The sequence below is a fragment of the Hypanus sabinus genome, chromosome 6 (assembly GCF_030144855.1).
Source record: "Hypanus sabinus isolate sHypSab1 chromosome 6, sHypSab1.hap1, whole genome shotgun sequence".
In the NCBI taxonomy this organism is placed as follows: Eukaryota; Metazoa; Chordata; class Chondrichthyes; order Myliobatiformes; family Dasyatidae; genus Hypanus; species Hypanus sabinus.
Genome location: NC_082711.1, coordinates 143343405 through 143487583, shown reverse-complemented (window position 1 = coordinate 143487583; position 144179 = coordinate 143343405). Strand labels below are relative to the sequence as shown.

At 45.9% G+C, this 144179-nt stretch overlaps 1 protein-coding gene and 1 long non-coding RNA gene across 13 annotated transcripts; one reads left to right on the top strand and one right to left on the bottom strand.

Moving 5' to 3' along the window:
- Window positions 1–30688: 30688 nt before the first annotated feature.
- Window positions 30689–118664, bottom strand: fkbp6 (FKBP prolyl isomerase 6). 10 transcript variants are annotated; one of them, XM_059973093.1, is made up of 10 exons: window positions 118498–118664; window positions 98958–99061; window positions 98003–98120; window positions 94016–94105; window positions 84256–84458; window positions 73964–74083; window positions 66333–66530; window positions 55106–55215; window positions 51309–51394; window positions 30689–32589 (listed from the first exon to the last, which is right to left on the bottom strand). In XM_059973093.1, exons 1-9 carry the CDS (start codon window positions 118502–118504, stop codon window positions 51334–51336), a joined length of 1011 nt encoding a protein of 336 aa, XP_059829076.1. In that variant the 5' UTR covers window positions 118505–118664; the 3' UTR covers window positions 30689–32589; window positions 51309–51333. The 10 variants fall into 10 exon arrangements, with proteins under 10 accessions (XP_059829076.1, XP_059829072.1, XP_059829073.1 ...); XM_059973089.1 differs by lacking the exon at window positions 55106–55215 and adding an exon at window positions 33553–33752; XM_059973090.1 differs by lacking the exon at window positions 55106–55215 and adding an exon at window positions 33553–33728.
- Window positions 118665–129952: 11288 nt separating this feature from the next.
- Window positions 129953–137864, top strand: LOC132395088 (uncharacterized). Of its 3 annotated transcripts, none has more exons than XR_009512526.1 (4): window positions 129953–130840; window positions 131735–131861; window positions 134550–134655; window positions 135356–137864. It is a non-coding gene; the product is annotated as an uncharacterized LOC132395088 (long non-coding RNA). The 3 variants fall into 3 exon arrangements; XR_009512525.1 differs by having other exon boundaries at window positions 129953–130865; XR_009512527.1 differs by lacking the exon at window positions 129953–130840 and adding an exon at window positions 130969–131478.
- The last annotated feature ends 6315 nt before the right edge of the window (window positions 137865–144179 follow it).

Here is a 144179-nt window from a genome sequence, read left to right as displayed (position 1 = left end):
CTATTCAAAGGCAATCTCCTATGTGGCGGTGTGCTGGGGCAATGGCATCAACACGGGTGATACCAACAGGTTCAATAAACTGATTAGAAAGGCTGGCTCTGTTATAGGGGTCGAACTGGACACACTAGAGGCTGTGGTAGAACAAAGGACACTACAGAAAATCCTGGCAATTCTGGACAATGTTTCTCACCTTCTGCATGCCACCTTGGCTGAACAGAGGAGCACTTCTAGTAACAGACTAAGACAACTGCGCTGTTCCAAGGAGCACTATATGAGGTCATTCTTACTCTCGGACATTGGGCTCTATAATAAGTCAACCTATAGCTGGAGAAGTGATGAACCCCTCCTTTTAGACTGTTTGTGGAAACAATTTTTATTCTTTCTACTTCTCTTCTAATATTTATATCTATACACTTGTAATGCTACTATAACATTGGAATTTCCTTTGGGATCAATAACGTATCTACCTACCTATTTATCTATCTATCTTAGTGCTACCTTTGCCAATGATAACCAGTTCTTGAAACTAAATTAAAGACTTCCTGATATCTGAAGGAATCAATCTATTGGTTTCTCTGTTGCTTGTCTAAAACCCATGACTAATGAGAGAGCATGGAGTAAGTGCAGTTTTATAATCCCTTCTCCCAACCCAAAATGGAGTCATCCTCGACTCCGTCTTGCCCCTGACATGCACAGAGTCCCAAGTTCCTTTACGGAAAGCACTGAGAGCTTGCTTCAGGCTGAACAGACCCTTGCCTTAGTAATCCAATCCAGGGATAACATTTTTCAGGAGTATCTGCTTGTTATTACATTGAGGAATCAAAGTGACGGACTAAAATTCACAGCAGGGACAGACTGGGGACAGCTGAGTCCTAGAAAATAAAGAATTCTGCACTGTATTACTAAATAAAACTAAATACGTGTGGAGAGTGAGAGTTATTTTAATTTTAATTTATTTGTTTTCCAGAACCTGGACATTGCTGGAAAGACCAGCATTTATTGCTCATCCCTAATTCCCCATAAGAAAACGCTTTCTCAAATCTCTGCAGTTCTTCAGATACACAGGAAAGATTGATGATCCAACAATGAAAGGTCATAAGTTGGTCCTTGTAGGCAAAAATGACCTGGGGAGTCAGGGGATGATATCACTGCAGGATACATAACCTCTGACCTGCCCTTGTAGCCACAGTGTTTAAGTGATTGATCCGATTATGTTTCAATTAATGGGGACCGTTCTGTGTCCCTCCCTCTCCCAGGTTATTGTTGGTGAGTAACCCCACAATGGTAATGCCCTTGAAGCATACGCGGTTAGGTTCTCTCTTGTTGGAGATTGCCATTACCTGCCACTGTCATAGCTCTATGTGTCAGGCAACGCCAATCTCAAGTTTTCCTGCTATTTTGTGTCCATGTCTGAATGTTCTCTATGTATTACTGTCTGCAGGAACTGATACTTCATTGGTGAAGTAATGCAAATGGCACTGAACACTGTGCAATATATTACAAACATCCCAGCTTCAGGCCTCATGATGGAAAGAAGGTCATTGATGAAGCAGCTGAAGACAGTTGGGCCAAGGACCACTGCTCTGAGGAACCCTTGCCCCTGGGCTGGGTTGAACGCCCTCAACCAAGCACAGTATTCTTTGTCTGTGAGAGGTACGACTCCAGCACTGGAGTGTTTTCTCACTGAATTCCCACAGTGCTCCATGAACCCACCCTCAGTCTCTGATGTTCTCACCTCTCTTGTCATATTCAGTTCTTTCGTCTGTGCTTGGACCAAGATTGTGAAGAGATCAGGAGCCAGCTGGCACTTGCAAAACTCAAACCCGGTACTAATGATTCAGATATGCACGTCGCACATAGTATTGGGCAGTGTGAGTTCCTGCCACCACCGCTGCACATCGGCTACAGTCTGCATCACCTGTAAAACGCACGGTAGATCTATTTCAACAGAGTTACCAAAGCTGAGAAGGCCAGCGGATGGTGGTCTACACACAGGCTCCCTCCCCAAATCACACCCCATCCTGACTGGAAACATGTTATGTGTCCTCCATGGTCACGGGGACGAGATTCTGAAATTTCTCACACAGCTATGCCATGGGGGCAGCTTCACCACTAGGACTACGATGGTTCCGTAGGCTGCTCATCAACCCCGACTCAAGGGCAACAGGTAATGGGCAGTAAACATTAGATTGAACTGAACTGAAAATGTGTGGACTGCTTCGATTTTTTGGTTTAAACTCTGTTTTACGTTTGATTTTTGCCTTTTGCGCAATTTGTTTTATTTTCCGTGGGGGTAGATGTTTTTGTTTGAGCAGGTTCCAGGGTTTTCTTTGTTTTGTGGTTCTGTCTGTGGGAAGACAAGTCTCAGGGTTGCTGGGTGCATACTTACTTTGATAATAAACGTACTTTGAACTTGAACTTTGAGTTTTGACGCAGTGCTCCTGAAAATGAACATAGAAAATAATTATTGAGTATTTTACATCATAAAGATGCATAAGTAATCATGGGCCAAATGGCCTAATTCTGCTCCTATATCTTATGGTCTTAATCAGACAAGATGTTTATGTAAATGTATATGCAAATATTTATGTACATGCAATTATATATGTAAATATATGTGATCATATATACAAATATATATGTATATGTAAATGTACATGTGCACTGCATCATAACATTGAACTCCTGATTAGAAGTTCACATTTCTCCTGCATCAACCCACTTGCAAAGTCATCTCAGGTGTTTCATTTCTGCTTGAAGAAGTGCTTTAGTCCTGAACTTGCCCTAAACTAACCCGAAGTAAGATTGCAGTGGTTCTGGAGTTGTAAGAGGAGGGAGAAAAGGGGTAGGTTTCCTCTCGTGTTTAGATGCCAGTGGTTACCTGGGAGGTCTTTGAGGAAAACTGTCCTTGATGTGATACAATAAGACCACTGTTGGCGATCGAGAACAATGGGAGAACAGCCACTGCGGGATCCTGAGCGAGGTCTTAAGGAGTGTTGGTTACATTGCCTGATTTCTTCAAACTGAAAGAACCGCTGTCAAACTCTCCCTGTGCACCTCTTCTCCTGGCAGTGAAGAGGCTGAGAGACTGCAATTCAGACTGATTGTCAGGATAATGTGGAAGGAGCTCTGCACTGCGTCCAACAAAAGGCAAGACCACATCCGATGGAAAATCTGACGGCTTTCCCTTGGCACTTGTTCACCTCATTTTCCTTTGTTACTCTTTTAATTATCTTTAGTGATCTTTTCATGTAGAACTCGCACAACGTCGGTTTTCTGAGTGATGTTGTCACAATGAACCACAGTTCCTGACATGGCATATTCTCAGACAAAGTGCTGTGCCACACAGGAAGGCGGGGAAAACAGATCATTTCCACGATGTGGTTAGAATATGGGATTTTCTGCCACAATCCTTGATTGAAGTAGAGTCCAATCATCAATTTAGATTAGATAAATACTTGAGAATAAGTTCTGACAATGTTCTTTGATCTGAAACAGTGTCTCTGCTTCTCTTCCCTTGGATGTGATCTAATCCAGGGAGGATTCTCACCATTTTCTGTTTTCCCTCAGAAGAAAAGGTTAAAGGATATAAACAGGGGTTTCACATTTCTGCTGCATCATCCCACTTGCAAGGTCATCCCAGATGTTACATTTATGCCTGAAGAAGTGCTTTAGTCCTGAACTCGCGCTATGCAGAATTGTACCTCTGTCCTCTTGGTGTGGTATCTTTCAAGTTATGTTGTCTTTGGATGTGGTTTACCCATGCAGCAATCACCAGTGTTGTTCAGTCCTCCTAACATAATCTCAGTTAATGCATGCCCAGGTCGTAGTTAAGGTAGAGGAAAGTAACCTGCTTTGAGACCACATCATATGGATCGTGATCGGATACTATCAAGGTATCTTACAACGGTGGTGCACCTGGCCCTGGAATGTTTGATTGGACAGAATAGAACCTTTTGTATGGAACATAGCCATGTGTTAATATTGCCATTAAGGCAAAGTGTTGTTTTGTGTGGCATGGGAGGGGCAGACACGAATCTGTCTGTTCAGGAGCTGGGGTTCGATCAATCTTCACCTGGCATCTCGTCCACAGCCGTTCCAACATGGGTGGGCCTGTTGGTATCATCTGATGGAGTCCTTGAAGCAGACAAGCCTCCACACGACATCAAGTAACATAGGCAAAATAATACAGTCCAGGATCAGAAATGGTCGGTCAGGTTTTTGATATGAGAGAGAACATAAAATTGAAATAGAACAAGCCCTTTAAGGTCAGATACCCAACCCTACCAGGGAATCAATTCTTCATGCTCCCCTCCTGCCCTGCAGGCCCAACTCTTACTTAAACTGCTATTCTATCTAAGAGGTAGCATTCTCATCATGGGATCAAGTCTCATTGCACAGAATGAAACTTTACAGGAACAAAATGTTAAACCGATATGTTGTTTATATGCGGGTTAGATGTAAAAGCTCTGCTTGAGGAATTGGCCAACAACCTTTAGAGCAGCGAAATAGCAGCTCATTTGTTCCTTTTGCGAACTGGGATCTTGCTGTGTGTTCCTTAAGCATGTGATTCGATTACAAGGTAAAGACTTCAACTGCCTGCATGATCATATTATTTGGTGGAGGTGGACGTAACATTCTGAGCTCCAATGTGCAAAGTGTTTATTCTATTAATTAGTAGGTTTAATTCAGCAGCTTGGAGAATAATGTGTATTTGTCATTAAAAAAATTCCCTTGGTCCAGAAGGCCCCACAGTAACTTGATTTATACTTAAATCTACTCTCCCCTTTCTTGACCTCTCAAAGGCACCTCTTTCCATTCCATTCTCCTAGTTTTGCCATTTCCATTGTATCTCTTCTGGTGAAGGGATTTCCATCTTGAGTGCCCTTTTCTCCTTTATCCTTGGCTTTTCTCAGTAGGAATATGCTGCAAGTCCAGCTGGTTGAGTGGTGTCACAACAGCCACCTTGCACTCAGCGTCAGTAAGAGCAAGAAATCGGCTGTGGACTTCAGGAAGGGGAGGTCAGGAGAACACACACCAGACCTCAATGAGGGATCAGCAGTGGAAAGGTTGAGCAGCTCAAGTTCCTGGGTGTCAACATCTCAGATCTATTCTGGGATCAACATATTGATACAATCATAAAGATGGCACACGAGCAACTATTCTTCATTATCAGTTTGAGGCGATTTGGTATGTCACCACAGACTCTGGCAAATTTCTCCAGAGGTATCACGGAGAGGATTCTGACTGGTTGTGGCTCCAATCCACAGGATTGAAAAGAAGACGCAGGAGGTTTTAGACCTGCCTTGCTCCATCATGGGCAATAGTCTCTCCAACATTCAGGACATAAAGGCAATCCCTCAAGAAGTCAACATCCGTCATTAAAGACGCTACCCCACCATCGAGGATGTCTTCAAAATCTGATCCCTCAAGAAGTCAGCATCCATCATTAAAGATCCTCACTATTGAAGACATCCCTCTCCTCATTACTACCAGCAGGGAGGAGGTATAGGAGCCTGAAGATGCACATTTAACATTTTAAGAACAGCTTCCTCTTCTCTGATGTCAGATTTCTGAATGGTCCATGCATCCCTGAACACTACTTTACTCTTCACTCTCTTTTTGCAATATTAGTTCTTTTTTTATATTTCTTTTTGTAACTTTTAGTAAATTTTTACGCATTGTACTGTCCTGTTGCCACAAAATGACAAATCTCGTGACAATGTCAGTGATAATAAACCTGATTCTCAATGCATGGACTTCGAAATGATAATTTGGGCCCAGTGGTAGGAGGGTTGGAAGGAAATAGAGAAATGGATGATACTGGAAGGAGAAGTGAATAATTGGGGCCATGGGGACTGTTGCTACTAAAAACCAAAACTTGCAGCCTTTGTTTCTCAAAAAGAAATGCTGCTGAAATGAAGGATGAAGTACAATTGCAGAACAGGGTGAAAGTAAGTCAAAGTTGGTGGTGTCGAAGAATAAAGTGGTGAGCATGCATAATCAAAGATCCCACCCACCCCAGACATTCTCTCTTCTTCCATCAGGCAGAAGGTACAAAAGCCTGAAAGCACATATCACTCCCTACTATTATAAGACTACTAGATAGGACTATTATATAGTTCCCTAGACTGCTAAGATGGTCTCTTCAGTTGGAGCCTACTTCATTATGTTCTTGCATCTTATTGTTTACTTACACTACACTTTCTCTCTAGCTGTTACACTTTGTTCTGCATTGTTGGTCTTCCTCAATGCACTGTGGAATGATCTGATTAGTATGAGCAGCATGCAAGACAAGTTATTCACGGTATCTTGGAACACATGACAATAATAAACCAATTCCAAATCGAATACACAATGTCTAAGATCAAGGACCAGTATTACAATTTCCCTTTTTCTTACGTTTTTCCCTTTATCTGCTTTGAGTCTTTTTCGCATCCCACCTTTTCTTTTCCTTTTCTCCCTCTTTTCTTCACACTATTTTGGTTACCTCTTTACTTCTTCAGTGTGTGGCATGTGGTCAAGTGGTTAAGGTGTTGGACTAGTGATCTGAATGTTGTGAGTTCGAGTCCCAGCTGAGGCGGCATGTTGTGTCCTTGAGCAAGGTGTTTAACCACACATTGCTCCAGTCCACCTGGCTGAAAATGGGTACCGGCAAAATGCTGGGGGTTAACCTCATGATAGACTGTCCTATCCGGGGGGAGAGTTTTGGTTGTTTCACACCACGGAAACCAGCATAAGCACCAGCCCGATGAGCCGATAAGGCTCGGGACGGAACTTAACTTTTGCTTTTCCAAGTCAAAAGTCACTGAATGAAATTTGTTTCCCTCCCCACCGATGCTGCCAGAAATGCTGATTATCTCCAGTGATTTCCATTTAGTTTCACATTCCCAGCATCTCTTGTATTTTACTTTAACGTCAGAAAGAGGCGTGCAGTACCTGATCTGCCAAGTTTCCGTACCATTTCCCCAGACAACCAAACTCTGTTTGTGGATAATGTGCAGCCAGGTAAAAGACACAAGCAACTGTGGATTTTTCAACTTGCTGGAGGATAAAGAAAAGTTGGTTTTGTCTATTGTGGTGGCTGCAATTTATCTACCTATTGACGGAGATGATTCACAAGTATTGCCCCTTCCTACTGACTAGAAGATGCAATACTTCTTTTGGAGATGTTGATCAAGACAATCAATATTGGATGTTTGCCTACACAACCAGTCACTCCCTTATTCATACTGTGATGAATCCCAGCCGGTTGCAAGCTGCTGACTTTGCCAGTATGGAGAACTGGCTGAAAAAGAGAAAGGAGTAGGTTATTTCATCATGATTTACTTGGTGTTTGCAACCAAGAAACTAACAAAATTGTGTAACTACTGATACAGAAACCTCTGCTGCACTTTTTATGGGGTGCCTATGACTAAGTTCAATTTAGAAAAGTAACAGGTTTCATGTACTTTGACATGTTTCTTTAAATAACTTTTAGAAATATTACAATGATTGAGCATGACAGTAGCAACTTTTCTCTTGATCAGAGAACTCTAAACACTATGTTAACCTGCTGAACTGGAACAATCATTGTCAACAGTATTATCCTGAAGGAGAATCTCAGTTTGAAACATCTACTGCTTACTCTTTTCCATAGCTGCTGCCTGACCCAGCATTTTGTCTGTGCTGCTCTGAATTTCCAGCATCTGCAGACTTTCTTGTGTTTAGTATTAGCAAATTGACTGGACTTGAAGTTTCAGAGAGGAGACATGGGAGAGACAAATGTTGGAATCATTCAAAGGGCTGGAGGAACTCTACGGATGAACTTCTCAACCCGAAAAATTTGGCTGTCCATTTCTCCATGAGACTGAAGATTCATCTATTTGCCTCATTAGCATAATTGATAAATTGATGATATAGGAAACGATAGAGAAGAGCAAAATGATAGTAAAGTGATCAGGCACGGAACATGCTGAAGCTCATTCCTAGAGACCGCGTGGTAGATCAGGAGAGACAGAGAGCATGAATCTCTGCAAATTACAATATGTCGGAGGATTTTCAGCACTGTGAAGCATCATTAAAGTTGGCATCACACATAGAGCAGCCAACGTGTGAAGAAAAATTCTCATGATCATCACACCCTGCCTTTTGAATCCATCTTCCTTGGTGTCTTGTCTGTGTTTATGAGTTTTGCACATCAGATAATGTGTTCCAAACAAGTACAGTTTATGCTCTATGAGTGCATGGCCAGTGTACCAAAAAATGTTGTGCTTGGACCAGAGTTTTCTTTGATTCTTGGAAATGACCTGTTTGTATAAATTGCCTCATACTATTCAAACAGCCATTTTGTAACTGGCTCAAAATTCAAGACAATATAGTCTATTTTGTGGAAGAAGCAAGCTGCTTTCTGTACTCCCAGAAGGCACTAACTCTTGCCTCTGATTGCCCATCATTCACTTACGTGTGGACATGGGCACAGAGTGCTGGCAGGGAGCACAACCACTGGCACTGCATCATAAGTCTGTCCTAACCTGACCTTCTGCTACAAAGGGGTCAGCAGCCCGAGTTAATTTCAGTCTCCCGTACTTCTCTAAATGATTTTCTTTCCAGCTAACAGTACACGGAGCTAATTCAAAAGTAAACAAACCATTGCAGCTCGCTGCATCCACACTTATTCACATTCTGGCTTGTAATCCATTCCGTTAGAACAAAACACTATTGTCCCACTGACCGCGTGTTAACTGGCTGCCTGGGGTAAGTCGCACTGTGCGAGGAGTGCTGTGGTTCGATAAATTTAGCAGCTTAAAAATCTGGAAGTGAACCAAAGGCCTTCACGCAAGTCACCGTCAGCTTAGAAAAATAAAACGGTGGTGCTCAGAGGGACTGCAGGCTGGCGTTGCTTCCTGAGGCAGGACCTGTTGGCAACATTAACTACCCAAGTGGAGAGTGGGGCTCTGCGCCCCAGACCCCCGAATCTGAGGGGCTTTGCGGAAGAGGAGCATGGCTGCATGGAACACAAAGGTTTGCCCTTCACTGCTCACTCCCAGCCTGTTAAAACTTCCAGTTTCTCTTAACCAGTTATCAGTGAAGTAACTTGTAAATTACATCTGACATATTTTCCACTCTTCCCCTTACATGTTCCTTTACATTATAAACCACTTCTGTTTTCCCGAACAACTATTTTTAGCCAGTTAGGTTTGATGTTAACCATCCACTTCCACAGTGTAGGTATTAAATTTATGGTCTCTATTATTCAAAGCATTCCTTTTTTATTTGATGGTTTCCCCCTCTCGTGTATTTTCTAATATATTTGCACTGTTTTAACTCCCATGGTTTTAAAACAAGCTTTTCTGAGAGCTGCTCTGTTCATTGTGTTCCCGCTCTTTATTAACACTGTTCAGTGCTGGAGTTTTTCTAAGGTTCTGTTACCACAGGACCACCTCTACTGGTAATTATGGTGCGAATCTCCACAAGCTGAACCCTCCACTGAAAGGACTGAAACATGCAGTGGTGATAACATTTCAGCACTGCAATTTCCTGAGGTAAACGGAAGACCAAAGCCGATTTCACGCAAAGTTAGGTTGCCGGTATAAGACTGCCTTAGTTTGTCAGCCTAAACACTGTCGGCTTGCAACCCTATGAGTCTCACTTCCGCTGGCTGAGGTGTTTAGAGCGAAGGGTCACAGTCTCAAAACAAAGGGCCATTCAAGTCTGAGATGAATTTTCACCCTGGGGGTGGTGAATCTCAGGAAGGTTCCGTGGAAGTTCAATTGCTGAGTAAATTCAAGACTGAAATCAAATCTAGTTTCAGATTAGGGTAATGAAGGGAAATAAGGTTGGTAGAGGAATATGACACCAAGGTAACCAATGAACTTTGGGATTGAATAATACAGCAGGCATGAGGAGCCAAATGGCCTATCTTCTCCAAATCCTTGCATTTTTATCTTCTTAACTTTATAATACACACCAACTCGAGAAAGGATTTAAACGCAAGGACTCTTACTCGTCGGCTGTGCTCTTTCACAATCCTTCATTTAACTTCTAATGCTGGCCCACCTTCTGAACAAGCACTTCTCCTGATCTGTAGCTTCACTGCCCTCTACGCTCTCTTTTGTCTTCAGTTCATTGCCTTACCTGACTTTCCTATCCTCTGCTACTTCTGTTAGGAAGCATTCTGGAGATATGCAATATAGCAAACATCAATTTCAACAGCAACCAGTCTTCATATCTGAATATAGATTGTAGGTTGAATTTAAAATGCAGCTCAGAACAATGGTAAGGCTGAAACTGATGTCTTCCTAAGGCTGCATTTTAGGGTAAATTGCAGACCAATTGACTGAGATGGCTGCATAACCACGAATGCAACAAATACTGTTTTGTCCTAAGATTCTGCATAGACATGAATTCAACTTGGAGACAACGATAATTAACACTCACATTTTGGGTGTATTGGTGGGAAGATTCAGGCATTTGAAAAATTACATGTAACTCAAAATAAGCATTATGAAGGCATCACAACTATAGAAATTGTCCTGTTACCTTTGTTCTTTTACATTTGAAAATATGTTGTAATGTTGGGTTGGGGAGTCTCTCTCTCCCTCTTGAGTTACTCCAAAGGCTGTCAGCTTGTGTGTGGCCTGAGTAAAGATGATTATATCAGCCAGCTGCATCTCCCTGGTGACTTCATTCACAATCATGACACCTCACTCAAACATCTTCCACAGTGTGACCTCCCTTATTAACTGTCAAGGCTTCTTCTGGCTGGGGCCTCCAGAACCAGGAGTCACAGTTTAAAAACAAAGGGTCACCACTTAGGACCAAGACAAGAAGAATTTTTTTTTTGTCTTGGAGGGAGATGAATCGTTGGAGTCCTCTGCTCAAGAGCTCTGGGAGGCTTAATTACTCTTCAGCTACTCACCTGGAGAACGATCACCTTGGATTTATTCTGACTTTTCCAGCAGAACTCCTGGCATCCATCTGCATTTTGGAGGATAACCAGCAAATAAGGCATCCTCTCATTGAGCATGTGGACCAGAGGAGATGGGATTTCTAGGATAGATCTGTCTCAACTCTAGTACATCAGTTCCAGCAGCTTCCATCAAGCTTGCAATCCCAAGTTTCTTACTGATAGAATCAATACAGTTTTGATTACTACATGCAGATGGCTTACTGTGCATTGGAAGTATTCACTACATATACAAAATATTTTTTAATAAAGTTATGTCAAGCTACTGAAACGAACAATCTTGTGACCCTTCTCATTAAGATTGACCTGGGCTTCCTAGCAATTACGCTTTCCTCGAATGTGAGGTGGCAGACAGAGGGCATGCAAGAAGCAGCCAGCAGGTTTATCAAGCTTATTTTGGCGAACGCACAAAGGACTTCGAAAATTAAACGCAACTAATGAAAACAACAGAAGTGGGGAAAGTAAACTTAGCAAGAATATTTAAAATAACATTAGGGTAAGCAGCTTGGGTGTTCCTGCTATTTTTAACATCTGACTCAGTATCTGAATTATCCTCACATTCAACTCATGTGGGGAGGGCAGCAATGTTAACTGTTGCGGATGGACTAGCAGATTTATTCTGCAATGACGTATAGAGCAAGTGTCACATATCATGAAAACTGGCCATTCAGCCCATTGACCCACGCAAACTAACCCCATCATCCAGCATTTGGTCCCAAAATGCCCAGGCAACTCAAGTGCTCACTTACTCACTTCTTAAGTGCCACCAGTGACCCAGCTTCAACCACTCTCTCAGGCAGTGTATCCTGCACTCTTCAGGTTTGACGATGGCACAAAGCTGTGTGCAAGGGGGAGTCATGAAAAGGCTGGAGAAAGGCTCCGGGGGAAAATGGGCTCATGAATGAGAGAAATGGCAGGTGGGAAATGATGGGGAAGATGTGAGTTCATCTACTTCAGAAAACTTTTCGTGGGAGATTGAAAACACCCTGGGTATCCTCATGGACAGATCATTGAAAACTAGCGAGTAGACACAGGAAGTTAATAGGACAGATATTGTGTGGGCCCTTATTGCTAAAGGATTTGAGCACAAGTGCAAAGACGTCCTACCGTAATGACAGGGGGAGCAGGGTGAGACCACATCTGGACTATTGTGTACAAGTCTGGCTCTCTACTGAAGGAAGGAGATACCTGGAGTAGAAGTTTCTAGAACCAGGGATTACAATATCAAAAGGCTTAGGATGAGGTGAGAAGAAATTTCTTCAACCGGGGGCTATGAACATTTGGAACTCACAAATTTCTGCAGATGTACCATGGAGAGCATTTTAACTGGCTGCATCACTGTCTGGTATGGAGAGGTGGGGGGACTTCTGCACAGGATTGAAATAAGCTGCAGAGAGTTGTAAACCCAGTCAGCTCCACCGTGAGCTCTAGCCTCCATGGTATCCAGGACATCTTCAAGTAGCAGCGGCTCAGAAAGGCGGCATTCATCATTAAGGACCCCCATCACCTAAATCATGTTCTGTTCTCATTGCTACCAGCAGGAAGGAGGTACAGAAGCCTGAAGGCACACACTCAACAATTCAGGAACAGCTCCTTCCCCTCTGCCATCTGATTTCTAAATGGACATTGAACCAATGAGCACTACATCACTACTTTTATTAATTTTTATTTTTGCAACTTACTCAATTTATCTTTCTACCTATATATATATATATATACACACACACATACATACTAACTGTAATTCCCCTTTTGTCTCTATTATTAAGTATTGCAATGTACTGCTGCTGCAAAGACAACAAATCTCACCACATATGCTGGTGAAATTAAACCTGATTCTGATAAAGAAGCTCAGTCACTGGGTGCGGTCAATTAATTTTGGATATTAAGGCACTCAGGGGACATGCACTGATCCACTATGATCTTACTGTAAAAGAACACAGAGGAGGTAAAGACCTCCCTCATCTTTTATTTCTTGTTTTACAAACAGCGATACAATACTGACCTGATAGTCTATACTGACCTGATGAGGGATAAATATTGGCCAGGTGACTGGAGGAGTCCTCACACCGCACTTCAGAATTGCGGCATGGAAGCTCTTGCCTCCAGCTGAGAGTTTCATGTCACGTCTGGCTGTTGGGTGCCTTTCTGTTTGTGCTGCCGTGGGCTACAGGCTGAGAGTTTTGTGCTCAGGACCCTGGAGTGGGAATTGAAACAACGTCCTTCTCCCTGGGTGTGAGACCAACAACTGTACTCAGACAAAATGTGAAATGGATGGACTATAATGTTGCTCGAAGTAGATCAGTACTGGGGAAACACGGCAATTTTCTCTCTTTCTATTGCTCACAGTAACATTTCAACAACGTGCTGAGACTCAGAGGGCAGACAATGGTTCAGCCAGCAAAGCTGCAGTCCCACAGTACCGGAGTCCTGCAGTTCATCCAGCTCTTGGGTTCAGTGTGTGTGGACTTCGTCTGTTCTCTCTGTGACTCTGAGGTTCCTCCCACATTCCAAAGGTTGTATCAGTGTGTGCCTGTGTTGCGCATCTGAGTGTGTTCTGTGTATCGTACTGTCCTCTCGCTGCTGCCATCATTTAGAAGCTACAAGAGCCCCAGGACTCTCACTACCAGGTTCAAAAACAGTTATTACCCCTCAACCATCAGGCTCTTGAACAAAGGGGGGCCTTCACTTGCCCCCATCATTGAAATGTTCCTACAACCAATGATCTCACTTTAAGGACTCTGCATCTCATTATCTCATGTTCTCATTATTTATTGCTATTTATTTATATTTGCATTTGCAGTTTGTTGTCTTCTGCACTCTGGTTGAATACCCTAGCTGGGCAGTCTTCCACTGATCCTGATTTAGTTACTATTCTATAGATTTGTTGAGTATGCCCACAAGAAAATGAATCTCAGTGTTGTACAGATATGAACTTTGATAATAACATTTACTTTGAGCTTTGAACATTGGTGGGTGAATTGGCAACTGGACTTTCCCCTGAGTCTGTAGGTGAGCAGTGGAATCTGGGGTTAGTCGATGAGAGAATAAAATAATAAGGTTCCTGTAGGACGAGCATAAATGGGTGTTTGATGGTGATGAGCACTTCCCGGTGAAGGACTGTACATCACTATGATTGTGGTTCTCAATAAGGCACGATGGAGAAGGGCCAGTTCCTTGTCTGGTTCTGTGGCACATGTTTAAATTCTCAAATTTAAAGCCACAATCCTTCTGCAGAAGTGAGATCGATATCACTGAGGGCAAGAACAAACTCTGACTGAAGATTCTCATCTTCTCAACAAGTCTTAACTCAAAATGATTAAACTCAGTTTGGATTTGACAAGGGAATCATCCCTGATTACTACTGAACTGAATCGATTTCACAACCTATGGACTCACTTTTACAACTCCTGTCTTGATAATTATTCTTTATTTAATCAATTTTTTTATAGTTGCTCTGTTTGTTGTCTCTTGCACGTTGGTTGTTTGTCCATTTTTGTTGTTTTTGAGCTTCTTCATTGAAATACATTCACTGTGTTTCTTTAGCAAACACGAGGAAATCTGCAGATGCTGGAAATTCAAACAACAACACACACAAAATGCTGGTGGAACACAGCAGGCCAGGCAACATCTATAGGAGCTCAGCTCTGTAACATTTTTGCCAATCAACTTTCCAGCTCTTAGTTTCGTCCCACCCCGTCCGGTCTTCTCCTATCATTTCGCATTTCCCCCTCCCCCCACTACTTTCAAATCTCTTACTATCTTTCCTTTCAGTTAGTCCTGACGAAGGGTCTCGACCCAAAACGTCGACAGCGCTTCTCCTTATAGATGCTGCCTGGCCTGCTGTGTTCCACCAGCATTTTGTGTGTGTCGCTGTGTTTCTTTGTCTTTACTGTGAATGCCCACATGAAACTGGATCTCAGGGTTGTATATGGTGACATAATGTACATTTACTTTGAACTTTGAACTACTCAAACTGCATTCCATAAACCTTGTTTATGTGGGAAAATATCTCTGCAGAGTGGCAGAATGTGTGGCTGCTGACATCGCCCGAACCTGACACGTTAAAGCTGTTTGTCTTCTCACAAATTCGGTCTGACCTGCTGAGAGTTTCCAATATTTTCTTTTACCTCACATTTCTTGCATCTGTGGTTGTTTTGATTTTCAGTTGGCCTCTGCTTACATCACAGCCTCAGCTAGATTGAGTTTAGACCACATACATTAAGCCCCTCATGGACGAGTGTGTCCCCACAAAATCAATCAGAGTCTTCCCCACCCAGAAGCCCTGAATGGACCAAGAGATCGACAACCTGCTGAGGGTCAGATCAGCGACAGGTAAAATACAACAAGTCCAGGTATGACCTCCAGAAAGCCATCTCATGTGCGAAGTGGCAATTCTAGACCAAACCTGAATGGCAGAAAGATGCTCGACGGTTGTGACAGGGCCCGGATACTATCACCTCCTACAAAGTAAATCCAGCGACATACCTAACAACACGGTTTTGCTCCCGAATGAGCTCACCGCCTTCTCTGCTTGTTCTGAACATGGAGACAACTTTGCAAACTTCCACAGTCCCAGATGACCCCGTGACTTCAGTCTGTGAGTTCAGTTTGAGAGCATCCTTCAGGAATGTGAACCCACAGAAAGTACCTGGCCCAGACAGTGTACCTGGATGATTACTGAAGACTATTTGTAAATCAGCTGTCTGGAGTGTTTATTGATATCTTAAACTTTTCACTTTGGCAGTCTGATCTGCACCCATCTGTTGCCTTCTTCAAGAAGTCTTCAATAATACTTTTCGCCTAAGAAGAATATGGTAACCTGCCTCAATGACTACCGTCCACTAGCACTTACAGTACATCCAATGTGAAACACATCAACTCCTGCCTGAGGAGTGACTTGGATCCACTCCGGTTTGCCTACTATTCACAACAGGTCAACAGCAGAAGCCATTTCATTGGCTCTTCACTTAATCCTGAAACATCTGGCAGTGAAGGTGCATACATCAGGATGCTCTTCAATGAAAAATGCTCTGCATTCAACACTATTATTCCACGAAAACTAATGAATAATCTCCAAGACCTTAGCCTCAAAATCTCCTTTGTGCAGCTGGATCCTTAATTTCCTCGCTTGCAGATTCCAGTCAGTTTGGTTTGGCAACATCTTCTCCATAATCACCATCTGCTTAGGTGCACCACAAGGCTGTGTGCTTGTCCCCTGCTCTACTCTCTTTACACTTATGACTGTGAAGCTAAGCACAGCTGCAGTGCCATATTCAATTTTGCTGATGACATCATTGTCACCGGCTGAATCAAAGCTAGTGATGGATCAGCATAGAGGACGGAGGTTGAAAATCTGGCTGAGTGGTGCCACAACAACAACCTCTTACTCAATGTTAGAAAGACCAAGGAGCTGATTATTGACTTCAGGAGGAGGAACCTAGAGGCCCATGAGCCAGTCCTCATCAGGGGATCAGGGTTGGAGAGATTTAACAGCTTCAGGTTCCTTGATGCTGGATGTGTCCTGGGTCCAGCACACAGCGCCTTTACTTTCCTAGAAGTTTGCTGAGATTCAGCACATCATCTAAACTTTGAGAAATTTCTATAGATGCACAGTGGAGAATATACTGACTGGTTGCGTTATGGAAACATTAATGACCTTGAATGGAAAAGCCTACAAAAAGTAGTGGATACAACTCAGTCCATCACGGATAAAGCCCTCCCCACCACTGAGACATCTACAAGAACAGTGTCGTGGGAAAGCAGCATCCATCATCAAGGACCTCCACCATCCAGGCCTGCTCTCCTCTCGTTGCTACCATCAGGAAGAAGGTAGAGATTCCTCAGGTCCCACACCACCAGGTTCAGGAACAGCTGAACCATCAGGCTCTTGAACCCAAGTGTACAACTTCACTGACACCAACACTGAACTGATTCTGCAACCTTTGGACTCACTTTTAATATTCTGCAACACCTCTTCTCAACAGTTATCATCTATTTATTAGTTTTCTTGTTTTTTGCATTTGCAAACTTTGTCTTTTACACATCAGTTATTTATCCATCTTTGTTGTGTGCAGTTCTTCATTGACCCTAGTTGTGTATCTTTGTATTTACTGTGAATGCCCGCAAGAAAATGAATCTCAGAGTAGTAAATGGTTACTTATACTGTATGTACTTTGATAATAAATTGACTTTGATCTTTAAATGCCTTACTAAATCTGAGCTTCAGTCAGCTCTGTACATTGTACTCTTTCGATGCCAGTGCAGGGCCAGGCAACAGAAAGCTGAGCCAAGTTGCTGCTTTGCATGTTGTGTGACTATGAAAACTGAAGCTTCTCCATTGTAAACAATTAATCCTCCCAGTGCCTTGGGAGTGAATGATAGCCAAAGGCTTCCTACACCCACTGCAACCCTTCTTCATGGTGTGTTACCTCTTCACTACCCTGTTTATATCCTTCTCTACAACTGGAATCTCCTTTTGTACTGCTCCTCCACATACCTCTCTTCTGAGATATGTTTAAATACTTTATTGCCAGGTTGTGATTCGCAGTGGGCCAGAGGCCCTCAGAATAGAATCAAAGCAGTCAGGCCGAATTTGTGTTTTGTTACGATACCTGGGTTATGACCGAAGAAAAATAGCTGGAATTGCTTTGCACTTTCATGCAAGGGTATTTATTCAGTGCATCAAGAATCAAACTGACAAAGATTAGGGAAAATAGTGAAAAGAAAACTGCAATATTTACGAAGAACTATCTGCCAGATGACACAAAAAGAGTCCCACACTATTTTGTCCCGTGAGAACTCCTGGCACAAACAAGAGAAAATCTGCAGATGCTGGAAATCCGAGCAACATACACAACACAGGCAGCATCTATGGAGAAGACTGAACAGTCAGTGTTTCCTCATTTCCACAGATGCTGCCTGGTCTGCTGAGTTCCTCCATTTTGTGTGTGAACTCCTGGCGGCTCGACCTCTCTATTCTACTGGCAGCGTTCCAGGCACCAGGGCACGTCAGCTTTCATTACCAACAAAGTTCACTTCAGACTACACATATGATGTCCCCCACAATGTAGTTACAATTGTATTGCAAAATAAGCTGAAGTATCTACCTTAAATATAGTATACTAAGAATATATACACATTTACACAACCCCATTACTAAAACAATGAAATATTCCAAAGTGTTGGTGAGAAAGCACCACAAAGCCAACCCATTATAGGAATAAACGGGGAAGATATTGAAGTGAGCTCACTCAGTGCAATGACAGCAGAATGACAAAGGTGTGTGTGTGTTAGTATTTGAGTTTCTGTGAGTGTGTGTGTGTGTGTGTGTGTATCTGAGTTTATGTGAGTGTGTGCATGTGAGCGTGTATGTATGTGTGTGTATGTGTGTGTGAGTGTGTGTGTGTAGGTGTGAGTCTGTGTGAATGTGTGTGAGTGGGTGTGTATGTGTGTGTGAGAATGTGTGTGTGTGTGTGTGTGTGTGTGTGTGTGTGTGTGTGTCTGTGTGTGTGTGTGTGTGTGTATATATGTGCGCACACACGCATGAATGCACCTGTGTGTTGAGTGTGTTTACTGAGCACTCTATGTCACGTTTCATGCTGTAATTTTAAGGCCAGATTTTATTTCTCTGTGTGTGTTTGAGGGACAGTGCAGAACAAATTTCATCTGATTAAACAGGCCTCCGTTAAGGATCATGGGTGATGTAGGTCACTACCAAACTCCAATGTCTGACAATAAGCAAACATCATTAAACTCTGGGCTTCAGCTAAAACGATCAACAGGTTACTTGGAAGATTGAATGGTGAGGGAGCGAAAGGAAACGAGGCAAAGTGAAGATGATGATATTTTGAGGTGAAGGGTCATTTAAGCCACTTTACTGTGAAGAATGAGTTCGAAAAGCAGATGTTATATTATTTCATTACAGATACAACACTGGCATTTACCTGACAATGTGGACAGTTTCTGAAGTAATTCCTGTTCACAGAAATCGGAACAAATCCAATCAGGCTACTTGCTGCCCGGGCAGTCTACTCTCGCTAATCAAGTGGCTCTTACCAATAATGATGCCTGCTTCAGGTTTGGCGGGGCCACTCTGCTCCAAACTTCATCACAGCCTTGTTGCGAACGGGGATCAGAGAGCTGAGTTCCGGGGGTGAGTTGGGAGTGGCTGCTCTTGGCATTAGTGTGGCCCCAAGCTGCTCCGATAACACAGAACTCAAGTGTGGTTCAGAGGGAAAACACGCTAGTAGATGGAGTCAAGCCCCCTCACAGAGCAGAGTGGCTGCGTTTGTCACAAGTCAGCAGCCCACCCCCAGGATGTCACGGCAGGAGATTCTCGGCGCAGTGTCCGAGGTCCATCCATGTTCAGCTGCCTCAGCAGTGACATTTCCTCTAACGTAGGGTCCAAATCCCAGGGTTCAATTCATCTCAACAAAGGAAGCAGCCATGCCTGCATGCAGCAAAACCTAGACAATAATCAGCACGGGATTGTAAGTGGCGTGAATCCCATGCCCGAACGTTTTCTAGGTCCTGCATTCACATCACAAGTGCATAATGAGCTGCAAGATGAGGTGATGAATGCAGGCTAACTTCTAACATTTAAGAAAAACTTGGACCCGTACATGGATGAGAGGGGTATGGAGGGCTATGGTCCAGGTGCAGGTCAGTGGGACTAGGCAGAAAAATGGTTTGGCACAGCCAAGAAGGGCCAGAAGGCCTGTTTCTGTGCTGTAAAGTTCTATGGTTCTATATCTCAAATAATCTGCTGACCTGCAGTTCAGAATTCCTGATGTGGCTCACTAAGTGCTGATATTCACACTTGGGGGGGGGGGGGGCAGTGGGGCGGGGTGGGCAAGTTCCCAAACTCCTTAGCACATCAAGGCCTCTGGCTTAGGCACCCCCTTTGATACACCTCCTGACATCTCAAATGTCCCCACCGTCTATAAGGCACGAGTCGGGAGTGTGGCGGAACGCTCCCTTTACTCTTGTTCCAATGACACTCAGGAAGCTCAGCACCATCCAAGGCTGAACAGTCCTCCTCATCGATACCCTGCTACCGACGCCCTTCCACAGCACAGAGTACCTGGAGGCTGCAACAATGACAAGATGCCTCCGCTACTCCAACTGTGCCTCTCAAACCCTCCAAACCTCTATTGTTATAACACTCAGGGGCAGCAGGTGCATGAAAACACTGCGACGTGCAGATATGCCCCCACCCCGGCTTGAAGTGGGTCACTGGTCCATTGTCATAAGTCCTGGGGTTTGTTTCCCAGCGTCAGCGGGAGGACTGCAGTGACTGGCAGCAGCTGCTCAGCACCATCTTCCGAAGGGACTCTAGTGCAGCTCATAAATCATAGTCTTGCCTGTGATGCCCAGATCCCCAACGAGGGGTTTTACAGGCGCGCGGGCATCTCTGAACCCAGAACTATCGACCCCCCACTCAACAGACGTGCGTTTTATGCTCATCTTTCCTGTGACAAACTCTGAGTTTGCTCCCCGGATCTGCAGAAACCCATCAACACTCATTTCGAAGTATCAAGCAGCAGAATTGTTAACTGAGCCTTTCTTCTACCCAGAAACAACTTGGCAGCAAATGAAGCCGAACTTCATAAACAGCACTGGATGTACTCAAACCAAGATAAACTCACATCGTCGCTGCCATTAGATTACCGATTAAACAGTATTTATACCGTCCATTACTGTTCACAATCCTCCCCTTAGTGGCTCTGACAGAAGATAAAAGCAAATCATTTCAGCTCTGGTTCTGTAATCTTCATTCATCAGATGAGGCTGCAGCCTGCGCAATGCAGCCCTCTGTCACTGAGCCCTCTGCTGTGGTGAGGATTTACAGTAACTGGGAGTCCCCGCTGGGAAACGGTCAGAAAGATTATGTCTGCATTCATTTAGTGCATGATAGATTCACCAGTGTGGCAGAGCAAAGGAGCTTCCAACTTCACAGAAGGTGACCTGAAAGCCTGCCGACAAACAATAGAATAGGAATGGAACTGGCTCCCGAGGTCCCCTAGATCCCGGCTCTGGTCTGTGGGGTCAGTCAGCATGAGCTGAGCACTGGATTTGTGCAAGATGGGGGGAGGGGTGGGAGACAGGAGGGAGGGGTGGGAAATGGGGGAAGGGTGGGAGACAGAGGGAGGGAGACGGGGGGGGGGGGGGGGGGGGGGGAGATGGGGAAGGAGGGGTGGGAGACTCTGGCAGCCGGACAATAGTAGATGGTGTCCATCTTAGAAGGTCAGGGTTTGCATTTTCCAAGTGTTGCAGAGGTTTTTTCCTCCTGTACTCCATCCTCATCCCCAAGGAAGGAGAAGCAGGACTTTCAGGGCCTCAGAGTACAATCAGAGAGAGTCGACATGGTTTTATGAAGAGGAAATCATATTTGACACATTTATTAGTTTTTTTTGAAGATGTGTGAAACATATTGGATGAATGGAAAACAATAGATGAAGTGATTATGGGTTTTCAGCAGCTTTTGATCAGGACACAGGATGACCTCAGCGTTGTGGGTAATATACTGTATTTGCTTGGACAGAAGATTGGCTGAAAAGCTGAATCGGAATAAATGAATCATTTTGCAGTTGGCAAGCTGTGCCACAGGGATCAGTGCTGGGTCTCAGCTGTTTTCAAACTATGTTGAAAGCAAATGACAGGACCAAGTGTATCGTGGCCAAATCTGATGGTACAAAGTTAGCTGGGAGAGTAAATTGTGATAAAAGCTTAGAGTAACATTAGGCATATCAGCAAAGTGTAGAGAAATGGCGGTTATTCAAGTGAGAACAACAGAACTGCTGAAAATTGTTTAAGGGAGAGGAAGAGAGGAGGGGGAAGAGAGTGAGGGAGCAAGGGAGAGAGGAAGAGGGAGAACAGAAATGGGAGGGAGAGAGAGAGTGAGGAAGGGAGAGACAGAGGGAGGAAGGAACAGAGAGAGGAGAGGGACAAAGAGAGAGAGGGGGAGAATGGAAAAGAGACAGTGAGAGGGAGGGAGAGAGGGAGGGAAGGAGAGAGAAAGAGAGAGAGGGAAAGGGAAAGGGGAGAGAGAAGAAAGAATTCAGTATAGAAGAATCTGGGTTACCTCATACATGAAATACAGCTTACTCTCTTACCTTTCTTTTTATTGTAGGATTTGGTCACAATAGAATTCCATTCACGATTTCTCGGCTCTCAAGAAAGGAAAAGAGCTAGAGAAGATATATAGGGAGGGAAATTGAAAGTTCAAGCCCATGGCAGCTGAAGGCATAGGCATTACTGATAAAATGATTAGTAGCCAAAGGATCAAATCAAGGGAACAGAGATACCTCAGAGTCTGGGGGAGTTTACAGAGATAAGTGAACAGAGAGGTTAACAAACAAGAATGAGGACTGTAAATTCTAGACAAAATATTGATACTAGATTTCAAAAGGACATAGATATGGGTTGAGATATGACAGGCAAACTTCACTGCAGAGAAATGGATGGTGATATGGCCCAAAATGTGCAGGGAGTGTGATCTGACGGTGCTTGGCACTAACTTCCATAGGGCAACCCTCCCAGAAAGAACTCAGTACAAATACTATGAGACTTTATTGTTTAATACGGCTGCAAATGTGACATCGTGAGCCTTATTCTACCTATAGGATCTGAAAACACTGACAAGAGCACAGATCAGGGCCAAGAACTCCAACTGAGGCAAATAGAGCTTAAGCATCCTTAAAATCGTTTTTAAGAAGTTTTAACATTTAATGATACCATCGCTGTTAGCCAAATCAAAGGCAGTGATGAATCGCATATTGGAGGGAGATTGAAAATCTAGCTGAGTGGTCCTCTTACTCAATGTGTCAGCAAGGCTAAGGAGATGATTATTGTCTTCAGGAAGAGGAAACCAGAGGTCCATGAACCAGTTCTTGTCAGAGTATCAGAGGGGGAGAGGGTTAGCAACTTTAAATTCTCTGGTGTTATAATTTTGTAGGCCCTGTCCTGAATCTAGCACATTAAGTGGAATTACAAAGAAGGCATAGCAGCACCTCTACTTCCTTAAGGAGTTTGTGAAGATTTGGCATGAAATCAAACACTTTGATAGTTCTATAGATGTGTAGTGTAGGCTGCATCACAGCCTGATATAGAAACGCCAAAGCCCTTGAATAGAAAATCCTACAAGAAGTAGTGGATATGGCCCAGTCCATCTCAGGTAAACCCTCCCCACCATCTACACAAAATGTTTTTGCAGGAAAGCAGCATCCATCATCAGGGACCTCGACTACCCAGCTCATGCTCTCTCGCTGCTGCCAACAGGAAGAAGGTACAAGAGTCCCAGGACTTGCACCACCAGGTTCAGAAACAGTTATTACCTCCCAACCATCAGGCTCTTGAACTACTGGGGAGAATTTCACTCAACTTCACTTGCCCCATCACTGAAATATTCCCACAACCTATGGACCCACTTTCAAGGACTCCTCAGAATCAGAATCAAAATTAGATTTAATATCACCCACATATGTTGTGATATTTGCTAACTTCACGGTGGCAGCATAATGCAATGCATGATAAATATCGAGACAAAATAAATGAATTATAGTAAGTCTACATGTATATATTAAGTAGTTAAATTAAAAACAGTAGTACAAAAACAGGAATAAAAAAAGTTCACAGGTTCAATGTCCATTTAGAAATCGGATGGCAGAGGGGAAGAAGCTGTTCCTGAATCACAGAGTGTGTGCCTTCAGGCTTCTGTACCTCCTTCCTGGTGGTAACAATGAGAAGAGGACATGTCCTGGGTGGTGGGCTCCTTAATAATGGACAATGCCTTTCTGAAGCACTGCTCCTTGAGATGTTTTGCATACTATGGAGGCTGGTGCCCAGGATGGAGCTAATTTTACAACTTTCTGAAGCTCATTTCGATCCTATGCAGTAGCCCACCACCCCACCCCCCCATCCCAATACCAGATGGTGATGCAGCATGTCAGAATGCTCTCCATGGTGCACCTGAAGAAGTTTTTGAATGTTTTAGGTGACAAACCAAATCTCCTCAAACACCTATTGAAATATAGATGCTGTTTCCTTCTTGAGAGCTGTATTGATATGTTGGGACCAGGTTAGATCCTCAGAGATACTGACACCCAGTCACTTAAAACTGGTCACTCTCTCCATTTCTGATCCCTCTATTAGGACTGGTTTACGTTCCCTCATCTTACCCTTTCTGAAGTCCACAATCAGCTCTTTAGTCTTACTGACATTGAATGCAAGGCTGTTGCTGCAACACCACTCCACTAGCCGGTATATCTCACTCCTGTATGCCCTCTCATCTTCATTTGAGATTCTGTCAAGAATGGTTATATCATCAGCAAATTTATAGATGGCATTTGCCTAGCCACAGATTCATGGCTACAGAGCAAGTAGAGCGGTGGGTTAAGCACATATCCCTGAGGTTCGCCGGTATTGATCGTCAGTGTTGAGGAGATGTTATTACCAATGTGCTCAGATTGTGGTCTTCCAGTTGAGAAGCTGAGGCTCCAGTTGCAGAGGGAGACACAAAGACCCAGTTTCGATAGCTTTTTGATCAGGATTGTAGGAATGTCATCTTATGTTCTCAATATTTATTGTTTATTTAATTATTATTTCTTTCTTTTGTATTAGCACAGTTCAGTGTCTTTTTCACACTGATTGAACACACAAGTTGGTGCCGTCTTCCACTGATTCTATTATGGATTTATTGGATACACCTGCAAGAAAATGAATCTCAGGGTTGTATTTGATGACATATGTACACTTTGATAATAAATTTACTTTGAAGTTTAAAAATCTCCAAATAAAACAACATTGCAAATATGCAAAAAACACTTTTGGAACATCACATCAGCCCACACTATCCTGTCATTTAAAAGGAGAACATAATTAAAGATGAATTCTCAAACATTGGATCTCCCAGTCTATCTTGTTGTGGTTCTTGTACTTGTTTACCTGGACTGCACATACTCTGGAACAGTAACACTGGATACTGCATTCTGTTTTTATTTTTTCTACCTCGATGTAATTATGCATGGCATGGTCTGTTCAAAAAACCTTTTTCTGTTCCTCAGTACATGTGACAATAATAAACAAAAGCCAACACCTCCTGTTCTTGACACCTTTTACTTACTTCGCCGAGGGAGGAGGCCATTCAATCCACCAAGTCCATGCTGGCCCCTGAAGATCAAAACCTATTAGTCCCACTCTTCCTCTTTTCCCTGTAATCCTGCAATTCAGTCTCACTGACTTGCCCCCCTACTCTGATATTACTTTGCAGATTACTGAGGCTTTTACTTCAAAGTCACTGAGTTGATTGCAGCTTGTTCCCTGGATCTGCTGTGGCCAAGCGCTCCTCATGCTTCTTGAGATCTCCAAGTCAGCCAGGTTCACGTGCGGTGAGAAACCAGCTTTAGCCTCAGTGCCCCTCTGCTGAATTCAACAACAAAGAGTTCATCATTTGCGGGACACATGGGCACGTCGATTCCCTAATGGCATGTCAATTCCTTAGCGGCACAGCAATTCCCTAAAGGCGCCTTAACAATTGCTGCATCGAACTGTGATATCCCTTGCACGTTCTCCCTGCAACAATGCAGATTTCCATCAGCTGCTGTGATTTCTTCCCACTTCTCAAATTGCACAGGTAGGTAAATTGATTGTGTTAGATAACACGAGGAAATCTGCAGATGCTGGAAATTCAAACAACACACACAAAATGCTGGTAGAACACAGCAGGCTAGGCAGCATCTATAGGGAGAAGTGCTGTCGACGTTTCGGGCCAAGACCCTTCGTCAGGACTAACCGAAAGGAAAGATAGTAAGATTTGAAAGTAGTGAAGGGAGGGGGAAATGTGAAATGATAGGAGAAGACCGGAGGGGGTGGGATGAAGCCAAGAGCTGGAAAGGTGATTGGCAAAAGTGATACAGAGCTGGAGAAGGGAAAGGATCATGGGACGGGAGGCCTCAGGAGAGAGAAAGGGGGGTGGGGGAAGAAAATGAATCCAAACTCAGATTGGAGGAACAACACCTTATATACCGGCTGGGTAGCCTCCAACCTGATGGCATGAACATTGACTTCTCTAACTTCCGTTAATGCCCTTCCTCCCCTTCTTACCCCATCCCTGACATATTTAGTTCTTTGCCTGTTCTTCATCTCCCTCTGGTGCTCCCCCCCCCTCCTTTCTTTCTCCCAAGGCCTCCCGTTCCATGATCCTTTCCCTTCTCCAGCTCTGTATCACTTTCGCCAATCACCTTTCCAGCTCTTAGCTTCATCCCACCCCCTCCGGTCTTCTCCTATCATTTCGCATTTCCCCCTCCCCCCACTACTTTCAAATCTCTTACTATCTTTCCTTTCGGTTAGTCCTGACGAAGGGTCTCGGCCCGAAACGTCGACAGTGCTTCTCCCTATAGATGCTGCCTAGCCTGCTGTGTTCTACCAGCATTTTGTGTGTGTTGTTGTGTTAGATTACCCCTGTTTTCAGGCAAGAGAATCAAAGGGGAGGGGTATATGAGTGGCAACAGGTTACAGGACCACAGGGACATGAGGAAGAAGGGGACTGAATGGACTTGCTTTACCAGGGGTCAGCATGGATTCTGGGTTAAAAGACAGAATTACCTGTGCCACAGGTAGAGTAATAAATATAGTAACTCTGACAGAGGGCATGGGAAGAAGATGCCTTCTCCTGTGAAAGAATCTGAAACCTTTTCTCTGAGGCTTGTGGGTCTTGAGAACTCTCTTCCCCAAGGAGTGGTGAAGGCAGACCTTGATTCTGTTCTGAGGTGGACAGATTCATGGGGTGAGGGAAAACAAAAGGTTTCAGAGGTTCTAGGGTAGATGGAAACACAGTTAATGTTACGTTTAGTTGGGCCGTTCAGCAGGCTTGAGGAGCCTCTTCCTTCTCCTGTTTCAAACTTTTGAATCAAGCTGGGGAATACGAGGTAAGTAGCCGAGAGATCTCAGTGCAACAATATTAAAACTAGTTTGTTTCAAAGACTCCACGGAGAGTGCCCAGTGTGTCAAACTTTCCCCTTCACACAGAGGACTGATCCAGCAGAGAACCCTGCCCGGTAGGAGGAGGACTCTAATCACTGGGACCAAATAGCACACCACAAGGAAATTTACTGCTGCCTCCGGCTTATTGACCTCTTTCTCCCGGCCAGGGTTGGTGGGGAGTAGATGACTGCAAACAAGGAAATTCACTGCTGCCTCGGCTCATTGACCTCTTCCTCCCGGCCAGGGTTGGTGGGGAGTAGATGACTGCAAACAAGGAAATTCACTGCTGCCTCCGGCTCCTTGACACCCTTCCTCCCGGCCAGAGGCTGAAAATACTTGGCTGCAAGATTAAAACAGTTTGCCCCATGTCCTGCTTGCTCAGCGGTTACCTTGCATCTGAACTGCTGCTAGTGCCAAACAAAACTCTTTGGCCCAAGAAGTATGAAACATAAATTAAATTTGACAATATTTGCAAAACTCGTTATATTAACCGATGTTTAAATCAGTTTAATTTCAGAACCTAATATTAATCAAAGCACAATAGACCTTTATTTTGTAAATAGTTCAAATTTCAAAAGATTTATTTAGGAATTGCAACGTTTGATATTAAAGAAACTTTAGGGTCTAGTTTAAAATTCCTGGAAGAATCTAAGATGTTTAAACTATAATTAATCAAATCAGGCAGCTTTTATATTGACCACCTGTAGCTACAGAGTTGCTTTCTGTAATAGACACCCTTCAAAGTTGGAAACTCTCTGGCATCACCCCTTTAGATTTTGTATGAGTTAAAAGCCTGTGCCACCTCTCAAAGTCCAACCCTACACTCCTGTCATGAGAGGTGGATATGGGCAAGGCTGGCCAACTGGTCTCTGGTGAACGTGTGTAGGCCAATCCCCTGTACAGTGGATACAATGGATTGCAGAAACTTTGATGAACTCCAACCACACCATTGACTTTGGATGATGGAGACAGGTCATCAATGGCCTATGCTTCACTGGGAGTTAAGGGCCCAAGAAGAGAAGAAGAAAAGCCTGTGACAGGGTCATAAGGTCATAGATTTATACAGCATGAAACTGGCCTCTTGGACCCACTTGTCCATGCTGACCAAAGTGCCTTCCTGAGCTGGTCTCAGTTGTTTGCATTAGGCCTCTATTCCATCCATAAACCTGCCCCAATATCAGTGGTTTGACTATGTTTCACAGAAGCAAAGGTTCAAGCAGATGAAATTCATTTCTTAACTACACTTCTTGGAACACAACAGTGTAGGAAATAGCAGGTGTAACCTCTGAAGCCCTTTGCAATTGTTCCACCATTCAACATGATCATGGCTGATAGACCAACAAACTAACTGCAGGAGAAACTCTGTGTGTCCAGTAGCATCTATGGAAGGAAAGGAATTGTTGACATTTTGGGTCAAAATTCTTCCTCTTTGGTGCTCAGGGTCATCGATAAATCACAGCCTGCTGTGACATCAGATTCCTTAATGCCTACAAATCAATTGCTTTATCCTTAAAATGCATTCAAGGATTGAGTAGGCACAGTCCTTGGAAGGGGATGCCAAAGATTTGCACTATTTTTCACAAATAAATTTCCTCCTGTCTCAGTTTAAAATGATCAACCCATGATCTAGAGGTTGTGCCCCGTCGTTCAAGCCTTTCCGGATTGAGGGACGAGTCCATCAGCATCCAACCTCAGTCACTTTCTGCTTTCCTCTCCCTCATGTTTCTAATTGTATTACTCCATTTGCTAGCTTCCAGTCTGCTGGGACAGTCCCTGAATCAAGGGAATTTTAGATGTACTGATAGTCCTTCATCTCCTGCAGATCTTAATAATACTAATTTAAGTTCTTCACTGGCATTTACTTCTATTTTAATGTGAACTTTACAAAGACGAGATATAAGTCCTTTGATGCCTCGGCCATTTCTTTATTTTTCCCATCAAAAATCATATGCCTCTGTCACATAATGCCCAGATTTTGGTCACGGACCACAATGACGACTGCTATAACAACACAAAGGATACAGTCAAACGATGCTACCGATCTGAGTGACGAAGGAAAAGCAATTCTTAGCCTCCATTTAGTTGGATCTGAAGGGATCGGTTAATGTAATTTAGACTGAAGCATTTGATCAACATTGAAACCCAGTGCAAGCCAAAAATGCAAAGCCTTTAGTCTTTGTATATATTCCAACTCTTGGGAAAAGATCTTAAAAATGTAAAAATTTTCCTGCCTCTCCAGAAATTTGTATACTGATCCAAACCTATAAATGCTAGGGGATATTGAGAATGTGCAGCACGTGCTCCAGGGCTCTGAGCAGTCAGTTAGTGGCCCCATTTGTAAATGTGGAACAGAAGACCTGGAAAGAGCAGGTGTAAAGACAACACAGAGAAAACGTAATTCGTTTGGCTCAACAAATAATCACTGTGGTCAGCTCAGTAAGTAGAACTGCTGCCTCACAAGAGATCTGGGACGAATTATGATCTTGGGTGTTGTCACATTCACCCTGTGACTGTGTGGGTTTCCCTTGGATGACCTGACTTCCTGCTACATTCCAAAGGTGTGTGGGTTGGTGGTTTAAATGGCCGTTGTAAATTCCCCTGTGCGTAGTGAGTGGTGTAATTTGTGGGACGATGATGGGAATATGGAGAGAATAAAAAAAATGGAGTTAGTGAAAGGTGACTCTAAGTGGGTGGTTGATAGCATGCAGTTGGTAGGCTTGTTCCTTTGCTGTATCTTTGTGTGGACAGCTTTCATTCAGCTGCTAGTGACAGATTTTCTTTGTTGATGTTGGAGACTGAGCATGATGTTGATGGTCCGACATCACTTCTGGTGTTGAGGGGCAGGATTCGTAGCAGTAAGAACATTTGGGTTACTCAACAACAAATAAGCCTGCACACAACCTAATACGAGTTGCTGGTGCAATGCTTGATTTACAAAAAGCAACACAGAAATAAAACAAAACTGTAGTTTATTACCACGTTAGACAATCTCAGAATGCAGCATGATTTTTAAGTAACCTTTGCTTCTTATAGTGCCATGTCTTCGAGTCACCTCTCCACAAATGCTCCCAGTATCATAGATTCCCAACTTAACTAGGACATCCTGTCTAAATATCACAGTAAATACAGCAGAAAGGAGATTATGGATTTGGCAGAAGGAGAGCATTTTATTTCACAACTGATTTATTGAAGTCACTTAAAACAAAGTCGGTGGAATTTGTGTATGTTCTACTTGAAGAAAGTCCTGTGGGAACACTTTTATCTCTGACCCCTTTAGTTCCAAAACAATTCAGTCTTTTCACTTCTCACGGCTATCACCTTCCCAGGCTCTAGGAGACTCTCAACTTCAAGACCTTAGTCAGCTAACTATTCTAAGTCTCATCTTGGACAGTAGTTGTTGATTGACTGGTTAGCTAAAGTAGTCATCACCAAAATCCCACGAGGCATCCAGTCCTTCTGTTTTCCAGAACTTTATGGCTCAGGATCCATTTTTGCTCCGTCTTCTGAAAGACAGGGTCTGTCACAACAGAAGGCAGACGGGGGTGGGGGGGGGGTAGTGAGGAACAAGATGAGGAATACAACCAACTGATAAAGCAGAACATAAAGAAAGCAGCATCTCTTTCCTGGGTGTTACTGCCTTATACTCAAGTACAATCCCCAATTTGTTTCTGATGAGGCACTGCCAGGCCATGACTCTCTAGTGATGGCTTCACAACATACCAACAAAGATCATGACTGGATGCTGATGAAATTCCATTTGTTTTCTTTAGGGGTGGGGGTGGGGAAGAGATGAGGCAGGAAGGTGGATTGACCCGAATCCTAAATAACCTGTTCCCCAAAAAAAGTCAACTAAGTGCAGTGAAAGTTAAACCAGGTATCTCAGTACACTTATCAATTCACATACCGCTCCCACAGGGCAGGTACTAATGGGCCCAAATTTACTGAAGAAGTAGCAGTGAGGTTAATGCTGTTTCCCTTATTCAAGGACAAATGCTCCAGCAAATACAGGCAAGAACAAGAGCAAGGCAAGGTTAACACAGGAATTTCTGCCCAATTTGCTCAGTGCTAATTTCATCAAAGTGAATTCTTCTGTAGATTTAAAACACTCATACCTGCCTGGAGACCAGACATGTCCCTTGCAGAAGTTGCTTTCATTATAAGAGCATATTACCTTTAATCCAAAATAAGTTAATTGTTGATATTTAATTCTGAACTGAAAATTCATTGTGTATTTTAATTTAGATGTTAATGTTTATGGATTTATAGAAAGCCCAAAATCTGCTTGGTTGAGGAGATGCAATCATTTCCCTGTCCAACCAGGCCAGAGATGCTGATCCTCTTGCTTTGAAGTTATGAGGTTATACTTCAGCAGTTTGCTCTAGATATTTAGGTTTTGATTTTTCTGCAAAACAAGTTTAATGTTAGATGCTTGACTTGTCAGGAGAGTAAATAATGACCTTAGATGAGGGGGGAACCAAGCGCCAAAGAAACTGCCCCTAATGCAATGAAACCACCTCAGTGCTGTTCATTTTGTCACCACAACTGCACTTCCTGCACAGGCTGCTGTTCCCTTTATCACACATGGCCCAGTTCTAGAAAGAGGGCTATAATCCATCCAATAAGCCTTACTGATTTTTCAGGAATTAGGCTGACCCCATATATCACTGTAATTATGGGAACCAATTAGTTTGAGAAGACAACACTGGGTCCATGACCTTTTATTGCTTCAAGTTCAGCAAAAGCTCTCGAGCCAACAGATCGAAGGAGCAGTTCTGAGTTAGATAAGATACCAAGGACTCTGATTTAATGCACAGAAGCAGATGAAGGAAGTACTCAGGAGGCTGCTTACACCAGTGACCTGAGCTGGAAATATGAGTGACAGAGATCTGGCCGAAGAGGTATCACACTGTTATTACAAGAGGCAAGCAATCCAGTTTGGGCTGAACTTTCCATTTAAGATGATGTCTATGCTCATAAAATTAAAAATATAGTTTAAAATACTTATAAGGCTGGAAAATTAGAACAAGGCCAGTGAAATACCAAACTCCTTATAACCAACAGTAAATTCACAAGGATGGTCTCCAAGCTGTGCATATTTATCCATTTCATTGAAGCTTTGCAGTGGTCAGACAACTTTCGTAATCAAACCTTTTATTTAAAGCAAATTTAAACAGAACTCTTGGGAACAACATATACACAGAATAATGACTGTCAGTTCTGAGTTGATTCATTTCTTCGAGATCACTGTTACCTTTCCACCAGTGTGTAAGACAACATCCACTGCACCGGTGGCACATGCATACTTTATATTTAAACAGTGACAAATAACTGAGAGTTTATTCTTATAAATCAGATTACTCAAGGAGCTACCAAACACCATACAACTTCAACCAAGTAGTTCATGGGTTTCAAACGAAATGGAGAATACACACAGGACGTTTGATGTTCGCAGCAACACTTGTACATTGTCCCAGTTCGTTCCCAATAACTGCCTGAAAGATACTTGCTGTATGGGAAACATTTAACCAACTTTGAGTAAGTATTTTAACATATTTCAAAATGCATTCCACTTGAAACATTTTAGGTTTTATATTTACTATTGTCTCTGTGCAAAACAGATTCCATTCCTCCACTGTATCATCGGGTCTGCTGAAGCCCTGTCAAGAAAAGAAGTATCAGCAGTAAACAAACCACTTTAACATAATTCAATCCCAAGGGCTTGTTCCAACCTAATCTATTGGCAAGGAACTGGTAGAATCAGCACAAAGCAAGAAAAAAATCTGCAGATGCTGGAAGTCCAAGCAACACACACAAAATGCTGGAGGCCTTCAGCAGGCCAGGCAGTATCTATGGAGAAAAGCACAGTCGATGCTCAGAGAGCAGCAGAGAACACGGGGAGCAGTGGGCTGAAGGGTCTCAGACTGAAACGTCGACTGTACTTTCTTCCATCGATGCTGCCTGGCCTGCTGAGTTCCTCCAGCATTTTGTGTGTGTTGACTGGTAGAATTAACAGGGTGATTTGTTAAGCTCTGCAATGGCACCAGTGGGCTACAGAAAGAGCAACTGATTACTCTAGGTCCAGTCAATTATCCAGTAGGCAGGTTAGTTTGAAACTACTCTCCTTTACATGTAACTGACAGTTTCCTACTATCCCACTGTTTCCTCTCTCAGCAAGGTTTCATTCACAGTGTGACTATAGCAGGAGAGATGTTATTTCCTCGCACAATGTAAATGAACAGAAATCTGTTTAACACTGAGAGAGAAATGCTGAAGGGCCACTGGGAGAATTTCCTGCTCGTACTACTGTCACCGGTGCTGTAAAATGGAGTACCACCTCTGGATTGTACCAGGTTAAGTTCAGAGGGAATAGAAGCTTAAACCACTCAGATGACCAAGACAGATGAATACAAAGAACTACTGGGGGGAAAAAGATGAAGGATTAAATAGCTTGGTAAAATGCAAATTTAACTAGGAGAGACTGGTTGACCGCATCAAATTTGAACACATTTCTGCAGTGATAGGTATTGGAGGCTCCAAGGTCTGATTTAGATAACAAACCTTAAACACAAAAGCTTTAATGTTGATCATTCAGAAAAAACAACTGTAAAGAAACATTTTACCTTAACCATTCTCCACAGTGCATATAGTCTTGCCAAGGCATGCCAGAAGGTGCAGAAAAAAACTAATTGGATGATTGTACAGCAGGAGTCTTGGGTGGCGTAGGATGAGGCAATCAAGGAAAGCAGGGCATGGCGTAACATGCACAGGCACCAGAGCACCATGAATGGACATGGAACTGAAAACAAAAAGATGCTGGAATCTAAAACAATAAGAACAGAACAGTAAGAAAATAGCATGTCAAGCAACATCTGTGAAGGCAAGGGGCAGAAGTTGATGTTTGAAGTTGAGACCTAGCATCAAGATTAAGAGGAGAAGAGGAAAGATCACCAGAAGCTATACAAAGGGAAAAGTTACTCAGCATGAGCAGTACAAAGGGCAGGATTGCCAGTATATACTGTGTGAAGGGGGAGAGGATGAGGAAGACATGAAGCACAAAGGAAGATGAACAAGAGATAAACACTGGAGGAGTGAATGAAACCAGACATTAGAATAGCTGAGAGATAATGTAAAATGGGAGAAGATTAATGAGATAAGGCAAGCACAATTCCAAAAGATTATAAGGCAAACATGACCTGAGGTTTGCACGGTCAAATGGATTTGAACATGGGGCTTGTTAAAGAGTTGAGGTTTGTTAGCTTGACTGAGCAACAGGGTATAGGAGTTCAAATTAAACAGAAAAAAAAAGTTAATCCCATTTCATGCTAACCTATATTTGGAGTGCAAGGGGCAGTGGCAGAAAATGTGGAATAAAAGCACAAGTGATACTTATTTTCATTTAAGATAAATATGATATACGTGATGCATAAACAAAGCATCCACGAGCAAGCAAAAGGTGATGAGAGAACTGAAACATTCAGCAGAGAATAAGAAATGGGAATGGAAGTCCGTCCATTCCTTTGGGTCGCTTCTGCCAATCATCGAAAGTCATCCCCTACCTCAGTGCCTTTGCCATGCCCCAAGGCCAATCACTGTCAATTCCATCAATGTCTAGACATCTATCAAACTCTTTTCTGAGTGAACTCAATGATCAACCCTCCTCAACCCTATAGGTTAGAGAATGCCAAAGACACACCATCCACTGTGAAGAAATTTCTCTTCATCTTGAATCTAATTAGCCCACCCCTAAATCTCAGACACCAGCTGGCCGGCGGTGTAGTGGCATCAGCACTAGACTTTAAGGCCAGTGGTCCTGGGTTTAAATCTGGCTGGCTCCGTGAATGTTTTCCATCCTCTTGGGGCTGAGTGTCGAGCTAGTGACTCGGCCTCGTAAAAAACAAATTCAGAACACTACAGCACAGTACAGGCCCTTCAGCCCTCCATGTTGTGCCAACCCATAGAATCCTTAAAAAAAGTACTAAACCCACACTACCCCATAACCCTCTATTCTTTCATCCATGCGCCTGTCCAAGAGGCTCTTAAATACCCCTAATGTTTTAGCCTCCACCACCATCCCTGGCAAGTCATTCCAGGCACTCACAATCCTCTGTGTAAAAAAACTTACCCCAATGTCTCCCCTAAACTTCCCTCCCTTAATTTTGTACATCTGCCCTCTGGTGTTTGCTATTGGTGCCCTGGGAAACAGGTACTGACTATCCACCCTATCTATGCCTTTCATAATCTTGTAGACCTCTATCAAGTCCCCTCTCATTCTTCTACGCTCCAAAGAGAAAAGCCCCAGCTCTGCTAACCTTGCTTCATATGACTTGTTCTCCAAACCAGGCAACATCCTGGTAAATCTCCTCTGCACCCTCTCCATAGCTTCCACGTCCTTCCTATAATGAGGTGACCAGAATTGAACACAATACTCTAAGTACGGTCTCACCAGAGATTTTTAGAATTGCAACATGACCTCTCTACTCTTGAACTCAATCCCCGTTAATGAAGCCTTCGTTCTCGTCATCCTCCTGTTCTTCACGTACGCATTGAATGCCTTGGGGTTCTCCTTAATCCTACATGCCAAGGCTTTCTCATGCCCCCTCGAGCTTTCCTAAGTCCTTTCTATAGCTCCTTCCTGGCTACCCTATATTTCTCATGAGTCCCTCCTACTTCCTGCTTCTTATATCTAACATATGCTTCCTTTTTCCTCTTGACGAGTTGCCTCACATGTTTCGTCAGCCACAGTTCCCTTTTCCTACTATTTTTCCCTTGCCTCAGTGGGACAAACCTATCCTGAACGTAGCTCAAGTGGTCCCTAAACTTCTCCCACATTACTTCTGTGCTTTCCCCTTTGAACATCTGTTTCCAATTTACTCTAGCTAGTTCCTGCCTCATCACTTCAAAGTTACCCCTCCCCAGTTAAGCACTTTACCATTTTGTCTGATTTTATTCCTTTCCATAACTATGCTGAAGGGAGTTATGGTCACTCTCACCAAAATGCTCCCCACCAAGAGGTCTGTCACCTGACCAGGTTCATTACCCAGAACTAGATCCAGTATAGCTTCTCCCCTCGTTGGCCGGCCCACATACTATGTCAGGAATCCTTCTTGAACACACCTGACAAAATCAGCCCCATCTATCCCCCTTACACTCAGGAGGTGCCAGTCAATATGAGGGAAGTTGAAATCACCCATAACTACTACCCTGTATTTTGAACACAATTCTAAAATCTGCCTTCTTATCTTCTCTTCGGTGTCCAGAGGGCTATTTGGGGGCCTATAGACTACTCCCAGCACAGTGATTGATCCCTTCCTATTTCTGACTTCCACCCAGACCGACTCAGTGGCACTCCCTCTGCAGCATCCTTCCTTTCTATCGCCGTGATACTATCCCTGATCAGCAATGCAACTCCTCCCAATTTCTACCTCCCATCCTATTCCTTTTAAAACACCTGAACCCCAGGACCTGCATCATCCAATCCTGCCCTTCCTTCAATCAAGTTTCAGTAACAGCCACAACATCGTAGTTCCATGTACTAATCCATGCTCTAAGTTCATCCTCCTTGTTCCTAATACTCCTAGCATTGAAATTGACACATTTCAACCTTTTAACTGGTTACAATTATGTTTCGTCCCCTGCCTGTCCTTCCTCATCAACTCAGAACTCTTAGCATCATGCCCTTGTCCTTCTATCTTAATCCCTGCACTCACATTCTGATTCCCACCCCCCTGCCAAACTAGTTTAAACCCTCCCCAACAGCTCTATCAAACCTGCCTGTCAGGATATTGGTCCCCATGGGATTCAAGTGCAACCTGTCCTTTTTGTCCAGGTCACACCCGCCCCAAAAGAGGTCTCAATGATCCAGAAATCTGAATCCTTGCCCCCTGCTCCATTCCCTCAGCCACGCATTTATCCTCCACCTCATTCTATTCCTATTCTCACTGTCGCGTGGCACAGGCAGTAATCCTGAGATTACTATCTTTGAGGTCCTGCTTTTCAACTTCCTTCCTGACTCCCTGTAGCCTTCTTTCAGGGCCTCTTCCCTTTTCCTACCTACGTCATTGGTACCAATATGTACCACAACCTCTGGCTGTTCTCCGTCCCACTGCAGGATATCTTGGACGTGATCAGAAACATCTCGGACCCTGGCAGCACCTGGGAGGCAAACAACCATCCGAGTTTCTTTCCTGCGTCCATAGAGTCGCCTGTCTGAACCCTTGACTATAGAGTCCCCTATCACTACAGCCTTCCTCTTCCTTTCCCTACCCTTCTGAGCCACAGGGCCAGACTCTGTGCCAGAGGCACGGCCACTGTCGCTTCCCCCAGGTGGGCTGTGTGCCCCCCCCCCCCAACAGTACTCAAACAGGAGTACTTATTGTCAAGGGGTACAGCCACAGGGGTACTCTCTAGTACCTGACTCTTCCCTCTCCTGACTGTGACCCATTTCTCTGTCCCCTGTGGCCCCGGAGTGACCACCTGCCTGTAACTCCTCTCTATCACCTCCTCACTCTCTCTGACCAGACGAAGGTCATCAAGCTGCATCTCCAGTTCCCTAACATGGTCCCTTAGGAGTTGCATCTCGATGCACCGGGTGCAGATGTGGCCGTCCAGGATGCTGGGAGACTCCAGGACCTCCCACATCTGACACTGACCACAGAAAACTGGCCTTACACACATACTACCTCCTTTTGCAAGCAACAACTGCCTCACCTCACCCCGTTACCATCAAAGCCCGTTGAGCCAAAGCCCTTTCACTCTGCTGCCTGCTGGATATGGCTGTCTTCTTTTTAAACTGTTCGCGCTCAACTGGCTGATGTCACGCGCCTGCGCAGTCTGACCTCTCTCTTCCCCCGAGAACTTAAAATGTCTTCCCGCGGGAAATCCTTAGGTGCTCTCCCTCTGCCTTCTTGTTCCGCATCTCTGGAACCAGTCTAGTAAACTTTTGCTGTACTCTCTCTATTGGAAAACATTCATTCTTAGGTAAGGCAATCAAAATTGTACACAAAATTCCAGGCTTTGCATACAATTTCGTACTTCTGTAATACTCACAAAATGCTGGATGAACTCAGCAGGTCAGGCAGCATCTGTGAAGGGAAATAAGGAATGAGGCTCACTGTTGCTGCTGAGGTCCTGGAGCACATTGCATGAGTTGCTCAACATTTCCAGCATCTGCAGATTCTTGTGTCTATTCCTTAGCTCTGTATTCAGATTGTGGTAAAGATTAAAATACCATTTGCCTTGCGAACACAGTTAAACTCTGAAACTCTCCATGGGACTATGGTGGTGCTGGTCTAGCAGGATTTCAGACTTTTGTATGTTATTCCTATTAAAGGTCAGACAACTTCATTAGATTTCTCACAATGGTTAAGCAAGTTTCTCAGCAAATTCAGTGAATCTGAAGGGAGTAAGAAATATCCCAAGCTGTCTGTACCTTGGCTCCAGCTAGACACCCACTTCTTTCTGACCCCTAATCCCAGCTCGGACTTCAAACTCAGCCCATATTTCAGACCTCTTGCTGCACAGTTGTCTTTGTGCTCAATTCAACAAAACGCTCGAAACCAAAACAGCTGAGGAACTGAACACCACTGAGGGGAAAAGATGTACCTGAATATGATGGTATCTACAGAATGTGCAGTGATACTCAGTCACAAAAACAAATCGTGTACCTAAACACAATTGAATCGAAACATACCATGCATTATTGTTGCTTCAAATGTGCAAAACATAGTTAACAACACAGGCTTAGTCACACTGACACTAGGATACTGATACATTTCAAAATCCATATTTTAATCTGCATGTCACTGCAGTACAACTCAACACCAATAATCCAGGCCACACACACAAAATGCTGGAGCAACTCAGCAGACCAGGCGGTATCTATGGAAAACCCAGTTAACTGTGAGGTGATTCAGTTTGGTAGGTCAAATATGATGGCAGAATATAGCATTAATGGCAAGACTCTTGGCAGTGTGGAGGATCAGAGGGATCTTGGGGTCTGAGTCCATAGGACGCTCAAAGCTGCTGGTTAAGAAGGCATACGGTGTATTGGCCTTCATCAATTGTGGGATTGAGTTTAGGAGCCAAGAGGTAGTGTTGCAGCAATATAGGACCCTGGTCAGACCCCACTTGGGAGTACTGTGCTCAATTCTGGTCACCTCACTACAGGAAGGACAAGGAAACCATAGAAAGGGCGCAGAGGAGATTTACAAGGATGTTGCCTGGATTGGGGAGCATGCCTTATGAGAATAGGTTGAGTGAACTCGGCCTTTTCTCCTTGGAGCGACGGAGGATGAGAGGTGACTTGATAGAGGTGTATAAGATAATGACAGGCATTGATCGTGTGGATAGTCAGAGGCTTTTTTCCAGGGCTGAAATAGCTAGCAAGAGAGGACATAGTTTTATGGTGAATGGAAGAGGAGAGGTCAGGGGTAAGTTTTTTTAATGCAGAAAGTGGCAGCTGTGGTGGAGGTGGAAACGATAGAGTCTTTTAAGAGATTCCTGGATGGCTACGTGGAGTTTAGAAAAATAGGGGGCTATGGGTAAGCCTTGGTAGTTTTAAAGTAAGGACATTTTCGGTACAGCTTTGTGGGCAGAAGGGCTTTTTTTATGTTTCTATGAAAAGAGTACTGTCGACGTTTTGGGCCGAGACCCTTCCACAGGACTGGAGAAAAAAAACCTGATTCTGACTGCAGCTGTCTTCATCCACCTTTTTGTCAGGAGGTGCTGCAATTCAGATGTCGCTTTAAATCAGCATCACAGTTGCTCCTCCTATGGTTGAGAATCTCTTTCACCTCCAGTCTCGTCGAAGGGTCTCGGCCTGAAACGTCAACTGTACTTTTTTTTGTAGATGCTGCCTGGCCTGCTGAGTCCCTCCAGCATTTTGTGTTCTGCTTTGCACTTCCAGCATCTGCAGATTTTCTCTTGTTTGCAATTTGACTAATTATCCAGGAATAACCTTCCCAATCTAACCACTCAACTCCATTTTTCAGATTTGCAGCAATGGTAAAAAATTTACAGTTTGAAAATCTAATTCAAATCCAATCAGTAGAGGTTGACTCACTTGCATGAAGGCATAACTAGTTATCACCTCCAAAAACGTTATACAAAGTAGGGGCCATTGCACTAGGCATCAGAGTCCAGTATAAACATTCAAATTATCAATTGCAGGAGATTACTGGGATATTTCTCCATGAAACAGTATCTGCTTCAGGGCAAGTTTTATGGAATGATAATCCACAGCTTAAACCGAGGCCGGCCAGAGTTTATGGGAAACGTGTCCTTTCTCCTTTCTACTATGCGAAGATCGCAGACTGTCCGGTTTCCAAATGATATGATTCCAGTCGGTGACCTCAAGAGCCCTCTCACTGCAGCCTCCTCAGTTTTACTCGACAATCTCTGCTGAATCACCATTTGAAAGCACAGCCACGCCAATCTGAGGGATTTTAAATATAAATATAAATCCCGCCAAATTAGAGGTATGCTTTGAACCATTTCTGCTCATTTGCAGTATTTTTCTTTCTAATTCCATTTAAAATTAATGTTTTATTTGGTATGTAACTGACATTTTATTTCTTCCAATCAACAAATAAGTAATTGAAAGCTCAGAAAAAAAAAGATTACATTCCATAAACAGCCTTGGGGTTGAGTTACTGCCCTGCAAGCAAAGTAGTTCTAAACAGGCAAGCTGGTGCTGTCAAAGAAACAATGGCCACAAGAAGAATGTTCTCTGTTGAACAATCAAACTACACCGTGACAACAAACTATCCCTCAGCCACAGGAGGGGCAACTGTGAGGCTATGTTAAAATCTCATCTGAATTGTGGCAGCTCCTGACAAAAATCTGGAAGAAGACACCTGCAGTCAGAATCAGGTTTAATAGCACTGACATACGATGTTAAATTTGTTGTTTTGAGGCAGTAGCAGTACAGTGCAATACATAATAATAAAAACTATATAGATATAAATAAAGAAAATTAAATAAGTAGTGCAAAAAGAGACCCAAAAAAAAAACTAAGGTAGTGTTCATGGGTGCATTGTCCATTCAGAAATCTGATAGTGGAGGGAATGAAGCTGATCCTGAAACATTGAGTGTGCACCTTCAGGCTCCTGTCCCTCCTCTCTGATGGTAGCAATCAGAAGAAGGCACGTCCTGGGTGATGGGGGTCCTTGATGATGGATGCTGCCTTTTTGAAGTATCGTCTTTCAAAGGTGTCCTGGATCTGGAAAGGTTAGAGCCCATGATGGAGCTGACTGAGTTTTCAATTTTCTCCAGATTTTTCTGATTCTGTGCATTGGCCCCTCCATACCAGATGGTAATGCTCTTCAAGGTACATCTGTAGAAATTTGTGAGCGTCTTTGGTGACATACCAATTCTCCTCAAACTCCTAATGAAGTAAAACTGCTGTCATGCCTTCTTTGTAATTGTATCAATATGTTGGGCCAAGGACAGATCCTTGGAGATGTTGACAGCCAGGAACTTGAAACCACTCACCCTTTCCATTTCTGATGCCTCAATGAGGACTGGTGTGTGTTCCCTCAATTTCCCCTTTCCAAAGTCCACAATCAATCCCTTGGTTTTACTGACATTGAATGCAAGGCTGTCACTGCAACATCATTCAACTAGCTGACCTAACTCCCCCCTGCATGCCTTCTTGTCACCATCTGAAATTCTGCCATCAAGGTGTCAATTTCTTGGTGGGAGAGCATTTTGGAGGTAGTGACCAGAACTCTATATCCGTCATTATAGTGCTGGAGAGGGATAGGAGCAGACAATTTGTGAAAGCATTTAATTGGGGTAAGGGGAAATATGATGCTATTAGGAAGGAACTTGGGAGCATAAATTGGGAGCAGATGTTCTCAGGGAAATGCATGGCAGAAACATGGCAAATGTTCAGGGAATATTTGCATGGAATTCTGCATAAGTATGTTCCGTTGAGGCAGGGAGAGGATGGTAGAGTTAAAGAACCATGGTACACAAAGTACACAGAAAATCTAGCTAAGAAGAAAAGCTTACGAAAGGTTCAATAAACTAGCTACTGGTAGAGCTCTAGAAAATTACAAGACTGCTAGGATGGAGCTTAAGAGTGGAATTACGAGAGCCAAGAGGGGGTCATGAGAAGGCCTTGGTGAGTAGGATTAAGGAAAACCCCAAGGCATTCTACAAGTATGTGAAGAGCAAGAGGATGAGCCGAGTGAGAATAGGACCAATCAGGTGCAATAGTGGAAATGTGTGCATGGAGTCAGAGGAAGTAGCAGAGGTACTCAGTGAATACTTTGCTTCAGTATTTACCAGGGGAAAAGACCTTGGCAATTGTGGGGATGACTTACAGTGGACTGAAACACTTGAGCATATAGATATCAAGAAAGAGGATGTGCTGGAGCTTTTGAAAAGCATTAAGTTAGATAAGTCACTGGGACTGAATGAGATACAGCTCAGGCTATTGTGGGAAGCCAGGGAGGAGATTGCTGAGCCTCTTGCGATGATCTTTGCATCATCAATAGGGATGGGAGAAGTACCGGAGAATTGGAGGGCTGCAAATGTTCCCTTGTTCAAGAAAGGGTGTAGAGATAACCCAGGAAATGATAGACCAGCGAGTCTGCCTTCAGTGGTGGGCAAGATCTTGGAGAATATTCTGAGAGGCAGGATTTATGAACATTTGGAGAGACATAATCTGATTAGGGATAGTCAGCAATGGCTTTGTCAAGGGCAGGTCAAGCCTTAGGAACCTGACTAAATTCTTTGAGGATGTAACAAACACACTGATGAAGGTAGAGCACTAGATAAAATGTATATGGATTTCAGTAAGGCATTTGATAAGGTTTCCCATGCAAGGCTCCTCCAGAAAGTAAGGGGGCATGGGATCCAAGGAGACCTTGCTTTGTGGATCCAGAATTGGCTTGCAAAGGCTGGTTGTAAATGGTCCATATTCAGCATGGAGGTCAGTGACCAGTGGTGTGCCATAGGGATCGGTTCTGTGATCATCACTCTTTGTGATTTTTATAAATAACCTGTAGTTATTTATAAACTACCTGAAGTAGAAGGGTGGGTTAGTAAGTCTGCTGATGACACAAAGGTTGGAGATGTTGTGGATAATATGGAGGGTTGTCAGAGGTTACAGCAAGACATTGATAGGATGCAAAACTGGGCTTAGAAGTGGCAGATGGACTTCAACCTAGATAAGTGTGAAATGGTTCATTTTGATAGGTCCAATTTGAAGAGAATATAAATGGTAAGACTCTTGACTGTGTGGAGGATCTGAGGTCTTGTGGTCTGTGTCAAAAGGACACTCAAACCTGCTGTGCAGGTCGACAGTGTTGTTAAGAAGGCATATGGTGTATTGGCATTCATCAACCGTGAAATTAAGGGGTGTAGCTTTAAGGTGCTTGGAAATGGGTACCGAGGGGATGTCAGGGGTAAGTTTTTCCACACAGTGCGTGGTGGGTGCGTGGAATGCACTGCCAGCAGTGGTGGAAGCGGATATAATAGGGTCTTTTAAGAACCTCTTCGATAGGTACATGGAGCTTAGAAAAATAGAGGGCTATGCGCTAGGGAAATTCTAGGCAGTTTCTAGAGTAGATTGCAGGGTCGGCACAACATAGTGGGCTGAAGGGCCTGTAATGTGCTGTAAATTTCTATGTCCTATGTTCAATATTTGTATCATCAGCAAATTTATAGATGGTGTTTGAGCTGTGCCTAACCACACAATCGTGGGCATAGAGCAAGGAGAGCAGTGTGCGAAGCAGTGTGCCAGTGTTGATTGTTAGTGCGGAAGAGATGTTATTTCTGATCTGTAAAGACTGTGGTCTCCTGACGAGGAAATCAACGATGCAGTTGCAGAGGGAGGCACAGAGGCCCAGGTTTTAGAGCTTGTTGATTAGAACTGAGGGTATGATTGCGTTGAACATTGAGCCCTAATCAATAAACTGCGGCCTGACATAGATATTACTATTGTCCAGGAGATCAAAGGCCGAGTGGAGAGCCAGTAAGATTGCATTTGCTGTAGACCTGTTGTGGTGATAGGCAAATTGCAGTGGGTTCAAGTCCTTGCTTAGGTAGGAGTTGATTCTGGGCATGACCAATGTCTTGAAAGTGTTTCATCACAGTAGATGTGAGTGCCACTGGACAATAACCATTGAGGCAGCTCACCTTGCTCTTCTAGGGCACTTGTATAAGATGAACCAGTCCTCCTGGGTATCCACAAGGCTTGTGGGTACCCCAGATCACCACTGAATGTGTACATCAGTTAGTCTGCACAATACCTTTTGATCAGAGATTTAGTCAAATCCCAACCTGATTCACTTGAGAAGCTTTTGACTTCAGATGACTACCCCTTTACATCTAGCCCCAGGTTTAAAAAGCAGCTGCAGTAATCTCCACATCTACTGTAAGCCTAAACCCTGTGTCATCCAAGCTAGTGATCAAAACATGAGGCCAAGGAATATTCCGGGGCGCCTTGAGTGGCAGCAGAACTCTCAATGGATATTCTTGTTTCAGGCTGACACAGCTAAAATCATAACTGCTTCCAAGGCCAGTACAGTTAACAAAGACGTCTTAATGCGATTAAATGAACTATCACTGCTTAAAACTGATGAAAACAAAACCGATTGTGGACGGACTCCTCGCTGGATTCCATGCAGAAAACGTGGCTGCAGGTTAGGGATACAAGTGCATTTAAGGAAATGGGGTTTTAAACTCCCTATACCGACTATTTTGCTGGCGAACGTACAGCCTCTGGTAAATAAAATCGATGATTTCAGAGCCAGGGTGCTGAATCAGAGAGACATTAGGACTGCGTGTCCTTTGTTTCACGGAATCCTGGTTAACCCCTTCCCATATTGGATGCAGTAATTCAGATTGACGGGTTTACTATACACCATCAGGATAGATCTATAGAGTCTCTCAAAAGCAGAGGTGGAGGAGTATGCTTCATGATCAACTCTTCTTGGTGCACAAATATATTAGTGCTGTCCCAATTCTCCTCACCAGACCTGGAATATCTAGCAGTTAAGAGCCCTCCTTTTTACCTACCGCGGGATATTTCCAGGATCATTTTGGTAGTGGTATACATTCCACCTCGGGCCAATGTCAATCAGGCTTTAGATGATCTGAGCAATGGGATCAACATGCACAAAATAGCGCACACTAACACCTTCTCCATCGTTTTGAGTGATTTTAACCAGGCCAGTCTGGGGGGAAAAAAAAAAATCACTAAACAATTACCATCAACAGATCGCTTGCAATATCAGACACACTGGACCATTGCCACACCACCATGAAGAATGCCTACCGTGCTATTCCACGCCCTCGCTTCAGAAAGTCTGATCACCTGGCTGTACTTCTACTCTCTGAGTATAGGCAGAGACTGAAGACTGCAGTACCAGTAGGAAGGACAAAGAAGGTATGGACGAGGGAAGCACAGGAGCACCTACAGGACTGCTTTGAATCGGTGGTCTAGACTGTATTCAGGGATTCATATTCGAATCTGGATGAGTATGCTGCGGTTGATACCAACTTCATCAAAACCTGTGTGGATGAGTGTGTGCCTACAAAGACTTACTGTACATTTCCAATTCAAAAGCCGTGGATGAACCAAGAGGTACATTATCTGCTGAAGGCTAGATCAGTGGCATTCAAGTCTGGTTACCCAGGTCTATACCAGAAAATCAGGTATGACTTGCGGAGGGCAATTTCGAACGAGGTTGGAGGCGACATCGGGTGCACGGCAATTCTGGCAGGGCTTGCAAGACATTACTTTCTACAAACTGAAACCCAATAGTGTGAACGGCAGTGATACTTCACTATCAGTTGAACTCAATGCCTGCTATGCCCGCTTTGAAAGAGAGAATATAACTACAGCTGTGAAGATCCCTGGAGCACCTGATGACCCTCTGATCTCTGTCTCAGAGGCTGATGTCAGGCTGTCTTTAAAGACAGTGAACCCTCGCAGGGTTCCAGGAAGGTCCCGATGAAGTACCTGGTAAGGCTCTGAAAACTTGTGCCAACCAACTGGCATGAGTATTCAAGGACGTTTTCAACCTCTCACTGCTATGGGCAGCAGTTCCCACTTGCTTCAAAAAGGCAGTGCCAGTGCCTAAGAAGAATACTGTGAATTTAAAGAGCAAACACGAGGAAATCTGCAGATGCTGGAAATTCAAACAACAACACACACACAAAATGCTGGTGGATCACAGCAGGTCAGGCAGCATCTATAGGGAGAAGCGCTGTCGACATTTCTCCCTAAGAATATTGTGAGCAGCCTTAATGACTATTGCCCGGTAACATTCACATCGACAGTGATGAAATGCTTTGAGAGGTTGGTCATGACTAGACTGAACTCCTGCCTCAGCAAGGACCTGGACCCATTGCAATTTGTCTATCGCCACAATAGGTCAACGGCAGATGCAATCTCAATGCTTTAGATCACCTGGACATCATAAACACCTATGTCAGGATGCTGTTCATCAACTATAGCTCAAGATTTAATACCATTATTCCCATAATCCTGATTGAAAAGTTACAGAACCTGGGTCTCAGTACCTCCCTCTGCAATTGGATCTTCAGCTTCCTAACCAGAAGACCACAATCTGTGTGGATTAATGATAACATCTCCCTCCTCACTGACTATCAACACTGATTCACTTCAAGGTTGTGCATCCAGCCCACTGCTCTATTCTCTATATACACATAACTGTGTAGCCAGGCATTGCTCAAATACCATCTATAAATTTGCTGATGATACAACCATTGTTGGTAGAATCTCAGATGGAGACGAGAAGGCGTACAGGAGTGAGATATGCCACAAGTGGAGTGGTGCTGCAGCAACAACCTGGCACTCAATGTCAGTAAGACAAAAGAGCTGATTGTGGACTTCAGGAAGGGTAAGATGAAGGTCCAGATACCAATCCTCAGAGGGATCAGAAGCGAAGAGGGTGAGTAGTATCAAGTTCCTGGGTGTCAAGATCTCCGAGGACCTAACCTGGTCCCAACATATTGATGAAGTTGTAAAGAAGGCAAGATAACGGTTATATTTCATTAGGAGTTTGAGGAAATTTGGAATGTCGACAAAAATCGTCAAAATCTTCTATAACTGCGGAGAGCATTCTGACAGGCTACATCGCTGTTCAGTAAGTGGGGGGGGGGGGGTGCTACGGCACAGGGCCAAAAGAAGCTGCAGAGGGTTGTAAATCTAGTCAGCTCCATCTTGAAGCTAGCCTACAAAGTACCCAGGACATCTTTAGGGACCGGTGTCTCAGAAAGGCAGCATCCATTATTAAGGACCTCCAGCACCCAGGGCGTGCCCTTTTCTCACTGTTTCCATCAGGTAGGAGGTACAGAAGCCTGAAGGCACACACTCAGCAATTCAGGAACAGCTTCTTCCCCTCTGCCATCTGATTCCTAAATGAACATTGAACCCATGAACACTACCTCACTTTTTAATATATTATTTGTTTTTGATGATTTTTAATTTATTCAATATATATATACTGTAATTGGTTTACTATTTATTTATTTTTACTTTCTTTCTTCTATATTATGTATTGCATTAAACTGCTGCTGCATAGTTAACAAATTTCACAACACATGCGGGTGATAATAAACCTGATTCTGAATCTCTCCATCTTAAGCAAACATAATTGACAAGTGACAGCCAACTGCGTCCAAATCTACCCGAGTGTTCTTCAAATTCACAGATGTTGTCTGAACATCCTAGTTCATGGCAGAATCTTTTGCGACTGACAAAAATTACATCAAATTACTTCTACTTTTGCAGTGGGAAGAATTTGACAAATCCCTGTGCAGATAAAACTTTGTGATCTTTTATCAGTTCCATGGAATTAGTATAAAGTATTATTTATCTGTATTCATTTTCAGTCCCGTAACATTTGATCGGTTATGCTTGAATTGAGGTTTGATGCTGCAACAGTTCACTAAAGATCATAGGCACGTCCCAAATAACCTAATACCCAAAGGCTTTTCTGTTCATAATCCCAAGTTTAAAACCTATAGCTAATCTAAGTATGAAGATTCACAAAGATACCCTCACATAAAGCACAACAAATGGAATTCAACACCAAGCCAAGTAAGGACGTTGGAAAAGTGATAACACGGGTAAAGTGATAAAGCTGTAACTAACAGTTTACACCCCACTGCAGCTTAATTCATAGCTGCTAAACTCCCCTTCCTCCAGATTATTCCTGCACTAGACTGGCAGAATGTGAGAGCCATGATCCAGTGGCCACTAGTGTGTGCATGGAGTGAATCTACAGGATGTCCTTTGCTGTGCACCAGACAGTCATGTCTATTGTGTCCTGATTTTGCTCCACAACAAGCCTCGTGGATACCCAGAAGCACTGGTTCATACTATAACTAAAAAAAAAAGAAAGACTGGAAGAACATTTCCTTTCAAAGTTGAGGGAAGAAAGCACTTTCCATGAAGTTCACAAGCTACTTCATCAGTGCCCTTCTATTGCGTCAGGAGCCAAGCTATTCCCAGGTGATTGCATTGCGGAACAAGCCCAGACCTGGGCAGACAGTCGGCCAATCTGTTTAACCCGGAAATAGAATTGTTTACCCATCACTGGAGGTTGAAATAGTGACAGGTGGGTTTGAGCAGAATTAGTTTCTCACACATCTTCAGTTTAAACTTGCTGAATCAGACCAGTCATATTAACGTGAAATCAGCAGGATCAAGCAGCGGGTACAAGGAGGGTATGAGTAGATAGGTGGTAAAGACAGCATACGGCATACTTGCCATCATCAATTCAAACTTATTATCGAAGTATATACAACCTTGGATTCATCTTCCTGGACGCACCCCCAAAACAAACACAATAGAATCCATGAAAAACCACACACAAAGAACCAGCCTTCACATAAAGCACAATCCAATGTACAAAGATGACAAATTGTGCAAATAGTTAAAAAATACATAGAACATAAGCTGCAGGAACTCCAAAAGTGAGTAGACAGCTGTGGGTCAATTCAGCACTGAGGCAAGTGAACCTGTTCTAGGAGCCCGATGGCTGCAGGACAATAAATGCCCCCGAACCCGGCGGCATGCGGCCCAAGATTCCTGAACCTCTCGCTTGATGGTAGCAGTGAAAAGAAAGGGAGATGGTCAAGCACAGGTATTGTCGAAAACTGGCTTGTTTTCCACTCTCTAGCCTTGACTCAGCATCCCCCAATGATAGCTGCCCTGACAATGGCTGCAACTATAATCTAGAGTCAAGTTCGTCCAATCCTTCAGGAGATCGTAAAATTGCTAGTTCATTTAGACGGTCCAAACATATTTTACTTCAAGGGATTGCAGAGATCATAGTTCAGAAGTACAGTACACCTAGTGGAGTATCTGGTAGCTTAGTGAGCTAGCCATAAAATGCCGCTATATGTCGCCAGCGCCATCTTGGTGCTCAGTGCTGGAACACTGAGTGCAAAGGTAGGGAAATCTCATTACAGCTGCACAAAACTTGGGTTAGGTTAAATTTGGATCATTGTGTCACATGTGTACATGTAGGATGTGGACATTTTGGAGAGGGTACGTAAGAGGCTCATTAGAGCATTAACTATAAAGAAGTTGGACAAGCTTACAGCATTCTCCCTGGAGTATCAGAAGCTGAGGGGTGACCTGATAGAAGTATGTAAAATTTTGAGACACATATATACAATATAGTCAGAGTCTTTATTCCCCAAGGTGGAAATGTTAAATACCAGAAAGTGAAGGGAGAAAAGATTGAAGAAGAATGTCTCTCTGGTGCTTCCCACTCCCTCCCCTCCCCCTTTTCCCAACCACGATTGCTTCCTTCCCTCTCTGAGTCCACAATAGAATACTTTAGATAGAACGATAGAGGAGCTATATCCTGAAATATATACACATATAAAATCATAGAATGATGACACAGCTGAGTGATATATACTGGTCAGGAGAACTTCTTCGCCCTTCAAATTTTCCCAGGAGGAAAAAGGGGTCTCAGTTTAGAGGTAAAACACTGTCAGGAATGTCCAGGTAGCACAATATAATCAAATCACTGAAATTTGGACCCACGACCTTCAGAAAGAGGGAAATATGAAATAACTGAGCCAGAGCTGACAGAAGATGTTTTTTTAATGAAAAGGGACACAGTTGTTTTAACTAACATCTTTAATTTCTTCAAGTGACCTCAACATGCAGCTTGGCTGCCAGCCTCTCTCTTCAGCCTGAGTGAAGGGTGTACAATACAGCTTTCTGTCAAACTTTCTCTCATAAGTAATTACAAAATTCACAAAAGGTGAGATGGCGATTAGTGATAAGGCCCCAGATACAGCATGCAGCATGCCTACTGGCACTCTGCCCAAGACTAATCGCTTTACACAAAATGGAGTTTGTTGACTCCATCGGAGCTGGCCAGCACAAATACAAGGCTGTGGTGAGCGGACGACCATGCGACACAGCTGTTGCTGTGCTCATGATCGACGCGAGCGAAGGACAAGGAGAAGAAAAGGCAATGGTTGCTTGAGAGTTGTCACCAATTTATTCTGGCTGTCAGTGATGTCAGAGTGATGAGTTGACACAGAGGCAGGTATTATAATGCACGGGATGGTTTCTGATGAGCTAGGGCTTGCGGAGTTATTGGCAGATTAAACTACTGGAATGAAAGGAACTTGGAACGGGAAGTGGAACAAGGTGATAAATGGAAATGTATGCCTCGGGCTGCAGGGCAGCCGATAAATGGCCACTGAAGTTCAATAAGATCCACTTCGGGGTTGCCTGCTGTGAACACAAGATAGTTTAAAGCCAAATTAGCCTCAAGAGGGGACAGTAAAAAACTGAAGCTCTCCTTCAAAGAGTTATGCAAATTAACTGAAGCAAATACTTAATGGTCTCAGGAATCGGACGTTCCTAATTTTTATACGATTGCCAAGGACCAAGACTGGATCAATACATCAAGCAGCAAAACAGTCCTTTCAAGTTGACTTTTCAGCTGCCCCAAACGCTGACTTTTCCACAGATGCTGCCTGACCTGCTGAGTTCCTGCAGCATTTGTGTGTTGCTTGGATTTCCAGCATCTACAGAATTTCTCGAGTTTGAGCAATATCGTCATTACTAGATAGTCTGGCTGGTTGGAGGAGTGGGAAAAAGGTAAAGTGGCAAAAAAAAGAACATTCTGTTCAAAGGGAAACAAGGATGCAGATCAGCAGATATACCAGTTAACTGCCGATATAACAATAAACACTCTAGATATGTATTTGGTAAGTTTGGTCCTGGGTTTGAGATAAAATTGTCTGGGTGTATTAATGTCAGGAGCATAGTGAAGCGCATGCAGCTTCCGCTAAAGAAATGTTGTGTTCACAGATTCAGTACATACTCTGCTTAAACAGGAAGTAGTCACTAATTACTCACCTTTGTCTCTCACTATCAGAAGCTCCTAGGCAGCAAACATCCTGCCACAGATTTCCTTCTCCTTCAAGTTCCACTCTCGATAACAGCTGTGTGAAATGAAAAACGATTAAAATGGAGAAATTACGCAGCTGGAAGCTGGGTGTTTTTAAGTATTTGTCATGGAAAATTCTACTTTCTATTGGTCATTACCTCTTCAATTCATGGATAATTTTCAGTTATCTATAGAAAATACAGTTGCCCTTCTGTATCTGTGGGGGTTTGGTTCTGGGACCCCTGCAGATACCAAATTCTGCAGACGCTCACGACCCTTATATAAAATGGCGTAGTAATTGCATATAACCTACGCACATCCTCCCATATACTTAAATCATCTCTAGATACCTAATACAATGTAAATGCTATGTAAATAGTTGTTATACTGTATTGTTTAGAGAATAATGACAAGAAAAAAAGTCTGTACATGTTCAGTACAGACGCAACCATCGTAGCTCTTCTGGGAATGCTGATACTGCCTCAGCATCAGCCGATGCTGATTCTCCCATGAATTTTAAATTCTTGAGGCCGTAGCGCTTTACATAGCTAGCCAGCCATCCTTTACTAGCCTTAAACTCCTTCCTTTCGCTCACAACACAAGTAGCGAACGAACGAGATGTGAGGCAAACAATGCTCAAACGACGAGTCACACAAAATGCTGGTGGAACACAGCAAGGCCAAGCAACATCTATAGGGAGAAGCAATGTTGATGTTTTGGACCAAGACCCTTTGTCAGGACTAACCGAAAGGAAAGATAGTAAGAGATTTGAAAGTAGTGGGGGGGGGGGGGGGAGGGGGAAATGCGAAATGATAGGAGAAGACCGGAGGGGGTGGGATGAAGCTAAGAGCTGGAAAGGTGATTGGCGAAAGTGATACAGAGCTGGAGAAGGAAAAGGATCATGGGACGGGAGGCCTCAGGAGAAAGAAAGGTGGTGGGGGGGGGGGGGAAGCACCAGTGGGAGATGAAGAACAGGCAGAGTGATGGGGAGAGAGAGAAAAAAAAACAAACAACTAAATATGTCAGGGATGGGATAAGAAGGGGAGGAGGGACAGTAATGGAAGTTAGAGAAGTCAATGTTCATGCCATCAGGTTGGAGGCTACCCAGCTGGTATATAAGGTGTTGTTTCTCCAACCTGAGTGTGGCTTCATCTTGACTGTAGAGGAGGCCATGGATAGACATATCAGAATGGGAATGGGATGTGGAATTTAAATGTGTGCACCAAGCACATCTTTCCCTCCCCCCTTTCTGCTTTCCACAGGGATTATTCCCTACGCGACTCCCTTGTCCACTCGTCTCCCCATCCCTTCCCACCGATCTTCCTCCTGGCACTTATCCTTGTAAGCAGAACGAGTGCTACACCTGCCCTTAACACTTCCTCCCTCACCACCATTCAGGGCCCCAGACAGTCCTTCCAGGTGAGGCGACATTTCACCTGTGAGTCGGCTGGTGTGGTATACTGTGTCCGGTGCTCTCGGTGTGGCCTTTTATATATTGGTGAGACCCGATGCAGACTGGGAGACCATTTCGCTGAACACCTATGCTCGGTCCACCAGAGAAAGTAGGATTTCCCAGTGGCTACACATTTTAATTCTACGTCCCATTCCCATTCTGATATGTCTATCCATGGCCTCCTCCACTGTTGGAGGAACAACACCTTATATACCGGCTGGGTAGCCTCCAACTTGATGGCATGAACATTGACTTCTCAAACTTCCGTTAATGTTCCTCCTCCCCTTCTTACCTCATCTCTGACATATTTAGTTGTTTGTTTTTTGTTCTCTCTCTCTGCCTGTTCTCCATCTCTCTCTGGTGCTTCCCCCTCCCCTTTCTTTCTCCTGAGGCCTCCCGGCCCATGATCCTTTCCCTTCTCCAGCTCTGTGTCACTTTTGCCAATCAACTTTCCAGCTCTTAGCTTCATCCCACCCCATCCGGTCTTCTCCTATCATTTTGCATTTCCCCCTCCCCCCACTACTTTCAAATCTCTTAGTATCTTTCAGTTAGTCCTGACGAAGAGTCTCCGCCTGAAATGTCGACAGTGCTTCTCCTTATAGATGCTGCCTGGCCTGCTGTGTTCCACCAGCATTTTGTGTGTGTTGTTTGAATTTCCAGCATCTGCAGATTTCCTCGAATTTGCTCTCAAACGATGAGTATTACTTTTAATCATCTCTACATTACAGTACTTTATGCTCCCTCTTAGCCTTTGACGAATTGCTTTGACCACTTAATTGCTTTTTAAGAGCCAGTTTTTCACAGAAGCAAAGGATGCACACAACATTAATAGCGACCAAACGAGGTGCAAGGCGAACAACGTTCCTATGAGTGCTGGAGAGAGAACCTCCTGGTTTTTTTCCGATTCTGATCCACAGTTGATTAAATCCGCAGATGCGGAAGGCCAACTGTATTAGACCTGTACCACCCTGACCAGTTTCTGAAGCAATGCAAGTGGGTGACAGTGACACAAAGCCACTCTACTCTCAGATTAGGGGAATAAAATATTTGTAACAGTTTGTTTAAAATCATAAAATTAGATCCAGACCAAATCAAGCCAAGTCACAGGGATGGTGACGGAATGATTGATAATTTAAGTTTCCTGCACAAGCTTCTAAGGCAGTAGCATTACAATAGAGATACAGTGGCTCAATATTAAACAGCTACGCTTGTCCCCGGTTCCTCATGGTGAAGCTCACCAGCTCCACCTAGTGTGATAATCAGTATATTAAAAATGATAAAAGGCACATTTGTTAGGCAGCTGCTCAGGAATGAGGCTGTATTACTCATACATCACCAGTGCAATCACTCAGGTCGAGTATGATGTTTTCCTATGCCGTTGTCTATCAGTGGCAGTAGAGGCCGATCCAGGATCTTCGCATTCTGGTGCAGTCCTTTGGCTGTTCAGTCTGTCCTTTCACAGCTGCCACTTGTTCTCTGCGGCACCACAGAGGTCGCTCTCTAACAGCACAGCTCCCTCTTGAAAAGGTTTTCTTCCAGGTGGATCTACTGAGTGCAATGCCCTCCCAGTTTTTAGATGTTGAATTTCTTCAGGCTGATTTTGATTTTATCTTTGAAGTGTTTTCTTTGCCCACCAGGGGCTTGCTGGCCTTTCTTTAGCTGGGGGCAAAGCATCTGTTTGGGGAGACACCAGTTACGCATCAGAAAGCCGTGACCTACCCATTGGAGTTGGTGTGGCTTTATCGTGGTACGTTACTCCGGTTTAACAGCAACGCAGCTGCGATGTGCGCAGTGTTAACAGTCAGCCAGTGTACCAAGTTCTGGCTCCTCCTGAACTTCACCATGAAAAGCAAAGAGATGCAGAAAATACTGAAAGGCTTCATAAAACGTGCCCTTGTTTGCCAGTAAATTTCCTGATTTGGTTTACAGAAGATCTTTAACATTGAACAGTCCATGAATTTACCCTGAAAAACACCAAATCCCACAGATCTACATTTCCTGGGATCCAGGCTCAATTCAAGCGAGTCTTCTCACCATGATAAAATTACTACCCTGATAATATATCTAAACAGCCATACCAAAAAGTAAAGAATGAGAATTCTCTTTTATGACTACAAGTAGCTCAGAGCTCGTTTCTTGGCTGTGTAGTTCTGACCTAACTGGAAAATCATGTGCTCAGTTCCTGAATTACTTCCCACAATGGGCAAAGCTCCCATACCAAGTCTGAAAATGGCGCCAGTCTTATTTTAAATGTTCACATTACTTCCCCATACAATGGACCGCAGATCGGAATTTTCTGGGACAGACTCTCACCTATTCAGTTTCACCAGGGCACTGTTGATGTCAGGGTTGAATGGCTCCAGTTTCTGTGCTTTAATCAGGAAGTCTCTGGCTCTGTCGTACTCCAACATTAGCAGGCAAGCCTGGCACAGGACACAAGCAGCTTGGTTAGACACGAGAAGGACTACGCACAACTACAGTCAGAGTAATTGATTGTGAAATCGGGCCTTTTAGCTCAACTTGTCCACGCTGACCAAGGTGCCTTCCCAAACCAGCTCCAGTTGCCTATATTTGGCCCATGTTCCTACATTTGGTCCATGACCCCTTGCTTAATGGTATTGGTCCATAGCATAAAAAAGGTTGGGAACCCATTTTAAACCTTGCTTATGCAAATATTCATTAAAATGTCTTTTAAATGTCACTCTGCCTGCCTCAACTTTGTGTACACACACACACACACTCACAAGTACACATGCATACACACTCCCATGCATGCACACACACTCACAGAAACTCAAATACTAACACACACACACCTTTGTCATTCTGCTGTCATTGCACTGAGTGAGCTCACTTCAATATCTTCCCCGTTTATTCCTATAATGGGTTGGCTTTGTGGTGCTTTCTCACCAACACTTTGGAATATTTCATTGTTTTAGTAATGGGGTTGTGTAAATGTGTATATATTCTTAGTATACTATATTTAAGGTAGATACTTCAGCTTATTTTGCAATACAATTGTAACTACATTGTGGGGGACATCATATGTGTAGTCTGAAGTGAACTTTGTTGGTAATGAAAGCTGACGTGCCCTGGTGCCTGGAACGCTGCCAGTAGAATAGAGAGGTCGAGCCGCCAGGAGTTCACACACAAAATGGAGGAACTCAGCAGACCAGGCAGCATCTGTGGAAATGAGGAAACACTGACTGTTCAGTCTTCTCCATAGATGCTGCCTGTGTTGTGTATGTTGCTCGGATTTCCAGCATCTGCAGATTTTCTCTTGTTTGTGCCAGGAGTTCTCACGGGACAAAATAGTGTGGGACTCTTTTTGTGTCATCTGGCAGATAGTTCTTCGTAAATATTGCAGTTTTCTTTTCACTATTTTCCCTAATCTTTGTCAGTTTGATTCTTGATACACTGAATAAATACCCTTGCATGAAAGTGCAATGCAATTCCAGCTATTTTTCTTTGGTCATAACCCAGGTATCGTAACAAAACACAAATTCGGCCTGACTGCTTTGATTCTATTCTGAGGGCCTCTGGCCCACTGCGAATCACAACCTGGCAATAAAGTATTTAAACATATCTCAGAAGAGAGGTATGTGGAGGAGCAGTACAAAAGGAGATTCCAGTTGTAGAGAAGGATATAAACAGGGTAGTGAAGAGGTAACACACCATGAAGAAGGGTTACAGTGGGTGTAGGAAGCCTTTGGCTATCATTCACTCCCAAGGCACTGGGAGGATTAATTGTTTACAATGGAGAAGCTTCAGTTTTCATAGTCACACAACATGCAAAGCAGCAACTTGGCTCAGCTTTCTGTTGCCTGACCCTGCACTGGCATCGAAAGAGTACAATGTACAGAGCTGACTGAAGCTCAGATTTAGTAAGGCATTTAAAGATCAAAGTCAATTTATTATCAAAGTACGTACAGTATAAGTAACCATTTACTACTCTGAGATTCATTTTCTTGCGGGCGTTCACAGTAAATACAAAGATACACAACTAGGGTCAATGAAGAACTGCACACAACAAAGATGGATAAATAACTGATGTGTAAAAGACAAAGTTTGCAAATGCAAAAAACAAGAAAACTAATAAATAGATGATAACTGTTGAGAAGAGGTGTTGCAGAATATTGAAAGTGAGTCCAAAGGTTGCAGAATCAGTTCAGTGTTGGTGTCAGTGAAGTTGTACACTTGGGTTCAAGAGCCTGATGGTTCAGCTGTTCCTGAACCTGGTGGTGTGGGACCTGAGGAATCTCTACCTTCTTCCTGATGGTAGCAACGAGAGGAGAGCAGGCCTGGATGGTGGAGGTCCTTGATGATGGATGCTGCTTTCCCACTACACTGTTCTTGTAGATGTCTCAGTGGTGGGGAGGGCTTTATCCGTGATGGACTGAGTTGTATCCACTACTTTTTGTAGGCTTTTCCATTCAAGGTCATTAATGTTTCCATAACGCAACCAGTCAGTATATTCTCCACTGTGCATCTATAGAAATTTCTCAAAGTTTAGATGATGTGCTGAATCTCAGCAAACTTCTAGGAAAGTAAAGGCGCTGTGTGCTGGACCCAGGACACATCCAGCATCAAGGAACCTGAAGCTGTTGAATCTCTCCAACCCTGATCCCCTGATGAGGACTGGCTCATGGGCCTCTAGGTTCCTCCTCCTGAAGTCAATAATCAGCTCCTTGGTCTTTCTAACATTGAGTAAGAGGTTGTTGTTGTGGCACCACTCAGCCAGATTTTCAACCTCTGTCCTCTATGCTGATCCATCACTAGCTTTGATTCAGCCGGTGACAATGATGTCATCAGCAAAATTGAATATGGCACTGCAGCTGTGCTTAGCTTCACAGTCATAAGTGTAAAGAGAGTAGAGCAGGGGACAAGCACACAGCCTTGTGGTGCACCTAAGCAGATGGTGATTATGGAGAAGATGTTGCCAAACCAAATTGACTGGAATCTGCAAGCGAGGAAATTAAGGATCCAGCTGCACAAAGGAGATTTTGAGGCTAAGGTCTTGGAGATTATTCATTAGTTTTCGTGGAATAATAGTGTTGAATGCAGAGCATTTTTCATTGAAGAGCATCCTGATGTATGCACCTTCACTGCCAGATGTTTCAGGATTAAGTGAAGAGCCAATGAAATGGCTTCTGCTGTTGACCTGTTGTGAATAGTAGGCAAACCGGAGTGGATCCAAGTCACTCCTCAGGCAGGAGTTGATGTGTTTCACATTGGATGTACTGTAAGTGCTAGTGGACGGTAGTCATTGAGGCAGGTTACCATATTCTTCTGAAGTCACGGGGTCATCTGGGACTGTGGAAGTTTGCAAAGTTGTCTCCATGTTCTGTAGGTCAAAACAAGCAGAGAAGGCGGTGAGCTCATTCAGGAGCAAAACCGTGTTGTTAGGTATGTCGCTGGATTTACTTTGTAGGAGGTGATAGTATCCGGGCCCTGTCACAACCATCGAGCATCTTTCTGCCATTCAGGTTTGGTCTGGAATTGCCACTTCGCACACGAGATGGCTTTCTGGAGGTCATATCTGGACTTTTTGTATTTTACCTGTCGCTGATCTGACCCTCAGCAGGTTGTCGATTTCTTGGTCCATTCAGGGCTTCTGGGTGGGGAAGACTCTGATTGATTTTGTGGGGACACACTCGTCCATGAGGGGCTTTATGTATGTGGTCTAAACTCAATCTAGCTGAGGGTGTGATGTAAGCAGAGGCCAACTGAAAATCAAAACCACCACAGATGCAAGAAATGTGAGGTAAAAGAAAATGTTGGAAACTCTCAGCAGGTCAGACCGGATTTGTGAGAAGACAAACAGCTTTAACGTGTCAGGTTCGGGCGATGTCAGCAGCCACACATTCTGCCACTCTGCAGAGATATTTTCCCACATAAACAAGGTTTATGGAATGCAGTTTGAGTAGTTCAAAGTTCAAAGTAAATGTACATTATGTCATCATATACAACCCTGAGATCCAGTTTCATGTGGGCATTCACAGTAAAGACAAAGAAACACAGGAGAATCAATGAAAAAGCACACAACAAAAACGGACGAACAAGCAATGCGCAAAAGACAACAAACTGCAAATATAATAAAAACAATGAATAAATCAACAATAATTATCAAGACACGAGTTGTAAAGTTGAGTCCATAGGTTGTGAAATCGATTCAGTTCAGTAGTAATCAGGGATGATTCCCTTGTCAAATCCAAACTGAGTTTAATCATTTTGAGTTAAGACTTGTTGAGAAGATGAGAATCTTCAGTCAGAGTTTGTTCTTGCCCTCAGTGATATCGATCTCACTTCTGCAGAAGGATTGTGGCTTTAAATTTGAGAATTTAAACATGTGCCACAGAACCAGACAAGGAACTGGCCCTTCTCCATCGTGCCTTATTGAGAACCACAATCATAGTGATGTACAGTCCTTCACCGGGAAGTGCTCATCACCATCAAACACCCATTTATGCTCGTCCTACAGGAACCTTATTATTTTATTCTCTCATCGACTAACCCCAGATTCCACTGCTCACCTACAGACTCAGGGGAAAGTCCAGTTGCCAATTCACCCACCAATGTTCAAAGCTCAAAGTAAATGTTATTATCAAAGTTCATATCTGTACAACACTGAGATTCACTTTCTGGAGGGCATTCTCAACAAATCTATAGAATAGTAACTAAATCAGGATCAGTGGAAGACTGCCCAGCTAGGGTATTCAACCAGAGTGCAGAAGACAACAAACTGCAAATGCAAATATAAATAAATAGCAATAAATAATGAGAACATGAGATAATGAGATGCAGAGTCCTTAAAGTGAGATCATTGGTTGTAGGAACATTTCAATGATGGGGGCAAGTGAAGGTCCCCCTTTGTTCAAGAGCCTGATGGTTGAGGGGTAATAACTGTTTTTGAACCTGGTGGTGAGAGTCCTGGGGCTCTTGTAGCTTCTAAATGATGGCAGCAGCGAGAGGACAGTACGATACACAGAACACACTCAGATGCGCAACACAGGCACACACTGATACAACCTTTGGAATGTGGGAGGAACCTCAGAGTCACAGAGAGAACAGACGAAGTCCACACACACTGAACCCAAGAGCTGGATGAACTGCAGGACTCTGGTACTGTGGGACAGCAGCTTTGCTGGCTGAACCATTGTCTGCCCTCTGAGTCTCAGCACGTTGTTGAAATGTTACTGTGAGCAATAGAAAGAGAGAAAATTGCCGTGTTTCCCCAGTACTGATCTACTTTAAGCAATAAAGTAGATCAGTACCATAAGACCAATAAATAAAGGGGCAGAGTAGGCCATTCAGCCCATCAAGCCTGCTCCGCCGTTCATTCATAGGCTGATCCAACTTTTCCAGTCATCCCCACTCCCCTCCCTTCTCCCCATGCCCTTTGATGCCCTGGCTAATCATGAACCTATCTATCTCTGCCTTAAATATACCCAATAACTTTGCCTCTACAGCCGCTCATGGCAACAAATTCCACAGATTTACCACCCTCTGACTAAGGTAATTTCTCCACATCTCTGTTCTAAATGGACGTCCTTCAATCCTGTAATTGTGCCCTCTTGTCCTAGAATACCCTATCATGGGAAATAACTTTGCCATATCTAATCTGTTCAGGCCTTTTAACATTTGGTATGTTTCTATGAGATTCACCCCTCATTCTCTTGAACTCCAGGGAATACAGCCCAAGAGCTGCCAGATGTTCCTCATACAGTAACCCTTTCATTCCTGGAATCATTCTCGTGAATCTTCTCTGAACCCTCTCCAATGTCAGTATATCCTTTCTAAAACAGGGAGCCCAAAACTGCACACAATACTCCAAGTGTGGTCTCACAAGCGCCTTATAGAACCTCAACATCACATCCCTGCTCTTATATTCTATACCTCTAGAAATGAATGCCAACATTGCATTCGTCTTCTTCACCACCGACTCAACCTGGAGGTTAACCTTTAGGATATGCTGCACAAGGTCTCCCAAGTCCCTTTGCATCTCTGTATTTTGAATTTTCTCCCCAACTAAATAATAGTCTGCCTGTTTATTTCTTCCACCAAAGTGCATGACCATACACTTCCCAACAATGTATTTCATTTGTCACTCCTTTGCCCATTCCCAAATCTGTCTAAATCTCTCTGCAAGCTCTCTGTTTCCTCCACACTACTTGCTCCTCTACCTATCTTTGCATCATTGACAAATTTAGCTATAAATTCATTAACTGCATAGCCCAAATCATTGACGTACATTGTAAAAAGCAGCGGTCCCAACACCGACCCGCGTGGAACTCCACTGGTAACCAGCAGCCAGCCAGAATAGGATCTCTTTATTCCGACTCTCTGGTTTCTGCTGATTAGCCAATGCTCCACCCATGCTAGTATCTCCCCTGTAATTCCATGGGCCCTTATCTTGCTAAGCAGCCTCCTGTATGGCACCCTTTGTAAATAGAATAATATTTGCAATTCTCTAGTCATTTACTACAATTTGATTCTCGAAAGATCATTGTTAATGCCTCTGCAATCTCTCCAGCAACTTCCTTCAGAACCCAAGGGTACATTCCATCAGGTCCAGGAGATTTAACCACCCTCAGACCATTAAGCTTCCTGAGCACCTTCTCAGTCGTAATCCCAGGGCGAGTACTCAAGATGTGCGCAGCACAACTGGCAGGTGTGTTTCTCCCTCTCCCAGTGTAAAGTGCCCTCCTGCTTCAAAACATCTATCATTGCCCCTTTACCAAAATAGACCAAGGCAACATGCCTGAACGACTATTGTCCTGTCGCACTCACCTTAAGAATAAGTAAATGCTTTGAGAGGCTGGCCAAGGATTACATCTGCAGCTTGCTACCACCCAAACTGAACCCCCTAAAATTCACCTATTGACACAACCGATCGACAGATGATGCAGTAGCCACAGCTCTACATACCGTCCTTACACATCTGGAGAAGAAGGATGCCAATGTGAGAATGCTGTTCTTGGACTACAGTTCAGCATTCAACACCATCCAGGCTTGACAGGAAGCTCAGAGTCCTCGGCCTTGACTCTACCTTGTGCAGCTGGATCCTGGACTTCTTGTCAGATTGCCAGCAGGTTGTAAGGGTGGGCTCCCTCAACTCCAACCTTCCCACTCTCAATACAGAAGCCCCTCAGGGCTGCGTACTGAGTCCCCTCCTTTACTCCCTGTGTACTTGTGACTGTGTCGCCACCCACAGCTCCAATCTGCTAATTAAATTTGCTGACAACACTACATTGATTGGCCTTATCTCAAACAATAACAAGGTGGCCTACAAGGAAGAAGTCATCACCCTGACACAGTGATGTCAAGCAAACAACCTTTCCCTCAATGTCGCAAAAACAAAGGAGATGATTGTGGATTACAGGAGGAATGGAGACAGGCTAACCCCTATTGACATCAATGGATCTGGGGTTGAGAGGGTGAACAGCTTTAAGTTCCTCGGCATAAACATCACCGAGGACCTCACATGGTCTGTACACACTGGCTGTGTGGTGAAAAAGGCACAATAGCACCTCTTTCACCTCAGATAGTTGAGGAAGTTTGGTATGGGCCCCCAATTTTTAAGAACTTTCTATAGGAGCACGACTGAGAGCATCCTGACTGGTTGTATCACTGCCTGGTATGGGAACTGTACCTCCCTCAATTGTAGCACTCTGCAGAGAGTGGTGCCGACAGCCCAGCACATCTGAGGTTGTGTGCTTTCCCTGATTCAGGACATTTACAAGGACAGGTGTGTAAAAAGGGCCCGAAGGATCACTGGGGACCCGAGTCATCACAACCACAATCTATTCCAGCTGCTACCATCTGGGAAGCAGTACCGCAGCATAAAAGCAAGGACCAGCAGGCTCTGGGACAGCTTCTTCCACCAGGCCATCAGACTGATGAACTCATGTTGATCTGAGTGTACTCTATATTACATTGACTGTTCTATTCATTATAAATTAGTGTGATCACACATTCAGATGGAGACGCAAAGACTTTTACTCCTCACGTATGTGAAGAATGCAAGAAATAAAGTCAATTCAATTCAATTCATTGCACATACTTCACTTCCCTCTCAGTCATAATTGTCACTGCACATACATACTTGAATGTACTACACTTTACACATTAAACTGAGGAGGGCTTACTTCAATGTGATGAGAGAATTTGACCAGGCTAAAACAAAACCGAAGATAAGATAAAATACTTTGAAACAATGAGTTAAAAAGATTATATTTCAGATGCTAGCTTGGTACAGTCCCACAAAGGGGAAAACTGAAAAATAACCAACACAAAAACTCCTTGGAAGATAAAGGACATAATGAAACCAAAGGGATGCATGATATGCATCTGCTAAATAACGCAAAATAGGAACTCAACTTTACATGGAAATCTTAAGGAACAGATGAAAAAGAAAATAAGACAGGTGAGGAGGGAAAACGGTGGCATGATGGTTAATACAAAAAAGGAATCCAAAAGTCTTCTACTGGCCTGTAGTGAAAGGATGGGCAGTGCAGATTACTGTTATAGAAAACAGCTGGATTAGTACACCTAATTAATAATTATTTTTGAAATCAGTTTTCAACCACAGGAACCTCTGCTGCTAAAACTTTAGCTGAAAAGATAAAGAAAAAGTGATGAGGAGGTGTTAGAACAGCTGGCTAAGCATAATCACCACCTGTTTCAAACATATTATATCCCAGATTTCTATAGGTGGTGTGGGTGGACTCTTGAACAGCTTTATAATTTTCTTAGAAGAAATAGTGCTCCTAGAGAACTAGAAAGTGGTGATGCAACACCATAGCACTAAAAAAAGATGTGCAAGTACATTCTGGGAAACTGGCTGGTCCCCTTCATCTTGGTGGTGGGAAAACATTTGGAAATAACAACAAAAACCATTAATAGCTTCTGTGAAGGGCTGCAGTTGCAAAATATTGACAGTTTCTCTTTACACAGATGCTGCCTGGCCAGCTGAATTTATCCAGTGTTTCCTGTTTTGCTCCAGATTTCCAGCATCTGCATTTTCTTTTTAATTCTCAAACCACTAATAGGCATTTGGAGAATTTTGAAAGAGGGCTAGCATCGGTTTCTTAAAAGCAAACAGTGTTTGACATGCCAAGGATACTGAAAGGAATGCAGTGGGATTCCAGGAGGTGCTTGACCAAGTCCCACATAAAAGGTGGTTACAAAATTGAACCCAGAAAATAAAGAAAAGGATCAAATGATGGTTTAGATAAAAATGCTGCCTAAGGAAAGCAAGCAGAATCGTGATGAGCTGCAGCTACAAACAACCGGCTTTTTAGAACTCAATGGGTTGAACAGCATTGAGAGGGGAAAGGAGTGGCTGGTTTCAGGTTAAAATCCTGCATCAGGACTGAGAGTGGGGAGGGGAGGTGGCCAGTATAATGGCGGGGGGGGGGGGCATGCTGAGGTGCTGAGACCAGTGCCAGAAGTGATGCTAGGTAAGAAGGGTTGGCGGGGAATAGAGGAAAGTCAGGGAGGGGTAAAGAAAAAGATGGGAGCCGGGAGATGAGAGGGTGAAGGTAGAGACAGCTGCTAGAGGATAATATGCAAGGGCTAATATTGTTGGAATCTGATAAATAAGGAAGGTCATAAATGGGAGCCATTAGGGGAGAGGTGAAAGGTCAGAGGAATGAGAAGGCCAGGGTGGGATGTTTGGGAGGGTGGAGGGAAGAGAGTTGGTGGGCGAAGTGTGAGGGTAAGTAGGTGGATGGAATACATGGGAAAGGGGACAAAAATAGGGGATCAGAAGGATAGAGGGTGAGTGGGGGTGGGGTCGTGATGGAGAAAACCAGAGGCAAGGGTTACCTGAAGTTGAAAAACACAAACGTTCATGCCATTGGGTTGTAGTCTACCCAGGCAGAGTGTGGGGTGTTCTGTCTCTGATCTGAGTTACACCTCACTCTGGGATGAGACAAGAACAGAGATGGGCAGGTTGTTGTGGGAATGGAAACGGTGTGTGACTGGGAGCTCGGATGATTATTGCAGACAGATTCCAAGTGTTCTGTGATTCGGTCTGTGTCTGGTCTCTCTGATGTAGAGCTTATGGAAGACAGCAGAGTACACATAGTATCAGCCTTCTGGTCACCAATGCTGTGCTGATCTTCTAACCCACTCTACAATCAATCTAACCCTTCCCTCCGACAAAGCCCACAACCTTCTTTTCTTTCACCGATGTGCATATCTAAGAGTCCCTTAAATGTCCCTAAAGCACCAGCTTCTACCACAACCCTGCTGTGTTTTGCGGGTTATGGTAAATCTTTACAATTAATTAGGGAACATTCGGTCTATTACTATCAATTCTGTAAAGCATTTTTTAAGGAAAGTGTGAATGTCTTGGACAAGGTGCAGAAAAAAATTACTAGAATGATAAACATGAGAAAGTCTGCACATGCTGGGAATCAGAATCAGGTTTAATATCATAGGCATATGTTGTGAAATTTGTTATCTTTAAAGCAGCAGTTCAATGAAATACACAACAGATAAATATAGAGATAAAAATAATTTAAGTATATACATGTCTATTGAATAGTTGAGTTAATATAAGTAGTGCAAAAAAAACCAGAACTAAAAAAGTAGTGAGGTAATGCACATGGGCTCAATGTCCATTCAGAAATCGGATGGCAGAGGGGAAGAAGCAGTTCTGAAATCACTGAGTGAGCCCCTTCCGGCTTCTGTACCTCAAAAAGCTGGAGGAATTCAGCAAGTCAGGCAGCATTTATGGAAATGAATGACAGTTGACATTCCAGGTTCATTTCCAGAGATGCTGCCTGACCTGCTAAATTCCTCCAGTATTTTGTGTGTGATGGTGACTTCAGGTACAGGTTTGCTTGGAGATGCTCTCCTAAAAACAAACAAGACCCAAGCAATATCATGGTGACCTCATTTAGAGCAAGTAGAGAGGACATGTCCAATTAGCAGATGTTTCATGGACCAAGGGGTATAGATTTGAAGTAAACAGCAAAGAGTACAGTGGCTTGGGTACAGAACGATAGGAATGTGCAGGTGGTTTATTGTCAGATAGACTGAAGATCTTGCTCGTTGCCTGTTTGGGAGGTGGAAACAGAGTCAGAGTTTTGAAGAGCATGTTACATGGAGCAGAAGGGAGAATAACTTACATGGAATAATTTACAGGGATAAGATGAAAGTGTATGAAAATGGCACTAAACTACTTGCTCTAAAAAGAGCTGGCACAAACTTGATTGACTGAATAGCCTCCTAATGTACAGCAGTGGATGCAATTCCACAAGCCCAAACTAACTCAAGACAGGCTGAGAAATAAAACTGGCATGTCCTATGTCTGCGCTCATTGGTACATTCAAGAACAGGGAACAGCAATTACAATCCAAGTGAAGACATGATTTAGTTGTTCACTTAATTTACAAGATTTCAATATTAAAATTACATCCAAAACTCTAGGCTGTTCGGACATGACAATCCTTCCCTTTCAGCACTGAATTCACAGAAGTGAAGTGTGAGCTTTCTCAGCAGGAAGCTGCGTGTAGCGTAAACCACTCACCTGGCCGCACCTGAACAATGCTTTGGGATGCTTGCTCTCGATCTGTAGGGCCCTTTCCCCATAAACTAGTGCACGGTTCGGAGCATTCAGCTTCAGACACACGATGGACAGATTCAGGAACAGTAACAACTTGGAGGAGTGAATTTGCTGCTTTTGATCCTCATTAGCCGGTTGGTACTGAGCAAACACGGACAGGGCCTGAGGAGAAACAATGAGAGGAGGAGAACACATGGGACAATTCTGTCATTCTGCCATCTCTCTGGGACTGGCTGTGTAATACAGCTGGGATGGGGGAAATTAATATGCAATTAAAACCCAGAGATTAGTAAATGTAGTGAAGACCTTTCAGAATATTCAGAAAGTGAATGGAGGAAAACGATATCAAGCTCCATCAGAAATAATTTCTTCAGAATGCTTGAAGATTTCCTGTGGGGAACCTTAACACAATGGAAGCACAGGGTCCATTATTCAAACAGAAATGGAATGACAGTCAAAAGAGGGTGTTCTGGACCAGAAATGCAAGAGAGGTGACACCTGTATTTGCTGAAAAGTTGTGTAGCAAAGGGACGAGGCAAGGCCACATCTACTCGAGGCGAGGGAGCTCTATGCTTAGGACAATAAATAAATCTAGAGAACGTTAGAAATTTTTGGCCCATTAGCAATTAGAATGTACAACTACATTCTAGGATGATCATTGAGCCAGAGGAGGAGAATTATAGGGCTGGGAGTTTGAAGGGCCAAGGACGTGGAAGAAATTGAAGACAAGGTTAACTTTGAAACCAAGCATTACCTAACCAATCAGCCAGCAAAGGGGTAGAGGGTAAAGAGATTCTGACATGATTTAAGAGACAGAGTTTTGCACAAGCTCAGAGGAAGAATGGGGAAGCTGACCAGAAATTTGTGGAAAACTCTACAGTTAACAAAAAGTATGGAGAAATGCTGCAGCAGCAGGCAAGACGAGGGAGTGGAAACGTGTACGAACCCGAGAGACTGATGCACATTCAGAAACTTGAGAGGAAAAGGACAAAAGATGGACAATGAATTGAGGACTAGATGTTTGAGATAACACAATAAAGGAGATGTATTAGCTTATAGCACAATCATTATTTTTAAAATGACACAAAATGATCTTTAACAAACTTGTACAGAGGTAAAATATAGTACAATTAGATATCACCTCTACATTTACCAGGAATCTAACAACTACAATGGGGCGAATCAATGATGCACCTTCATCAATCTAATCAATAAGCCTGATGCAGAGTCTCAACCCATAACATCGACTGTCTATTTCCCTCCACAGATGCTGCCTGACCTGCTGAGTTCCTCCAGCAGTTTGTTTACTGCTCCAGATTCTAGCATTTGCAATCTTGTGTGTGCAACGTTACTGGCATAATAATAAAAAACAATATTATAATATAGAATTAAATTAATAGTGCAAAAAGTGAATAAAAAGTCAGATATGCATATGGGCCCATTGTCCATTCAGAAATCTGACTGTGGTGGGGAAGAAGCTGTTTCTAAAATGTTGAATGCATGCCTTCAGGTTCCTGTACATCCTTGATATCAGCAATGAGAAGAGAACATGTCCTGGGTGTAAGATTCGTTGCCTCTAGTGGCATGATCTCTGGGGTGGCGCCCCCTCCCCTACCAAACTTTAGCACTCTTGATTGGGTGGATGCTGCATGTGTGTCCCCTGTGTAACATCAGTACCCTGAAATAACATTCAGTCAGCAAGGTGCGGTTAAACAATTAAGATTTTATATTTAAGTATGGGGTTAGTAGGGAAACAAAAGAAAAAGAAAACAAATAAAAGGCGCCAATAATCTCATAAACATGTCCAGTGCACGAACGTTGGAGCTCATGGATTCCCTTTCGCTGATCCTCTTCCGCTCGTCGTCGGCTCCTGGGCTCCCGGCCCAAGCCCAGGCCCAGAGGGTCCAGCAACCGTCTCCTCAAGCAACGTCTTCTCTCTTCATCCTCCTCACGCCTTCTCCCCCAAGCCCACGCAAACTAGCAGCTTCCACACAGTCAGAAAGAATAACACCTATCCCAATTGGTTAGCAAATACAAATCCTTTTATCACTAATTATAACCCAAACATGCTGCTACAGAGAACCACTGCCTCAGCAGGTAACACTACAGAGAAGCCATTTTATGAGCCTTAGGCAAGTAACATACATGGGTGTAATGACAGATGATGCCATTTTGAAGCACTGCCTTTTGAAGATGTCCTTGATGCTGGGAGGCTAGTGTCCATGATGGAGCTAGCTGAGTTTTTTTTAACTTTCTGCAGCTTTTATCAATCCAATGCAGTGGACCCTCCATACCAGAGACTGAAACAACCAGGTGGAATACTCACCAAGGTACACCTGTAGGCATTTAAGAGTGTCTTGGGTGACACACCAAGTCTCCTCAAGCTCCCAATGAAATATAGCGACTGTTGTGCCTTCTTTGTAATTGCATTAATATGTTGGGCCCAGGATAGCTCTTCGGAGATGTTGACACCCAGCTACTTGAAACTGCTCACTCTTTCCACTGCTGATCCCTCAATGAAGAATGGTGCATATTTCCTCGATCTCCTCTTCCTGAGGTTCGCAATGAATTTCTTGGTATTGTTGATGTTGAGTGCACCAGTCAACCAGCGGATTCACCACCCTCATCACCATCTGAAGTTCTGCCAACGATGCATAATTGTGTAATCAGCAAATTTATAGATGGCATTTGAGCTATGCCCAGCCACACAGTTGTGGGTGTAGACAGAATACAGCTGCGGGTTAACCACACATCCTTGAGGTGAGCCAGTGTTGATTGTCAGTGTGGAGCAGATGCAACTTCAGATCTGCACTAACTGTGGATTCCCAATGTGGAAGTCAAGAATCCAATTACAGAGGGAAGTATAGAGGCCCAGGTTTTGGAGCCTGTTCATTAGTACTGTGGGTATAATGGCATTAAACGCTGAGCTGTAATCAATAAACAGCCACCTGACAAAGGTATTGCTATTCTCCAGATGATCCAAGGCTGGTTGGAAAGCCAGAGAAATTGCACTCACTATAGACCTATTGTGGCATTAGAGAAATTGCAGTGGGGTCCAGGTCCTTGACCATCCTCACAAAGCACTGCATCACAGTATATGCGAGTGCAATTGGGCGATAGTCATTGAGACAGTTCACCCTGCTCTTCTTAAGCACCAGTACAATTGTCGCCCTTTTGAAGCAGGTGGGAACTGCTGACTGCAGCAGTGGGAGACTGAAGATGTCCTTGAACACTCCAGCTAGTTAGTTGCACAGGTTTTCAATGCCCTACCAGGGACACTCATAAGGGACAGATGCCTTTCAAAGGTTCATGCAAGATGTTCTGAGGTCAGCCCTCTGAGACAGAGATTATAGGGTCATTAGATGCTGCAGGGATTTGCACAGGCGCAATTTTATTCTCCTTTTCAAAGTGTGAATAAAAGGCATTTAGCCTCTCTGGGAGTGAAGCATCACAATAATTCATGATGTTAGGTTTCGCCTTGAAGGAAGTGGTGGCCTGCAAACCCTGCCAGAGTCAATGTGCATCCAAATCCATTTATAACTTTAACTGGAATTTTTTTTTGGCTCTTAAAATAGCCTTCCGCATGTTACACCTGGACTTCTTATATAGATCTGGATCACCTCTCTTGAATGGAACAGATCTAGCCCTCAGCAGACTATGAATCTCCTGGCTCATCTACGGCTTTTGGTTTGGGCATGTCCTGTATGGTCACAAAAGCACACACTCATTCACATAGGTCTCGATGAAGTCGGTGACAACTGTGGCGTACTCATTCAGATCCAAAGATAAATCCCTGAATATTGACCAGTCCACCGACTCAAAGCAGTCCTGTAAGTACTCTTCCACCTTCCCTTGACCATACCTTCTTGGTCCTCACCACTGGTGCTGTGGTCTTTAGACTTTGCCTATACACCAGGAATGTAAGCACATTGAGGTGACTGGACTTTTCAAAGTGCAGATGTGGTATAAAAGTGACCAAGTGTGTTGGCTCCTCCGGTTCCACAGGAGATATGCTGGTGGTGTTAGGGAGTATTCTGTAGTTATGTGAATATTGCAGGTATTAATTTGAGCAAGAAGCAGCCTTCAGTTCTTAATATATATTGTAAACTGAAAACATTAAATTGAAGTTCAAAGCACACCTTTGCAAAATGGTGTCCATAAATCATGTTTGCATATGCATCAGCTAATCACTAACACTACATCCACACTAGATTGGATAATTTTGAAAACGCCGGATTCTCATAAAAACGATAGACGTCCACACCGTGTTTTTAAAAATATTTCTGTCCTCATTAAAATGGATATTTCGGCGAATCTCCTCCTACTGCACATGCGCAGGATACATCTAACAAAAACAAGTCACATATCAAAAAATTAGAGAGAGTGCAGAGACGATTTACTAGGATGTTACCTGGGTTTCAGCACTTAAGTTACAGAGAAAGGTTGAACAAGTTAGGTCTCTATTCATTGGAGCGTAGAAGATTGAGGGGGGATTTGATCGAGGTATTTAAAATTTTGAGAGGGATAGATAGAGTTGACTTGAATAGGCTGTTTCCATTGAGAGTAGGGGAGATTCAAACGAGAGGACATGATTTGAGAGTTAGGGGGCAGAAGTTTAAGGGAAACACGAGGGGGTATTTCTTTACTCAGAGAGTGATAGCTGTGTGGAATGAGCTTCCTGTAGAAGTAGTAGAGGCCAGTTCAGTTGTGTCATTTAAGGTAAAATTGGATAGGTATATGGACAGGAAAGGAGTGAAGGGTTATGGGCTGAGTGCGGGTCGGTGGGACTAGGTGAGATTAAGAGTTCGGCATGGACTAGGAGGGCCGAGATGGCCTGTTTCTGTGCTGTGATTGTTATATGGTTATATGGTTTGGTGTTGAATCTCGCTGTGAAAGATGGTGTGTTTTTTCAGTTACAGACTAGAAAAACTTAAACGACAGGCAGCTGCTTAGAAGTAAAAAAATACTGAAGCATACGGAGGCAACCAACAAGGAGTTCACAGACAGTATGACCCGCCTGACGTCGAACATTGAAAAACTGACAAACTCTGTTGCATTAATAAAGCACCTTGTTAAATGTGTAAAACATATCCGCATCAGTATTATCTTGTATTTCCATACAATATTACATTAGGCTGTTACACATCTATTGTCGGAGAAGTACATGCATAAATAGGTAAACCACCTTCACACAAGCAAGGACAGAAAACAGGGCAAAGTGAGTATACTTATTTATTCAGTAAGTTATGGGTCAAAGTATTTGGTGTGTACATTTCTAACTCTTCTGGCTTCAGTCTCATTGCTGTCTGTTCTGAAATTGTTAGGTTACGTTCAAGAAAACAATGAAATGGCGCGCTGCCGTCTGACAGTGTTTTCAGATTTCTTCGGTTACCCCGTCCACACTGATCTGCACAAGCGGCGTTTTCAAAATTACACACCCTGACAATGTTTCTGAAAAGCTCAGGTTTCTGGGGACAAAAATGCCATTTTAGTGTGGATGGAGGGTAAAAATGAAGAGAAAAAGCTTCGGTTATGGATTTATCCAGGGTAGTGTGAACGTAGCTTAAGACAACTGGGTTGTGTTAATCAACTATGGGTTTACGGAATTCACACCATTGTAACATAGTGAACCCTGTAAATTCAGGGAAGTTTGCAGTTAGTTTTGTCTTAGCCAAGGTATTTGAACATTCAGCTCACTATAGATATTCAATTCAAAGGAAGCATTGTCAACCCAAAGTAATGAAGTAAACAATGTCATTGTAACTTGTGTTGAATCACCTATGATCTTCAGGGGACAAGAATGAGATGTTTCGAGTTGGGGGGGGATTCTACCATGAGTGTCTCCACAAGAATCACTATTTGTCACGATGAATAAAGGCTTTCATACCGACAACTCCAGAGTCTCTCCGGTGACTATGATTACACTGTACAGGTGGTAGTTATTCAGAAGCTTCAAGCTGGCCTGGTTGAAACCTCCCACAATAATAGGAAAGTCATCAGGGTATGCTGTTTTATGGCTGCTGATCTCCTCCGGTGTCTGCCTGATGATGGACAGAGGTGGAATGCACACTGCTACCAGGATGAGGACAGAAAACTCCCTTAGCAGATAAAATAGATGTCATTTGATCGCTAGACATTTCAGGATGGGTGAGCAGGACCAAGACAGAAGCATTGTGTCCATGCATCATGATGAGTTACTCATGAAGCATACTCCCCTTCCTCTACCTTTGAAAGACTCAACTGACCTGTCTTTGAAGAGACAGGTGAAACCATCAGGATGCAGTGCTGTGTAGAAATGGCAGGCAGGAGCCATGTTTCCATGAAGCAAAGTACACAGCAGTCCCTGATGTCACTTTGGTACTGTAATCTTCCTCTCAGCTCATTTTGCAGAAACAGTACATTCCCCAGTAGGATATTTGGGAGGGGCGTCTGCTTTTCAACCATACCTGTAGTGCAGCATGTCTTCCACACTTTGGTTTTTTTGTTAAAAAGGGGAACTGCACTCGCAACCATCTTCAATTCGGGGTCTGTTGACTTTGGGGATCAGCTGATTTTTAAAATGTCTTTAAACAATGCTGCTTACTGAAATACCCATGGCTGTGACTGTGGATTTCAGCTGAAGTAGTCATAAATGAGAATGTTTGATGATTCCCATCATGAAGTCATCACTAATCGGCACTACTTAGTGAAGCTTAAGCTTGACAGAAATAAAGAATGTCTTTTTAATTCCCTTCTATTCAGACTGCCTGTATGTTGACAACAAGAAGGTTATGGCAAAGTGGATTTTTACTAAAATTTCAGCTAGTATTACCAGTTACTATAGTTTGCAAGTGCTTGTGGTATGACCTGTACATTGCATCCTCAAATGTTCTTAGAAAGGAGGTGTTGGATTAGAGTCTATAATTGTTATTTTCCTTGTAGTTTAGTTTCACCTATTTATTGACACACAGTATGGAACAGACCCTTCCAGCTCTTGGAGCCACCCACCAATCCCCCAATCTAATCCTACCCTAATCACAGACGATTCACAGTCACCAATTAACTTACCAAGCCGGTAGGGCTTTGCACTGTGGGAGGAAACCAGAGCACCCGGCGGAAATCCACACGGTCACAGTGAGAACGTAGAAACTCCTCACAGGCAGCGATGCTGTACTGAGTCGTTAGTACTGTAAGGCGTTGTGCTAACCACACCACCATGCTGTCTCACTTTATGCTTGGTCACATTTTTATACAACCTCTTATGCGTGTAATTGTTCAGTGAACTTTCAGCAATTGTAGTGGAGCTCGTTTTGTGCCACTGAACCTATTTCATGGGTTACTTGTTATCCTTTATCTGCCTAGCCTAGTTGGATTGGCTATGACTTTGTTGTTCTGTTTCATTGTCTCTGCCTTCACTATAGTACAGCAAGTTGGTTTCAGTCATCATCTTATTAGGATCACATAAAACAGCCGTGACCACCAACTTTTACATCTAATAAAGGCTATTTGATGAGCTCAAATTAACAGATCCGGAACACTTCCTACCCCACCACCATCAGAACCGATGACTCATGGTGTCAGAAAGCAGCAGTAAACTTCCACCCACTCCTTCCTACCTTCTTGTACTTGTCCTTGGCATCCTGGTATTGCTTCTGGTGGAAGAAATAATTCCCAAATTCCCTCTCCGTGTTGACGATCTTCAGCAGTTTGTCCAGAGGGTAGTTAATCTGCTCTGCCTAAAGCCGAAGAATAAAAGAAAACCAGCAGTTATCAAGGCACTTTCCACAAAACCCGGTCCTGATTAACACATCTTGGAGTAAAAGTCAGCTGAAAGAAATAAACTGTCTTCTATAAATAGTGTTTTTAAAAGTCCCTGGATTCTACGAGATGTGAGAAGTGACTGGATCATAAAATATTTTCATGATTTATTGTCATACTTCTGGTCTGCAATATCAAAAATGTTCTCCCTTGGACGGCTGAAATGACAGGGAGTTCCACCACAGTCTGCCAGCATTTAAGATGAAGCAATCGGGAGACACGTAGCAGTACAGGGTTAAGAGGCTTTAAAATGACAATGGTGGAATTAGGGAGCAGGTCAGATGGATAGAAGTGGGAGCAAGTTTCTCCATGCTCAAGAGTGTAACCAAGCAGCTCTTCCATGTTTCTAACAGCTTGCCCTCAGTCGTGGGAACGGGATAGCCAAATTCCAGCTGATCCAGCAAATTTCTGTTCCTCCTCACCAATATTCTCACACATCCACCACCCCTAAAGCAACTTGGTCTCCAGCATTTTGCTTATGGCTAGCGTTAGTCTCCCAAGTCACTACGGGAAGTACCATACAACTGCTTAACTGCAGAGGATATTACGATGGACAATGATCCGGTTATCATCAGATACACTGTATGCACACTTCCCAGCAGAGATGTAGAGTGAAACTGCAGTGAATAATTCTTCCCATTCAATGGTACTACCTTAAAAAAATCCCACATCATTTAATATTTAAGAAGGGTGGGAGGCAGCAGAAAGGAAACTTATAGATCTGTTAGCCTGACATCAGTGGTTGGGAAGTTGTTGGAATCGATTGTTAGGGATGAGATAATGGAATACCTGGAGGCACGTGACAAGATAGGCCAAAGCCAGCATAATTGCCTGAAAGGAAAATCTTGCCTGACTAACCTACTGCAATTCATTACAAGCAGGGTAGACAAAGGAGATGCAGTAGATGTGATGTACTTGGATTTTTAGAAAGCCTTTGACAGGATGCCAGACATGAGGCTGCTTAGCAAGATAAGAGCCCATGGAAGTACAGGGCAGTTACTAGTGTGGGTGGAGATTGGCTGATCGGCAGAAAAGAGAGTGGGAATAAAGGGATCCTATTCTGGCTGGCTGCTGGTTACCAGTGGAGTTCCACAGAGGTTGGTGTTCAGACTGCTGCTTCTTACGATCTATGTCAATGATTTGGACTAGGGTATAAATGAATTTGTGGCTAAGTTTGCCGATGATACAAAGATAGGTGGAGGAGCGGGTAGTGTTGAGGAAACAAATGGCAGATACAAACAGACTAAGATAGTTTAGGGGAATGGCAAAGGAGTGGCAAATGAAATACAATGTTGGAAAGTGTATGGTCTTGCACTTTGGTGGAAAAAATAAACAGGCAGATTATTATTCAGATGGGAGAGAATTCAAAATACAGAGATTCAAAGAGACTTGGGAGTCTTTATGCAAGATACCCTAAAGGTTAACCTCCAGGTTGAGTGGGTTGTGAAGAAGGCGAATGCAATGTTGGCATTCATTTCTAGAGGTACAGAATGCAAGAGCAGGGATGTGATGTTGAGGCTCTATAAGGCACTCATGAGATGACACTTGGAGTATCATGTGCAGTTTTGGGTTCCTTATTTTAGAAAGGATATACTGACATTGGAGAGGATTCAGAGAAGATTCATGAGAATGTTTCCAGGAATGAAAGGGTTACCGTATGAGGAACATCTGGCAGCTCTTGGGCTGTATTCCCTGGAGTTCAGGAGAATGGGGGGGCGGGGGGGATCTCATAGAAACATTCTGAATGTTAAAAGGCCTGAACAGATTAGATATGGCAAAGATATAGGAGCAGAAGTTGGGCATTTGGCCCATCGAGTCTGCTCCACTCATGGGCTGATCCAATTCTTCCAGTCATCCTCACTCCCCTGCCTTCTCCCCAAACCCCTTGATGCCCTGGCAAATCAAGAACCTATTTATCTCTGCCTTAAATGCATCCAATGACTTTGCCTCCACAGCCACTCCTCGTAACAAATTCCACAGATTTACCACCCTCTGACTAAAGTAATTGCTTCGCATCTCTGTTCTAAATGGTTGTCCTTCAATCCTAAAATTGTATCCTAGAATCCCCTACCATGGGAAATCACTTTGCCATATCTCATAAAACTCTTCACAAAAATGTACTGCTATTTGATCCATTTGCAGTTTTAGTGCCCAATTAATTCATTTTAATTTGCAATTTTTATAAAACTGCTTTCTAAAATTCACTTCTGCCAAGTCAGTTAAGCAAGACAACTCCCACTCTGTCTCCCTAAATGCTCAAGCCTCAACTCTAGCAGGAGCTTTTCAAAGTTCCATTGCACAAGGGAGCATTTGACGAAAATGCAACTCCTAGAATCTATCTGCTGTCACTCTGAGGAAAAAAAGTATTAGCTACTGAGGGAAAAGAATGTTTCATTGCCACAATTAATATTGTTAGATTCCAGACTGTTTAATGTCATTTCTAGTACACAAGTGTAGAGGAGAATAAAATAATTGTTACTCTGGATTGGATGTAGCACAAAAAAAACACAGTAAGACAAGAACACAATAACAAAAAAAGACAATAAACATAAATACATAAGATAGTACCAGTGTGTGTGCGCGCACATATATATGAGATAAATAAAAACTGTTTGGAGTCCTGCTGTGGATGGTCTCCGAGGGAAGAGGGGCAAACAGTCCATGAGTAGGGTTGGTAGGATCCTTCATGATATTGCTGGCACCTTTCTGTAAACAAGTCCTTGATAACTGATGCTGGTGATGCATTGGGCAGCTTTGACTACCTGATGTTGAGCCTTCCTATCTGTTGTAGTGTAGAAGGTCGTGAGTTTTGATGTGCATCCTCCACCCCTTCAGCCTCCTCAGGAAGTAGGAAGTGTTGGTGAGCTTTCTTGTCTGTATAGGAAATGTTCTGGGACCATGAACATGTGAATCATCAACAAAGCAGATGAGCTTAGAGCATTGATCAGGACTTGGGGCTATGATGTTGTGGCCAATACAGAGACTTGGATGACTCAGGGGCAGGAATGGTTACCTCAAGTGCCAGGCCTTAAATGTTTCAGAAAGGACAGGGAGGGAGGCAAAAGAGGTGGGGGCATGACACTGCTAATCAGAGATAGTGTCACAGTTGCAGAAAAGGAGGAAGTCATGGAGGGATTGTCTACAGAGTCACTGTGGGTGGAAGTTAGGAACAGGAAGGGGTCAATAACTCTAATGGGTGTTTTTTAAAAAATATAGACCACCCAATAGTAACAGGGACATCAAGGAGTAGATAGGAAATATGTAATAATAACAGGGTTGTTGTAGACAATGTAGCTTCCAAAATTTGTAGAAAATTCATATTATTTATTTATTGATTTTTGAATTGTGTTATAATACCTGTTAAACTTAACACATTTTTTATATATAGATTATCACTTGTTGAAATAGAAGCATTTTTTTGGTGTTTTTTTTGTGTGTGTTGTTTGTTGTGTTAATACAGCTACTTATGTATTTTCTGAATAATATAAGAGAGTATAGGAAGGTAAAAGCTGTATTTCGTGGTATTAAAATGCAAATAAACATGTTGTGACAAACAGAATAATAACAGGGTTGTCGTGGGGGAGATTTTTATTTTCCAAAAATTGATTGGCATCTCCCTAGAGTGAGCGGTTTAGATGGGGTGGAGTTTGTTTGCTGTGTTCAAGGTTTCCTGACACAATAGGTAGATAAGCCCTCAAGAGGAGAGGCAGTACTTGATCTGGTATTGGGAAATGAACCTGGTCAGGTGTCAGATCTTCCAGTGGGAGTGCATTTTGGAGATAGTGATCACAAATCTATCTCCATTACCATAGCAAGGTGAAATATGAGGCTATCAGGCAGGAACTTGGAAGCATAAACTGGGAACAGATGCTCTCAGGGAAATGTACAGCAGAAATGTAGCAAATGTTCAGGGGATATTTGCGTGGAGTTCTGGATAGGTACGGTCCAATGAGACAGGGAAAGGATGGTAGGGTACAGGAACCGTGGCGTACAAAGGCTGTTGAAAATCTAGTCACGAAAAAAAAGTTTACAAGAGTTTCAAAAAACTAGATAGAGATCTTGAAGATTATAAGGCTAGCAGAAAGGAGCTTAAGAATGAAATTAGGAGAGCCAGAAGGGGCCATGAGAAGGCTTTGACAAGCAGGATTAAGGAAAACCCCAAGGCATTCTACAAGTATGTGGAGAGCAAGAGGATAAGATATGCGAGAATAGAACCTATCAAGTGTGACACTGGAAAAGTGTGTATGGAACCGGAGGAGATAGCAGAGATACTTACTGTATACTTTCCATTAGTATTCATTATGGAAAAGGATATTGGCAATTCTAGGGATGACTTACAGCAGATTGAAAAGCTTGAGCATATAGACATTAAGAAAGAGGATGTGCTGGAGCTTTTGGGAAGCATCAAGTTGGATAAGTCTTCAGGACTGGATCAGATGTACCCCAGGCTACTGTGGGAGGCGAGGGAAGAGACCGCTGAGCCTCGGGCAATGATCTTTGCATCATCAATGGGGATGGGAGAGGTTCTGGAGGATTGCAGGTGTTGTTTCCTTATTCAAGAAAGGGAGTTGAGATAGCACAGGAAATTATAGACCAGTGAGTTTTACTTCAGTGGTTGGTAAGTTGATGGAGAAGATCCTGAGAGGCAGGATTTATGAACATTTAGAGGCATAATATGATTAGGAATAACCAGCATGGCTTTGTCAAAGGCAAGTCGTGCCTTAAGATCCTGATTGAATTTTTTGAGGATGTGACTAAACACATTGATGAAGGTAGAACAGTAGATGAAGTGTATATGGATTTCAGCAAGGCATTTGATAAGGTACCCCATGCAAGGCTTATTGAGAAAGTAAGGAGGCATGGGATCCAAGGGGACCTTGCTTTGTGGATCCAGAATTGGCTTGCTCGCAGAAGGCAAAGAGTGGTTGTAGACAGATCACATTCTGCATGGAGGTCAGTGACCAGTGGTGTCCCTCAGGGATCAGTTCTGGGTCCCCTTCTCTTCATGATTTTTATAAATGACCTGGATGAGGAAGTGAAGAAATGGATTAGCAAATCTGCTGATGACACAAAGGTTGGAAGTGTTGTGGATAGTGTGGAGGGCTGTCAGAGGTCACTGTGGGACATCGATAGGATGCAAAACTGGGCTGAGAAGTGGGAGATGGAGTTCAACCCAGTTAAGTGCGAGGCAGTTCATTTTGGTTGGTCAAATATGATGGCAGAATATAGAATTAATGGTAAGACTCTTGGCAGTGTGGAGGATCAGAGGAATCTTGGGGTCCAAGTCCATAGGACAATCAAAGCTGCTGTGCAGGTTGACTTTGTGGTTAAGAAAGCAAATGGCCTTCATCAATAGTGGGAATGAGTTTAGGAGCCAAGGGGTAATGTTGCAGCTATACAGGACCCCGGTCAGATCCCACTTGGGAGTACTGTGCTCAGTTCTAGTTGCCTCACTACAGGAAGGATGTGGAAAGCATAGAAAGGGTGCAGAGGAGATTTACAAGGATATTGCCTGGATTGGGGAGCATGCCTTATGAAAATAGGTAGAGTGAAAATCAGCCTTTTTTTCTTAGAGTGACAGAGGATGAGAGGTGACCTGATAAAGGTATACAAGATGATGAGAGGCATTGATTGTGTGAATAGTCAGAGGCTTTTTCCCAGGACTGAAATGGCTAGCATGAGAGGGCACAATTTTAAGGTGCTTGGAAGTAGATACAGAGGAGATATCAGTGATAAGCTTTTTTTTAAAAAAAAATACACAGAGTGCTGAGTGCATCCAATGGGCTACCAGCGATGGGTCTTTTAAGAGGCTCCTGCACAGGTACATGGAGCGTAGAAAAATAGAGGGCTATGGATAATCCTAGGTAATTTCTAAAGTAAGTACATGTTCGGCACTGCATTGTGGGCCGAAGGGCCTGTATTGTGCTGTAGGTTTGTTTCTATGAGTGGCTGTGGGAGATGTGCTCGCAGTTTCATAGTGAGTGGTGCGAGTACTCCTGAACTCGATAGCCATCTTCTTTGTCATGTGACTCTGAGGAAGAGGTTATTTGCCTGGCACCAGGCCTCGAGCTCTATCATCTCTCTGTAGCTATTTCGTCGTTGTTGACAGCCCACTACTGTCGTGTCATCAGTAAACTTGACAATGTGATTGCTCAGGTTTTGGCTGTGCAAAAGTGAGAGCAGGGTGTATGGTCATGGGCTCAGCACACAGCTCTGTGTTGAGGATGATGAAGAGGCAGGAGTGATTGTGCATCCTGACTATCTGCTGGAGAGAAAGTCCAACAACCAGCTGTATAGTGCTGTATTCAGACCAAGTCTGTGGGACAATAGGGTTGACCAGAAATCCAGAAACAGCACTCTAACACAATTGTCCTTGTTTTCCGGCTGTGATGGGGCCTAGGTACATGACAGATGCAATGGCATTGGTCATAGAGCAGTTCTGTTGGTTCAGTGTAATAAATCAAGCAACACAAATAATGGAAACACAAGCAGATCCAGCACATGAACTCTCAGGATTTGGAAGCCACAAGTTTCCAAGGTCTTACTGTAATATACAGTATATATAGCACATCTTGACAGTGCTGGGATGTGGTTAGACCAGTTAGACCAGTGGGCTAGGTGCTACATGGGACTTGTGGCAAGCTTATACAGCAAACTGGACAATCCACACTTTAACAACAGAAAAATTTAATAAAGTCAATATAAAAAGTAGTGCAAATGGCACAGAGAAAGGGGAATAAGACTCATAAATTCAGGGAAAAAACAGTTCACAGAAACTGATTAAGTGAGAAAAGGACAAAAAGCAGATGATTTGAAGTCAAGCAACACACACAAAATGCTGGTGGAATGCAGCAGGCCAGGCAGCATCTATAGGAAGAAGCACAGTCGACGTTTCGGGCCGAGACCCTTCGTCAGGATCAACTGAAAGAAAAGATAGTAAGAGATTTGAAAGTGGGAGGGGGAGGGGTGAAGCTAAGAGCTAGAAAGTTGATTGGCAAAAGGGATACACAGTTGGAGAAGGGAAAGGATCATGGGACAGGAGGCTGAGGGAGAAAGAAATGGGGAGGGGAGCACCAGAGGGAGATGGAGAACAGGCAAAGAGTGATTGTGAGAGGGGCAGAGAGAGAAAAAAAGGGGGAATAATAAATGGGATGGGGGAAGAAGGGGAGGAGGGGCATTAACAGAAGTGAGAGAAATCAATGTTCATGCCATCAGGTTGGATACCTCCTCTTAGTTACCCCTCGATCATGACCTTACTAAGGAGCACCAGGCCACTGTCTCCCACACCGTCACCAACTGTATCAGCTCTAGAGATCTCCCATTCACTGCCACCAACCTCATAGTTCTCACACCCCATACTTTCTACCTCCTACGCAAGATCCACAAACCTGCCTGTCCAGGTAGACCTATTGTCTCAGCTTGCTCCTGCCCCACCAAACTCATTTCTGCATACCTTGACACTGTCTTATCCCCCCTTGTTCAATCTCTTCCCATCTATGTTCATGACACTTATCATGCTTTGAAATTTTTCAATGATTTTAAGTTTCCTGGCCCCCACCGCCTTATTTTCACCATGGATGTCCAGTCCCTATATACCTCCATCCCCCACCTGGACGGTCTCGAAGCTCTTCGCTTCTTTTTGGATTCCAGACCTAACCAATTCCCCTCTACCAGCACTCTCCTCCGTCTAGCGGAATTAGTTCTTACTCTCAATAATTTCTCCTTTGGCTCCTCACACTTCCTCTAAACCAAGCCATAGGTAGCCATGGGCACCCGTATGGGTCCCAGTAATGTCTGCCTTTTTGTTGGCTTTGTGGAACAGTCCATGTTCCAAGTCTATACGGGTATCCGTCCCCCTCTTTTCCTTCACTACATCGACAACTGCGTTGGCGCTGCCTCCTGCACGCATCCTGAGCTCATTGACTTCATTAACTTTGCCTCCAACTTTCACCCTGCCCTCAACTTTACCTGGTCCATTTCTGACACCTTCCTTCCCTTTCGTGATCTTTCTGTCTCCATCTCTGGAGACAGCTTATCTACTGATATCTAATATAAGCCTACAGACTCTTACAGCTACCTGGACTATTCCTCTTCCCACCCTGTCTTTTGCAAAAAGGCTATCCCCTTCTCACAATTCCTCCGTTTCCGCCACATCTGCTCTCAGGATGAGGCTTTTCATTCCAGGATAAAAGAGATGTCTTCCTTTTTTAAACAAAGGGGCTTCCCTTCCTCCACCATCACCTCGGCTCTCAAACGCATCTCTCCCATTTCACGCACATCTGCTCTCACCCCATCCTCCCCTCACCCCACTCAGGATAGGGTTCCCCTTACCCTCACCTACCACTCCACCAGTCTCTGGGTCCAACATATAATTCTCTGTAACTTCCACCACCTCCAATGGGATCCCACCACCAAGCACATCTTTCCTCCCCCTCCCTTCTGCTTTCTGCAGGGATCGCTCTCTATGCAACTCCCTTGTCCATTCGTCCCCCCTCATCCCTTCCCACCGATCTCCCTCCTGGCACTTATCCTTGTAAGTGCAACAGTGCTACACCTGCCCTTACACTTCCTCCCTCACCACCATTCAGGGCCCCAGATAGTCCTTCCAGGTGAGGCGACACTTCACCTGTGAGTCGGCTGGTGTGGTATACTGCATCCGATGCTCCCAGTACGGCCTTCTATATATTGGTGAGACCCGATGCAGACTGGGAGACCATTTCGCTGAACACCTACGTTCTGTCCGCCAGAGAAAGCAGGATTTCCCAGTGGCCACACATTTTAATTCCACGTCCCATTCCCATTCTGATATGTCTATCCATGGCCTCCTCTACTGTCAAGATGAAGCCACACTCAGTTTGGAGGAACCACACCTTATATACCAGTTGGGTAGCCTCCAACCTGATGGCATGAATATTGATTTCTCTAACTTCTGTTAATGGCCTTCCTCCCCTTCTTACCCCATCCCTTATTTATCTATCTATCGACTTATTTATTTATTTCCTCCCTCCCTCCTTTTTTGTCTCTCTCTGCCCCCTCACAATCACTCCTTGCCTGCTCTCCATCTCTCTCTGGTGCTCCCCTTCCCCTTTCTTTCTCCCTCGGCCTCCCGTCCTATGATCCTTTCCCTTCTCCAGCTCTGTATCCCTTTTGCCAATCAACTTCCCAGCTCTTAGCTTTATCCCTCCCCCTCCGGTCTTCTCCTAACATTTCGGATTTCCCCCTTCCCCTCCCCCTTTCAAATGTCTTACTATCTTTTCTTTCAGTTATTCCTGATGAAGGGTTTTGGCTCGAAACGTCGACAGTGTTTCTTCACCAGCATTTTGAGTGTGTTGCTTGATTTTCCAGCATCTGCAGATTGCCTCATGTTTGAGATTTGAAGTCATTTAACAACTTGTACTCAATCCTGAACACTGCTTCAAATTTAAAATGAAGCTCACAAACTAGACAAGAAACAAGTGGCAAAAGGATTAAGAAAATATTTAAGCACACAGGACAAAAAACAGAAAATGCCAGGAAGTGCTGGAAATATAAGTCAGGCAGCACTTTCACACTGAAAGGTCAACTGTTCCTCGACCTAACTGACCGACCTGCTGAACATTTATGCCATTTTCTGCTTTTATTTCAGAGGTTCAGCATCTGTAGTTGGATTTTGATTTGCACTAATCATGCATTTACAAGGCCATGCCAGACACAGAATCAAAGCAAATTCTATTAAAATCGCTTGGAAATGCCTTAACGCAGTAATAAACACACAGATGATAACATTGCTCAAAAACCGAACTGCTACTATTGTGTGCGACGAGTTGTGTCACCACAAGCCCTGATTGGGCTGACCAAGCTGTGACTGATTTTCAGATTTGCTTATTAGTGAGGTTACTGTGCAAAACGCAGCCTGTCCCAAATCTCCACACCCAGAAATCTTCCAGGAAAATAAACAAAGAAGAAATTGAAGTGCAACTAGAACAGAACTGAATCCCACGGACAGGTGCCAGGGTGCCAGTTCAGATAAAACTGTGTTAGCAAATTGTGTTCTGCAGTGGCAAGACTTTTACCAACACTGCTTTATACTGGAGCAGGCAAATTTGCTTACCTGTGACAAAGAGAAGTATTGATCAGATTCCGAAGTATCTAAAAAGTCCAGGATATCTATTTCAAACATTACAGTGGCATTTGGTGGGATCCGAGGGGGACAGCCCATCTTCCCGTATGCATATTCTGGCTTGAAAAGAAACCGTGAAAACTCTCCTTTCCTCATGGTCAGTATTGCTAGTTCCATACCAGGCAGCGTTATATCTGGAACACACCAGGCACCATGAAAACACACACAGCAGCCGAGATGCAAAGCGTGTTAGTCACACTGCATTACTTTGCCCATGTAGTACAGCACTTGTTACATGGACTATCACTACATATAGTCCAACCGGATTGCCTCAAGGAGAATCAACAACACCTCACAACCTCTCTGGATGAAGTCAATGGGTTTGATGTAGACATTACAATGCAACTAACAAGGAGAAATTAAACAGGGACACTTGATACTTTTGTTTAAAGAGCACAAAGGAATTAGACTTGACAAATGGAAGGGTGAGGGGGGCAGAGAGACCAGGACAGAAATTATTTGACCATTTTGCAGACTTCTTAATGTACTGAGGAGGGTACAGGGCACAAAGAAGTAGAGCTGATTGTCACAAACAAGAGAAAAATCTGCAGATGCTGGAAATCTAAGTAACACATGCAAAATTCTGGAGGAGCTCAGCAGGCCAGGCAGCATCTATGGAAAAGAGTACAGTCAACATATTGCACCGAGACTCTTCAGCACAACTGGTGAATAGGAGATGAGGAGTAAGAATTAGAAGATGGGGGCAGGGGAGGAAGAAACACAAAGTGACAGATGAAACGGGGGGGGGGGGGTTGGTGAAGTAGAGTTGGGAAGTTGATTGGTGAAAAGAGATACAGGGCTGGAAAAGGAGATAATCTAATAAGAGAGGACAGAAGGGCATGGAAATAAGAAAAAGGGGGAGGAGCACCAGGAGGTGATGGGCAGGGCAGGAGGTAAGATGAGAGAGGGTGAAGGGGATGGGGAATGGTGAAGGGGGGGGCATTACCGGAAGTTAGAGAAATTGATGTTCATGTTATCAGGTTGGAGGCTACCTGATTGTCAGCATTGGTGACTGATGGACCAGGGTATCAGTTGATTCTTTGAGAGACGGTGACTAAATATTCAGGAATAATGCAAAAACAGACTATTTAGTTCTAGTATTGTGCAGTGAGGCAAGCTAATGACTAATTCAGAGAAACTGAATCTAAATAAATTAGATACAAGGCATTTTGATTAAAATAGATGGGAAACCTGATTAAAGCACATCAATAGATCAACAATGAGATTTTATATTCTTTTAAAATTGCAATCATTTTACATAATATTAATTTAAAAGTCCACAGGTAACACAATCCAAATATGGGTAATGAAAACCGAACATGGTATTTAATCAGTTGTGAAACAGATTTATATGAAACAAAAAAGAAACAGATTGGTCGCGTACAGATAAATAGGAGAAATTATAAATCAGGGGATCACATTGGATTGAGTATCACCAAAACAAAAAGGGAAATCAAAAATGAGAAACTAAGAATCTGTAAAGAAACAATGCTGGAAAAAATAACCAGGCCAAAAGGTGTTAAGTCCCATGATGGCTCATGTCCTAGGATTTTAAAAGAAGTGGTTAAAAGAATAATGACCACAATGGTTTGAGAATGGTACTCGCAAACTGGAAGGTAGGAACGCAATTCTTTGATGAAGAATGTTAAGAATCAGACTACAAAATTGCAAACCATTGGTGCCCAAGAATCTCTGTGCTGAATAGGTTCGATAACTGGGCAGCCACAGACCGCAAATCATCTAAGACCAAGATTGTTGTATTGAAGGGAAATGAGAGATTGCTGCGTTGAGGGATTCATGGAAACATGGCTCTCTCCAGACATGGTGCTCCAGCCCAAGGGTCTTCCCAGGCCACCAAATGGATCAAAGCGCTGATTCAGAGAAGAGTTTGGGGTCTGTACTTCATGATAAACTCTTCGCGGTGTTCAGATGTAACTGTTTTGCTGCACTCTTGCCCTCCTCCATGGAACATTCAATGATTAAGTGCTATCTGTTCTACTTACTGAGAGAGTTCTCCTTTGTGATCCTGACCATCAAAAGCAGATGTTATACAAGCACTCGATACATTGAGTACCACAATTAGGCAAGTTAGAAATAGCCTACCCGGATGCCTTACAAATGATTGCCAGGGACTTCAGTCAGACTTGTTTGAAGACACATCTGCCCAATTAGCATCAACACACCAGGGGTACCAACACACTTGACCACTTGCATACTACAATCAGGAATGCCTGCCATTCCCTCCCTAGACCACACTTCAGGAAATACGATCATCTGGCTGTCCTCATAGATGCCAAGGGCTAAAAGAGCAAGGCTCCCGAAGCAAGGACAACAATGAGAAGGTTGCAGGAGGTAAAGGGCTGCTTTGAATCAGTGGACTGAGCTATATTTAACGACTCAGGGGATCTGAACAAATACACCATAGTTGTCAATGACTTTTATAAGAACAGTTCTGGACAAGGGTCTCCCCACAAAATCATTCAGCCTTTCCCAACCAGAAGCCCTGGGTGATGCAAGAGATTCGCAGTCTGCTGAGAGTCAGATCACTGGCATTCAGGTCTGATGATCAAGTAAAGTTCAAGAGATCCAGGTACTTCCTCTGGAAAGCCACCTCACATGTAAGTGGCAAGCCTGTACCAAACTTAAATCACAGGACGATGCTCGACAGCCAAGGCAGGGCTGGAATGCTATCACCTCCTACAGAGTGAAAACAGTGACATAAGTGGCAATAAGTTTTTGCCCCCAGATGACCTCAATGCCTTTTATGATCACTTTGATTGACAAAACATAGAGGCATCTTCATGAACACCCACAGCCCCGAATGCTTCGGGGATTTCAGATTGCTGTCGTGAGAACATTCTTCAGGAGGATGAACCTGCGAAAAGCTTCTGGCCCAATAGTGAACCTGGATGGGTGCTGAAGACCTGTGCTAATCAACTTAATGTAATATTCACTGCTATCGGAAAACTCCCACTTTGGCAATCTGAGGTACCCACCTGCTTCAAGCAGGCTTTAATTATACCGGTGCCCAAAGTTCAAAAGTTCAAAGTAAAATTTATTATCAGAGTAAATACACATCACCACATACAACCCTGAGATTCTTTATCTGTGGGCATACTTAGCAAATCTACAGAGCAGTTGACAATGAACTGTGTAAATGCAAATATAAATGAATAGCAACCGAACACCAAGCATAAAATAACAAGATAAAGAGTTCTTCAAGTGAGACCACTGGTTATGAGAACACCAGAAGTAGAATGAGTGTAGCTATCCCCTTTTGTTCAAGAGCCTGATGGTTGAGGGGTAGGAACTGTTCTTGAACCTGGTGGTGTGATTCCTGAGGCTCTGTACTTTCCACCTGATGGCAGAAAGGAGCATGGCCTGGGTGGTGAGGATCTTTGAAGATAGGTGCTGCTTTTCAATGTCTATGATTCATGAAGATGTGCTCATCTTCATTCGAGTTGGGAGGGCTCTACCCGTGATGCACTGGGTCGAATCCACTACCTTTTGTAGGATTATCCACTCAAAGGCATTGGTGTTCCTATACCAGGCTGTAATGCAGCCAGTCAGCACTTTCCACCTCACATCTTTAGAAGTTTGCCAACGTTTTTTGGTGACATGCTGAATCTCCAGACTCCTGAGGAAGAAGAGGCTCTGTTGTGCTTTCTTTGCAATTATATTTATATGATGGGTTCAGGACAGGTCCTCTGAGATAGTGACATCCAGGAATTTAAAGTTACTGATCCTCTCCACCTCTAATGATTACTAGTTCAAGGACCTCTGGTTTCTTTCTCCTCAGTCTACAATCAGTTCCTTGGTCTTACTGATATTGAGTGAGAGGTTGTTGTTTTTACACCATTTAGCCAAATTTTCAGTCTCCTTCCTGTATGCTGATTCATCACCCCCTTTTGATTCAGCCCACAACAATGGTGTCATCAGCAAAATTCTATATGGAGTTGGAGCTCTACTTAGCTACACAGTCATAGGTGTAAAGTGAGTAGAGCAGGGGGCTAAGTACACATCCCTGTGCTGATCCTGGGCTGATGGAGATTGGCAAAAACACCTCCACAATCCAAAATGACTGGGGTGTAAAAGTGAGGAAATATAGGATCCAATCGGTTGAGGCCCTCGTCTTGGGAGTTCACTGATTAGTTTGGACGGGGTGATGGAATTAAATGCTGAGCTGTAATTGATCCTATGTATGCAAAGAGAACATCATATGCAAAGAGAGCATCTTTGCTGTCCAGATGTTCTAGGGTTGTGTGAAGAGCCAATGAGATGGCATCTGCTGTAGATGTTGCTTGGAGTGGATCCAAGTTGCCATTCAGATAGAAGCTGATGTGCTTCAACCCCAGCCTTTCAAAATACTTCATCACTGTGGATATATGCCACTGGGCGATAGTCATTTAGACAGGTTCCATGCTCTTCTTGGGCACTGGTATGATTGAAGCAGATGGGTATTGCCAGATTGAGAGGTTGAAGATATCCATGAATACACCAGCCAGCTGGTTGGCACAGGCCTTCAGTACTCGGCCAGGTGCACCATCCGGACTGGATGCTTTCCTTGGATTCACTCTCTTGAAGGCAGCCGCATGTCATTTTCAGATACTGTGACATTGGGAGACATGGAGGCATGTGATGGTTCCTCTCTGTTCTGGTGTCAAAGCAAACACAGAAGGCATCAAGCCCATCTGGAAGCGAAACTCTTCTGTCCTCTGTGTTGCAAGGTTTAACTCTGTAGGAGGTTATGACATTCAAGAAGAATGACCATTGTCCAGTAACACATACATCCACTGTGATGAAGTGCTTTGAGAAGTTGGTGATGAAATATATCAATTCCTGCCTGAGGAGCAACTTAGATCAGCTCTAATTTGCCTACTGTCACAACAGGTCAAGAGCAGACACCATTTCATTGGCTCTTCAGTCAACACAGGAACATCTGACAGTGAAAATGCATACTTCAAGATGCTCTTGACTGTAGCTCTGCATTGAACACTACTATCCCATGAAAACTATTCAACAGGACCCCAGACCCAAGTCTCAATACCTCCTTGTGCAACTAGAACCTTGATTTCTTCACTTGAAGATCTCAGTCAGTTCAGTTTGGCCACATACCTCCTCCACAATCATAGGTGCACCACAGGCTGTGTGCTTAGCCCCTGCTCAACTCATTTGATACTTATGACTGTAGGGTTAAGTAGAGCTCCAATGCCATATTTAAATTTGCTGATGGCAGCACTGACGTAGGCCAAATCAAAAGTGGTGACGAATCAGCAGAGAGAAGGGAGCTGGCTGAATGGCGCCACGAAAACAACCTCTCACTCAATGTCAGCAAAAGCAAAGAGCTGATTATTGACTACAGGATGAGAAACCAGAGGTCCATGAGCCAGTCCTCATTAGAGGATCAGAGGTGGAGTGGGTCAATAACTCAGCGTTACCATTTCAGAGGATCTGGCTGAGTCCAACACACGTGCCACTACAAAGCAGGCACAGCAGAGTCTCTACTTTCTTATAAGTTTGTGAAGGTTCAGCATGTCATTGTCATCTAAAACCCTGACAAGCTTCTGTAGATGTGCAGTGGAGAGGGTGCTGCTGGTTGCATCATGGTCTGTTTGAGAAACACCAGTGCCCCTGAATGGAAAAGCCTACAATAATACAGCCTGGCCCATCACAGATACAGCCTTTTCAACCACTGAACACATCTACAAAGCTTGTTGTCACAAAAAAGCAGCATCCATCATCAAGGTTTATTCCACCATCCAGGCCATGCTCTCTTCTCGCTGCTTCCATCGGGGTGGAAGCACAGGAACCTTGGGTCCCAGGCCACCAGGTTCAAGAACGGTTATTTGCCTTCAACCATCAGGCTATGGAACAAGAGTGCATAAATTCACTCACCCCAACGATGGCCTGATTTCTCACCCATGGACTCATTGTCAAGGACTCTACAACTGACGTTCTCAATAATTATTTATCATCTTGTTTCCATTTTCCTTTTTGCTTTGTACAATTTGTTGTATTTTGCACTTGGTTATTTGTCCAGTTTGTTCTGTGTTATTTTTCATTGATTTGATTGTGTTTGTTTATATTTACTGCAAATGCCCACATGAAAATGAAACTCGGGTGGTATCTGGTGACATACATGTACTTTGGTTCCTTAAGGTTGTCACAGACAAGGAGGTAATGGAGATAAGCTCCCACTACCTATTCAGTGCTCTCAAAGCCGTGTGTCTCAGTAGCCTTCAACAACAAAGTCCAGCTCCCAAATGTGACTTAGCTACGAACCCTGATGCAACCATTTCTATTGACAGGAGAAGGGGTAAAGGTCGGTCACTGGTTCCTTAAAACCAGATGCTTCAGGCAGATGGGGGTCTTCAGCTGTGGTTGGCAGCTCATGTAGGAGAAGGAAAAATCTGACCTGAAACCTCTGCTGCTATGCCCATTCATGGGAAAGGCTTCAGGAGTAAACTCCCAGGAAAAATCCAGAGCTGGAGCCTCTCAGACAATCCTACTTTGAGTTCAACGCTGTCTGGCAACTCCTGCAATGCTGCTGATGTCAAACTGTATCGGTCTCTGCCATTCCTTTGGATTCATCAGTAGCATGGAGAGGGAGACCCTGCTACGTGGGCACCAGCTTGCTCTCCATATCGGACTGTCCTGTCTTGCATATCACATAGACAGCTAGGACACAATATCAATGGAAGGACATTTCCACTATTGGAAAGATTAGAACTTCTTAAAAGAAAAGGGTTAACTATTTAGGATTAGCAAGTAGTAGCTTAATTCTAGGCTGTAAATCTTTGGATTTCTCCATTGTAGCAGGTTCTGGAAGCCTCCTACACATATTCACAATGGGGTGGGGGAGGAGGTTTGGGAACAACAGGAATTCAAAGAAACGAACAGTATAAAGAAACACACAAAATGCTGGAGGAATTCAGCAGGTCAGGCAGCATCTATGGAAAGAATAGAAAGTCGATGTTTCAGGCTGAGACCCCCCTTCTTCAGGACTGAGAAGGCAGTGGGAAAATGCCAGAACTAAAAGGTGGAGGGAGGGGAAGGGCACTTGTTGGAAGGTGACAGGTGAAGCTGGGATGTGAAAGGTCAAGGGCTGGAGAATGGGCCAAAGGAGAAAGGGAAGGAGGAGGGGACCCAGGGTAAGTAATAAGCAGGTAAGAAGAGGTAAAAGGTCAGAGTGGGGAATAGAGGAAGGGGGAGGGAAAATGTGTTTATCAAAAGGAGACATCGGTATTTATACTATCAGATTGGAGGTTAGCCAGACAAAATACAAGGTGGTGGGCCTCCACCCTGAGGGTGGCCTCATCTAGGCACAGGAGGTGGCTGTGGACCCACACATCGGAACTGGGATCAGAATTGGAATTATAAACCAGTTGAATGGTAGGACCAAGGGTTCAAATGACCCACTGTTACTTAAAAGCAGTTGACTTGCAGCAGAATTAAGATGAATCCACCTCACCCAGTATCAGCTGTTAAAGTCAATGTCAAGTTCATTATCATTTGCCTCAGTACATACATGCACAGATGCAAAGAAAATCCAACTTGCTGCATAATCACAAACACATTGTATCATACAAACAACATACACAAAAATAATAAATTACTTAATTGTCCAAAAAATCAGAACAAAAAAAGACATGTTATAACAGGTCCAATGCCTCAAATCTCAATTTCTGGCATTGCTGAATATAGTGGTGTATGGCTTCTACAGCTCCTTGCAAAGGACTTTATTGTCTTGTATGTTTAGTAATTTTTTGACCTCAGTGAGGGAAGTGCTACCAAGTAACTTCAGTTTACAGTGCTTCAATACACGGCTCCACGTCAGGCGCGGCACTCTAGGTTACCATCACAGGACAATGAAGCGGGCAATTTAGTGGCAAGTTGAAGGCAAAGACTGCATAGCCTTGCTTCACAGTGACTGTCAGAGAAGACAGTGCCTTCAGCGGTCCAGGTCAGTGTCGGAAGAGAGACACACACACACACACAGACACACAGACACACACGATAACATTTCCTTTCATTATTAAAGCACACTACCCTACATTTAGGCTACCAAGAAAACCTAACTGCCCAACTTGAAAAATATTGGGAATTGAGGATCTCAGAATGTTTTATTGATGACAAGAGCAGCTTTTTGTTCAAATACATGACAATCCAGGAGGTGAAGTACTTGGGTTTTATGCCTAGATGGCACTAGCGCACCACGGATAACCTGGAGCTGGGTGATCAGTGCTGTCTCAAAAATACCCTGATTTCTCAGCGCAGGTTTGCTGCAAATTCAAGGTCACTTTGAGAGGCTGGGGGTGAACAGAAGCACAGAGTTAAACTTCAGCGGCTTCATACAGCACCCAAGAGGATTTGTGCTCAGAATAACCCCTTAGTATGTTAAGATCCCATCTCAAATGGCCTGCAACTAGTACAAGAATAATACCTGGTCCCTTGCTTTGAAGTCTGTACAATTGCTACTTTGATTTTACGGTTAGAGAAAGCACACAGAAGTCCCCAACCAGCCTTCATAAAACCTTACTTCCATTGGCAGCAGACTAAGTGCAGGAACACAAAGATGGAGTCCACTTTGAAAGGAAACGTACAGTTGATGTTTCAGGTCAAGACCCTTGATCAGAACCAAAGGAGTCCAGATGAATGATTTCAATCTGAAATATCACCTTTTCATTTTCCTCCACAGATGCTGCCTGACCCGCTGAGTTCCTCCATACTTTTCTTGCTGCTCTTCATTTAAGCATCAGCAATCTCGTCTTCAGAAATATTCTGCTTACCGTCTAGTTTATATCAGTGAGACTCTAGTGATGGTGATCACTGCCAGAAGGAAGAGTTGATTGGTGTAGGGATTCTGCCACCTCAGCCTTTAATGCACATTACTCACAAGGCTGATGCCCACAGACCTCAGCAAACTTACTCCAACCTCTACCACCCATGTCACTAACCAACAGCATACAGCCACAACACCAAGTGGACACAGATCGATCTGAGACGGCCACACCACCAAGCGGACACAGATCGATCTGAGACAGACACAAGTGGGCACAGGTCGATCTGAGACGGACACAAGCGGGCACAGGTCGATCTGAGACGGACACAAGCGGACACAGGTCGATCTGAGACGGCCACAAGCGGACACAGGTCGATCTGAGACGGCCACAAGCGGACACAGGTCGATCTGAGACGGCCACAAGCGGACACAGGTCGATCTGAGACGGCCACAAGCGGACACAGGTCCATCTGAGACGGCCAGCAGAGAAACAGCACCTGCTTTGTGCCCAGCAGTAACACATGAAAGATCCCAGATTTCAAGTTGCTGAATGGAATTGGATTGGCTTCAATCCACAAGACAGAAATCAGTTCACAGAACCACTCGCTTCCAGTTTTTGCCTTTTCACCAAGAGCAACAACAAGAGCAAAATTGGGTAATTCACAATGACAATGTCCTCAGTAATCTACTGTGCGCACCATTTTCTCACTTTAATCACCCCTTTTCACTTGTCATGTAGAAACTGGAGTACTGTTGTTTGCTGGGCAGCAAGATGAGAACATGCAGCAGTATCATACCCCCAGTTCAGGCAAGTTACAAATGGCAGCAGCGCAGCACTGCAATGCCAGTTTGTGATGGGCCACTCTCGATGGCATCAGCAAGGGTCCCCACACCACAGACAATACGTACCTTGACCAATCTTCATGAACCTCGGTGTATTCCTCTGCATGTTGGAATCGAAGGGCCTGTCTGTGTATTCACTGTAGGCACTGTAATGAACTGCAAGAAAGGTGAATGGAGAAAAAAACAAAGCTGAGATGCAAGCTCAGCCGAGGAAGGTGACAAGCAGATTCAAAGGGTTCAGACCAGGGGTCGGCAACGTTTACCACTAAAAGAGCCAATATGGACCCATTTCCCACAGAAAAGAAAACACTGGGAGCCACAAAACGAAATAACACTGCATACAACGGGTTTTTTTTGCCTTTATGCTATGTATAAACAAACTATAATGTGTTGCATTTTTGAAATTGATGAACTCCTGCAGAGAAAACGAAATTACATTTCTGCATGCAACAAAAACATTTTGAACTCCGAAAAAAAGACGTTGGGTTGAAGGTTACTACATAGGTAGCCTACCTTGGATCGAAGAATTAAAAGAAAGCGCGCACTGGCGGGTGTCAGGCATTGGCAGTTGTGATGTATATTAATAGCGATAAAAAACACGTTGTAGCGATGTAGCGCTACACGCAGCGCTAAAATAAAGACTGCAGTCAAAGGTAACTTTATTCGAACAGCCTTGCTTTAAAGCCTCCCTCAACCCGTCCCCATGGGCGCGGATGCTCCAAAAGACACGTACTCACAAACCCCCGTAGGCTATCTCCCTTAGTCGGAACGGTGGCTAATTGTTCGGATGTGCCAGGAAACGGTGTCTCCGCAAAGTACAAGATCACCATAATCTTCAAATTTCGAATTACATTTCAAAAGCTAACAAACCACGGGGAGCCGCATCACAGAGATCAAAGAGCCGCATGTGGCTCTGGAGCCACAGGTTGCCGACGTCTGGTTCAGACGATTCAGCCACTGTGGCCATTACAACCACAGGCAATGCTGCTGAGCCCTTCACCCAAACAAGTACAGAACACTGTGATTCAGGGCAGAAGCTCTGCCAGAAACAGTCAGGGGAGGCAGGGGGCTGTGAACGTCAGCCAGTTCAGCACTTTGCAAAAGCAAGCTGGGTGTTTTGTCTGCTTGCTTCTCCCCCTTTACTAGCTAAATCTAACATAAACAAGATCGGTCAATGATTGTGTTAAACGTTGTCTTGAGTGGGTTAAACTGAACCCCCTTCGTTACCAATCCTCACACTGTAGACACGGGTGGGCATTGGGGTAAGAATTTAATTAACACAACCTATGCCACTTGATATGCCCACAATTTACCATCTCTACTCAAGTGGAAAAGTGTGTATGCAACTGGAGGAGATAGCAGAGGTACTTAATGAATATTTTGCTTCAGTATTCACTAAGGAAAAGGATCTTGGCAATTGTAGGGATGACTTACAATGGACTAAAAAGCTTGAACATGTGGATATTAAGGAAGAGGATCTTTTGGAACTTTTGGAAAGCATCAAGTTGGATAAGTCACCGGGACCAGATGAGATGTACCCCAGGTTACTATGGGAGATTGCTGAGCCTCTGGCGATGATCATCAATGGGGACGGCAGAGGTTCTGGAGGATTGGAGGGTTGCGGATGTGGTTCCCTTATTCAACAAAGGGAGTAGAGATAACCCAGGAAATTATAGACCAGTGAGTCTTACTTCAGTGGTTGGTAAGTTAATGGAGAAGGTCCTGAGAGGCAGGATTTTTGAACATTTGGAGAGGCATAATATCATTAGGGATAGTCCGCATGGCTTTGTAAAAGGCAAGTCGTGCCTTAAGAGCCTGATCGAATTTTTTGAGGATGTGACTAAACACATTGATACACAAGTAGATGTAGTGTATATGGATTTCAGCAAGGCATTTGATAAAGTACCCCATGCAAGGCTTATTGATTAAGTAAGGAGGCATGGGATCAAAGGGGACATTGCTTTGTGGATCCAGAACTGGCTTGCCCACAGATGGCAAAAAGTGGTTGTAGACGGGTTATATTCTGCATGGAAGCCGGTGACCAGTGTTGTGCCTCAGGGATCTGTTCTGGGACCCCTATTCTTCGTGATTTTTATAATGACCTGCATGAGGAAGTGGGGAGATGGGTTAGTAAATTTACTGATGACACAAAGGTTGGGGGTGTTGTGAATAGTGTGGAGAGCTGTCAGAGATTATAGTGGGACATTGATAGGATGCAAAACTGGGCTGAGAAGTGGCAGATGGAATTCAGCCCAGATGAGTGTGAGGTGGTTCATTTTGGTTGGTCAAATATGATGGCAGAATATAGTATTAATGGTAAGACTCTCGGCAGTGTAGAGGATCAGAGGGATCTTGGGGTCCAAGTCCATACGACACTCAAAGCTGTTGCACAAGTTATTTCTGTGGTTAAGAAGTCGTACGGTGTATTAGCTTTCATCAATTGTGGAATTGAGTTTAGGAGCCAAGGGGTAATGTTGCAGCTATATAGGGCCCTGGTCAGACCCCACTTGGAGTACTGTGCTCAGTTCTGGTCGCCTCACTATAGGAAGGATGTGGAAACCATAGAAAGGGTGCAGAAGAGATTTACAGGGACGTTGCCTGGATTGGGGAGCATGCCTTATGAGAATAGATTGAGTGAACTCGGCCTTTTATCCTTGGAGAAACGGAGGATGAGAGGTGACCTGATAGAGGTGTACAAGATGATGAGAGATATTGATTGTGTGGATAGTCAGAGGCTTTTTCCCCAGAGCTGAAGTGGCTAGCACAAGAGGGCACGGTGTTAAGGTGTTTGGAAGTAGGTACAGAGGAGATGTCAGGGGTAAGTTTTTTTTAAAAAACGCAGGGTGGTAAGTTCATGGAAAGGGCTGCTGGTGATGGTGGTGGAGGCCAATACGATAGGATCTTTTAAGAGACTCCTCGACAGGTACATGGACCTTAGAAAAATAGAGGGCCATGGGTAACCCTAAGTAATTTCTAAGGTAAGGACACATTTGGCACAGCTTTGTGGGCCAAAGGGCCTGTATTGTGCTGTAGGTTTTCTATGTTTGTATGAGTACAGAGTTCTTGCTCCATTACGGGAACTGCTGGCTCAAGCAGCCTGACTGCCATCCAGACATTTACTAAGTCCAAGCCAAAACTAGAGACCCTTTCCTCAGCCGTCCAGTCATTTACTGAGACCAGGCTGAAACCAGAGACCCTTTCCTCAGCCGTCCAGTAATTTACTGAGACCAGGCCGAAACCAGAGACCCTTTCCTCAACTGTCCAGTCATTTACTGGGACCAGGCTGAAACCAGAGACCCTTTCCTCAACTGTCCAGTCATTTACTGAGACCAGGCCGAAACCAGAGACCCTTTCCTCAGCCATCCAGTCATTTACTGGGACCAGGCCGAAACCAGAGACCCTTTCCTCAACCGTCCAGTCATTTACTGAGACCAGGCCGAAACCAGAGACCCTTTCCTCAACCGTCCAGTCATTTACTGAGACCAGGCCGAAACCAGAGACCCTTTCCTCAACTGTCCAGTCATTTACTGGGACCAGGCCGAAACCAGAGACCCTTTCCTCAGCTGTCCAGTCATTTACTGAGACCAGGCCGAAACCAGAGACCCTTTCCTCAGCTGTCCAGTCATTTACTGGGACCAGGCCGAAACCAGAGACCCTTTCCTCAGCTGTCCAGTCATTTACTGAGACCAGGCCGAAACCAGAGACCCTTTCCTCAGCTGTCCAGTCATTTACTGGGACCAGGCCGAAACCAGAGACCCTTTCCTCAGCTGTCCAGTCATTTACTGGGACCAGGCCGAAACCAGAGACCCTTTCCTCAGCTGTCCAGTCATTTACTGAGACCAGGCCGAAACCAGAGACCCTTTCCTCAGTTGTGTCACCTTATGATTGAATGATCCACAGCTGGGGAAAGGGGAACTATAACTAAAGGCAAATGGGAAGCTCCTCATTTCCAAGCAGTGCCTCTCAGTTCACTGAGCCCATCCAGAGTAAGGCACAACATAATCGCCCCAGTCTTGAAATGCAGAGTTCAGGAAACCCAGTGACTGACCCTACCAGAGACCGATGCGGTAGATGGAATTACACTGCCTGAGCCAGGCCGCAGAACTTCTTTCAACACACCACCATCACCAGCCACATCCTGCATTCTCAGGGACATGTAGTGGAAGGGACTCTGGAAACAAAATTAATGGAACATCACTTGTACATAATCACGGTACTAGTCAGACCAAAGATACATATCTATTCTCCCATATCACTCCACCCTCAGGCAATCTGCACCATTTCAGAAGGGGAAGGTTCGTGCTGCCGTGCTGTCCACACTTGACCTGGTACACGCACAAACTTGCTTGTCTACCCCTGAAAAACATCAGGGCCCAGTCCAAGACAAAACTGCTTCCACCAAACAATGCCTGACCACAGGCTTCTGGATAGTTCAGGATCCCAACTCTACTTCCTTTTCTAGTGAATGGAGGAGAGTTCAGGGGACATGTCAAAGCGTTGTTTTTAAACAGAATGGTAGGTGCTTGGAATGCACTGTGAGGGTGGGGGTCAAGGCTGATACTTTAGGAATATTTAAGAGAGATGTAGATGGGCACATGGGTGAAGGAAAACTGGAGGGCTATGGGCCATGTAGGATAGGTTAAATTGGTGGTAGAGTAGGTTAAAAGATCAGCTGAAGGACCCACACTGAGCTGTACTGTTCAATGCTCTGTGAAATGTATCCCCTTAGTTTGGAGCCCCAGAGCCGAGACTGGGAATGGACCAGCTCCACTCCATCCCACTACCGAGGGGAAACTGAGAAACAATGATTTCCTGTTATCTTCCTGCTTCGTGAGGAGAGGAACCAAGTCACTGTTCTGAGATCGACATTTACACACTGCAGCAGGACACTGGCAGACCCAGAGTGATTCTCTCGGACATCTAGCAAACTGCTCCTGCCTTTACTTCATTGATTGGCCAATCTGACCTCTTGAAAGAAAGTCATGAAAATAATATCCTGAAGAATTACCTGTTGGTCTTCAGATGCTCTGTTGGTTCTAACAGCCCAGTCAGGTTTTGTTTCAGCCATAGTGAGGGTATACAATGGAAGTTGTTCAACGAATGGATGGAAATCTGCAGTTATACAGATCAGAATTAAAACATTAATTGCAAACATTTTACATGATCTAAATTCACTTCTACTTGGCTCAGTCCTCATGGTACTGCAAAAATGGTACTCAACTGGCGTCACTCCAGAGGTATCACGAACTCCGGCTCATAGGTGGGAGCTAAAACAAGTTTCAGTGTTCTAAGTTATTAGACACCTTCACTCATTATTTACTATACGATAATAAGTGAGTGCTGAAGGAACACAAAGCTGTCAGTAAAACAAGCCAGTTCAACATTCATCGATTAATCCAAACCCATTTCTTTCTGATCACATCCCTCAGGTCCTCCACTGTATAGAGACAACCAAACATCTCAGTTCAACAATTATGACAGTCTTCCAGGTAATTCTTTCCACAACTTGGTTACCTTTGTACTTAAATCTTATTTCTCACTTTTAATTTCGACCTTGTATTCAAACCTTCCATCAGGGCAAAACGGTGACTCCTTTGACTATCCCAAATGCAATCAGGACACTCCAGACTTGTGGCAACAGCAACTGGCGTGCTTCAGCCATCCTTCATATGAATTAGTTGAAATTGTTTAATTTCATGCTTTAGAAAACCTCCCCTTTAACTTCATTCAACATTTTCCCAGTTTGTTTCAATTAATATTTGACACAAAACTAACTAAAAGACTCTTGTGTACATCACCGCCCCTTTTTCCAGCTAAACTGTAGGTATGTGATGTCGATTCCTTGGTATTCCATAAAATACTGGAGTCTCTGATCCATGAAATATTTTATGATAGAGAAACATGAACACACAAACATTGGCAATTTGTTATTGCAGGTTTGCTTTACTGATTGGTTGAAATATAATAAAAACAAGCTATGTCCTTTTAAAATCAAATTCCCATCTCCACTAACAAAAACTCAGTATCTCAAAGTCTGGTAATATTACTCCTCTCTTAATCCCCAATACCATTTTAACCTGCGATTGTTTTCCATTTACAAATTCCAATCTCAGTCTTGCTCCAACACATCCACATGTAAACCACTGGAAATGTTAATATACCACAGTATTCAAAATGGATTTCAATATCAAAATCCAATCTGGCCCAAGGTCTGTTGACATAGATTCCTTTATTACTGTTGCTTAATGGCGACCTTTCAATGTTTTACTTTAGGGTATTTTTATAGTGGTAATCTTCATCTAAAAGCCAAGTTACAAAGCGCTTTCTGACCTGTCAGGTAATGACACTGGATGTGTTCTTCATGTGATTGCTTTTTATACATTAAACATTCATTGGAAAGTAAATGAATATGCAAGGTTATTGGCCAAAACCCTTCTCAAGGGCACACAGGGAGCTTTCAAGAGACAATGTCAGTAACCCCAGAAGCAATCGATCACTCTGTTCTTTGGACAAAACCTTTCATGTACTGTAGCTGATCTACCAAACTCTGCCTTCCAGCACACAGCTCCCAAAACCTAATCCAAACTACATGAAACTCCTGGTACATTCAATTTCAGCCCTCCTCTGAGCTTCTCTTCCTCTGCTGTGGACATCATCGAATTGTAACGCAATGCTCTGCTCCCGTTATCTAATGAAAGCAACTTCGTTATGAGGCAAAGCTGCCCAGTGACCAAAGCAAGGGCTGAATGCAGTTCTGTTAACTGCAGCAACGGCCTTGATGAGGAGCAGCGAGTGGAACTGAAAGTTGTGTGAACCTCAGTAAAATTTTTACTTCTGACTTTGAAGTGTTGAAGATGGTTGGGCCAGGGACTTTGCCCTGAGGGATTCCTGCAGCAATGTCCTGGAGTTGCGATAATTGGTCAACAACCAGACTGAGTAATCACTTTTCTCGATGTCAACTTCCATTTGGCAGTGCTTATCGATGCCACACTCAGTCAAATGGTGGTTTCATTTCTGTGTCACCACTGCTTTCACTGGACAACGTACAAACATGAGCTGTGGGACTTGATCTGTATGAACAGTAAGCAAAGCAGGCTTTTCACTGTATGTGACAATAATAAACCACCACCAACCAGCCAGCGTACTTTCAGCCTGGTGAAATACCTGGACAATATTACGAGTGGGATGGAACACTGGCACCAGGAAGTAACTAGAGCAACATATCCCTGGCATTCAATGGTACTGCCAACACCAAGTGCCCCACCATCAACACTACTGATTAGAAGCTCAACTAGACAAGCCACATAAATGCCACGGCTGCAAAAAGGGACTCGCCTGAAAACCCTTCCAACATCTGCCAGGGCACGAGTCAGGAGCATCACAGAATGAGTGGATGAGTGCAACTCTAGCAACACCTGGGCAGGCCAACACCACACATAACCAAACAGTCCACTCGACTGGCACCCAGTCAACTACCCCAAATATTCATTCCCTCCACCACTGGCAGACAACAGAATAAACATTACAGTCACTGTCCCAGACCACCGGCCATACCAGTCACACCGGCCCAGACCACTGGCCACTCTGGCCCAGGCTGCCCGCCACACCGACCCAGACCAATATCTATCACTGAGGGAATGATGTGCAGCAGATGCAATGGAACACAATAACCACAACCTACTGGGTTCTTCCCCAAGTAGCCCACCACAGCCACGGAAATGTATTGTTATCCCTTCATTGTCACTGGGTCTATTCCTTCTCCAAAAGTACCTCCAACACAAGACTGCAGCTTTTCATCACCTTTTCAACGGCAATTGGTGATAGACAATGAATGCCAACAACATCCGGAACCTAAAAATAAAACTAAAATCTCAATTTTGACAATAACTGGCAACGTTCTTAAAAATGAGGAAGAGTATAGCTGGAGAATGAGAAACTGTTGATCTGTTTAAAAGGGAAGCAGCTGCTTCTGTATCGTATTAGTTTGCTATTCAACCTCTGGACATTTAAAGAGAGACATGGAGAGCCATTCATGGTTCATCTGTGTCAGTCAACTGAGTCATGAGAGTGTGGAACGAGCTGCCAGTGTGAGTGGTACATGCAAGCTCGATTCAACGTTTTAGAGAAGTTTGGAGAGGTACGTGGATGGTAGGGGTGTGGTGGGCTATGGTCCCGTTGCAGGTCGATGGGAGTAGCTGTTTAAATGATTCAGCACAGACTAGATGGGCCGTAGGATCTGTTTCTGTGCTGTATTGTTCTATGACTCTATGATCTACACCCTGCCAACAGCTGAAGACAACTCTTCCATAGCTCCTAGCAAAGCACATCAGACCGGTTGTCTACAGCAGAAAATCAATGAGGACAATGAACTAAATACCAACCAAACTGAAATATCAATGCAGCAGCTCGGTGCTCTCACTGTCATTCTCCATGGCAATCTACTTCCACCCAGAAACGGTTCCAGACTGAAACAGTCAATACTCAGTGTCATTGTTCACCGGTAATCCACCATCTCCATGTTCAAGTGCTCGGCCTTATCGATCACTTTTTAATGACAAGGTCACAGCCGAGGTTTCTGAAAGTATTAATAGCCTGCTCCCAAAAGGGTATGTCAGGTAAAGGAGGTCGCAGAGCAATCAATTTCCTGCTGGACGTTTGATCAATAGGGCATCCAGACAGTGCCACACAGGGGAGTTTTTCACCATTATTCTCTCCTGCTTTACATCTCTAAGGGTAGCAATCACCTTTTGTTGAACAACAAAAAAACAACAAAGGCTTTCAGTCTCCATCTACGATGCCATGTTTTGATTAAAAGGTTACAGTGCACTGTGTTAGTGCTTTACGGAAGGTATAAAAACAATCAGCTTTGTAGACTTTCTCTGGTGTTCAGCAGCGACATCTTCACAAACTCATCAACGAATTTCTCTGCAACACACACAAAATGCTGGAGGATTTGCACAGGTCAGGCAGCGTCCATGGAGATGAACAAACAGTCAATGTTTCAGGTTGAGACTTTCTTCAGGGCTGGAAAGGGAGAGGTGAAGACACCTGAATAAAAAGTTAGGGGTGGGGGGGGGGGGGGAAGAGGAGAAAAAGGATAGCTAGATGGGTGGTAGGTGAAGGCAGGTAAAAGCTGCTGAGGAAAGAATTGATATGAGTGGACTATAAGAGGAAAGGAAAGAGGAGGGGCAGCAGGGGGAGGTGACAGGCCAGAGTGGGGCATAGAAGAAGGGAGGATGGAAAGAAAAATTAATTTACCTGTTGTCTCATGATCTGCGAACACTTTTTCTTCAAAATTTAATGCTGTGCCTTTTCTTAAATTTCCACAATCGGCCTGATAAATATTTACACTTACCTTCCATTTTCAGTTCATCATGGTAGATCTGTGCTAGTTTCATAAACAACATACCGTTAAGTGGAATGTGTTCACTCTGACGCTGACATATACACTATAGGATCTTCATTTTTCCCTTTATACAGTGTTTCTCTATTTGTCATTAACTTCAGTTCATTACACGTGTGAGGTCACTGCTCAGACCTGTCTGTGATACAGAGACCTGGGCATTACCTGGGGACCTTCCCAACGCCTTGTTGAATTTTCCATTTGTGATGTCAGGTCAGTGCTTAAAAAGAAACTGGATTTTGGAGGTTTTCAGATTTTGGGATTTTGGATAAAGAGACTTGAGCTGTACTGGAATGCATAAAATGCCACAATAATATCACAAGGTCTCAATTATTTAATTGGTTAGAGATGACAACCACAATAACAGATCAAGAGCCTCCACAAAAGGCTGTGGATGAGGAGTCAATTAAAGCCTTCACACCCACACTGGGATTTTGATATTGAGCTGAGTGTAATGCCTGTGGGATCTTTTACTGATCAGTGAGACAAGTAATACTGATAGAGCTACAGAGGAAAGATTTCTTACTAAAAATAGTCACCACCTACTAACAGCAATGTCTGTTATTTCAAAATATAACAAATCATACACATGGTACACAACTTTAAAAATTAAAACACAATTGCAACCATTTTTCATACACTATGAAGTGATATTTACATACAAACACAACTTTCAACTATGAATTTAAATGATCAGTTTTTTTTAAACCTCTGAGATCCCAACTAAAACGTTTTTGTTCTCCCTTTAGTGTCCAAGCAGATGCCCTTAATTCTGATAGATTACCTCCTCCAACAGGCTGTTTATCACCTCACCTGCCCATCACAGGTAAGGCCACCAATCACATCTAGAAGGCGCACTGCCACAAGAAAGCACCAAGGGCCCCTACCATCCAGGCCATATGCTCTTCTGGCTGTTGTCATCAGGAAGGAGGTTCAGGAGCCTTAAGTTTCACACTTCAACCATCAGGCTCCTGAATCAGAGGGGATAACTTCACTCACCTCAACACTGAACTGATACCACAACCTTTGGACTCACTTTCAAGGACTCTGCAACTCATGTTCTCAATATTATTTGTTTTATTTTATTTTTCCTTTTGTATTTGCATAATTCATTGTCATTTGCACATTGGTTGTTCATCCGTCTTTGCTTGGGTGTGGATTTTCATTGATTCTATTGGCATTTCTTTGTATTTACTGTGAATGCCTTCAAAAAAATGAATCTCAGGGTTGTCTAGATAATAAATTTACCCTGAACTTAGCTTTCAGCTGCCTTCTGACCCAAGCCCTGGCCAGGAGTGGCTGCATCACAGAACCAATCCCATTACACAACCTGCACATCACCTGCTGGATTACCAACTCTTTGATATGATAGGCATGGATCAACAAAGATTTTGACATCTACAATCCAAGGACTTCTGCAATCTTCTCACAATGCCACCTTGACAGTCCTCCATGGCTTAGTGGTCAGAGGCCATTGCTCCATCACCTTGTAACCTGTACCAGCTTCAGCTCTTCTTTTCCTTCACTGGTTCTTCCCCCTCCTTCCAAGCTAGACTGCAGCAATGTCAGGCACGTTCATAACCCAGGAATAGTCAATTGTGCAGTGGGGAGTTGGTCCCATCTATAAAGAATGGCAGTTAATAATTCAGGGATAACTTGGACCCTTTATCCTATGACTTACACTTCCATGTCTCCTTCAAAGGATAGAATGTACTGCCTCCCCTTCACTCCTACAATGATATGGGGATACTACGGCATGTCAGATTCCTTTTGAGTGAAATTGTACCAGCCTGAACTGTAGACCATTATAAGAATCCAGTAATGACGGGAGGGCACATATCACACAAAAAGTAGCCTTTGGGTCTATAATCCATGCCATAGGAGGCACTTAACTGCATTGGCTTGTCAGAGAGATTGGAAGCATTACCATTGACAGGCACAACAAACGGTCCTTTAATAACTGAAAGTAGTCAACATACATTCTCTTGAAAAGAGATGGGTACAACATGTTTAGACCATAGCTGTACACAATTATGGCCTCCATTCCTCATACATAGACCAAGACATTGAAGATCTTGATCAATTCCCTTCGTATGAACACCTCCCGCGTGCCGAGTGCCCCCATCACACCTCCCGCGTGCCGAGTACCCCCGTGATACCTCCCGCGTGCCGAGTACCCCGTCACACCTTCAGTCAATGCTCTGGGCCGCATTCTGGCACCTTGACTCACCAACAGCCAATTCAGCTTTCACCAAAGGGTCTTCACACCCCCACATGATTGGATGTCTGTTGTAACATTTGCAGTCTGTCTCAAAGTAGCTTCAAAGGTAAATGATCAGAGTGAAACAGCTGGTAATGAGAGACTTCTGAAAGCGAGCGAGTCCAAAACTGATGGCCAGAACCCGTCAAAAAGTGAATAACATTTCATGCGTAAGGGGTTCCATTGGTCAATCTGACTTCTGTTTGTCATGATGCACCACAACAGGATTCACTTGTTCACTCGACATAACTCTCATGCACTCCAGGCCTCCACTCTCTACAATAACTACAAATACTGGTCAACCTGATAAAAATTGAGCAATACTGCAGTATCCCCGGAAGAGAAAAGCATGGCATCGGCTGTCAGATCTCTTGCACTTTTCTCTAGACAGATCTCAGCCATTCACGCCAGTTCAGAAAATCAAACTGACAACTGCAGATTGCATAAATGCACTTGTTACATTACGGCTGGACATTGTGGCTCTATAACCTGTCAAGCACTGCTTTCCATCTCTGTGGCAACAAGGAAATCCTCCTGCTTGTTCAAACACCTCAGGATTCCTTTCAGCTTTTCACCCATTGCAAAGGAAAAGATTTCAGGGGCCAACTTTATCCCATATGGTAAACTGGTGTAAGTATACAATCCTTAGTGTGTCAAACATGTGTAATTTTGGCTTGTAACACATGCAAGAAGGCAGGATAATTATTTATGCTAAACCTGGAAGCTCCTTCTAACCTGCACGATGGCAAATAAATCACAAAGCAAGTTAGGTGAAATAAAGAGAATAACCTCACAAATCCAGTAAAGGGACAGAAGCTTCACCAAAATCAATTCCATCTTCGATTCAAAGATAAGCACGTTTGAGCCAGCAGTCCGGGGATCTCTAACGAGCCCCACGAAGCATTATTGACTGACTGAAAAAAAATGGGCAGCATAAAAACCGCTAAAATAATGCAGAATGAAGGACTCTTGGTGAGGGAAGAGATTGACAGAGATCTTTTTGTCCTCACTGGTCACAGGAGTAACAGAGGATTGTTACAATTGTTGAACAAATGCTGCTCTTTGTTTAAGAAATGTAATAGGGATAATCCAGGGAATTACAGGCCAGTGAGTCCTATGTCAGTGGTGGGCAAACTAATGGAGAGGATTCTTAGGAATGGGGTTTACGAACATTTGGAAGAGCACAGTCCTTATTAGGGCCAGTCAGCTTGGCTTTGTTAGGGGCAGGTTGTGCCTTAAGTGGCTGACTGACTTTTCCCGGGAAGTGACAGAACAAACTGATGGAAAGTAGAGTGGCGGATGTGGTCTATATGGATTTTAGTGAAGTGTTAGACAAGTTTTCCCATGGAAGGCTACCGAGGCATGGAATCCATGGAATTGGCTACATGGATTCGGAATTGCCTTGCCCACAGAAGGCAAACGGTGGCAGCAAATGGAGCACATTCTGCCTGGAGATCTGTGGCTAGTGGCAATCTGGAACATCTGCTCTTTGTGCTTTGTCGGTAGAGTACAAGTTTAACTGCAGATTCTTAGCAGACTGGAAGAACAGAGGGATCTTGGGGTCCAAGTCCATTGATCCCTCAAAATTGCCATGCATGTTGATAGGGTGGTTAAGAAGGTGTATGGTGTGTTGGCCTTCAATAGTCAGGGGATTGAGTTCAGCAGCAAGGTCATGTTGCAGTTCTATAAAACTCTGGCTAGACCACACTTGGAGTATTGTGCTCTGGTCACCTCATTACTGGAAAGATATGGAAGCTTTAGAGAGGGTGCAGTTGGGATTTACAGGGTGCTGGCTGGATTAGAGAACATTTGCTATGAGGAACGGTTGAGTGAGCGAGGGCTTCTCTCTTTGGGGCAGAGGATGAGAAACAACTTGCTATTGGTGAAGAAGATATGAAGGATACGCACACACTGTACTACTGCCATAAAGATAACCCATTTCACAACATAAGCCAGTCATATTAAACCCAATTCTGTTTCTGATCTTCTGCACCACTACAAGTCACCTTTCATCCTCCTTCACTCCAAAGAGAAAAGCCTTAGCTCGCTTCAGCCTTTTCCTCACGACATGCTCTCCAACCCAGGCAGCATCCTGATAAATCTCCTCTGCACCCTCTCTCCACCTACAGACTACACGTTGCATACAGCTTCACATAATGATCACAGACAGAGGTTTAAGTGTCGTAGATAGGAATTCAATGCATCAGTTTATCAGCAAAGGTCTTCATTGGACCAGAGAGAGTGCAGTATAGAAGCTGAGCTCACTGTAATGGTTTCCTACTTTGTACTAGACTATAGACGACTTGTCATATAAAAGCTGGTAATACGGAAGCAGAGGAACCAGCTCCCCATAATCTTCAATCTACTGAATTCATCCTGAGTTGCATTCCAGACCTTGGGCATGCAAAAGTCTGGAAAAGAACTCAGCTCTTCACACCACACATGCTGTCTGACCAGATGTGTTTTATTTCACATTCAGAGATGCATGATTTTTTAAATTGTTTTTTTAGTGTCTTAGGTATTTTTTCTACAGTTTAAGATCTTGCCACTGCCTTTTCAAACATTATAACCTAAGCTGGCACCATGTTGATTAAAATTAAGCAAATGCATTATTTATAAATAAGGTCTTATTATACTTTATTTGAAGATGTACGGCTTACTTCAGCCGTGATTTCTAACAGCCAAATCGCTTTTCCCGAGCGGATAAGGCTGGATTCAGCAGAGACATTTCTCAGGCATTCCTCCCAAAAGCAACCTTGTCCAATAGCCCACATTTGAATTTCAGTCAATACAGGAGATTAGCTGGAAATCTCTCGTTGAATTGGAGTAAAGAAGCTTCGATATTGACATTAACTCCACATTCAGTGCCACTATTTGGCATCATTTACCGGTGCTAAACAATGAAGAAAAGATCAGCATTTATTTCCCGTAGGATTCAGATATTCCCTCAACCAAGGAAATTTGATTAGCTCGTACTGACCTATTAAATAGTGCATTAGAAACGGTTCCTGATAATTAAGTGATGTTAATCCAGCAAATGAGAATGAAGCCATTTTAATCTCCACATTTAGTGCTGTCAATGACTGTTTTAATTAGATTCCCAACACCCAAGTCTTTTATTCCCCCTACCCCTCCTGTTGGGTTTTACCTGCTGCATTAGTTAACAGTACGAAACCTCCGCACCATTTAAGTGGGAACTGTTAAGGTGCAGCACAACCAGTGTCAGATTCAAAATTCCCAGAGAGGGAAAAACACACATCAGTGTAGAGCAGGTCAGTCACAGTATGGAAACAGTCCCTACCACCCACGTACAGCAGGCCAGGGTCAGGGTCAGAGTATACAGTGTGGAGACAGCCCTATCACCCATGTATAGCAGGCCAGGGTCAGGGTCAGAGTATACGGTGTGGAGACAGTCCCTATCACCCATGTCAATAGTGGTGCCCCCACCAAATTGGTCCCATTTGCCCACATTTGGCCTAAATCACTCTAAGCTTTTCCTATCCATATAATTATCCAAATGTCTTCTGAATGTTGTTATTGTGCCTGTCACAATCAGCAGCTCACTCCATACATGCACCATCATGTGTGTGACAGTGAATCTCTTTCACATCTCACCTTCAACTTGAGCTCTGGGCAGAGGACTCCATGCATCCACCTATCCACTCCGCTCGTGATATTATACATCTCTAAAGTCACCGCTCAATCTCCTCTGTTCCAAGAAACATTCCTAGCCTAGCCAACCTCTCTGTATAACACAGGCCTTCGAGCTCTGGCATCATCCTCAAATCTTCTCTGCACTCTTTTCAGCTTAATGATGACCTTCTCAAAACAGGACTTCCAAAATCTCACTACTACCATCGAGCAGGGGGTACAGGAGCCTGAGGTTTAACACTAACTGGTTCAAGAACAGTTGTTATCCTACAACCATCAGGCTCTGGAATCAGTGTGGAGAACTTCCCTCAGCTCAACACTGAACCGTCTCCAGCATTGTGAGCAAGTTGCTCTGGATTTCCAGCATCTGCAGAATCTCTTGTCCACATCTACAGACTCGCATTCAAGAACTCTACAATTCGTGTTTGTATTTTTTCATCTTTATTAATTGCATGATTTGCCTTTTTCTGCACATTGGTTGGTTGTTCAATCTTTGCTTATGTATAGTTTTTCATAAATTTTATTGTATTTATTTATTTTCCTGTAAATGTCTGAAAGAAAATGAACTCAAAGCAGTATATGGTGACATACAAGTATTCTGAACTTTGAAAATCATGCTCAAAACTCCAAGTGCTTCCTCAGTAAGGGCAGAACTTGTAGCATTGTGTATGATATTCAACAGCCTGACTAACGAAGACCAGCAATGTCAGACGCGTTCTTTACTACCACGTTTATCTGTGACACAGCTTTCAACATACTATGTACTTGAACTCCTTGGTCCTTCATTTCCACAGCATTCCCCAGGGCCTGACCATTCACTGTACATCCTATCCCTCCTCTCACATTCCAAAATGCAACCCCTTGCACTTACCTGAATGCAACCCTCAGCACACATACCCCGCTGTAATGTTTGATAACCTTCCTGCCCTTCTACAGATATACAGACATATACAAGTCAAGTTACAATTTACATCTCCGGAGCCTCCAAATCTTCAGGCTTGTATCAGAAGTGTTCACAACGACGGAATAATTCACATTCATCGGGACACTGCAGTGGTGGCTGCACAGAAGTAATCACTGGGGATATTAACATCAAATTTCTACTTCACAAAACATTCAAGAAGGGATACAAGACGGTTTGATTGACAGGGACATTGAGGACGTCGGTCATGTTACTAAAGTCCTCAGAAAAGTAAACCAAAGTTGGCAATCCAAAAATACATGAAGCCTTAAGCTCCTTTAGAATCCACCTGTGGTGCTTCTGCTTTATGTCACATCTCAAGCAGTTTGGTTTTCAATCACCTTTCCATAAAGCCAGAAGACACAGGAGCAGAATTAGGCCATTCAGCCCATTGAGGCTGCTAGCCATTCCTTCATGACTGATTTATTATCCCTCTCAACCCCATTCTCCTGTCTGCTCCCCGTAACCTTTGACACTTGGACTGATCAAGAACCCATCAACCGCCACTTTAAATATGCTCAATGACTTTGTCTTCGCAGCCATCTTGGCAACAAATTCCATAGATTCACTACCCTCTGGATAAAGAAATTCCTTTCAAAGCTGTGCCCTCTGGTCCTAGACTTACCCACAATGGGAAACATCCTCTCTACATCCACTATTTAGTCCATTCAATATTTGATACATTTCAATGAGATTCCCTCTCACTCTTCTAAACTCCAGTGAGTACAGGCCCAAAGTTTAATTAAAACTCAAATCAGACAACCTTAAGGTAACTATGACAATGAAAGGTAAAAAAGATTTCTATAATTTATTTCCAAACTTGTGGCAATATTGGACAGGCACATGGGACCCTCCCACCACACCCATTAGTGATACAGCTGTCCAAGCTTCTTTCTCACAGCTGGGGTGACCTGGATCTAACCCTCACCCTGGATGTACTTTCTGTGGATTTCACACATTCTCCGTGACCATCTGAGATTCCTCGGAGAGTACTGTCCTCCTTCAAAGACAGTCTTTCTTCCCAGATACATCAAGGTATTCATTAGCCACAGCAAAGTGTCCCTAGTCCATAGGTAAGTGCGACAATCCTTTTGTCACGGGGTGGGTGGGCAAAGAGTTGTTGGGAATTGCAGGAGCACAACAAGATTAATGTAAACAGGTGGTTGAAAGTTGGAGTGGACTTGGTGGACCAATGTGCAAGTTCCCATGCTATTGGAGCCTGTGGTTCACGTAACCATGCATCAGCCCAGGTAAAGGAGCTGAAGCTTAAAACAATCCTTATAACTGGCCAAAGAAAAATGTGAGAAAGGTTGCCATGGCTTCCTTCTGTTGTCCTCTGTACATGTCCTTTGTAGTACATGGTGGGGTTGAATGTACACGACAGCTGGTCAGGAATCTGGGCCAGACACAACGGTCACCTCTGTGAATTTCTATTAACTGGCCGCGCACTCCAAGGAAGTTTCAATCATTATGCTGCAGCTTTCAGATCCCAGACACTAAAAGTAAGCTTTTGTCTGGAAAAAGGTATACATTAGTGTAACTGGAAATTGATTTTACAGTTAAAAAGGTTATAGAGGGCTGATATTGATTAGTATGATGTGTAATATTTGTGGCACCAAATATTTTGCATTTAGCGCGACACTATTACTGCCTGGAGCATTGGAGTTCGGTATTCAGTCCTGGTGTTCTCTGTTGGAGTCTCTACATCCTCCCCGTGGAACGTGGGGGGTTTTCTGGCTCCTCTGCTTTCCTCCCACATTTCAGAGACGCACTGTGTAGGTCATTGTAAATTGTCCTACGATTAGATTAGGCTTAAATCAGGTTGGTGGGGGGGGGGGGGGGGTCACTGGGTGGTGCAGTTTGAAATTCTGGAAGGGCCGATTCCGCACTGTATCTCCAAATAAAATAAATGAAAATAAGATTAAATGCCCTTTGTTGGTGAACAAGCACAATCACACTTCATTATCACAAATATAATTTATTTAAACACCAGTATACAAGTACATTGCAAACATTGACCAAAATGGACAATCTTGAAATTTAGCTCCAGATTGGCAAGTATGACATTGTGGCCATCTCTGAAACTTGGCTAAAGGATGACTGCCATTGGGAGTTGAATGTCCAAGGATATACGGTGTATCAGAAAGGTAGGTTAGTCGGCAGAGGGGGTGGTGTGGCCCTGTGTATAAGAAATAATATTAAATTATTGGAAAGGGATGATGTGGGATTGGAAGGTGTAGAGTCTCTATGGCTTGCGTTAACAAATGACAGTTGTATACAGTAACTAACAGCAGTTGTATACAGGCCTCCAAACAACAGCTGGGATGTGGATTACAAATTACAGCAGGAGATAGAAAAGGTGTGTCAGAAGGGCAATGCCATGATAATCCTTGGGGATTTTAACATGAAAGTGGATTCGATAAACCTGGTCAGTACTGGACCTCGAGAGAGAGAATTTGTAGAATGTCTAAGGGGTGGCTTTTTAGAACAGCTTGTTGTTGAGCCCACTAAGGTTGGGTGTTGTACAATGATCCAGAGGTGATAAGAGAGCTTAAGGTTAACGAACCCTTAGGGAACAGTGATCACAATATGATCTGAGTTTACTTTGAAATTTGAGGAGAAATTAAAATCCAATGGGTCAGTATTTCAGTGGAATAAAGGAAATTACAATGGTATGGGAGGGGAACTGGCCAAAGTTGACTGGAGAGGGACACTAGCAGGAAGTACAGCAGAGCAGCAATGGCTGGAGTTTCTGTGAAAAATGAGGGAAGTGCAAGACAGATATATTCCAAATAAGAAGAAATTTTCAAATGGAAGAAAGACACTTGTTATATACCCCCAGGGTTCATTTTTTCTGTGGACTGTCACTTTAAAATGCTAAGAGAATGAGACTGACTTTTAGACACGGTTGGATTTCTACTGACTGCAAAGTTGCTTGGTTACTATGGTGACAGAAGTGGAGCTATTTGATGGCCAATGAATGTTTATGGTTTCTCGCGGCTTGTTTTGAATATACAAAAGACACACAGTTAGAGTCAAGATGGATTTGATCAATGAGTCGGAGAGAGTCAGTCGGTGGTTTAAACTTCCAGTAGCCCAAAAGGGGCAAGTTGAGATCGATCCTGAGTATTGATAAATGACTCTCACAAGCGCTGCAACTAGAAGAAGTTTGCAGAGAAGACAGGAAAGGAGAGGAAATTTTGAAACAGAAAAAACCTGGTGACAAAGAGATCACTGTTTGGACTCTCTCTCTAAGTAGCCGGTGAGGGTGAGTCTGATTCCATTCGAATATGAAAGTGTGACTGTCACATAGTTAATCCATAGGAGTGGGTTCTCTAGCGAGGGAAAACCTTTGTGAATGCCACATGTATGTTTACCCTTTGTCTGGGTGTGGTAGTTCACTGAAGGCACCCCTGTGGTAAATCCCTGTTGGAGTTATTACATGTTGTGGAACTGGGTAAGTGGCCATCACGTTGTGTGTGACTGGGGTAACCTTGTGGAATCTACTGGTGTGTCAACCCTTTCCTGGATAGTGGTTCCCTTGAAGATGGTCCCCTTTGTGATGAGCTACCGCTGGTGATATTTTGTGTGAGGATTCGGAGGACAATGGGAAGATCGACAACGCCTGTTTGTTTGGATTACAAATATCTCTTTCTCACTTCAAATTTTGTGGACTGAATTGAACAGAACTTTCTCACCACATCATCGTAAGGCTGTAACTCTTGCCACCTGAGCTTGAATAAGTTTGGGAACTTTATTTACACACTTATATATGCATAACACTGCTAACACTTGATTTACCTGGTTTAAGTTACTATATGATGTAATTACTAATAAAATAGTATTTATTAACAGGAAAACCAGACTCCAGGTGTGTTCTATTGCTGCTGATACTTTTACAGGGTTATGTGTATGTAACAGTACTGTGGCTGACAAGTGAAGTCAGAGCCAAAGTAAAAGCAAAAGAGAGGGCATACAAGGAGGCCAAAGCTAGTGGGAAGATAGAGGATTGGGAAGCTTTTAAAAAAAATTACAGAAGGAAACTAAGAAGATCATTAGGGAGGAAAAGATGAATTATGAAAAGAAGCTGGCAAATAATATCAAAGAAGATACTAAAAGCTTTTTTAAGTATATAAAAGGTAAAAGAGAGTCAAGGGTAGTTATAGGAACAATAGAAAATGATGCTGGAGATATTGTAATGAGAGACACAGAGATGGCAGAAGAACTGAATGCATATTTTGCATCAGTTTTCACAGTGGAAGACATTCCCGGACATTCAAGAGTATCAGGGAAGTGAATATTACGATTAAGAAGGTGCTCAGGAAGCTTAACGGTTTGAGGGTGAATAAACCTCCTGGACCTGATGGAATGCACCTTTGGGTTTTGAAGGAAGTAGCTGGAGAGATAGTGGAGGCATTAACAATGATCTGTCAAAAATCGATTCTGGCATTGTACTGGATGACTGGAAAATTGCAAATGTTACTCCGCTATTTAAGAAGGGTGGGAGGCAACAGAAAGGAAACTATAGACTTGTTAGCCTGACATCAGTGGTTGGGAAATTATTGGAATCAATTGTTAGGGATGAGATTATGAAATACCTAGAGGCAAATGACAAGATAGGCGAAAGCCAGCATGATCTCTTGAAAGGAAAATTCTACCTGACTAACCTACTGCAATTTTTAAAGGAATTTACAAGCAGGGTAGACAAAGGAAATGCAGTAGATGTGGTGTACTTGGACTTTTAGAAAGCCTTTGACAAGGTGCCGCACACAAGGCTGCTTAGCAAGACAAGAGCCCATGGAATTACAGGGGAGTTACTAGTAAGGGTGGAGCTTTGGTTGATCGGCAGAAATAAAGGATTCCTATTCTGGCTGGCTACCCAGTGAAGTTCCACAGGGATCGGTGTTGGGACTGCTGCTTTTTACAATATATGTCAATGATTTGGACTACAGTATTAGTGGATTTGTGGCTAAATTTGCTGATGATATAAAGATAGGTGGAGGAGCAGGTAGTGTTCAGAAACAGAGCAGGTAGAGAAACAGAGAGCCTGCAGAGAGATGTAAATAGTTTAGGGGAATGGGCAAAAAGGTGGCAATTAAATACAATGTTGGAAAGTGTATGGTCATACACTTTGGTGGAAGAAATAAATGAGCAGACTACTATTTAAATAGGGAGAGAATTCAAAATGCACAGATGCAAAGGGACTTGGAAGTCCTTGTGCAGGATACACTAAAGGTTAACCTCCAGGTTGAATCAGTGGGGAAGGCGGCAAATGCATTGTTGGCATTCATTTCTAGAGGCATAGAATATAAGAGCAGGGATGTGATGTTGAGGCTCTATAAGGCACTTGTGAGACCACACTTGGGAGTATTGTGTGCAGTTTTGGGCTCCTTATTTTAGAAAGGATATACTGACATTGGAGAGGGTTCAGAAAAAATTCATGAGAATGATTCCAGGAATGAAAGGGTTACTGTATGAGGAATGTCTGGCAGTTTTTGGGCTGTATTCCCTGGAGTTCAGGAGAATGAGGGGGGATCTCAGAGAAACATTCCTAATGTTAAAAGGTCAGAACAGATTAGATGTGACAAAATTATTTCCCATGGTAAGGGAGTCTAGGGCAAGAAGGCATAACTTGAGGATTGAAGGACGTCCATTTAGAAGAGATGCGGAGAAATTAGTTTAGTCAGAGGGTGGTAAATCTGTGGAATATGCTGCCATGAGAGGCTGTGGAGGCCAAGCAATTGGGTATATTTAAGGCAGAGATAGATAGGTTCCTGATTAGCCAGGGCATCAAAGGGTATGGGGAGAAGGCAGGGGAGTGGGGATGACTGGAAGAATTGGATCAGCCCATGAATGAATGGCGGAGCACACTCGATGGGCCGAAGAGCCTATTCCTGTTCTTTTCTCTTATGGTCTTAAACCAGGAAATGGTTCTGTTAAACTGTGTTGGGGCAGTGATTGGACAGGTTGGGGGACCCAAGGGTCATTAGGCACCATCTGGATGGAACGTGCATGTCAGAATTGTAGTTATGTGCCCAAAGCATGAATCCCAACCTAAAATCTCCCTCAAAATGTGCTTCTAGCAGGTAATCTAGATTTAAGAGACCAGAATGGTTATATTTAATACAAAATGTAATGTTTATATTTAATGCAAAATGTTCTTTAAAAAACACAGCCTACGAAGTGAGGCATGAGATATTACCCCAGTTATTGTCACCAAACTAACTTCACCCAGACGCTGAAGGAGTCTCACATTCTTGTGTCACACTGACTTAGGCTAAACTTTTACACCAAACTGTGGAAAATTGTAAGGCTCAGTGAGATATATATCTATTTTTTTTAATTGAGACAAAAACAGAGAGAAGAAATGGAGGCAGAAGCAGATGCTCTGCGAGACACCAGCATCACCCATCCCATCTCCCCTATCAAACAGGGTCTCAGCATCAAACTGGTGTGTCTAGCTAGATATGCATATCTGATATGGGGGGGGGGGGGGAGGGAGGGAGGACAGCGGGAAGTATTCACTGATTAAATTACCATTTTCACCCATGTTAGTTTCACCTCCAGATTACCGATTAAAGACCCAGTACAATGAGTATGACTAACAATAGATCACAGACAATGTTGAACAGAAAATCATTCTTCTAAACTAGAGGCTTTGCTAACCCATGATAGAATGGCAGTTTTGCTGTGCACGGAACATGAAACAGACTGCTCCCAGTTCTCAGAGGGTGAGCACACGATGGCAAACAGCTCCCAGGCCTTTCATCCAGCCCGTCAACTCTCAGCACCCACCACAACGCTTTCAAGGAGGCTCCAGCTTTACACCACTTTCGTGGACCCTTGCTCATGAGTTTATGTGAGTGAGGGGGAATCAGAGGGACACGGTGTGAGTGAGGGGGAATCAGAGGGACACGGTGTGAGTGAGGGGCGAGTGAGCAGAGGGACACGGTGTCAGTGAGGGGCGAGTGAGCAGAGGGACACGGTGTCAGTGAGGGGGAATCAGAGGGACACGGTGTGAGTGAGGGGGAATCAGAGGGAAACGGTGTGAGTGAGGGGCGAGTGAGCAGAGGGACACGGTGTGAGTGAGGGGGAATCAGAGGGACACGGTGTGAGTGAGGGGGAATCAGAGGGACACGGTGTGAGTGAGGGACGAGTGAGCAGAGGGACACGGTGTGAGTGAGGGGCGAGTGAGCAGAGGGACACGGTGTGAGTGAGGGGCGAGTGAGCAGAGGGACACGGTATGAGTGAGGGGCGAGTGAGCAGAGGGACACGGTGTGAGTGAGGGGGAATCAGAGGGACACGGTGTGAGTGAGGGGCGAGTGAGCAGAGGGACACGGTGTCAGTGAGGGGGAATCAGAGGGACACGGTGTGAGTGAGGGGCGAGTGAGCAGAGGGACACGGTGTGAGGGGCGAGTGAGCAGAGGGACACGGTGTGAGTGAGGGGGAATCAGAGGGACACGGTGTGAGTGAGGGGGAATCAGAGGGACACGGTGTGAGTGAGGGGGAATCAGAGGGACACGACGTGAGTGAGGGGGAATCAGAGGGACACGGTGTGAGTGAGGGGGAATCAGAGGGACACGGTGTGAGTGAGCAGAGGGACACGGTGTGAGTGAGGGGGAATCAGAGGGACACGGTGTGAGTGAGGGGGAATCAGAGGGACACGGTGTGAGTGAGGGGGAATCAGAGGGACACGGTGTGAGTGAGGGGCGAGTGAGCAGAGGGACACGGTGTGAGTGAGGGGCGAGTGAGCAGAGGGACACGGTGTGAGTGAGGGGCGAGTGAGCAGAGGGACACGGTGTGAGTGAGGGGCGAGTGAGCAGAGGGACACGGTGTGAGTGAGGGGGAATCAGAGGGACACGGTGTGAGTGAGGGGGAATCAGAGGGACACGGTGTGAGTGAGGGGGAATCAGAGGGACACGGTGTGAGTGAGGGGGAATCAGAGGGACACGGTGTGAGTGAGCAGAGGGACACGGTGTGAGTGAGGGGGAATCAGAGGGACACGGTGTGAGTGAGGGGCGAGTGAGCAGAGGGACACGGTGTGAGTGAGGGGGAATCAGAGGGACACGGTGTGAGTGAGGGGGAATCAGAGGGACACGGTGTGAGTGAGGGGGAATCAGAGGGACACGGTGTGAGTGAGGGGGAATCAGAGGGACACGGTGTGAGTGAGGGGGAATCAGAGGGACACGGTGTGAGTGAGGGGGAATCAGAGGGACACGGTGTGAGTGAGGGGGAATCAGAGGGACACGGTGTGAGGGGCGGCCCTTTCTCACCGGCCATGCGGGGTTTCTGCTTCCACACACCCGGGAGTCTCTCCAGCGGCTCCGACACGACGTGCAGATGCTCTCCCGGCCTCGGCTCCGCCAGCCACTCCCTCCGCTCGGCGGCACCTGAGGGAAACAAACTCCCTTCCCCTCACAAGCTGACCCCTGACCCTCCCGTCCACGTGACCACCTGCCGCGCCGCCAGCTGCCGTTCATTGGGGATTATTTTAAAAATTCAAATGAAACGTTTTATTACGTTCACAAACGGAGAAGTGTAAATGTGATGTCTAGTGACAGAGCGACGCCGTCAAACTTCTCTGTAAAAGCCATTAGACCGGTCTGACCCGTGACCCCGGGGTCAGAGAGACACGGCCGGTCCATCCCGGGCGGGGTTCACACCCCGTCCACAGCGACCCGGAGGCTCTGGCACCCGCCTCGGACCCCCTCCCCCGGATCCTCTAAACCCCCCTGGACCTCCACACCCCCTCCCCCGGATCTAAACCCCCCTGGACCTCCACACCCACCCCCTCCCCGGATCCTCTAAACCCCCCTGGACCTCCACACCCACCCCCTCCCCCGGATCCTCTAAACCCCCCTGGACCTCCACACCCCCTCCCCCGGATCTAAACCCCCCTGGACCTCCACACCCACCCCCTCCCCGGATCCTCTAAACCCCCCTGGACCTCCACACCCCCTCCCCCGGATCTAAACCCCCCTGGACCTCCACACCCACCCCCTCCCCGGATCCTCTAAACCCCCCTGGACCTCCACACCCACCCCCTCCCCCGGATCCTCTAAACCCCCCTGGACCTCCACACCCACCCCCTCCCCCGGATCCTCTAAACCCCCCTGGACCTCCACACCCCCTCCCCCGGATCCTCTAAACCCCCCTGGACCTCCACACCCCCTCCCCCGGATCCTCTAAACCCCCCTGGACCTCCACACCCCCTCCCCCGGATCCTCTAAACCCCCCTGGACCTCCACACCCCCTCCCCCGGATCCTCTAAACCCCCCTGGACCTCCACACCCCCTCCCCTGGATCCTCTAAACCCCCCTGGACCTCCACACCCACCCCCTCCCCGGATCCTCTAAACCCCCCTGGACCTCCACACACCCTCCCCCGGATCCTCTAAACCCCCCTGGACCTCCACACACCCTCCCCCGGATCCTCTAAACCCCCCTGGACCTCCACACCCCACCCCCCGGATCCTCTAAACCCCCCTGGACCTCCACACCCCCCTCCCCTGGATCCTCTAAACCCCCCTGGACCTCCACACCCACCCCCTCCCCGGATCCTCTAAACCCCCCTGGACCTCCACACACCCTCCCCCGGATCCTCTAAACCCCCCTGGACCACCACACACCCTCCCCCGGATCCTCTAAACCCCCCTGGACCTCCACACCCCACCCCCCGGATCCTCTAAACCCCCCTGGACCTCCACACCCCCTCCCCCGGATCCTCTAAACCCCCCTGGACCTCCACACCCACCCCCTCCCCCGGATCCTCTAAACCCCCCTGGACCTCCACACCCACCCCCTCCCCCGGATCCTCTAAACCCCCCTGGACCTCCACACCCACCCCCTCCCCCGGATCCTCTAAACCCCCCTGGACCTCCACACCCCCTCCCCCGGATCCTCTAAACCCCCCTGGACCTCCACACCCCTCCCCGGATCCTCTAAACCCCCCTGGACCTCCACACCCCCTCCCCCGGATCCTCTAAACCCCCCTGGACCTCCACACCCCCTCCCCCGGATCTAAACCCCCCTGGACCTCCACACCCACCCCCGGATCCTCTAACCCCCCTGGACCTCCACACCCCTCCCCCGGATCCTCTAAACCCCCCTGGACCTCCACACCCCCTCCCCCGGATCCTCTAAACCCCCCTGGACCTCCACACCCCCTCCCCCGGATCCTCTAAACCCCCCTGGACCTCCACACCCACCCCCTCCCCCGGATCCTCTAAACCCCCCTGGACCTCCACACCCCCTCCCCCGGATCCTCTAAACCCCCCTGGACCTCCACACCCCCTCCCCCGGATCCTCTAAACCCCCCTGGACCTCCACACCCCTCCCCGGATCCTCTAAACCCCCCTGGACCTCCACACCCCCTCCCCCGGATCCTCTAAACCCCCCTGGACCTCCACACCCCCTCCCCCGGATCTAAACCCCCCTGGACCTCCACACCCACCCCCGGATCCTCTAACCCCCCTGGACCTCCACACCCCCTCCCCCGGATCCTCTAAACCCCCCTGGACCTCCACACCCCCTCCCCCGGATCCTCTAACCCCCCCTGGACCTCCACACACCCTCCCCCGGATCCTCTAAACCCCCCTGGACCTCCACACCCCTCCCCGGATCCTCTAAACCCCCCTGGACATCCACACCCCCTCCCCTGGATCCTCTAAACCCCCCTGGACCTCCACACCCACCCCCTCCCCGGATCCTCTAAACCCCCCTGGACCTCCACACACCCTCCCCCGGATCCTCTAAACCCCCCTGGACCTCCACACACCCTCCCCCGGATCCTCTAAACCCCCCTGGACCTCCACACCCCACCCCCCGGATCCTCTAAACCCCCCTGGACCTCCACACCCCCTCCCCCGGATCCTCTAAACCCCCCTGGACCTCCACACCCACCCCCTCCCCCGGATCCTCTAAACCCCCCTGGACCTCCACACCCACCCCCTCCCCCGGATCCTCTAAACCCCCCTGGACCTCCACACCCACCCCCTCCCCCGGATCCTCTAAACCCCCCTGGACCTCCACACCCCCTCCCCCGGATCCTCTAAACCCCCCTGGACCTCCACACCCCTCCCCGGATCCTCTAAACCCCCCTGGACCTCCACACCCCCTCCCCCGGATCCTCTAAACCCCCCTGGACCTCCACACCCCCTCCCCCGGATCTAAACCCCCCTGGACCTCCACACCCACCCCCGGATCCTCTAACCCCCCTGGACCTCCACACCACTCCCCCGGATCCTCTAAACCCCCCTGGACCTCCACACCCCCTCCCCCGGATCCTCTAAACCCCCCTGGATCTCCACACCCCCTCCCCCGGATCCTCTAAACCCCCCTGGACCTCCACACCCACCCCCTCCCCCGGATCCTCTAAACCCCCCTGGACCTCCACACCCCCTCCCCCGGATCCTCTAAACCCCCCTGGACCTCCACACCCCCTCCCCCGGATCCTCTAAACCCCCCTGGACCTCCACACCCCTCCCCGGATCCTCTAAACCCCCCTGGACCTCCACACCCCCTCCCCCGGATCCTCTAAACCCCCCTGGACCTCCACACCCCCTCCCCCGGATCTAAACCCCCCTGGACCTCCACACCCACCCCCGGATCCTCTAACCCCCCTGGACCTCCACACCCCCTCCCCCGGATCCTCTAAACCCCCCTGGACCTCCACACCCCCTCCCCCGGATCCTCTAACCCCCCCTGGACCTCCACACCCCCTCCCCCGGATCCTCTAAACCCCCCTGGACCTCCACACCCCTCCCCGGATCCTCTAAACCCCCCTGGACCTCCACACCCCCTCCCCCGGATCCTCTAAACCCCCCTGGACCTCCACACCCCCTCCCCCGGATCTAAACCCCCCTGGACCTCCACACCCACCCCCGGATCCTCTAACCCCCCTGGACCTCCACACCCCTCCCCCGGATCCTCTAAACCCCCCTGGACCTCCACACCCCCTCCCCCGGATCCTCTAAACCCCCCTGGACCTCCACACCCCCTCCCCCGGATCCTCTAAACCCCCCTGGACCTCCACACCCACCCCCTCCCCCGGATCCTCTAAACCCCCCTGGACCTCCACACCCCCTCCCCCGGATCCTCTAAACCCCCCTGGACCTCCACACCCCCTCCCCCGGATCCTCTAAACCCCCCTGGACCTCCACACCCCTCCCCGGATCCTCTAAACCCCCCTGGACCTCCACACCCCCTCCCCCGGATCCTCTAAACCCCCCTGGACCTCCACACCCCCTCCCCCGGATCTAAACCCCCCTGGACCTCCACACCCACCCCCGGATCCTCTAACCCCCCTGGACCTCCACACCCCCTCCCCCGGATCCTCTAAACCCCCCTGGTCCTCCACACCCCCTCCCCCGGATCCTCTAACCCCCCCTGGACCTCCACACACCCTCCCCCGGATCCTCTAAACCCCCCTGGACCTCCACACCCCTCCCCGGATCCTCTAAACCCCCCTGGACATCCACACCCCCTCCCCCGGATCCTCTAAACCCCCCTGGACCTCCACACCCCCTCCCCCGGATCCTCTAAACCCCCCTGGACCTCCACACACCCTCCCCCCGATCCTCTAAACCCCCCTGGACCTCCACACCCCACCCCCCGGATCCTCTAAACCCCCCTGGACCTCCACACCCCTCCCCCTGATCCTCTAAACCCCCCTGGACCTCCACAACCCTCCCCCGGATCCTCTAAACCCCCCTGGACCTCCACACCCCCTCCCCCGGATCCTCTAAACCCCCCTGGACCTCCACACCCCTCCCCCGGATCCTCTAAACCCCCCTGGACCTCCACACCCTCACCCCCCGGATCCTCTAAACCCATCTGGACCTCCACACCCCCTCCCCCGGATCCTCTAAACCCCTCTGGACCTCCACAGTCCCTCCCCCCAATCCTCTAAACCCCCCTGGACCTCCACACCCACCCCTCTCCCCGGATCCTCTAAACCCCCCTGGACCTCCACCGCCCTCCCCCGGATCCTCTAAACCCCCCTGGACCTCCACACCCCCTCCCCCGGATCCTCTAAACCCCCCTGGACCTCCACACCCACCCCCGGATCCTCTAACCCCCCTGGACCTCCACACCCCCTCCCCCGGATCCTCTAAACCCCCCTGGACCTCCACACCCCCTCCCCCGGATCCTCTAAACCCCCCTGGACCTCCACACCCCCTCCCCCGGATCCTCTAAACCCCCCTGGACCTCCACACCCACCCCCGGATCCTCTAACCCCCCTGGACCTCCACACCCCCTCCCCCGGATCCTCTAAACCCCCCTGGACCTCTACACCCCCTCCCCCGGATCCTCTAAACCCCCCTGGACCTCTACACCCCCTCCCCCGGATCCTCTAAACCCCCCTAGACCTCTACACCCCTCCCCCGGATCCTCTAAACCCCCCTGGACCTCCACACCCCCTCCCCCGGATCCTCTAAACCCCCCTGGACCTCCACACCCCCTCCCCCGGATCCTCTAAACCCCCCTGGACCTCCACACACCCTCCCCCGGATCCTCTAAACCCCCCTGGACCTCCACACCCCACCCCCCGGATCCTCTAAACCCCCCTGGACCTCCACACCACTCCCCCGGATCCTCTAAACCCCCCTGGACCTCCACAACCCTCCCACGGATCCTCTAAACCCCCCTGGACCTCCACACCCCCTCCCCCGGATCCTCTAAACCCCCCTGGACCTCCACACCCCTCCTCCGGATCCTCTAAACCCCCCTGGACCTCCACACCCTCACCCCCCGGATCCTCTAAACCCCTCTGGACCTCCACACCCCCTCCCCCGGATCCTCTAAACCCCCCTGGACCTCCACACCCCCTCCCCTGGATCCTCTAAACCCCCCTGGACCTCCACACCCCTCCCCGGATCCTCTAAACCCCCCTGGACATCCACACCCCCTCCCCCGGATCCTCTAAACCCCCCTGGACCTCCACACCCCCTCCCCCGGATCCTCTAAACCCCCCTGGACCTCCACACACCCTCCCCCGGATCCTCTAAACCCCCCTGGACCTCCACACCCCACCCCCCGGATCCTCTAAACCCCCCTGGACCTCCACACCACTCCCCCGGATCCTCTAAACCCCCCTGGACCTCCACAACCCTCCCACGGATCCTCTAAACCCCCCTGGACCTCCACACCCCCTCCCCCGGATCCTCTAAACCCCCCTGGACCTCCACACCCCTCCTCCGGATCCTCTAAACCCCCCTGGACCTCCACACCCTCACCCCCCGGATCCTCTAAACCCCTCTGGACCTCCACACCCCCTCCCCCGGATCCTCTAAACCCCCCTGGACCTCCACACCCCCTCCCCTGGATCCTCTAAACCCCCCTGGACCTCCACACCCCTCCCCCGGATCCTCTAAACCCCCCTGGACCTCCACACCCTCACCCCCCGGATCCTCTAAACCCCTCTGGACCTCCACACCCCCTCCCCCGGATCCTCTAAACCCCCCTGGACCTCCACACCCCCTCCCCCGGATCCTCTAAACCCCCCTAGACCTCTACACCCCTCCCCCGGATCCTCTAAACCCCCCTGGACCTCCACACCCCTCCCCGGACCCTCTAAACCCCCCTGGACATCCACACCCCCTCCCCCGGATCCTCTAAACCCCCCTGGACCTCCACACCCCCTCCCCCGGATCCTCTAAACCCCCCTGGACCTCCACACACCCTCCCCCGGATCCTCTAAACCCCCCTGGACCTCCACACCCCACCCCCCGGATCCTCTAAACCCCCCTGGACCTCCACACCCCTCCCCCGGATCCTCTAAACCCCCCTGGACCTCCACAACCCTCCCCCAGATCCTCTAAACCCCCCTGGACCTCCACACCCCCTCCCCCGGATCCTCTAAACCCCCCTGGACCTCCACACCCCTCCCCCGGATCCTCTAAACCCCCCTGGAACTCCACACCCTCACCCCCCCGGATCCTCTAAACCCCTCTGGACCTCCACACCCCCTCCCCCGGATCCTCTAAACCCCCCTGGACCTCCACACCCACCCCCCCTCCCCGGATCCTCTAAACTCCCCTGGATCTCCACACCCACCCCCCTCCCCCGGATCCTCTCCCTCTGGACCTCCACACCCCCTCCCCCGGATCCTCTAAACTCCCCTGGATCTCCACACCCACCCCCCTCCCCCGGATCCTCTCCCTCTGGACCTCCACACCCCCTCCCCCGGATCCTCTAAACCCCCCTGGACCTCCACACACCCTCCCCCGGATCCTCTAAACCCCCCTGGACCTCCACACCCCCTCCCCCGGATCCTCTAAACCCCCCTGGACCTCCACACCCATCCCCCGGATCCTCTAAACCCCCCTGGACCTCCACACCCCCTCCCCCGGATCCTCTAAACCCCGCTGGACCTCCACACCCCCTCCCCCGGATCCTCTAAACCCCCCTGGACCTCCACACACCCTCCCCCGGATCCTCTAAACCCCCCTGGACCTCCACACCCCCTCCCCTGGATCCTCTAAACCCCCCTGGACCTCCACACCCACCCCCCTCCCCGGATCCTCTAAAACCCCTGGAACTCCACACCCCCTCCCCCGGATCCTCTAAACCCCTCTGGACCTCCACACCCCTCCCCCAGATCCTCTAAACCCCTCTGGACCTCCACCTCCACACCCACCCCCGGATCCTCTAAACCCCCCTGGACCTCCACACCCACACCCCTCCCCGGATCCTCTAAACCCCCCTGGACCTCCACACCCACCCCACCTCGGATCCTCTAAACCCCCCTGGACCTCCAGACCCTCCCCCGGATCCTCTAAACCCCCCTGGACCTCCACCACCACCCCACCCCCCGGACCCTCTAAACCCCCCTGGACCTCCACACCCTCCCCCAGATCCTCTAAACCCCCCTGGACCTCCACACCCACCCCACCCCCTGGACCCTCTAAACCCCTCTGGACCTCCATCACCGCCCTCCCCCGGATCCTCTAAACCCCCCTGGACCTCCACACCCACCCCTCTCCCCGGATCCTCTAAACCCCCCTGGACCTCCACCACCGCCCTCCCCCGGATCCTCTAAACCCCCCTGGACCTCCACCACCGCCCTCCCCCGGATCCTCTAAACCCCCCTGGACCTCCACCACCGCCCTCCCCCGGATCCTCTAAACCCCCCTGGACCTCCACCACCGCCCTCCCCCGGATCCTCTAAACCCCCCTGGACCTCCACCACCGCCCTCCCCCGGATCCTCTAAACCCCCCTGGACCTCCACACCCCCTCCCCCGGATCCTCTAAACCACCCTGGACCTCCACACCCACCCCTCTCCCCGGATCCTCTAAACCCCCCTGGACCTCCACACCCCTCCCCCGGATCCTCTAAACCCCCCTGGACCTCCACCACCGCCCTCCCCCGGATCCTCTAAACCCCCCTGGACCTCCACCACCGCCCTCCCCCGGATCCTCTAAACCCCCCTGGACCTCCACCACCACCCCACCCCCCGGATCCTCTAAACCCCCCTGGACCTCCACCACCGCCCTCCCCCGGATCCTCTAAACCCCCCTGGACCTCCACCACCACCCCACCCCCCGGATCCTCTAAACCCCCCTGGACCTCCACCACCGCCCTCCCCCGGATCCTCTAAACCCCCCTGGACCTCCACACCCCCTCCCGAGAATCCTCTAAACCCCCCTGGACCTCCACACCCACCCCTCTCCCCGGATCCTCTAAACCCCCCTGGACCTCCACCGCCCTCCCCCGGATCCTCTAAACCCCCCTGGACCTCCACACCCACCCCACCCCGGATCCTCTAAACCCCCCTGGACCTCCACACACCCTCCCCCGGATCCTCTAAACCCCCCTGGACCTCCACACCCACCCCCCTCCCTCAGATCCTCTAAACCCCCATGGACCTACACACCCCTCCCCCGGATCCTCTAAACCCCCCTGGACCTCCACACCCCCCCTCCAGATCCTCTAAACCCCCCTGGACCTCCACACCCCACCCCCCGGATCCTCTAAACCCCCCTGGACTTCCACATCCCTCCCCCGGATCCTCTAAACCCCCCTGGACCTCCACATCCCTCCCCCGGATCCTCTAAACCCCCCTGGACCTCCACCACCGCCCTCCCCCGGATCCTCTAAACCCCCCTGGACCTCCACACCCCCTCCCCCGGATCCTCTAAACCCCCCTGGACCTCCACACCCACCCCTCTCCCCGGATCCTCTAAACCCCCCTGGACCTCCACCACCGCCCTCCCCCGGATCCTCTAAACCCCCCTGGACCTCCACACCCCCTCCCCCGGATCCTCTAAACCCCCCTGGACCTCCACCACCACCCCACCCCCCGGATCCTCTAAACCCCCCTGGACCTCCACACCCCCTCCCGAGGATCCTCTAAACCCCCCTGGACCTCCACACCCACCCCTCTCCCCGGATCCTCTAAACCCCCCTGGACCTCCACCGCCCTCCCCCGGATCCTCTAAACCCCCCTGGACCTCCACACCCACACCACCCCGGATCCTCTAAACCCCCCTGGACCTCCACACACCCTCCCCCGGATCCTCTAAACCCCCCTGGACCTCCACACCCACCCCCAGATCCTCTAAACCCCCCTGGACCTCCACACCCCACCCCCCGGATCCTCTAAACCCCCCTGGACTTCCACATCCCTCCCCCGGATCCTCTAAACCCCCCTGGACCTCCACATCCCTCCCCCGGATCCTCTAAACCCCCCTGGACCTCCACACACACCCCCCTCCCCCGGATCCTCTAAACCCCCCTGGACCTCCACCACCGCCCTCCCCCGGATCCTCTAAACCCCTCTGGACCTCCACACCCACCCCACCCCCCGGATCCTCTAAACCCCCCTGGACCTCCACCACCACCCTCCCCCGGATCCTCTAAACCCCTCTGGACCTCCACACCCACCCCCCTCCCCGGATCCTCTAAACCCCCCTGGACCTACACACCCCTCCCCCGGATCCTCTAAACCCCTCTGGACCTCCACACCCCCTCCCCCGGATCCTCTAAACCCCTCTAGACCTCCATCACCGCCCTCCCCCGTATCCTCTAAACCCCCCTGGACCTCCACACCCACCCCCCTCCCCCGGATCCTCTAAACCCCTCTGGACCTCCACACCCCTCCCCCGGATCCTCTAAACCCCTCTGGACCTCCACACCCACCCCCCTCCCCAGGATCCTCTAAACCCCTCTGGACATCCACACCCCTCCCCCAGATCCTCTAAACCCCTCTGGACCTCCACACCCACCCCCCTCCCCGGATCCTCTAAACCCCCCTGGACCTCCACACCCACCCCACCCCCCGGATCCTCTAAACCCATCTGGACCTCCACACCCACCCCCCTCCCCCGGATCCTCTAAACCCATCTGGACCTCCACACCCACCCCCCTCCCCGGATCCTCTAAACCCATCTGGACCTCCACACCCACCCCCCTCCCCCGGATCCTCTAAACCCCCCTGGACCTCCACACCCAACCCCCTCCCCGGATCCTCTAAACCCATCTGGACCTCCACATCCCTCCCCCGGATCCTCTAAACCCCCCTGGACCTCCACACCCCCTCCCCCGGATCCTCTAAACCCCCCTGGACCTCCACACCCCCTCCCCCGGATCCTCTAAACCCACCTGGACCTCCACATCCCCTCCCCCGGATCCTCTAAACCCCCCTGGACCTCCACACCCCCTCCCCCGGATCCTCTAAACCCCTCTGGACCTCCACCACCACCCCACCCCCCGGACCCTCTAAACCCCCCCTGGACCTCCACCACCACCCCACCCCCCGGACCCTCTAAACCCCCCTGGACCTCCACACCCACCCCCCTCCCCGGATCCTCTAAACCCCCCTGGACCTCCACACCCACCCCCCTCCCCGGACCTCTAAACCCCCCTGGACCACACCCACCCCCCTCCCCGGATCCACTAAACCCCCTGGACCTCCACACCCCCTCCCCCGGATCCTCTAAACCCCCCTGGACCTCCACACCCACCCCACCCCCCGGATCCTCTAAACCCCCCCGGACCTCCACCACCGCCCTCCCCCGGATCCTCTAAACCCCCCTGGACCTTCACACCCACCCCAGCCCCCCGGATCCACTAAACCCCCCTGGACCTCCACACCCACCCCACCCCTCGATCCTCTAAACCCCCCCGGACCTCCACACCCCTCCCCCTGATCCTCTAAACCCCCCTGGACCTCCACACCCCTCCCCCGGATCCTCTAAACCCCCCTGGACCTTCACACCCACCCCAGCCCCCCGGATCCACTAAACCCCCCTGGACCTCCACACCCACCCCACCCCTCGATCCTCTAAACCCCACTGGACCTCCACCACCGCCCCCCCCCGGATCCTCTAAACCCCCCTGGACCTCCACACCCACCCCACCCCCTGGACCTCCACACCCTCTCACTCCCCCCCAGACTCTCTACACCCTCCCATCCCCCATGTCCCTCTACATCCCCCCCATCCCCCTGGACTTCTACACCCCTACCCCCTGGACCTCTATCTCCTTAGAAATGATTGCATTTAATATAATTTAATTCCAATGGACTTTACCTTCTACCAAGGATTACTTTGTACATTTTTCCATTCAGTTATCACAGCCTGTGGGCTGGTGATTCCACTGAAATCAATTCTTTAAGGAAGGGAAAGTTGTATTTACTTGGTGCCTTTATGACCTGCGGTCATGGCAAAATGCAAACAGCCAGTAAAGTACTTTCAATGCTTCATGCCGGTTCTTATGCAGGAAATACGACAACAGATAGTTGCAGGCATTAAGGTAGACGTTGATGGAGTAGGCAGTCGGTATCTTTTCCCAGGGTCAAAATGTCAAACAGTGGAAGGTGGGGGGTAATTTCGAAGGAGATGTGCGGGGTAAGATTTTTACAGAGAGTGGTGGATGCCTGGGATGTGCCGCAGATACGATGAGAGGGTTTTAAGAGGCGAGTGTCTCTTAGACAGGCACACACGTGCAAAGAGTGAAGGGATATGGACACCATGTGGGCCGAGGAGATGGTTAGTTATGGAATTACTAGTTGATTGTGGGCTGAAGGCCTGTTCCTGAGCTATTCCATATTTGCAAATACCAAACGTCCTTAAGGACAAACTGATAATGACCATTAGCTGTTGGATCAGTGGATCAAACGAGCCCATCAATTTAAACCGACTCATGATAAAACTGAACTTCACAAATGTGTCTTTGCAGTTGTTACAATGGAGTACGAGGAAGACTTTGTGAACATTTCAACATTAATGTTTAAATGATCACTTGTGGTATCTCGCTGGACCCTTCAACAACAAACTCGATTCTGTTGAAACAGCCACCAGCAACATCGCTGTCCATCCAAGATCCAAGATGGCGGCACGACGCAGCTTGCAGCAGCCACTCCGAAACTGATTATCTGTTATTTGTGGAGTGGGTTGCCGTGCGCAATCACAATCAATTGAAAACGGATGTGGAAACACGGAGAAACTTCGGGAAATTCCTGGAAGACCTTTTTCGTTGCTGCTGTGAGGTCCGGGACTCTGCTGGGAAGAACAGGCCCCCAGTCTTTGGGGTTGCTGGGGCCATCTTAATACGCTTGGCAGAGGATGGTGCTCGGAGAAGCTGTGCCAGAGGGGATGGTCGTCAGTTCAGAGGTTCGACAGACTCGGGTAACTTTCGGTGTGTGCTGCGTCTGCAAGGCTGAGTTGGGTGGCGCCTTGGAAGTCTATAGTGGGGGTATTCCCTTCTGCCGCTGTCGTGGGATGGCGAGTATGTCGGGACCCTGGGGACTTGTGGAAACTGGTGATTTATTTTGAACTTACAGTCCTTTAACATCTTGGACTATTTTTACTGTGCCCATAGTCTTTTTTTTTTATCAATTATACTATTGTTTGCACTGTTGTAACTATATGTTGTAATTATGTGGTTTTGTAGCTTTAGTTTTTGGTCTTGTTTTTGTCTGGTGGATTTGGAGCTCCTTTCCAGGGAACGTGCTAGACGGTAGCGCGATATTAATATGCAGCAGCCTCTCCGGACTCTGGATTGGGGATTGCCAAACATTACGTGGATTTTCTGGTGTAGTCTGTTTTGTCATGTGCTTTTGTGATATCATTCTGGGGGAACGTTGTCTCATTTTTTAACTGCATTGCATTTGTGGTTTCTAAATGACAATAAACTGAATCTGAATCACTCAGTCCTGACAACCTCATTAAGGAGTTTGTACGTCCTCTCCGTGGAAAGTGTGGGCTTCCTCCGGGTGCTCCGTTTCATTCCACAGTCCAAGGACGTACCGGTTAGTAGGTTAATTGTCATTGTAAACTGTTAAGTGAGCGGGCTAGGGTTAAGTTGGGGGGTGGGGGGGGGGTCAAGGGCCAGAAAGACCTATTTGTATCTCCAAATAAATAAATACTAACTAACATAATCAATTGTCCTGGACCAGAGTAAATAAACTGATACTTTCAAACTCTATTTTATAGACTAACTTGTGGGAATGGAAAGGAATTTGGGTGGTCAGTCCTGGCGATTAAAGTGATTCCATCTTTGTTCAGGCTCCTGATCTGGAATGCTTAGTCCAAGAGAAATGTTTTCCCTCGGTGTTGCAGCAAAGACAGGGTTTCGAATGACAACAGTTCTCCAGCCCATTCTCTCTTCCGATGCAACTCAAGGATGTGACTGGTGAGTAAACCACTGGGCTCTGTGAGAAAGTTGTTTATCAGGAACCCACTTCACTATTTTTACATTCTAAGAGGTGTTTGCAACTTTTATAAATACCACAGTGAACAAATTTTCCCAAGTCTCGTTATAATTCCAGTAGAAAGCAAACTGAACTTATGTGTTCTTAACCATGATTTCTCCTGACAATTCCCTTCAATCAGTTTGTTATCCCTTTAGTAATTAATTTCTTTTCATCTTTCTTGAATAACAGTTTCAGAATAGATTCAACTTCTACCAAATAAGTCTTTAAAATCTTTGATTTTCTTTTCTTAAAATAATCCTCAACAATTACTACCACTACCAGCCCAGGTGTGATTTAATATTTACATGGTCATTTTCAGTTTGAACAAATTCCATTTATTCCGCTGTGTTTTTAGAAAAGATGTACTGTAGCTGCCTCATCACCACAGGGCTACCCAGCGTTTTGACCCCCAGTACACAGAGAGTGCAGCTGGGAGTGCATAGGAATGATATCAGTGTTTATTGATTTTCATCTGCCTCGTCACCACAGGGCTACACAGCGTGTTGACCCCCGGTACACAGAGAGTGCAGCTGGGAGTGTATAGGAATGATATCAGTGTTTATTGACCATATAACACAGGTGAATTTCCAACAGCTACACTAGGGCTAGGTGACAGCTCCTTTGCTGAATCAGGCACAAGCTGGAGAACAAAGGAATTATCCACCAGGATGAATCAGACGTCACCTCCAGTAATATTAATGTTCTTAATGTTTCCATTGTTGCTTCTGGAATAAGATACATCTCAATCTGGGACCAATAATCACACAGTTGTCAGCCTGAGTGATTAGAGTGCCTACTGTGATTACAGGGTGACCCCTCCACCCCATTCCCTGAGTCAAACAATGTCAATTGTCTGTACTGTGACAAATGTATGATTATTGGTGACTACTCTCAATAATCTGAGAGTATTAACTGTATGATTATTGAGAGTTTGTTAAGCACAAAATTCTTTACTGATAATACTGTACATGATAGTTGACAAGTAACTTGCAGACCAACGTCTGGAGCCTCTCAGACACAGGTACGGGTGTCTTCAGTCTGAACTTGCTTTTCTCTCTTTCTCATACAGCCCAGAAGCAGAACTTCCATCCTATTCCCCAATCCTCAAACCATGGCCGTTGTGTTAATGGTCTTTCACAGAGTCCACTTGACGTTGATTGAAGAACCCAGATCACCTTTTGGATTCATCATGTCAGCATCCCATGCCATTGTTGATTAGTACCTCCCAAGCATAACTAACCCAACAGTCGAACAATAAAGCAGACAGCAGCTTCGGACATCGTATCACAACGGCCCAGCTCGTGGAGCTGCTTGCTCACTGCTCCAGTGACCTGGCTTCAACCCCGGTTTCCATTGCTGTCTGTTTGCATGTCCTTCCTGTGACTGAATCTTCCTTTCAGGCATTGCGCCCTCCTCCCTCGTCCCAGACAACCTGTGCTTTGGAAGGTCACTGGCCACTGTAGGTACTTGGGGCAGTCAATGGGACGCTGGGGAGAATCAAATGGGTTAGAGTAGGGTATATATTAATGGGAGATGATATGTAGGCACATGGTGGAATCTGGGGGAGTTGATGGGACGTTGTGGAGAATAAAATGGGTTGAAGGTGGGTATGTATTAATCAGGATGCTGATGGTTGACACAAAGTTGGTGGATGAAGTCACAGTCTTCATGCTGTATCTCTCTACGGTTCTGATGTCCACCTTGTCTCCGATGCCTTGATGACCACATGGTTTGGTTTGGCCACAGGTGCTGCATTGTCAATTAGTTTACAGACAAGGAGTTTCCCATTGCCTCAGTTCTGCAGTATTTCCCAAAGTAATTACTAAACAAAAGATCCTTATCCCAGTGAACAAGACAATTATGTTCACAATGGGTTACTAACATTAACACCTTTTGAACAATGCCATCAGAATGACTTGCTTGTTTTCCAGCACAACACAGGCAGTTTTCAGGAAAGACATACCCAAGCCCTTGGTCACTTGGTTAGGCCCTTGGTGGGTGAAATGTTTGAAATAAGGATTTATCGCTACACAAGGTGGCAGCAATAGTCGTGACCTATTGAAGTGGATCCACTACTTTGTCAAGTTTAACTTGGTACTCTCCTTCATCTTGTCTTACCCTATCACCAGCCTGCTTTTAACAGTCAGAGACGGTTAGGGAGCAGGAGAGAGAAAATGAATGTTATTGGACGATGGTCTTTCATTGCACATCACTTGTTCTGATGAAAGGTCATTGACCTGACACATTAACTTTGTTGTTCTCCACAGATGCTGACTGACCTGCTGAGTATTTACAGCATTTTCTGTTGTTATTTCCAATATCAAACAATATCTTACCACTGAATTTGCAAGGATGGTTCCAATATTGAACAACATCTTGCCACTGAGTTTGTGAGATTGATTTCGATATCGAACAGTATCTTAGCACTGAGTTTGTGAGATTGGTTTCGATATCGAACAGTATCTTAGCACTGAATTTGTGAGGATGGTTCTCTATTAAATGCATGTTCATTACCTGTTTGTAATCACTGATTTTGTACAATGTTCCTTTCAGTAGACAGTGTCCTTCTTCATTTTTATCACTCTGCTCGCTGATGTCCAAGTCTAACCTCACTTTTTTACCCACAGAGTCTTCACGTGATGAGCTTACAATTCTGCCTACCCTTGTAGACCCCACGTTGGACAGGCTGCAATGCAGATTCCAGCATGTGTCTCGCTCCCTGTGTCATTCAGGGTAAAAAGACTTCTTTAGCCTTTGTTCTGGCAGCCTGTCTCTGAGCAGGCAATTCTCCCCCACAATATTTTACTGAAAATGTGTTGTTTTTCTTACTGTTGCTGCAGGTCTTCCCAGTAGTCGGGAAAAACTCGCACTTCTGCTTCATCTCCTCCCTCCAGATCCAGGGCAAATGCAGAAGTGTGGGTTTTTCCTGACTACTGGGAAGACCTGCAGCAACAGTAAGAAAAACAACAATTTTTCAGCAAAAGTGTTGCCTCACCTGGAAGGACTGTTTGGGGCCCTGAATGGTGGTAAGAGAGGAGGTGTAGGGACAGCTGTAGCACTTACAGGTGGGAGATCTGTGGAGAGGGACGTGTGGACCAGGGAGTCGCAGAGGGAACGATCCCTGCGGAAAGCGGAGACAGGTAGAGAGGGAAAGATGTGCTTAGTGGTGGGGTCCTGTTGTAGGTGGCAGAAGTTGCGGAGTATAACGTGCCTGGATCCGGAGGCTGGTGGAGTGGTAGGTGAGGACAAGGGGAACACAGTCCCTGTTGCGGTTGTGGTGTACACCTTCATCGACTTTGTAACTGGACATAATCTTGATTCTACTTTATTTAGATTTTTTATTGCAATTATATTGCACTATGCTCAAAATATCGTGCTAAGATCCAGTTTCTGTGCAAAAGATTTCTAATTAAATGTGTCACTATACTTACAGTGCAAAAATCAAAAACTGCTGCAGGAACTGAGCAAGTCAGGCAGCATCTATGGAGGGTGGTAATCAGTCAACGTTTTGGGCTGAGACCTTTGTCAAGACTGGAAAGGAAGATGGACAGGGGCCTGAATTTACTGTGTACTGTGGAGATCTGATTCCTCACTCCGATGAAAAGCTTTACCTCCCAAACATCCACACCTGAAATGGACCTTGGGTGAGAGAACGTTTGTTATTTGGAATAATCTACAGGAGGAAGCTCATTGTTCTTTGGAACGCAGAGCTGCTTTTTAACATGGCCAGAGTGATGAGGTTGCAGAATTGTCTAGTTTTTGTCATCTTTATGTCAAATTTCATATAATGTATTATTAATAAGCATGTGGTTTTGCTTGTAAAATTCCACCATCATGCTAATTGCTTTAGGAAATTCATTTGTCGAATAGTCTGTTGATATTGAGGGAAATTCAGCTCTTTGCTCATTATTGTAGTTTGTGGGACACACAGCTCACTATCCAATCGCAAACGTAAAAGTGCAAGTACCTGGGTTCTGCGGCACTCAATGGGTTAATGCGCCGATTGCTCTCCGAGTCCTGGATCAGCTCCCGACTGCAGCTATTAATCAAACATGAGGCAAATTGACAGTGTCATTTCAATAATGAATGAGAACATTAGAAAATGAAATAGATCACATTTCGTAACATTTTCTATTTACTCACACTCCTGTCTTCACAACAAAACACAGCTTCTGTTGTAAGCCACATAATACATTAATATTTCTCAGAGACAGAGGAAAGTTAATTACTTACTTTACACAACAATTTTATCTCCACTCTTTTAGCGTAATTATTTTCACAGATTTACCAAAAAGCCATTGTGTTTAAATAGATTTCAAGAAAAGCGATGCATGTGATCTTTGAGGGAAACACTCTTAGAAAAAGACCAACAAGAGAAAATCTGCAGATGCTGGAAATCCGAGCAACAGACATAAAATGCTGGAGGAACTCAGCAGGCCAGGCAGCATCTGTGGAAAATGAGTACAGTCGACGTTTCAGGCTGAAACCCTTCAGCAGGACTGGCCTGCAGAGTTCTGCTAGCATTTTGTATGTGGTAAAAGACAATGTGTTTGCCCCTACACTGTTGTGGAAGATTTTCCCAAATCTGCATAAACTGTTGTGTTTCCCACATTATCACTGACTGCACTTCGAGAACTTCTTCCGTCACTCTGCAGTCATTTGGGGTGTCCTGAGTTACATGAAGACAAGCCTGCCGTGTTTTTAACTCCCAGAATGCCCGTGCCCTGGCTAATAGACAACGTTACATTTCACAAAAATGCATGGTTTAAAGCTGCCTTAACTTGCCCTACTGCGTAAAAATACTGATTGCCAACAAGTCTCCTAGTGAAAAGGCCCAAAGGCTAACTCCAGGAGAGTTTGTTTCCTAAAAGGATTGATCACTTGGTACAGTCGATCACAGAGGGAACTCAGCTGCAAGACATTCACTGAGAAACGTGGACTGGGTGAACATTGTAGATCTGCCAAAGGTGTAGGAAATGTTCAAAGTAAATTTATTGTTAAGTTACATATACGTCCCCAAATACAGCCCTGCGATTCGTTTTCCTGTGGATATGCACAGCACATCCGGGAAACACGACAGAATCAGTGAGAGACAAACCCAAACGGACAAACAACCAATCTGCAAACGACAACAAACTGGAAATACAAAAGAAAAAATAATAATAGCAATAAATAAATAAGCAATAAATATCAGGAACATGACATGGAGAGTCCACAGGTTGTGGAATCAGATCGGTGATGGGGAAGTGAAGTTGAGTGAAATTATCCCCACTGGTTCACGAGCCTGACGGTTGCTGGGTGATGACCGATCCTGGAACTGGTGGTGTGAGCCCTGAGGTTCCTGTACCTCCTCGTGATGGCAACAGCGAGAAGTGAGCATGACCTGGGTATTGAGGGTCCCCTGAGTGGTGGGATCCTCTGGGTGATCGGGGATACTCTGGGTGGTGAGGGTCCACTGGGTGTTGGGGGTCCCCTGGGTGGTGGGGTCTCTGATGATAGACTGTTTGTTGCTCTTTCCCCGGGTCAGCCCCCACAGGCTCTGGGAGCAGAGATTTGTTCCCTGACGACATTAGAAATGATTTTAACAGTTTCTAATTATTTCCAAGAGGGCCTGGAATTCAGCTGAGAGGGAGAGTGTTCAAAGAAGATGTGGGGTCACGTTTTTTACACGGAGTGTAGAATGCAATGCTGTGGTGGTGAGGGCCGAGACGACAGAGGGTTTTAGGCCCACAACGATGTAGAAAATGGAGAGAGATTGTCCACGTGCAGGCAGAAAGGATAGTTTAGATCAACACAACATCGTGGGCCAAAGAGCCTGCTTGTCTGCTCTACTCTTCTGTTTTATGTTTCAATATCTGGATAGATTTAAAAATCACTATTGTCAAAGCAAGCAAAATGTTAATTGCTTTAATATGTAGATTATTAAAATCTTTAAAGTAAAATATTTAAAATAAAATGACTCGTCTACTGCTTTATCCCTTAACCCTAAATCCTCTGAAACTGGGCATCTTCTGCTTCACCCACCAACGGAGCTGAGAAGTGAATTCTGAGCAGTACGAGGTGCGGCCATGGGGCAAAGATATGTTTAAATTGGAAAGAAAGTATTTATGAAGATGCCAGGACTAGAGGGCCTGAGGTTTAGGGAGTGACCCCGGGGTCAAGGCAGACCCCGGTGACGAAAGGTCAAGCAGAAAGGAATTTGGTGAAGTTGATCCTGGGTTTTAACAGCCTGCAGATTGTGACACGAAGAGCCAGTAAACCGTGATGGATTGGTGAACATATACACAATTCAACTCTTTACAAAGGCAATTGATCATCGTTACATAATATAACAAAACACACGCTTAGCTTCATTGCACCATCTCTACGAGGTCTGAATGCACAGCTAGCGACTCCACTAACAGTTAATAAATTATTCAGAGACTGATGGAACAAAGAATGAAATCACACTGAATCCGGAGCACATGACAGCCCGTAATTCTACTGAAATAAAGATGGCCCAGAGTGAGTGTGTCAGGGTGGAATTGTTCTGCTGGTGAAGTGCACTGCAACATCAGGATAGGCAGTCACTCTCTGAAGCCTGAATCAGAAGGGAACAAGTGTTGGGAAATTACCCATTCAGTAAAACCATCATCATAACAAACCTTAATACAGCAGGTATTGTTCATAAATCCCTCACTTACGTGGAAACAGTCACTACTTTGTGAAAGCAATGAACATCCTCTCCAGAAGAGGAGGAAAGGGATTTACGTTTACACAGGATCTTTCACAAACCCAGGACAGAGTGAATGCCACACTGCCAATGATCTACTCTGAAATCTTGTCACTTTTGCAATCCAGAAAGCCAAGAAGCCAATTCTGCATTGTAAGATCATTGAAAGAGTAAAGTGATGAAGGTATCTGTTTAGATACCGTCAAGGGAGAAATCTCGGTTGGGACACCAGCAGGATCTACTTTTCCTTTCTTCAAAGTAATGTTGTACATTGTCTTGAGGCAGTCGAGCTGTTGGCCAGCCATGAAGAGGTGACATTCATAATGCAGCCCCTTCCTGGAATTTCACTGGAATGCGCACCTGGGTTTTGAGTTAAAATCCCTGGACTGAATTCACACTCTACAGATGGGACTCGGCCTGTTGTCCGATTCCCAGACATCGCTTGAATGGGAAAGCTGACAAAACCTGGTAGATACAGCCCAGGAGCTCACAGGTAAAGCCCTTCCACCGCTGAGCACATGTACATGGAGGATTGTCACAGGAAAGCAGCGTCCAGCATCAGGAATCCAGGCCATGTTCACTTCTCACTGCTGCCATCAGGAAGGAGGTACAGGAGCCTCAGGACCCACAGCCACCGGTTCAGGAACAGTTATTACCCCTCAGCCATCAGGAAGGAGACACAGGAGCCTCAGGACCAACAGCCACAGGTTCAGGAACAGTTATTACCCCTCAACCATCAGGAAGGAGGTATAGGAGCCTCAGGACCCACAGCCACCGGTTCAGGAACAGTTATTACCCCTCAGCCATCAGGAAGGAGACACAGGAGCCTCAGGACCAACAGCCACAGGTTCAGGAACAGTTATTACCCCTCAACCATCAGGAAGGAGGTATAGGAGCCTCAGGACCCACAGCCACCGGTTCAGGAACAGTTATTACCCCTCAGCCATCAGGAAGGAGACACAGGAGCCTCAGGACCAACAGCCACAGGTTCAGGAACAGTTATTACTCCTCAGCCATCAGGAAGGAGACACAGGAGCCTCAGGACCAACAGCCACAGGTTCAGGAACAGTTATTACCCCTCAACCATCAGGCTTCATCCACTCCAACACTGAACTGTTCCTACAACATATAGACTCAATTTCAAGCTCTTCATCTCATGTTCTTGATATTTAATGCTTATTTACTTATTGATTTATTTATTATTACTTTGTTTTTTTTCTTTCTGTATTTTCACAGACTGTTGTCTTTTGCACATTGATTGTTTGTCCATTTTCTGTGTAGCTTTTCATTGATTCCACTGTGTTTCTTTGTATTTATGGTGAATGCCCACAAGAAAAAGAATCTCAGTGTAGTATATGGTGACAAACCGTGTCTATGTGTGTGTATAATTAACTTTGACCTTTTGAACTGTCCATACTAGGGAGGGAGAGTGGACTGTCCCCATTCTGTACTGGGCTGATACACTACTTTTGAACTGTGCATGGTAGGGATGGAGGGAGGGTGGACTGTCCCCATTCTGTACTGGGCTGATACACTACTTTTGAACTGTGCATGGTAGGGAGCGAGGGTGGTTGGACTGTCCCCATTCTGCACTGGACTGATATACTACTTTTGAACTGTCCGTGGTAGGGATGGTGGACTGTCCCCATTCTGCACTGGGCTGATACACTACTTTTGAACTGTCCATGGTAGGGATGGAGGGATGGTGGACTGTCCCCATTCTGCACTGGGCTGATACACTACTTTTGAACTGTCCGTGGTAGGGAGGGAGAGTGAACTGTCCCTGTTCTGCACTGGGCTGAAACACTACTTTTGAACTGTCCATGGTAGGGAGGGAGGGTGAACTGTCTCCATTCTGCACTGGGCTGATACACTACTTTTGAACTGTCCATGGTAGGGAGGGAGGGAGGGTTGTCCCATTCTGTACTGGGCTGATACACTACTTTTGAACTGTCCATGGTAGGGAGGGAGGGAGGGTTGTCCCATTCTGTACTGGGCTGATACACTACTTTTGAACTGTGCATGGTAGGGAGTGAGGGTGGACGGTCCCCAATCTGCACTGGGCTGATACACTACTTTTGGACTGTCCATGGTAGGGATGGACGGAGGGTGGACTGTCTGTAATCTGCACTGGGCTGATACACTACTTTTGAACAGTCCTTGGTATGGATGGAGGGAGTGTGGACTGTCCCCATTCTGTACTGGGCTGATTCACTACTTTTGAACTGTCCGTGGTAGGGAGGGAGAGTGGACTGTCCCTGTTCTGCACTGGGCTGATACACTACTTTTGAACTGTCCATGGTAGGGAGGGAAGGTGAACTGTCTCCATTCTGCACTGGACTGATTCGCTACTTTTGAACTGTCCATGGTAGGGACGGAGGGAGGGTGGACTGGCCCTTTCTGCACTGGGCTGATACACTACTTTTGAACTGGCCATGGTAGGGAGGGAGGGAGGGTTGTCCCCATTCTGTACTGGGCTGATACAGTACTTTTGAACTGTCCATGGTAGGGATGGAGGGAGGGTGGACTGTCTCCAATCTGCACTGGGCTGATACACTACTTTTGAACTGTGCATGGTAGGGATGGAGGGAGTGTGGACTGTCCCCATTCTGTACTGGGCTGATTCACTACTTTTGAACTGTCCGTGGTAGGGAGGGAGAGTGGACTGTCCCTGTTCTGCACTGGGCTGATACACTACTTTTGAACTGTCCATGGTAGGGAGGGAAGGTGAACTGTCTCCATTCTGCACTGGGCTGATACGCTACTTTTGAACTGTCCATGGTAGGGACGGAGGGAGGGCGGACTGGCCCTTTCTGCACTGGGCTGATACACTACTTTTGAACTGTCCATGGTAGGGACGGAGGGAGGGTTGTCCCCATTCTGTACTGGGCTGATACAGTACTTTTGAACTGTCCATGGTAGGGATGGAGGGAGGGTGGACTGTCCCCATTCTGTACTGGGCTGATACACTACTTTTGAACTGTGCATGGTAGGGAGTGAGGGTGGACGGTCCCCATTCTGCACTGGGCTGATACACTACTTTTGGACTGTCCATGGTAGGGATGGACGGAGGGTGGACTGTCTCTAATCTGCACTGGGCTGATACACTACTTTTGAACTGTCCTTGGTATGGATGGAGGGAGTGTGGACTGTCCCCATTCTGTACTGGGCTGATTCACTACTTTTGAACTGTCCGTGGTAGGGAGGGAGAGTGGACTGTCCCTGTTCTGCACTGGGCTGATACACTACTTTTGAACTGTGCATGGTAGGGAGGGAAGGTGAACAGTCCCCATTCTGTACTGGGCTGATACACTACTTTTGAACTGTGCATGGTAGGGAGCGAGGGTGGTTGGACTGTCCCCATTCTGCACTGGACTGATATACTACTTTTGAACTGTGCATGGTAGGGATGGTGGACTGTCCCCATTCTGCACTGGGCTGATACACTACTTTTGAACTGTCCATGGTAGGGATGGAGGGAGGGTGGACTGTCCCCATTCTGCACTGGACTGATATACTACTTTTGAACTGTCCGTGGTAGGGATGGAGTGAGGGTGGACTGTCCCCATTCTGCACTGGGCTGATACACTACTTTTGAACTGTCCATGGTAGGGATGGAGGGATGGTGGACTGTCCCCATTCTGTACGGGGCTTATACACTACTTTTGAACTGTGCATGGTAGGGAGTGAGGGTGGACGGTCCCCATTCTGCACAGGGCTGATACACTACTTTTGAACTGTCCGTGGTAGGGAGGGAGATTGAACTGTCCCTGTTCTGCTCTGGGCTGAAACACTACTTTCGAACTGTCCATGGTAGGGAGGGAGGGTGAACTGTCTCCATTCTGCACTGGGCTGATACACTACTTTTGAACTGTCCATGGTAGGGATGGAGGGAGGGTGGACTGGCCCTTTCTGCACTGGGCTGATACACTACTTTTGAACTGTCCATGGTAGGGAGGGAGGGTGGACGGTCCCCATTCTGCACTGGGCTGATACACTACTTTTGGACTGTCCTTGGTAGGAATGGAGGGAGTGTGGACTGTCCCCATTCTGTACTGGGCTGATTCACTACTTTTGAACTGTCCGTGGTAGGGAGGGAGACTGGACTGTCCCTGTTCTGCACTGGGCTGATACACTACTTTTGAACTGTCCATGGTAGGGAGGGAAGGTGAACTGTCTCCATTCTGCACTGGGCTGATACGCTACTTTTGAACTGTCCATGGTAGGGACAGAGGGAGGGTGGACTGGCCCTTTCTGCACTGGGCTGATACACTATTTTTGAACTGTCCATGGTAGGGAGGGAGGGAGGGTTGTCCCCATTCTGTACTGGGCTGATACAGTACTTTTGAACTGTCCATGGTAGGGATGGAGGGAGAGTGGACTGTCCCTGTTCTGTACTGGGCTGATACACTACTTTTGAACTGTGCATGGTAGGGATGGAGGAAGGGAGGACTGTCTCCATTCTGTACTGGGCTGATACACTACTTTTGAACTGTGCATGGTAGGGAGGGAGGTTGTCCCCATTCTGCACTGGGCTGATACACTACTTTTGAACTGTCCATGGTAGGGTTGGACGGAGGGTTGTCCCCATTCTGCACTGGGCTGATACACTACTTTTGAACTGTCCATGGTAGGGATGCAGGGAGGGTGGACTGTCCCCATTCTGCACTGGGCTGATACACTACTTTTGAACTGTCCGTGGTAGGGAGGGAGAGTGGACTGTCCCTGTTCTGCACTGGGCTGATACACCTCTTTTGAACTGTCCATAGTAGGGAGGGAGGGAGGGTTGTCCACATTCTGTACTGGGCTGATACACTACTTTTGAACTGTCCATGGTAGGGAGGGAGGGTGAACTGTCTCCATTCTGCACTGGGCTGATACACTACTTTTGAACTGTCCATGGTAGGGAGGGAGGGAGGGTTGTCCCCATTCTGTACTGGGCTGATACACCTCTTTTGAACTGTCCATGGTAGGGAGGGAGGGAGGGTTGTCCCCATTCTGTACTGGGCTGATACACTACTTTTGAACTGTCCATGGTAGGGATGGAGGGAGAGTGGACTGTCCCTGTTCTGTACTGGGCTGATACACTACTTTTGAACTGTGCATGGTAGGGAGTGAGGGTGGACGGTCCCCATACTGCACAGGGCTGATACACTACTTTTGGACTGTCCATGGTAGGGACGGAGGGAGGGTGGACTGTCCCCATTCTGCACTGGGCTGATACACTACTTTTGAACTGTCCATGGTAGGGACGGAGGGAGGGTGGACTGGCCCTTTCTGCACTGGGCTGATACACTACTTTTGAACTGTCCATCGTAGGGACAGAGGGAGGGTGGACTGTCCCTTTCTGCACTGGGCTGATACACTACTTTTGAACTGTCCATGGTAGGGACAGAGGGAGGGTTGTCCCCATTTTGTACTGGGCTTATACACTACTTTTGAACTGTCCATGGTAGGGTTGGAGGGAGGATTGTCCACATTCTGTACTGGGCTGATACACTACTTTCGAACTGTCCATGGTAGGGAGGGAGGGTGAACTGTCTCC

Excerpts from the sequence above, each read along its gene's own strand:
- fkbp6 (XM_059973089.1), bottom strand. Across the intron at positions 94,106-98,002 it reads ATCTACCGCATCGGTCTCTG|TTCATTACAGTGCCTACAGT; the intron begins GTAGGGTCAGTC and ends CCTTTCTTGCAG. Across the intron at positions 66,531-73,963 it reads CCAAGGACAAGTACAAGAAG|GCCCTGTCCGTGTTTGCTCA; the intron begins GTAGGAAGGAGT and ends GTTTCTCCTCAG.